This window comes from Lampetra fluviatilis, chromosome 36, assembly GCF_964198595.1.
Source record: "Lampetra fluviatilis chromosome 36, kcLamFluv1.1, whole genome shotgun sequence".
In the NCBI taxonomy this organism is placed as follows: Eukaryota; Metazoa; Chordata; class Hyperoartia; order Petromyzontiformes; family Petromyzontidae; genus Lampetra; species Lampetra fluviatilis.
The window spans coordinates 5,830,428-5,974,259 of NC_136310.1; the positions used below are offsets into that span (position 1 = coordinate 5,830,428).

The 143,832-nt window shown below is 46.2% G+C and overlaps 4 protein-coding genes and 1 pseudogene across 10 annotated transcripts; 4 read left to right on the plus strand and 1 right to left on the minus strand.

Moving 5' to 3' along the window:
- Window positions 1-31,287: 31,287 nt before the first annotated feature.
- Window positions 31,288-40,381, plus strand: MEAF6 (MYST/Esa1 associated factor 6). The gene is made up of 7 exons (XM_078873257.1): window positions 31,288-31,522; window positions 34,007-34,122; window positions 35,303-35,390; window positions 36,494-36,539; window positions 37,418-37,676; window positions 38,068-38,101; window positions 38,446-40,381. The coding sequence occupies exons 1-7, from the start codon at window positions 31,433-31,435 to the stop codon at window positions 38,446-38,448; spliced, it is 636 nt and encodes a 211-aa protein (XP_078729383.1). The 5' UTR covers window positions 31,288-31,432; the 3' UTR covers window positions 38,449-40,381.
- Window positions 40,382-43,663: 3,282 nt separating this feature from the next.
- LOC144945047 (solute carrier organic anion transporter family member 1C1-like) lies at window positions 43,664-71,308 on the plus strand. 6 transcript variants are annotated; one of them, XR_013639621.1, is made up of 18 exons: window positions 43,665-43,880; window positions 47,539-47,623; window positions 48,559-48,700; window positions 50,602-50,734; window positions 53,783-53,904; window positions 55,575-55,721; window positions 56,757-56,843; window positions 58,776-58,902; window positions 59,636-59,703; window positions 60,244-60,330; window positions 61,281-61,445; window positions 63,061-63,247; window positions 63,580-63,757; window positions 65,506-65,675; window positions 66,556-66,620; window positions 68,850-68,967; window positions 69,918-70,336; window positions 70,372-71,308. XR_013639621.1 is itself a non-coding variant. In XM_078873247.1 (17 exons), exons 2-17 carry the CDS (start codon window positions 47,549-47,551, stop codon window positions 70,043-70,045), a joined length of 1,920 nt encoding a protein of 639 aa, XP_078729373.1. In that variant the 5' UTR covers window positions 43,664-43,880; window positions 47,539-47,548; the 3' UTR covers window positions 70,046-71,308. The 6 variants fall into 6 exon arrangements, 4 of the variants coding, with proteins under 4 accessions (XP_078729373.1, XP_078729374.1, XP_078729372.1 ...); XR_013639620.1 differs by having other exon boundaries at window positions 69,918-70,181; window positions 70,219-71,308; XM_078873247.1 differs by having other exon boundaries at window positions 43,664-43,880; window positions 69,997-71,308.
- A 1,581-nt stretch (window positions 71,309-72,889) lies between these two features.
- On the plus strand, window positions 72,890-78,492 carry MANBAL (mannosidase beta like). Its single transcript, XM_078873259.1, has 3 exons — window positions 72,890-73,044; window positions 75,245-75,264; window positions 75,351-78,492. The coding sequence occupies exons 1-3, from the start codon at window positions 72,930-72,932 to the stop codon at window positions 75,642-75,644; spliced, it is 429 nt and encodes a 142-aa protein (XP_078729385.1). The 5' UTR covers window positions 72,890-72,929; the 3' UTR covers window positions 75,645-78,492.
- A 13,177-nt stretch (window positions 78,493-91,669) lies between these two features.
- Window positions 91,670-133,868, plus strand: NADK (NAD kinase). Of its 2 annotated transcripts, XM_078873263.1 has the most exons (12): window positions 91,670-91,828; window positions 92,043-92,179; window positions 100,840-100,923; window positions 121,390-121,519; window positions 124,511-124,619; window positions 126,960-127,045; window positions 127,891-127,993; window positions 128,708-128,883; window positions 129,962-130,061; window positions 132,130-132,287; window positions 133,017-133,099; window positions 133,526-133,868. In XM_078873263.1, exons 2-12 carry the CDS (start codon window positions 92,043-92,045, stop codon window positions 133,770-133,772), a joined length of 1,413 nt encoding a protein of 470 aa, XP_078729389.1. In that variant the 5' UTR covers window positions 91,670-91,828; the 3' UTR covers window positions 133,773-133,868. The 2 variants fall into 2 exon arrangements, with proteins under 2 accessions (XP_078729389.1, XP_078729390.1); XM_078873264.1 differs by lacking the exons at window positions 91,670-91,828; window positions 92,043-92,179; window positions 100,840-100,923 and adding an exon at window positions 111,210-111,603.
- A 6,825-nt stretch (window positions 133,869-140,693) lies between these two features.
- On the minus strand, window positions 140,694-141,494 carry LOC144945144 (ribonuclease T2 pseudogene; annotated as a pseudogene).
- Between the last annotated feature and the right edge of the window lie 2,338 nt (window positions 141,495-143,832).

The following is a 143,832-nucleotide window of genomic DNA, read 5'->3' on the forward strand; positions in this document are numbered from 1 at the left end:
GTCACGTGGGCACTGCGTCACTGGTCCTCGAAGAGTGAGCAGCAGCTCGGACTTATATCGCCGCGCGCATAAATCTATATTTTTTTCCGGCGGTAAATCCGCAAAACAGACAATCCACCCACAGACAATCGAGAGTTCACCGTGTTCATAATTGTAATTTCGGCTCACGATTCTGTTGTGATTGTAATTGACCCCAGGTCTGACGAGGAATGGTGAAGAAGCTATGAGATCGCGACGATTCACATTGTCACAGAGACGCGATGAAAGTAACAACCGTTATTTTTATTTTAGCCCCATCTTTGCGCGTTGTGATGCTATGCATGTAACGACACATCGATTGGAATCGATGATGATGCTTGTAGTACTTGGCATTGAGTTGCGCTTGTGACATTAGATTATTCACTATTAATGGAAATTATAATTTCAAATTACATGCTAATGTGAAGGTAAATGCAGTGGACATGCCTATACAAACGAGGCAGAAGAGAAAGAGATGCTAAAAATGAGAGAGAATCAAATGGCGATCCTGAATTGTGACAATTCATCAAATCAACGGGTCAAGAGTGCGACGTGAATTGTTACATGCCCAAATAACATGGTACAATTTGGTTTTATAAAGCATCAACATACAGTTCTGTTTTAATCATATATTAATAATGAAGCTGCTGTCTGTCCCAATAGTAGTTACTACATGTTAAATAAAAGAATGTGTTTTGAGTGGATAATGGTAAAAAAAAAATGTATATTCCCTCAAGGCGTTTTGTCTGCTCCTGCCGCTCATATACCGAGTTTCCAGAGGACGACGGTCAACCGTTCCACTTTTCCACTGCTTCAGTTGAGCCACATCGGAGCTTTGCTGAGCCAGGCTAGCATAGCGGAGTTGGCGTTAGGTAATTTTTCCACTGCAGGAGCCGAGACATGCTGCTGTCTCAACACTGAAAGAGCGAGTCAATTTCCATGTCGGTGTCTGGGTAATTCCATGTCTTCACAGCAGAGGTCGCAACCGGGTACCCGATACCCGTACCCTACCCGATACCCGGCTACCCGTACCCGGCCGGGTACGGGTACCCGTTTGCGACTCTGGTGCGGCCGGGTACAGGTACGGGTAGACCGTGAGTCACTGGTGAGTAACTGTTTGTCACTCATTTCCCAACGTCTTGTCTCTTCTCACAATTCAAGTTCCTAGAATCAACCCACCCGCACCTGCAACATGGCTTCATCCCAGAGGTCGCAATCAGGTACCCGATACCCGTACCCTACCCGTACCCGGCCGGGTACGGGTAGGGTACGGGTACGGCCGGGTACGGGTACGGGTACCCGTTTGCGACCCTGGTGCGGCCGGGTACGGGTAAGGAATCAAAAGCCGTTTGCGACCTCTGCTTCACAGTATACTGACGACGTCACACGCGACGAATGCGACATTAGCCCTGCCCCTGGTCGTGCTTTGCCCCAAGCCAGATTCGGACGTCTTGTGCGGGCAGCGCATAACGGATTGGTTCTTGCTCAGCACAGCAAATTGCCTGTGGAAAACCACCCGTACCGCGAGTGACCCCGTGCTGAGCTCAGCTCAGATGTGCCAGTGGAGAATGCGTGCTGGAGTTGGCCCGAGTTGGCCTAATATCTGTCAGAATTGAAGTTGAAAGAAGGCTCGAGTTGACTAAAGAAAATGAGTGTTTCCATGAGTTATCAAGTAATCGCCGAGTTGGACAGCTATTTCCGGAAACACTTCGGAGTAAGACTCGGCTACAGTCAAATGCCAAGGCTGGTGCTGACAACTTAAATTCAATGTAAAATTTCAATCTAAAATGAAATGTTCCAGCCACCTCCAATCAAATATGTTTTATCGTAACATATTTGGTAATGTATTTCATCCCAGTAGAGGGTACATTTAGCACAAGCTTTCACAACCAATTTTATTATTCTTAATTTATTGTTCACATCACGACTTTATTTATTTGGCTCCATCAAGTGCAGGAGGGTGTACCAGTGACGTGCGGTGAGGTCAATGGCTGGGGAGGCACTGGCTAGTGTCAGAGCCAGATTCACACACTGAGAGGGGGTGTAGTCTTACTGAGGGGGGCGTGGCCTCACAGAGGGCGTGGCCTCACTGAGGGGGGCGCGTTAGACACGTCCCCCTCAGTGAGGCAGATGTGATAGCTGCCTCCCCTGGTGCTTTTTCATTGCAGTTTCATGACGAGACCAGCGAGCCTAAATAAATTTATCCACATACGTGAAATAAGTTACCTGGAGTATGGAAGGCGAGGACATGAAACGAAGGGGTCTACAAACATTACATTGGTGACATACTGAGATAGTAGCAGGCACGCGCTTATTGCCCGCGCTCCATACACTTACTGAGGGGTTGCGCAATCAGAGGGGAGGCTGAGCTCGTCGCTGCCTCACCTCTCGTCTCTTCCAGTATTTGCAGCGGAGCTCCGAAAATTTGGCGATTTTGACTATAAAAATGATTGGAATCGTACAGAAATGACATTTATAACACAGATCAGTGTAAAAATCTTAATATTTATTCGCTTTTTTTCGTAACAGCTATTTTAATTGGAGTATGACGGGTGAGGCTCTGCCTCCCCTGACCGCACGCCCCTGGGGTGTACAACACGCATTGGCAATCTGACCTAAAAATCTATAACGATTTACCTATTTCTACTCTGCCGGAATTCTGACGGAGGGAATTCAGGCTAATTTCAGTGGAGTGAAATTAGCCTCAAAGATTTGAGCTTTGGCCAGAATTCACAACCAACTTAAAGTTAATAATAAAAAAAAACTACGGAAACGTGCTGCCTGGAACGGCAACTTGAGTTCAACTTCGAGTTGTGATGCTCGTGGGACCTGGGCAATAGTTGTCGAAGCAGTGAAGGTTAAGTTTAGTTGAGATGAAAGTGCGACAAGGCACTTAAAAGACAACACTAAACATCCCCGCAGGCTGGCGAGTGTGCTGCAGTTCTTACCAAGTTTCTGGGAATTTTCTCAATTTCCTGCTGGAGCCAAAGCAAATAATCTCGCCGCATAAATGAGATTTGGATCGGCGACCACCTTCGGTTGCACCTTCGATTAGCACGATTGGCTACGTACGGTGTGAAAGAAGTTATACACAGGTGGACATACATCGTATAGGGGCGTGGTGATGCATTGCAGTTATCGATTGCTTCTCGAGCTCAATGCACGTGTCAAATCGCGTGTGACAATTGACGTTTTTCGCTGCCTATATTTTGTCGCCTGCAATGGGATCTTAACAGGTTCTATGTGTGACTCCCCCCCCCCCTGCCCACTGCAGTCACTCAAAACGCAACCGTTCATCGCAATAAAATACATTGATTCTTGTATCCGGATCGCGAGATTGAATCGTGACAATTTGTCGGATCACACACGTGGGAGTGCGGTCGAAATTCCATATGCCTTATACAATTGTTGTTGATATCTCCCATGTCCTTCCCCTCGCACCTCCGATTAGCACGGTTGGCTACGTACGGTGCGAAAGAAGTTAAACATACGTACAAAGCGGTAATTGCTTTATCTTCCTCGGAGCGATGATGGGTTTCGTTGACCACCTGATCTAAACTTGCAAACTTCTAATTCTGAGTTTCCGCTAACCACAGCTCTGCTCGAACCCTGGGAAATATGCTCGTCCATAAATGACGTCACGCACCTGGGGGGGGGGTCAGACATTTGTGACGATGTGTGACGAGGGGGGGGGGGTGAGAAATGTGACGTCACATCAAAATGCGCAACTTTAAATAAATATAGACAACACGTTCTACTTAATTAAATATACTTTTTAATAAATGTTTTCTCCTATAACATCAGAGTGCAACGCCACATTAAATACGCACTACAATGACAATAGTTTAAAGTGATTTGAAGCATGTTTTTTTTGGGGGGGGGCAGAGCTTTGTGACGTCATGTTTGAGGGGGGGGTCTGACTTTTTGTGACGCCGTGTGACCACTGACTAGGGCGGGGGGAGGTCAAAAATCGCCCAAAATCGCGTGACGTCATTTATGGACGGCCCCTAAGGTGTCATCGTTATCACGTGTCCTGGCAGATCAAGTATAGCAACAACAACAATAACAGGTTACAAATACGTGCAGAAAAGATACCTCTGCACGTGATTACATTCGTATTAAAGTGGGTCAACAGTTAACCAAGTGATTACAGCGATAAATTAAATGAGACATTATTTGGTGCTGCTGCATTGGCAGTGGTGCACAAGCAACAAGAAACTCAACACATTAGTCAAGAACAATGGAATGGCTACAATATATCATCTCTCTCTCTGGCCTTTCCTATGTGCTATGAAGAAGGTCCATTGCCCAAAACGTCAGCATGCTTTAGTCATCACCAGCAAGAAGAGACCTGCAATATATTCGAAGCTCTTTCTCCAGTTGAAGATTACATTCAATAGCCACAAAATGCGTTTCTGTCATGGTGGTTGAGTGGCCAAACTGCATGGCGGGCATAGTGGGGAGTGGTGGTGCAGCGGTTAGCACGCTGCGACACGAATCCGGCAACCCGAGTTCGACTCCCGCTCACAGCCAACACCGTTGGCGATTATTTGATCCGCTCCTGGGCCTCCCCTCGATCGACTCAGCCTCAAATGAGTACCTGGTGCGGTGTGTAAACATCGCCACTGGGGAGGCAAAGGCACCTGGGTATGGTGCTGGCCACCCACCCCCTCGCGTGCCGTACCGGTCTTCATCGGTGCTCGCTAACAGCACTTTGCCCAACAGTCTGTTAAAGCTATACGGGGGGTCTTTGTCTTTGTGGTCACATACAGGTCAGTACAGGTCGGTGAAGATCTTTAGAAACATTTTTGTGGTTATCGAAGATTTTGCCTGTTACTCAATGCAGCAGCTACTTTTAGATAACTAACTACTTACTATTTAAAAACTGTTGATCATAAAACATTAAAAAATAATCAGGCCCTATGGTGTAACGGGCAGTCTCGAACTGTTATTGTTTACTCTCTCTGACCTCACTTACTATGTGCTATGAAGATGAGCCGTTGTCTGAAATGTCGAATATTTCTATTTTTAAATCCTTGCGCGCTTGCTTGCTTGCTTACGACCGTGCAAATTTTTCGGTCGTTTTTTAACCCACTTCCCGTGATCCAATCGAGCTGACATTTTGCACACAGACTCGTTGTGCGTGACAATTAATGTTCGTGAAAAATTTTTCCAAAATTTTACACTTTTTAGGACAAAAATATTATATTTAATTACCAATTGCATAATGGTGCCATGCAATCATCTGACCCATAGGTGACAGCCATCTCAAGCCAGAGGACGAGAGGACTCTAACCGCCACGCATATAAAGGATTTATAGTGAAAAGCTTTGTTTTTACGGGTTATACTTGTTTTCCTTTTAAGACCACAGTGTAGCAACAAATGTGTTGAGTTGGGAACGGCCATTGACGAACTCGGGTTGCCAAGTTCATCGGCTCGTGCCCCACTCCATCCCGCGGTGAATGTCTGTGTTGCTGTCACAGTGAGTGGCTCTGCTGTGGCAGAGTGGTTGGAATTCTCGACTCTGCACATTCTTTTCGTGCCAGAGAGCGATCGATGTCCGTGATTCTCGAGATCTATATGGAGTGAAAATCTTAAAATTGGCACACAAAACTCTTTTTATATTTTTTTATTTGACCAGGTAAGACCCACTGAGCTCTCTAGCTCTTTTTCAGAAACGACCTGGCCATAAATGATAGCCCAATGAAGTGGCTTATCAGGTGGGAAATTCATAGCAGCCAAATGCTCAAAAAAATTGTCGAGCCCGCTTGGAACTAAATATTTGAGTGAACATCACAAACACATTCCTGCGGAGGGAGCTGGTAGGAACGTTGGGTTGCTCGGTCAATGGCCAGGGTCAACGGCGGCGTGGTGTATTCCGCCAATATGCCCGACTGTGAGGGCGGGCACAAGCCGGCGTGAGTAGGTTAAACGTTGAGTTTTATAAGGGCACCACGGGGTGACCAGCCCCTCCCCACCCAGCCCCACCCTCCCACCCCCCACCCAGCCCCACCCTCCCCACCCAGCCCCTCCCCACCCTCCCCACCCTCCCAACCCAGCCCCTCCCCACCCTCCCCTTCCCACCCAGCCCACACAGCCCCTCTCCACCCTCCCCTCCCCACCCAGCCCCTCCCTCCCCACCCAGCCCCTCCCTGCACGACGGACGGACACAATAATCCCCTGTGGGCTGGTGTAACCAGGAGGTTCCTACCAGTAAAATTAGGAAGTGTAATGCAATGCAACAGAGTCGGTTAGCACACAGTTAACGCATAGCCTGCTTGATTACGTTCTTCCAAAGATTGCTAAATTAGAAGTTAAGTGTGGAACAAACAAGCACGGCAAACCCTCCAATTTATCTTAACATGTTTTATTGCCAGAGAGGGTACATTTATTCCTATTTTTTCATTACTTTGCAACACATTGTTTCGATGCTTTTAAAAGCAGCCCCATCCCACCAATATCCAGCCCCCCCCCCTCCACACACAACCTGCTCAGCTTCTGAGATCTGACCAGATGGGGCACATTCCTTGGTGATTTTGGCCAATCGATCTGCAAAGACAAAGATCCCCCGTGTAGCCTAAACAGACTGTTGGGGCAAAGTGCTCTTAGCGAGGTACATGGGGGGAGTGTGGCTGGCTAACACCTCGCCCGGCCGCCTTTGTCTCCCCAGTGGCGATGTTTACACATCGCACCAGGTACTCATTTGAGGCTGGCATACCTATCAACCCCTTATCAGGGCTGCCTACTTATTACAGACCAATTCAGACCTTCTTGGTCACCACGTGCTCTTATAAATCTCAACGTTCAATCCGACAAAGTCACAATCACAAGGCAAAAACACAAAAAACATTGCTGTTGCCCCCAATTGAAATGGCTGTACGCCGTACATGGACCTGAAAATTCAAGTTTCACACGGTGTCATCAGAGGGCTTTTAGGAGATCCAGTTGATATTCACACACACAGAGGAGGGCGGCGAGAGATGGAAGCAAAGCTTTAACTTGGTGATGATTGGCTGAGGGCCTCTTAACAGCAATGTAAATTTGTTTGTGTCGTGGGAGTGGCTCGTCAGCACCCAGAGGAGGGTTGCCTTCAAGCTACAATTTTCGGGCAGTGTACGTATCGGGTTTTTTAACAACAGGAAATTGCTCAATTAATTCGATAATTTGGTTAAAGTGTACTCGTGACTTGCAACGTATTAATTTATATGGGGGGGGGGGGGGCATTTAAAAAAAGTTTTTTGGTGGATTATATTCGTTTAAAGCAAAGGTTATTGTTGTTGTATGTGCGTGCTATTGTTTGTGTTATTAAATGTCGGATCCGTGCCACGTGGTCCCACGTGCGCCATGGTGGAGAGCCGAGGAGTTGGATAACCGATTTGTAATCAAATTAACTTTACGTTATTGAACCTCTGTCGCCAACACTTCTCGTCGAGGACTTTGTTGAGCACAATTAGCAATCATCAAAGGTGTTGTTATTGTTGTTGGTAGGGGCCCTCTCCCCATAATGGCCTTCTAACTACTGCGTGTGGTTAATCTCGCCGTCGTTTTGATTTTAATCGTTTAAACCAGAGATTGTGAATGTTCCTCATTTGAAGCCTTAATTTATAAGCATTCACTGTCTTGTCCTAGATTGCTAATTAATTTCCGTCGCAATTATTTTTACATTTTGTTTAACGCAGGCTTCGGTTTCAACAGTTGGGCCGTAGGCCCAGACCCCTAAGATTGTCAAAGTTTACGGAGTTTAAGAAAAAATCTGTATCTTTAAATGGCCAATATTGTCGCTTATGCAATAACCTCGTTTAATAATTACGTTGCCACATCAGCTACTTGTATTAACCACTTGCATAAATGCATCGCTAAATATCTTATATGGAGGAAGTCTACAATGAGTTCCAGTATCTGCAGTTATTTACCTCGGTGTTAATCTTCTTTATAATATGGCACAATCCATTACTTGTCAAATACTAAGACATCTGCAGTTATTTACCTCGGTGTTAATCTACTTTCTAATATGCCAGAAACCCTCTGGCTCCTGCTCTTAAGCTGATATCATTGCTCCATCTTCACGATGGTCCTCTCGATTTCCATTCCCTCCTTTGTCGTTCCTTAATAATTTTACTGAAGATGTTCACATGCAGCAAATGGCGTTTGGACCACAACATGCCAATGTTGCCTGCGTTGTTTTGTCTTTGACGTTCCAAGTTATTGAATGCATTCTGTAATGTTCAGCTTTGATATGATTCTCTAAAACATTGGAAAGTGGAATCTGTGAGAAGCAAATTAGCATTGTGCCACGCGTAGAGCTTTCATGAAGTATCAGAACATTTTCTTGGTTCTTTCGGTAAAGTCACGTAGAAGGGAAATAATAAAATAATAAAAATAAAACATAAAATTATTCTTACGACGTTTCGGCCACAACGCAAGCAGCCGTCCTCAAGTGAAGAACAGGTCTGTCGAGAAGACAGAGTCTGAATGACACACTCCAGGCTTGGAGCGACTATTTAAGCTGGGATGGAGGGGGGAAGGGCGCCTTGACAAAACAATCTGCATATCAAGAGGAATTTAGCATATTTATGGGAAATGCAGATATGCGATTAGTACTACTTGTGAAATGCGTAGGAGGTTTGGCGGGGGGTTTAAAGTCATTATGCCCGTGCATTATGCAGGATTAGCATCAAAGGGAGGGGATTAATAAAGGGAAGGAATGTTATTAGTATGTAGCTGTAGTAACTAAAACACCACGTAAACAACTAAAGTATAAACTACATAGTATCATCAGTATACTAAATATACTCTCCAATAAGCTGAGCTACTAACAGTAAGTAATACATTACAATTCTATGTCGTAAAAAATATAATATGCTTCCAGCTAAACTTTCTTCTATTTTATTATGTTTTATTTTTATTATTATATTATTTCAATTCTACGTGACTTTACCGAAAGAACCAAGAAAATGAATCCCTGCGGTCACGAAAGCTTTAAATCGAAATTTATTAGAACATTGCAGAGATCCCACTAAAAACTCAACACATTCGCCAATAATATTGGCATGTGCAAAAAATAATATATATACGACGTTTCAGACAATATCCCTTAATTGCACAGAAAAAATATTCACGAAATAATGTATTTAATACAGTATATGCATCATGTTAGTATGACACCTGTGACCAAATCACCTGCAATGCGCCCGATCTGATCAGATCTAGTAAACAAGGCTGGGTTTGAGCCTTTAATCCACACAACCACCCATGCACCAAAAAGGTGTTGTCGACTGCTGGCGACTATGTTACCAGCAGCACAAGGGCAATGCAGTAGCATCCACTGTTGTACCGTATAACTGTGCCTCCCCTCACCTACACCAATAGGGCACACATGGTCAAGTGTGGTCAAATAAGCACTGCGACCCACGTGGAATGGGGAAGCCCATCTGCCAGCACTTGATTGGCAAAGGCCTGCACCTGTACAATGTTATATGCTTCTGACTTGTGTGCATTTTTCCATTATTTTTCCTTAGCTCGTGTACCGTGTGTTCATGTTGAACTTTTCCCAATGACCTTCGTGGAATCGAATGCGTTGTTTGCAAAGGCGCCTACCTAAACAAATATTTTCCCAGTTTCACCAAATCAATAGTAGTACAGTTGTAGAAGCTGTCATATTTCAAATTGATGTTGAAGCTATTGGAACCTCATTTGCCAGTAGAAAAATATGATAATTGTTTTTTTACCCTTTTATCTGGCAACAAAACTGACACCTTTTTTTTACAAGGAGTCATGTTTGCATAGACTACAATACCTACAGTCGGAATGCAAGAATAAAGGGTAAAAAAACTATCATATTTTTCTACTGGCAAATGAGGTTCCAATGGTGTAAATGCTTACCCCGAGCTCTCATAATCTGATGGTGCATTGTCTTTGAGTTGTGCGCCTTTTGGCGTCATCTGGTCAGAACCGGCCCTAGACCTTTGGGGGCCCTAAGCAAAATTTGGTTGGAGGCCCCTTTGATGTATGATTTTTTTCACCCACTCGCTAGCAGTGACTCTAGGGGGCCCTCTGCTGGCCACGGGGCCCTTTGCAATTGCAAGGGTCGCTTAGTGGCTGGGCCGGCTCTGCATCTGGTCCAACACCATGTGAGACTAGGCTCTAAGGAAAGCTGTCTCGGGTGTGGACCAATCAACTTCAAGGACAGTGCATACATTATCAGAGTTATGTTTTTTGTTTGCATTCCGACTGCAGGTATTGTGGTGTATGCAAACATGACTCCTTGTAAAAAAAAAGGTGTCAGTTTTGTTGCCAGATAAAAGGGTAAAAAAACAATTATCATGATGTTGAAGCTGTTGACTAATTCTTCTGTTTTCTTTCCTAACAGTCTTTGCAAACAGAGAATAAAAAAAAAATGTTGTAAATTTCAAGCGATGGATCTCCCAGAGAATAACAGAAGCGGTCAAAAGCGTGTCATCCCTGATCGAAGGAGAGACAAGAGATGCTGTAGCGATTTGGATACGTGTCTCCAGATACCCGAGCATCCCATTTATGTGGAAGAAATTTGCATGAAGAAGGAAGAGGAGGGGGAGGAGGATATCCATTGTGATGATTTGGACAAGGAGGAGCATCTCCAGTGTGATGATTTGGAGGGTGTGGACACTCACAGTGCTGGGCCATGTGGAACTCTGCAGGCCACCCAAGGCACTGCTGACGACTTGGATCAGACAGACGATGGTGGTGAATGCTCTACTATAGAGTCGATTGGAGATAAGACTTTATTGTGTTCCGAAGATGACCTTGAGGAAGAAGCCCTTCAGAAGGATGAGACTGCCTCTGCTGAGAGATTATCGTCACCTTTTGGGGGACGTCCTGCGAAGGCTGTCAACAATGAGAACGCAACCGAAGAAGGTGCTTTGATGGAGTCGGGTAAAATTATTTTCTCGTTTTCAGAAAACGTCCTGCACAGTGAGGCCGATCCTGAGGGGTGTGAGAATATGAACATAGTGCTCTTGAATGATCCCATGTCTCCTCGCGATTCTGAAGGATCGGACGTATATCAGCACTTGGAGCACGACGTGTTTCCCAGCAACGAGACGCAGCACAGGCAGAACCCCGCGGACATGATAATTCAAGTGGTGATCAGAGATTCTCTTGATCAACACGCGGGCAAATCTAACGTCGTCGATAAAAACGATGGAGCAGTCGATGACCGTGGCCATGACCCTGTTGCTTTGGACAACTTGGTCGATGCTTCCCAAAAAACATCTCTCTTCAAGAACAACAACACCGACAAAATGTATTGGAGCGTCACCAAAGAAGTTAGCGGTGGAATTTTTGATTCCTCATCCGTCTCGGCACCGTGCGGCGGGATGCGAGTGGGTGAACTCCGGTGGAATTTGGAGACGGAACGGGACGCGATTGACAGTCGAGTCTCCATCACATCCACAGAGTCTGAGCAAACAAGTCAGCACGGTTCTCCACTTTACGGCAGCGCCTGCTCGGAGCCGGTACAGCCTTGCTGCAGCAGTAGCAGCAGTGCCGCCTGTCAAGCCGTGCTCACTCGGGAGGTGCTCAAGATCAAATTGCACCACGAGTCGCAGTCCGTGCATCAAAAGGTGAACGCTATTAGGGCGCAAGCCTTCTCAGATGCCTCCGCGGTGTACAACTTTCAGGACAAGCGGAACACAGGCCACACCCTTCCTCCAGTCAGCCTGGCAGAGTGCAAACACTCGGGACTCAACATAGAGTCCTCGTACTGCACGCACGACATGAGTCAGCAGCACCAGCGGCTTCAGGAGGAGTTCTGGAAACAGCCGGTGCAGTGCCACCCCCCAACTCTTCCACCCGGTCTCCCCGCACCCTCGAGCCAGCCGATGTTTCCATGCCCGCTTGTGCCCGCTGAAGAATGCTCGGGTCATTCCCGCAGAGGTTTGGAGGTTTGGACCGAGCCTGCAGTTTCTGAGCCTCCGAAGAAAAAAATCAGGACCCTCTACACTCAGTGTACGTGGAACAGAATGAATTGGCGAGGGCAAGGGTGGGGAACCTCTAGGGCATTTTGAAATTACAGAAGTGACTAAAGTGTCTGTAAATGTGTGATATGCCAAAGGTATTCTTTTGGTCTTTCGATAAAGTTATATCTTTGTTGATAGCCACTGGCTATCAACAAAAATTCGTTCATGAAGCCATCCATATATATAGCCATCCATATATACAGACATAGACACAATTTCAACCGAGAAGATGGGTACAAACTCAGCAATCACTGGAAGGACATTATCAACCAGTTTAAGTCATAACTGGCTATGATGTTTCCATTTTAGACCTGGCAATCCTTTAATTAATGGAAGCCCACCACCGGGACCATCACTGCCCACTTCTACCATCATCACTAGCAGTAGCCCTTTATTGGTGGAAGCCAACTACCAGTGCCGTGGTTGTCCTCTACGAGTACCATCACTTACATTAACATTAGCGGCCCCACCCATGCTGATGACACTTGGGCTACGCCCATTTCAAACCTTTATAAACAGTTTGCCTTTAGAGGCTAACCCCCTTTTTCTGAGGACGACCGCTTGTGTTGTTTTCTTTGAACCTATGTACGTGACTTTACCGAAAGACCCAAAGAATATGAGTTCCTGCAGTCACGAAAGCTTTAAGTCAAGATTGATGCCAAAGGTATGGATTTGAGAGTCCTATTCTGCCCTTATAAAGAAATAGGTTCTCAATCCCTGATTTTGGAGCTGTAGGCAAAACTATCTGTCTAAAAAATTAACCCGTAAAAACAAAGTTTTTCACTATAAATACTTTATATGCGTGGCATCGGTTTTATTTTATTATTCATTTCTGTTTTTCTTGAGTAAGAGTTTCATTTTTATCACATTGGTATTTTAAATTAAATATGAAAAAAAAAATTCCCTAAAAAGTGGAAAATTTTCACGAAAATAAATTGTCACGCACAACGAGTCTGTGTGCAAAATGTCAGCTCGATTGGATCACGGGAAGTGGGTTAAAAAACGACCGAAAGATTTGCACGGTCGTAAGCGCACAAGCAAGCAAGTGAACTTAATATAAAGGATTTAAAAAGTAAGAATACATTTCACTCCCAATGGTCTTGTCATGTTTCACACTGCCCAGTGCGGGTGGGTCTTCCCTAGGTCAACCCAGCTTGAAATAAGTATGTGGTGCGGTGTGTGTAATTATCATCGCTGGGGAGACAAAGGTGGACGTGCATAGTATGGCCACTCACCTCGTGTGCCGTACCGGCCTTCATCGGTGCTCGTTAACAGCACTTTGCCCAACAGTCTGTTAAAGGCTATACAGGGGATATTTGTCTTTTCCGAGTGTAGGTCAGCTGGATAAGTTGGAGAAGGTGTTCCAGGAAGACTGCTACCCTGACCATGAGCGACGCCTCTTCATCGCCTCTGCTATCGAAGTCTCACCACAGCGAGTCGTGGTAAACGCCGACCTATCCGTTATCATGATCATTGTGTCTAGCGTGTCCTCGATTGGGATATTTCAGGAGTGGGGTTCCCCGTATATGTGGATTCTAAACAAAGCTCTGTTCATCTTCTTGGTTCTTTCGGCAAAGTCGCGTAGAAGGGAAATAATAAAATAAACTTAAAACATAAAATAAAATTTTCACGACGTTTCGGCCACAACACAAGCAGCCGTCCTCAGGTGAAGACAAAGCTGTCTGAAAGACGGCGCTCCAATGAACACCGCTAAGCTTGGCAGCGTATTTTAAGCTGGGTGGGAGGAGAAGAGCTCCTTGGCATGTACATGCTAATTTATGACTTTAACATCCTGCTAATTCTCTCACATTAACACAGCTTATTCAATGCTAAATTCTTCTGTTGATATGTAAACTCCTTTGTCAAGGCGCTCTTCTCCTCCCACCCAGCTTAAAATACGCTGCCAAGCTTAGCAGTGTTCATTGGAGCGCTGTCTTTCAGACAGCTCTGTCTTCACCTGAGGACGGCTGCTTGTGTTGTGACCGAAACGTCGTGAGAATTTTATTTTATGATTTTTATGTTTATTATTTTATTATTTCCCTTCTACGTGACTTTACTGAAAGAATCAAGACGATAAATCCCTGCAGTCACGAAAGCTTTAAATCGAAAAAAAAGCTCTGTTCCTTTAAGAAAACGTTCCCATTTGCATATAACATTGGTTTTTAATATTCTAAATATAAAAAGCATTGTAAAAGGATGAAACAAACACCATTGAAACCCCCGAACATCATAAAACAACTGCTGGAACTCACAATTTCTAGAGCAGGGTCTCACAATTTCTATAGCAGTTACTATTCAGTAAAGTATAAGGTGGTTAAAATCGATTCAGGACCGCATACCTGTCAACCTATATGGTTTACCCGTATTCTTGTAAAGGGAAATTGAGTTTTCAGGTCCATACGGCGTACAGCCGTTTCAATTTGGGCAAATTTTTTTCGTCAATTTGTTTGTGTTTCTCTCTTGTGATGGGACTGTAGGTTGAATGTTGAGATTTATAAGGTCATAGGGTGACCAGTAAGGTCTGAATTGGTTTGTAATAAGGTAGGCACTGATAACGGACCGGTAACCGAATGAAAAAAAACGGTTACCGATTTTTCCTCGCATATAAACATGTCTAGCAATATACAAAACATGTTTTTCTTTTTCATTGGGATTTGAAGGCAGCTGCCACAGTGGTGTAGCGGTTATGACACTGTAGGTGTAATCAAGAGGTTGCAGTTCGACCTGTCAGCAGGGTATTGACGTGTACACGGCTCCATACTCCATCTGTCTGCTAATATACCATTGATAAGACATACACTGCCGATTCATTTGTTGGACCCTGCAATTTTTTTTACACAAATTATGGTGCGGCGCTTCGTGAAGGTGTGGTTCCAGAACCGACGAGCCAAGTTACGGAAGCTGCAGCGGCAGAAAGCGCAGGCCGTGGACGTCAAGAAACCCCCACGTACCATCGGAGCCACGGCAACCACCACCACCATAGCCAAAACTACCATCACGGCCACCACCACAATTAGCCGGTACGTCATTGGTGTTTTTGCATTCACATTACAGTTTAATTATACGTAACGATGTGGATTTATATAGCCTTTAAACACGACCTCATCTTGGTGTCGGTCACTATGCGAGTCTGTGGGGTTTCTTGCGCGAGTCTATGGGTTTCTGTACGAGTTTAGAATACAATCAAAACATCGTGGATCCACAGAGCATCTACATGAGACCGCATCTCAAGATTCGTACAGAAGCAGAGAAGTGGGGATTTTTTTTATTTATAGAAAGCAGCAGTGGGTCGTATGCAGAGGAAAGAAAGAACACAAATCTTGAGCTTGGATTTGAGCAGGGGCAGGGAGTTGACAGCACAAACGGCTGGGGGGGAAGGGAGTTCCAGACTAGGGAGGTGCCCCTCGCCTCACTAGTCTGGAACTCCCCCTAGCCGAGGGTGGGGGGGGTGGGTCAGGGGTGGCACACTAAGAAGCAATGATGCCATATGACACTGCTTCAGATTTAACCAAAACAATGGCAACGTGTCCCTCGTATATACTCGGGTTGCTTAACGAGAGACGGTAAGCCGGCAAGCGTTCGTATCGCCGGTTCCAAGAGGCAGGAGCCGGCAAGCGTTTCCTGTGGAACACTCCGAATAAACGCACTAGTGGTACTCGCAGACATACACTCCGCACGGCGCGTGCGACTCTGATTGGCCAGCAAGCAGCCTTCTCAAATTACCTCTGCCTATGACAGGGCTGTAGTTGATTGCTTGCTTGCTGGCTTAAGGGCCTCTTGAGAAGTTATTTGTATTCTACTCCCCCACGCTGACGAGACATGTTGAGAGGACCTGAGCATACCAACAAACTTTACACCACCGCAGGAGACCTGCCAATTGACGATCTGTGGAGTGCCCATTGTTCTGCATGGTGGACAGAGGCGAGCATATTTCAGAAACTTCCCCCATTGTTGCAATTGCTGAGCCGGGAGACTGGATCTAACCACTCTGTGTAGGAAGTCAATTGTGCTTGCCATTACACCGCATATAAGGTGACAAACAGACACAAACACACAGGGTTGCACATTAATGTTTTTTGTTATACATTGCTGTATGTACAGCACAACCAGAAACCATGTTTACATAGTTCACAATGTGGTTGCCAGTAATGAAAGAAAAGCGGGTTTAACAACTCTAGCGTGTATCTTGTCTGTTTTCTCTACGGCAGCCTTCCACAGGAAGAACCGGGCTCAGCGTCTCAATGTCCCGCGACCTTCGTATTCCAGCAGCCGCCTCGCCCTATGACCCAGCCGCCGCGGTCCATGCCGGCTGACGTTGGCTGTGCCCCCCCGGGTTTCCGCGGGCTGCGTTTGCAAACCCCCGATGGGGGAGTCGCTTGTGCCGCGTCACCAGCGCCGGTGGGTAGCAGTGGCCCCCAGCTGCCCACGTCGAGCCTGCCTTGCGCAACCGCTGCCCTCTCGGTACCGCCGCCGCCGCCTCTGTCCGGAACGTACTGCAGCTTCGTCTGCACGCCGGGTGGGTGTGCACACCAAAGCGGCGATCGCACAAGTCAGACAAGGTCCCGGTTTTTACGTGCAATATCATAACGGTACAATGGGTGCACCTCAATTAATTGATTGGCAGGTCCACGTAGTGGGGTAAAGTCTGAGTACTCTCACCTCTGCCAAGATGTCTGGCCAGCGTAGAGGAGTGGGTCAAATAGTCTCTGCATGCGCTGTCTAGAACTCTCTCTCATGGAGGGCCATCTGCCAGCGGTGGCGTGAGGAAGTACTTGCTCGGCTGGACCTTTAACGTTTTACCTTTTACTTGTGAACCGCAATATGCTAGAGGTCCAGTTGCATTGGAAAGCACCTTTATATGCCACGTGGTGACAGGGTGCTGCATGTTTCAAATTTGAAAAAAATATCATAATGGGCACAATGTGATCCTGTCAAGGAGCATAAACCATCACGTGAACTCTGGTCATTCTCGTAGCAGCAGCGGCTTTGGGCTGCTCATTGAACAATGGCGGTAACTGCATCGTGCGTTTTCAGATGTGCTTCTGGGACCGTCTGGAACGCTCTTCCGATATTAGGAAGCCACTGGAGCGATGCACTTTTAAATCTAGGTTGAAAACTAATTTTTTTAGAACTGCTTTTTGTGTTTAGTTTGTCCTACCCCCACATTTCCGATTAGCACAGTTGGTTACGTACGGTACGAAAGAAGTTCAACATACTGTAGTCCCTTGGGAAACAGTGACATCGGTTTTTCGGGGAACGTTTCGGCTCCCATAGGACCCCATGGTTTCGGCTAATGTTAATATTTTGAGTATTTAGACCTCCACTGGATTTGTTTACATTGTTTTCTGTTTTGATAGTGGAAACAGCTCTCTTGCAGACTCAGTGATTTTTCATAATCAACGTTTTTGGGTTTAGATCGCGTTATTTATAAATGTGTCGTAACCCTCCACCACCCGACACGGCCAATCAGTAAAAAAGTGTCACGTTGACAAAAGACAAATAGTTCACTGCTTTAGCCCACCGGTGTGTTGAAGTGTGAAACCACAACATTTACAATTTGAGTATGACGTTTCGCTTGTAATTGCATCCAGCATCATCGGGCAATTCATAAGTGAATTCGATTAACAGTTATTTCGGTTAACAGTTTTCGTGGAACAGATTAAAAACGTGAAGTGAGGGACTACTGTGCATACGTCCAAATGTGCATGACGCAAAAGGCAAAAATCCTAGTCCTACAACCACAATTGTATTTTGTCCAGACAAGGAACGAGAATCATACGACGCTGTGCCGTGGTTTGTTCTCCGCCCGCTAGGATTGGAGCTTGGGACAGAGATGAAAAGGACGTCTCCACCACCACCACCACCACGACCACAGTGCAGTGATGGTAGTGACGGCGGCACGGCAGGCACAACGCTCCCCAAAGAGCCGCGCAGCGTGGCCAATTGGTGTTCCGGCCTCGCCAACGCCACATCGATGGCCACAGCCGCCCCGCCGCTGCAGTTGATGAGCCCACCGCTGATCAAGCGCAGCGCCAACTTGCCGCTACACATGCCTGCAACCCACGCCGTGCCGCTGGAGCAGAACGGACCGGAGCACGCGCCTGCGATCCCCTGCAACGTTGGCAGTGTCCAAAGGTGAGTTGGGGCACAGGAAAGAAAACTCGTGAGTCGGCATCATCACCAGCCATGGTCTGCTGACTTTTGGATAAAGGCCGCGCCCACGACATGCCCATCCCTCGTTGTTCCTGTGATACTGAAATCCACATTGTTCCTCTGCAGTGATTATTTTTGGGTGGGTTCCCTCCTTTGGCTACTGCTCGGTCATTAGTCTAGACCAGGGGTCGGCAACCAAAATAACAAGAAGAGCCATTTCTTTCCAATTCGGTACAAAATTCAGTATTTCAAGAGCCGCAATGCATCTGAGTACATACTGTACATACGTACATATCGTCAAGAAGCAGCCCGTAAAGAGCCGCATGCGGCTCCGGAGCCGTAGGTTGCCGACCCATGGTCTAGACCATCGGTTATTGTCATCCCCTTCTTTGCGACGTATCATGCCCAAAACCCACTTTTATCAACAATCAAGACAATGTGATATCTCTTAACTCGCGTATGATTTCTAATCCACGTGTGATTCTATACACGTGTCCTGAGTTTTACAAATCTTTAACTTCAACTGCGAAGGATGTATCGTGGCGATGTGGCCAATGTTTACTCACATGATCATAGACAATCTTGTTGCAGTTGGACAAGGAGGTTGACAATCTAACTGATGTTGCAAACCATACCCATTGTTATAGATTTCCTTTGTGCGTGACTGTCCCCGGTAATTATAATCTGTTAATACTTTGGTACATTTAGTATTAGCAGCAATCTTCGAATGCAAGGCTGTCGTGAAGGTGCTACATTTTACAGACCTAATCTTCAGTAGTTTTCACTGTCGGGGGCAAGGTGGTTGTGTAAAATCTTAATCGAGTAATTTGCAGGTAATTTTTTTAAGTTGGACCATGATGCTGGCACTTAATGTGTGAATAACTTCATGGGATCTTGAACGTCCACTGTGAAGCAAACAGCACATGTATTACGTTTAATACAAGCACAGTATTAACCAGGGTGGCCTGCCGGATTTGAACCACAAAACTCTGAAACAAGCGGCGAATGACATTCCCGACGGGCCATATCATCGCTCCGTGTCACGATAATGTCATTGCCACATTGGCCTTGTAATTGTATTGCGTTCTTAGAGTAACAGTTGAATGACTGTTGCATCTATCTTACTTTTTACCTTGTGCAGGAATGCCTTCTGGGAGGACAAACAGGAGGAGGTGGAAGCAAGGCCCAGTGGAGTTAGCTTCGTCCACCCGCACACATTGCTGGCCAAATCGCGAGGCAGCGTCATCACAAACAGCGTGGACTACGCAGGGGAGCACGTGCCACCAGCTAGCGCAGAGGTATCCAGCACGCTGCACATCCTGAGCAGGCCGTTAGGACCAACACGGTTAATCTTCTTGGTTCTTTCGGTAAAGTCACGTAGAAGGGAAATAATAATAAAATAATTCTCACGACGTTTCGGCCACAACGCAGCCGTCCTCAGGTGAAGAACAGGTCTGTCGGAAAGACAGCGTCTGAATGAAACACCACCAGGCTTGGAGCGTATATTTAAGCTGGGTTGGAGGGAGAAGAGCGCCTTGACAAAAGAATTTGCACATCAAGAGGAATTTAGCATATGGGAAATGCAGATATGGGATTAGTCATTACTTGTGGAATGTGTAGGAGGTTTTTCACCTGAGGACGGCTGCTTGCGTTGTGGCCGAAACGTCGTGAGAATTATTTTATTATGTTTTATTTTTATTATTTTATTATTTCCCTTCTACGTGACTTTACCGAAAGAACCAAGAAGATGAATCCCTGCAGTCACGAAAGCTTTAAATCGAAATTTAACACGGTTAATGTTTGTCCCATATTAAAGTATAAACTTGTCAAACTTCGGGGTAGAACGGGGGGCAGTGGGTTGGGAGGACAAGTTCAGATATCACTCGCTGGGAATCAAACTCACATCACTGGGCTTAGAGTGCAGTTTGCTAAACACTACCCTACTGCTCCCCCAATTAAATGTCAGCATGAGGGAGGACCTACACGACCGATTAAACAGAATATTCCTGATCGTCTAACCTTGAAAGTTAAGCAGGTTTTCAAGCTGGTTTGTACTTGGATGGGAACACACTGGGTGATGCCAAATATGGTTGGCTTGGGGCTGCGAAGTGGCCAGGGCTTGGCAGTATATGAATGCTTCCTCTCCTTTCCTTTCTTGGTCTGTCCCGTTCCCTCCCATTCTCCGTTATGTAATTCTGTGCTCTGAGATAACGTGTTATGTTATGGGCGCATTGCAAGTGAAAGTTGTTGGATTTAATCTCTGTGAGTTGAGAGTCACCGTGTGTTCCCTACCAGCACGGGGTACCACCGCCGCTGCCCTACATGAAAGGACAGGGACTGCCCATGCACTACTGCTGCACCGCTTGCTTCCCTTCCTGCCCGCCGAGCCTCGGCATGCCGCCCTTCCCAGCCAACAGCCAGGTCTACCTCCACAGCCACAGCCAGCCACCGGACAGCGTAATGTCTTTGTCGGCCAGCGGCGCCAGGAGTCACTGCCAGCTGGCGTCCACGCAGGACTCGCGAAACCAGCAACAGTTGCGTCAATCGCCCTTGCAGCAGCAGCAGCAGCAATACTACTCAAGTAAGTAACCATGCCCCACCACCCTGTGGCGGTACAATCGACAAGCAAGCAGTGGCGTGACCCAGAGGTCGCAAACGGGTTTTGATTCCTTACCCGTACCCGGCCGCACCAGGGTCGCAATTGGGTACCCGTACCCTACCCGATACCCGGCTACCCGTACCCGGCCGGGTATCGGGTAGGGTACGGGTACCCGATTGCGACCTCTGGGATGAAGCCATGTTGCAGGCGCGGGTGGGTTGATTCTAGTAACTTGAATTGTGAGAAGAGACAAGACGTTGGGAAATGAGTGACAAACGGTTACTCACCAGTGACTCACGGCCTACCCGTACCCGGCCGCACCAGGGTCGCAAACGGGTACCCGTACCCGTATCCGGCCGGGTACAGGTAGCCGGGTATCGGGTAGGGTACGGGTATCGGGTACCCGGTTGCGACCTCTGGCGTGACTTGAGGTGGTATTGCTACCTGCCGTGGCACGCTGCATGGTTATGCACAGTTATCTGCGGTTAGCCACGATTATCCGTGGTTACATGTGAGTGATGGGATGAGTTTTTCCTCCAGGTCAATGACCTCTCATCTGTGCAAAGGTGTGGATAATAGGATGAATCATCAATGCAATCCATCAGCATCATCATGATAATCATCAATATTGATGTAAGCTTGAGGGATGTTTAGCGTGGTTTGGATTGGGAGTGCACAGCCTGTGCCTACAGTGTGACCAACAACACTTTGCATTCTCGCTCAATTCAGCTTTGCAGCAAGACTCCATGTACAAGACTGGGTCCACTTCTGAGCTGCTGTTTCAACACAAAGTGAACAGTGACAATGCTGGATTTAGCGATGGGCTGCGCACACAGGTATGTGGGCTAGCCCTGCTCTGCTAGGCATCATCGCTACTTAAAAAAATGTTCGTCAATCAAAATAACCTGCAACCGATGAATCTCTCCTTTATATTACACGTCAATCCACTGCTGGGAGATCGAACGGACGAGCTCTCGATTACAAGTCCAGTATGTTAACCATTAAATCACGAGCATCCTGGATATAATTTGTGCAATCCCCTGGTTGCTCCTCCCCTCCACGTGTATGTGTGTGCGTGCGTGCGTGCATGGGGAGTGATGGTGAAGCGGTTAGCGCACTGCGCTACGAATCCGGCGATCTGAGTTCGATTCCCGTTCACGACCATTAACAGTAGTGAATATTTGAACCATTCCTGGGCTTCCCCTGGGTTTAGGTACCTGGTGCGGTGCGTAAACATCGGAGCTTGGTAAACAAAGGTGACCAGTCGTGGGGCTGGAAACCCACCCCCTCGTGAGCCTGCACAGGTGCTCACTAATAGCACTTGCCCCATTGTCTGTTAAGCCTACATGGGGGATCTCTGTCTTTGTCTTCGTGCATTCACGCAGACGCACCTCAAGTCTTACGGAATACCGGCCGGGAGGGACCTGCTTACGCAGTCCTACCTGCCTGGCTACACGCTGACTGCCCTACAGCAGCTCCACAGCGGCTATGGGACAGCCGTCCACAGTCAAATCGACGACTGTGATGGGCCACAGGTGGTGCATAGCGGAGTCCCAAATGGGTTCTATCTCACCATGGACAGTGGCCAAGGTGGCATGGAGGCTGCACAGGCTGCTGCCCTCGAAGCTGGCACTTACCCGCTCGGAAATGCTGCATACAGCTCGTACGGTGACAACAGCAGCCACTTTGGTCAGCCGCTCACCTTCTCGGCAAATCACGTGGCCCTCCCGATTCTCCCAGCCAACGTGGGCCACTCCGCTGACTCTGGGCACTCGTTTTACGCCGGCCACAGGGCGGACATCGGTCACGCGCCCCTGGTTAGCCAAGCAGGCCAGCTGAGCTACTTAACCCACTTCAACCGCTCGTGCCTTGCTAATCACGCTCTCAAACATGAAAACACAGATTGTCTGAATTATTCCGTCGGCTGCAGGCATCCGCACACCTATAATTATAAGCCCGTCTCGAACCAGCCTGTCCTGTATAACAATGTCCCGAAATTTGGCCACTCGGTCCACGGCAATAACGCTGCTCAACCGAACCACTCGGCCCACCTCAGTCACCCCGTTCACTGTCACCACCCCACCCTCCCTCGGCCTTCTTTCAACTACAACCACTCTGCTTTCCTTCAACACTCGGCCGTACCCAACAACGCGACCCCATTTAGCCACACTTTACAAGTGAACCACTCGGGCAGCCGCAGCCCTCTGCCCGTGTCCGTGCAGTCGGCTCACCCCACGCACGCGTTCCGACACGGCCAGCGGCTGTTGTCGAGCCCGACCCCTCTCATCTATGGCACGTATTTCTTGAGCACCGCTGACGAGCAGGGTCCCGGCACATTGCAGTACGAGGCTACGCAGTTCAATCCCAGGTGCGACACCGCCGTGAAATCCCCTGGGCTGGCGGTGTCCACTTCCTGTGCTGTGGGACTAGCGGAGCCCACACAATGCACCTTGAGTGGTGGAGATGGCGGCGGTGGTGGTAGTGCCTTCACGTGGCAGGAGCTCCCGGCAAGCTCCACCGCCACCTCCGCTTCTCAGTTCTACTACCAACCAGCAGACTGCAGTGGCTCTGGTAGCTGCCTCCCTCCTCGCCAGATGTCCAAGGATCACGTGACCGGCGGTAACCCCGTGTCGGACTACGTAGGGCACTCTGGGAACTTGACGGGCAGCCAGTACGTGAGCGCCAGCGGCGCAGCCCCCGCCGGTTCTAGCGAGCGCCACTTTGCACCGGACGACGGCATGGATGGCCGCCCTGCCTGGCCTTGCTCGCCTCTCGGCTCGAGCACCGATCGCCCGTGCCCATCCGACGGAGAGCACGGCGTTGATGACGGCGAACCGAAGTGCGCGGGGGAAATGCTGGTGGAGAGAATCGCGTTCACGGCGATTGACGCGATGGATTTTCAGGACGACGGCACCAAATTGACGGGACAGTGCGGGAGGTCGCTCGGGTCCTGCAGCGACAGTTCAGGTGAGGATGCCGGTGCCGGTGTGCGATGTGAAATACATTGTGGCTGTAGCAGCTGCAGAGGTCGCAAACGGGTTTTGATTCCTTACCCGTACCCGGCCGCACCAGGGTCGCAAATGGATACCCGTACCCGGCCAGGTACGGGTACCCGTTCCCTACCCGTACCTGTACCCTACCCAAAATGAGTGACAAACGGTTACTCACCAGTGACTCACGGCGTACCCGTACCCGGTCGCACCAGGGTCGCAAACGGGTACCCGTACCCTGCCGTACCCTACCCGTACCCGGCCGGGTACGGGTAGGGTACGGGTATCGGGTACCTGATTGTGACCTCTGGGATGAAGCCACGTTGCAGGCGCGGGTGGGTTGATTCTAGGAACTTGATTTGTGAGAGAGACAAGACGTTGGGAAATGAGTGACAAACGGTTATTCACCAGTGACTCACGGCCTACCCGTACCCGGCCACACCAGGGTCGCAAATGGCTACCCGTACCCGTACCCGGTCGGGTACGGGTAGCCGGGTATCGGGTAGGGTACGGGTATCGGGTACCCGTTTGCGACCTCTGCTGGACGTCCACGCAGGGGAGAGTATTTCGTGTGCTGGACTGGCAGGGGTGGCTCCCCGTGCTGCCGCCTGCCACAGGCGGCCACCCTGGTGCTGGCCTAGAACCAGCAGGGCCTTGCGCTGCTGGCGCTCATCACCTTCAATTAAATTGCCAGTGCACGGCTAACATCAGTGGTGCGTGGCATATTACCAAACCCGCATTGACCAGCGTAATAGGGAGGTCATCCTCCACCCAGTTGATTAACAGGGGCTGTAAATGATTGTCCTTGTCGTTATAGGTGTTGACACGTGAGATAGATGGGTTTGCAGAAACTTTGACGGTTTGTCTACAGGTACCCAAGACTCCACGGGGAGGGAGGAAGATCTCGATCAAGCGGCCCTCGTGCACGAGGAGAACAGAGAATCATGCAGTTCCACTTCACCAAAGCCCCAATTTTAATTTGTTATGTTTTATTTCCTTTTTCCCTTTAGACCAATTACACGGTACTCACCTTGCGACTCATGAGGTCGTGCCATGTTTCTCAACGCCAGTCCTCGCGACCCCCTCACGGTACAGCTTTCGTGATTACCATCAGATTCGTGCAGTGTGAAACGGTGGTAACGGGTGGCAGCCCCATCAATAACTTCCTCTTCCACACTCGCCACAAGTCCACCCAATTGGGTGGATAGAGGCGAGGAGGTGGGGGGCGGAGGGAGCAATTTAATAAACCTACCCATCTTCTTGGTTTTTTCGGTAAAGTCACGTAGAATGGAAATAATAAAATAATAAAAAATAAAACAATAAAATTATTCTCACGACGTTTCGGCCACAGCGCAAGCAGCCGTCCTCAGGTGAAGAACAGGTCTGTCGAGAAGACAGACTCTGTCGTGATAATTATTTTATTATGTTTTTATTTTTATTATTTTATTACTTCCATTCTACGTGACTTTACCGAAAGAACCAAGAAGATGAGTCCCTGCAGTCACGAAAGCTTTAAATCGAAATTTAAACCTACCCATTTCAGCTTCCGCACGGAGTGGGGCGGGAGATCAAACCGTCACACGTTACACCGCAGCAAGATCACATGCAGTGCACAGTGGCTGTACTTGGTCTACGAATGAAAAAAATCACGAAAAACCGGAGTGTGGAGGTGGGTGGGGGGGCAGTTGCGAGGACTGGAGTTGAGAAGCACTGATCGGTGCCCCTGAAGTGCACAGCTGGGAGTCTTGGTGGCACTCGTGCATTTCTGTTGCAGTAGTTTAGTCCCATGACGTGTGGCTCATATTGGAGTTTGTTTGATTCTGGGGTACAGTGAAAACCCCTGATGTGAAGATTGGTTGTTTTCAGGGGTCCAGCCAAATTGAATGTTACATGTGGGAAAGTGTAATATTGGGGAGCATTGATTGTAGATTGTAGATCAATGTGGATTCTTTTTTGAGGGTGGTGATTTGGGAAAGGGATCTTGGATACTGGATACTGGACAACGTTTTCCATGTCACAAAACGTTATCGCGGCGTTATGAAACCTCGTAACGTCGCGCTTTGTGTGTTTTCCCAAATATTAAATATTACAAAGATGGCATAACACAACATTTATTTGATCCACAGATGGATTGAAAAGTTTTGAGTTTATCCGTGGATAAAAATGATCTTTGTTGAGTTTTGAGTGTCACCCCCTCGAATGCGCCGTGGATTTTTTTTCTGAGTTCTTCAGTTTCCGCCCTTACGAAGCCAAACTCAAGCGGAATGAAATTGGGTCACACCTTCTCCCAGTGCATGAACACAGGTCTTGAGACTCAGCAAGGCTTTACAAGGGTAATTAAAGAACATCATTATTATAATTTTCATCATACAATGCTGATTCACATTTAAACGTATTGTGGACAAAAATCATTCCGCGCAGCCAGCGTTAACAAGAGTACACCAGATGTATAGAAGCAAAATGGAATGAATATTTTGCTGTTTATTTTACATCTATTCATGTAATTAAGGTAGATGAGGAAAACATTTTTTTCACGATCTCTGTGTTTGTGCATAAACCTGCTGTCATGTTGGGATTCATTCCAAATAATACGTGTGTAATATGATGCAAGTTTTGGATTTTTATGCTCTAGTGGTGAGGTGATGCAGTTAGAGAAATATCACACAAATAAGGTGTATCTGTTCTGGAGCATGTTCATTCATGTTCACCCCCTTGTATGCATGATTTTTCTTCTCCGGGCACGACAGTTTTGTCCCGCATGAACCTAAGCACTTATTAATGGAACTGGCAAAACGTCCCGATTAATCCGCAACCCTCGTGAAAAAACTCCTGGGTCTCGGTGTGAACTCTCTGGGTAAATAATGACAGTACAATTTTTTTACATTTTTGATCATCAACGTCAACACAAATTTTACACTTGAAAATAACGGTCACTAATTCTAGATTAGAAGCTTTCGTGACTGCAAGGAATCATACTCTTAGTTCTTTCGGTTAAAGTCACGTAGGTAAAAAATGAAATTAAAATTAATAAAAATAAAATAATAAAATCACGACGTTTCGGAGGCAACACAAGTCTCCGTCAGCAGGTGGGACCGTCACAGCCAGATCTGCTGCATCAAGTGAAGCAGCAAATCTGGCTGTGACGAAACGTCGTGATTTTATTGTTTTATTTTTATTAATTTTAATTTCATTTTTTACCTACGGGACTTTACCAAAAGAACTAAGAATATAACGGTCACTAACTTGACATGAAACACTACGTATGCAATGACTCACAGGTCAGTGGTTAAGTGCCACAGACACACGTATGATTGCGATTATAATGCAAGTGTAGGTTCTGTTAACTTCGGTTGAAAGTGGCCTCTAGCGGGGTTACTGAGATTTATCAAACCAACGAACTGCTTTGTCGTTCGCAGGGGATGTGGACTGCACACATCGCCATTAGATTGGAGGTGATTGAGAGGGGATTTAAAAACCTGCGTAAACGCATGAGGAAAACGTAGCGTTGCAAGGTTGTAGGCATTTCCTTTTGCAGCCCCTCACCCCCGTGTGTTGTAAGAGTCATTTCCATTGAGGCGATTGCCTTTCGACTAACCAGGGGATGTAAAGCCTGCACTGAAAATTCGCTGCAGAGTATAGGACCTATAGCTTTGGTGGGGAATATACGAGTCCGTTGACTACATTGTATTTCACAGGGTCTGTGGGCACGAGACCAACCACTCCGAAACGGGCCTGAAAACTCGCTTTATCCGTGACCGCGAGAATCTTGGTCGTGCTAATTACTTGGTGACGATGCTTTGACACTGGTGCACAAGCACAAATAACTCAACGCATTCGTGAATAATAACTGCCTTATGAAAAGGAAAACTACATGAAGTGCATTTTTTTTTTAAATGTTATATTTAGATATTTTATTTTAATGTAGTTATATTGACGAGTGAGTTTGTTTTGTTAATTGGATACTTACTAGACCTAGCAACACATGTGTGTCTCATTTGATCTCACTCGGTTAATTCTGTCTTGCCAAGTGCCTGTTTATATGAGATGCGGGTTATGTTTTGCATTGTTTTCTGATAACACGTGTGTTCATAATATGTGACACGCCAGTCCTATTCAGGCCTGAGTAATTAAAGCTTCCCCCATGCCTGTTGTAAGGGGAATCGACATTCAGTTAGCAGCAGTAGCAGCAAAGAGGTGCTCTGATCCACGGAGGAGGGCAGTAATTGGTAAAATTATTAAAGTAAATGGTCCAAAACAAGAAGACTCTACCAAATTATATATTTTTTAAATAGCATATTTTACGTAACAAAACTATTTACAATAATTTTGAATCTTTCATGTGAAATTCTCATATCGGAGAAAAAATATATGTAAATTGAAACCTATAATCCCCGATAAGGGCTTCTGAGTTCACCTTATTGAGGAATTCCGCATAGCATCTGTCTGCACTGTGCATTTGTTTGTTGTTGATGTGTTTTTTGTATGGTTCTTGCGTTGCTAAGTTTCACAGTGTTTACCACTCACGGTGTTTCGCACAATTTGATTAAACTTGCACACATGACGCAGGCATGTGCCCTGCAATTATGCCTCTGACAATCAATTCGGATTGCGTCCGATCTCGACAAAAGCTAAGCTGGGTTTTTAGCCTGCATCAGTCCTCGGATGTGTAACCGATGAACGTGACAAGGCTGCTGCAGTGACAGCTTGTGGGGCAGCAAGAGGGCAGAGCACGCAAATCTTCGTTGTACTTTTCGATTTAAAGCTTTCGTGACTGCAGAGATTCATCTTCTTGGTTTTTTCGGTAAAGTCACGTAGAATGGAAATAATAAAATAATAAAAATAAAACAATAATTCTCACGACGTTTCGGCCACAACGCAAGCAGCCGTCCTCAGGTGAAGAACAGGTCTGTCGAGAAGACAGAGTGTCGAGAAGACAACGCAAGCAGCCGTCAGGTGAAGAACAGGTCTGTCGAGAAGACAGACCTGTTGTTCACCTGAGGATGGCTGCTTGCGTTGTGGCCGAAACGTCGTGAGAATTATTATGTTTTATTTTATGTTTAATTTTATTATTTCCATTCTACGTGACTTTACCGAAAGAACCAAGAAGACTTAGTTGTACTTCTTTGGTCCCACGTCTGCTGCCTGCAGTCCGCGATGACCGGCGTGGTGAAGTATAGTAGTACATCCCATGACCCGCACCTGCGATTATCACGGTTGACTACGTACGGTGCGAAAGAAGTTCAACATACAAGGCTGGTGCACGTACACGGGCCGTTTGCGTTGCCTCCCGTGAGATCCTCATGGATGTTCGCTCTTGTGACACCGCTCGCCACTGCTGTCGGAGTGGCTTACACCAGAGAGATTTTTCTTACTCGTCCACGATGGCAGAGACGTCTTGGAATAATTCAGTGAACTCACTTTTTTTCCCACCACACGCTACCTGCATCCAAATGTTATTCTTTGGATAAAAATAACGCTTCAGAAAATAAGACGAACCCCCCCCCCCCCAAAAAAAAAACTTGTGATAGGTATTTAAAAAGATGTACAATCACGGTCAAAAAGGCAAAGGTCCCCGGTATAGCCTTAAACTTTTGGGGCAAGTGCCATTAGGGTGGCCAACGCCACGCCTGGGTCCGCCTTTGTCTCTTCAGTGGCAATGTTTACACATTTGAGGTTGGGTCGCCCAAGGGGAGGCCCAGGACCCATACAGATCATGGTTGTTGATGTTGCCCATAAGTGGGAAGCCAGGTTCATAGGGCAACTAGCTACCCGTTACGCTATCGCTCACCACTCGTTCTGGTCGTACCCCTACCTGCCTACCCGGTTATCAGACGAACCTCCATTTGAATACAGAGGGGATCGAAGTGCGTCTAGTAATTATGAGAATACTTTGGGTCATGTAGAAGAGCCCTGGTTCCAATAGACGCGCAATGGTGTGTATTTGGTAATGCGTGTTATAGGATATTGCATGATTTTACAAAAGCAAAGTTTGTGGGGAATAATATCAATTTCTGTACTTTTGAGGCATAAGCAATTGGAAAATAACACTACCCAGGAACAAAAAATGTTTTAGTTCCACAGTGAATTATGATTTATACACGCGAAGTGAGAGCCAGCACATACAACATGCCACTTCCGTGCCCAGTTACATGCTAATTCTTCACATTAACATCATGCTAATCTCACATAGCTACTTCCGTGCCCAGTTACATGCTAATTCCTCACATTAACATCATGCTAATCTCTCACATTATCATAGCAACTTCCGTGCCCAGTTACATGCTAATTCTTCACATTAACATCATGCTAATCTCTCACATTATCATAGCTACTTCCGTGCCCAGTTACATGCTAATTCCTCACACTAACATCATGCCAATCTCACATTATCATAGCAACTTCCGTACCCAGTTACATGCTAATTCCTCACATTAACATCATGCTAATCTCTCACATTATCATAGCAACTTCCGTACCCAGTTACATGCTAATTCTTCACATTAACATCATGCTAATCTCTTACATTATCATAGCAACTTCCGTACCCAGTTACATGCTAATTTCTCACGTTAACATCACTAGACCCAGCCACTTCTTTATGACCCTTGGGCTACACCTATTTGAAACCTTTTAAAACAGTCTGCATCAACATGCTTATTACGTAAGATAATTGCATTATTAACTTTGAACGGTAATGTTAAGTCTGTTGGTCACATACACCTCAAGTGTATCCATCTCGGGTGGCACCAAATGAAATACTGTGGTCCGTGCCCACGTGCGTGGCAACTCCAGAGGACCTTGTGGGCATTCTTAGCCGTGAAAAGTTAACGATTTATAACTCGCTCCAGCCACGAGGGGGCACTATCTCGCTTCTCCCTCGGTGTTTTCGTTTCATTTTCATTTATTTGGTATAGCCCTGTGAGCCATTCGGCTCTTGAATCGGGTGCAACCGCAACAAACAAAAAAAATCCAGGAGAAAACAGCGTACACCAACGCTGTGCAAAAAAATCCCCAGTGGGATGCAAGTCAAACAACAACTACAAGACAACTTAGATTAAAGCCATCAGTTTAACTCTGTACTACAACAAACAAACATGGCCAAACCAAAACACTTTTCGAAATCACCAAAATAAAGCCATAAAAGAAATATGTCTTCCACGCACACAGGAGGAGGTGAGTGAAGGTGATTGGTAATTTGAAGCTGTTGGTCACACAAACATCTCAAGTTTATTCAACTCGGGTGGTCACCAACTGAAATGTGACCGTGGTCCGTGCCCACGTGGCCACGTGCCAACTACCGATGGGTGCCTTGTTTGGGGGCATCTTTAACCGTGAAAAGTTAACGATTTCTTAGCGCGCTCCAGCCACTAGGGTTCGCTTACCAATTGAAATGTGACCGTGGTAATTTAAAACTGCTGGTCACATAAACATCTCAAGTTTATCCAACTCGGGTGGCCACCAACTGAAATGTGACCGTGGTCCATGTCCACGTGGCCACGTGCCAACTACCGATGGGACCTTGTTTGGGGGCATCTTTAACCGTGAAAAGTTAACGATTTCCTAGCGCGCTCCAGCCACTAGGGTTCGCTATCCCCACCACTTCCCCCCGGACGCCCTCCACGCGTGATGCACACGGGAGGAGGTTGGTGATCGAGGAGGAGGAGGGAAAGGCGACATGGCCGCCTTCAAGAACTCTGCCTCGCCCCAGCTGCCCGACACGAGGCACGAGCTGAGCGAGCTGGTCAAGAGGCAGCAGGAGATCGCGGTCAGCCCACGTAGTTGCATCCGACACCACCAAACAACCACCACAGACAACAACCACCACAGACAACAACAACCACATCACCGGGCCGTAGTTGATTACGAGAACAACAATAACGCTGCGAGTAGTGACGATGACGATTTTTTTTTGTAGCATTCGTTGTGTGGGGGAGGTAGGAGGAGGGGAGCGGTGGCGCAGCGGTGAGCGCGGTCTGCGTCTCACCCTCGAGTTCGACTCCTACACCGGGGCCTCCCCCCTTTAGGTCGACTCAGCCTTAAACAACAAAAACCACAGCAACGACGACGAAGCGGCGGCCTTGGCGCTTCTGGTGGTGTAAGCGGTCAGCGCTACGCTGCGCTACGAACCCGCTCACGGCCAACAACACCCGGTGACGATTTATCTGAACCGGTCCCGGGCCTCCCCTAGGTCGACTCGGCCTCAAACGAGTACGTTGGTTGCGGTGTGTAAGTTAAACATCGCCGCTGGGGGCTGGCCACCCACCCCCTCGTGTGCCCTCATCGGCGCTACTCGCTAACAGCACTTGCCCCCAACAGTCTGTGCAGGCTACACGGGGGACCTTTGTCTTTGCTTTAGTGCACTGCGCCACTGTACGGTGTTGTAGAGTACTGTGGAGATCATCGATCACTTGCTATCGATCACGTTATCGACTATTGATCACTTGCTATCGACTATCACTCACTTGCTATCGACTATCGATCACATGTTAGCGATTATTGATCACTTGCTATCGACTATCGATCACTTGCTATCGACTATCGATCACTTGCTATCGACTATCGATCACTTGCTATCGACTATCGATCACTTGCTATCGACTATTGATAGCTAGAGATAGCAAGTGAGAGTGCGACCGGCTGAGTTACTACTACATCATAACACACTAATGAGTTGTAATAATGATTCGTTCTCGTATAATGGGTTACAAAAATTATGTTTCGTTATCCATGTGTAGGCACTACTTTGGTAATAACGTCATGGAGATTGTCTGCAAAGATAATGGAAAATTAAGAGGTTTTACCCTTTATGGCAAAAAAACAAGAGTTGTGTTAAGATGTTAAAACACCAAAATATAAACCTTTTGCAAGGAATCAAATTTACTGCATTAAGCCAATTCCCAAAAACCTTGTTGGTCTCTACATTAACCACAACATGTAGATATTTGGTGTTTGAACATCTTAACACATCTACTGTTTTATCGCTAGAAAGGATAAAACGCCTATTATTACTATTTTAACTTCTTTGATACTGGCAAATTAAAAAAAGAGTTCCCGTCACATCTGCAAATATATTTGGTGCGTTGTTGGTATAATAATACCACGTTACACGTGTGGGTGTAAGGCCAGGCCGTAATTATCATAAAAATTGGGGGGGTCACATCCCCCCCAATATTCAATATTCACATCCCCCCCAATATTCAAATATGCTCAAAATGCCCCCCCCCCCCTACAATATATTGCTATAAAAAATATAATTGCTATGCTATGTAAATAAAAACAACAATTTTGCTAAACCTTGGCCACAATATCTGGACTTGTCTTCATATACATCAATGCATAGATTTCTGTTGATGTGATTGTGGTTATGGTTGTACTTTATTAATCCCTAATCTCTGCCATTACATACAATGAAACAAGAAATGGTAAAAAAAAGTTAAAACAGAGCAATGTAATACAATCCACTATTCGACATTATTGTAAAATATACATAAAAAGTCCATCCCATGTGGTAGTGAATTTTTTAATATTTTAAGCAGGAAATACATTTTCAAATTTAGATATTTTTCTGGGGGGGGGACCCATACCCCCTGGAAGATTTGGTCCCCCCCAATGTTGACTCCATGGCTACGGCCTTTGTGTAAGGCATCGTCCACTGCTGGATGAAGACTTCCTCAAATGGCAGCCATCTCATAATGCGCCTCTAATTAGTCACCCAGAGCACCTGCTCAGGAACTGACCTCATCACTCCACCTTCTTGGTGGACGTCGCATCTGTCACGTTCCATCCCTCGGCTGCCACCCTGGTTTCACATTCAACCGAGAAGTGCAGTCGTGCCCATCCCCTGTTTCTAGGCCCCAAGCCAGTGGTGGAAATGTCACATTCCTATGACCGAGACAGGTACATCCACAGGACAAGCATTGTTGGCTGTTCCTCCCAAAGCGGTGCTCGGTTTAAGCCAGTGGTTCTCAACCGGGGTTACGTGGACCCCCTTGGGGGTACGTGGCAATGTCCCAGAGGGTAAGATGAGGTCATTTATAAATGCATGAAATTATATCATCATACCCGTCAACCCCTTATCAGTGCCTACCTTATTACAGACCAATTCAGACCTTGTTGGTCGCCCACTTGACATCGACCCTTCGAGCGAACTTCTCCTGGACACGAGGCTCGTTGACTTTTATAAGCAAATGTGTCCGATTACATTAGTTTGCATCCATTCTATTTTTAAAATTGATTTGTTTTTTTACAGGAGACTCTGAAAAATCTTGAGCGACAAATCTACGCGTTTGAGGGGAGCTACCTGGAGGACACGCAGGTGTATGGCAACATCGTGAGAGGATGGGACCGCTACCTCTCCAACCAGAGGCAAGCTAAACTAAATTATTTAGCTAAACTACTTTTTATGTTACCAGTTAAGGCCCACTGAGCTATGTAACTTGTTTTCAGAAGCGACCTGGCCACAAATGATAGCTCAACGAAGTGGCTGATCACGTGGAAATTTGTAGCGGCCAAATAACTCTAAACACGTTGATTCTAAATGTGGAGGGAAAAGCTGGAGGACCCGGAGGAAAATCCACGTGGCCACGGGGAGAGAGACATGCAAACTCTAAATATACAGGCTTCCGGGTCGGAATCGAGCCCACAATGTCCTGCATACCAGGTGAGATGGTTAACATCACGTCACTCAACAGGTGATGGCAGATGTAGCAGAGCCTGCAAACAGATGAATTCCACCCGTCCTAGTTTCGGTGTGCTCTCGTAATAATCGTAATAAAGGTTTAGTTTGAGTTAGCGTGTCGTCGTAGTCCATGCAGATTGTAATTGACATTGTCTGAGGAGGCAACCGTTGCCTTGCCCTATGAACACACAACTCAAACCAATCACGAGTGTCGTCATGGAGAATATAAATAAGAAAGAAGATAAGCAGACCGTGTCCCTTCACGTAAAAAACAAGTATTTATTATATAACGCAAAAGCAACATGGCCTTCTTGGAGTGCATATTTCTCTGTTTATTTATTTTGTTTATATTCTCAATGACGTGGATGATTATGTTGAGTTGTCTATTATACAATTTTGCGTTGAACTGTATGTGTGTGCGTATATATATTTTTAATATTTGCGAAGAAAATGGGTGTGGATGTTAGTCAAACAAACGCATGACGTATGTATGCATGTTGAACTTCTTTCGCAGCGTACATAGACAAGCATGATCATCGGAGGTGTGGGGGGAAGGACAACAAACTAGACACAAAAAGCAGTTATCAAGAAATTACTTTTCAATCTAGATTTAAAAGTGGAAAGCTCCATTGGCTTCCTAACATCGGAAGAAAGAGTGTTCCAGACGGCCGCAGAAGTGCATCTGAAAGCGCGCGACGCAGTGTGACTGTCTTTGTTCGATGGCTAGCTAAAAGCCGTCGCTGCGAGGATGGATGACCGGAGTTTGCGTGATGGTTTATGCTCCTTGTGCCGTGTGTTTAAAGAGATTGGTGTGTGCGCGTGCTTTGTTGTTTTTGTTGTGCCCCTGCCCCCTGGCTCGCCGCACAGGGGTGGCTCTGGACCCGTCGAGAGGAAGAGCCGGAGGTTTAAAGAGGCAGAGAGATTGTTCAGCAAATCCTCTGTCACATCCTCAGCCGTGAGTTGATGTTCACTGTGTCTCAAAAAACATTTTAAAGTTACAGATATTCAAGATGGAGGTGGCCAGAGGATGGCTCGTGGAATTGTACACTGCACCACCACTGTTGATTTAATGAGTTTGAGTCTGGGTTTCAACCATCCATGATTCAACCGGGTTCTTATGTTTTGGAGCACTCACTCGAATTAGCACATATTAAAAGAAAAAATATACATTTGTTGTTTGTATTCAATTAATTTGTCTAAATTCCAGGTCTGAGGAATTATTGGGTTGACTTTTGTGCATTTCTCTCAAGTGGGAAAGTGGCGCCTCCTACCAGGTCACTTATCGGGATCTCAGCAGTATTTCCGTAATGTTCGCTTCTGTGGGCTCTTCCCTAACACTCGGGGACATGCACTGTTCTGTGAGATTTCTGATTGGATTCATTTGCCCCATTAACTATCTGACCACCTCTAAACATGCCCATTCAAATGTCAAGACTTGAGAGACCAGGATAAGTTTTATTTGCAGGAGTGGCATGCGTCACCAAAATGACAAAATAGAAAATAATAAAGTCAAAACAATGAAAACTGCATCACGATGACGAATTACAAATATTGCAAACATTTTCTTTGTTTTTTTCGGTGAAGTCACGTAGGTAAAACAATAAAATAAAATAAAATTAATGAAAACAACTAAATTAAATCGCGACGTTTCAGAGGCAACACAAGCTTCCTTCATCAGGTGTAAAAAAGGGCATAGCACAATAACTGTAGCGAGATTTATTTTATACACCTGATGAAGAAAGCTTGTGTTGCCTCCGAAACGTCGTGATTTTATTTAGTTTTATTTTATTGATTGTTTTACCTACGTGACTTTACCGAAAAAACCACAGAGTATGAATCGTTGCAGTCACGAAAGCTTCAAATCTAGAATTGCAAACATAATTCCTTGCAGTGCACAATGTAGTGGGCAGATTACCTCCAGAATAAACAAAGCACAAATTACAAAGCCAAGCTTCAAACATTAACATTAAACGTAAATATGCTGACTAATAGCACTCGTATATGTCAACAAAGTCAATCAAGTTTTAAAACGTGTATCGCGTCTACTTTTTTCTACAGGCTGTGGGTGTAGTTGTGAACCAAGATGGAGCAGAGGAAGATAAGAGTGAGTGTTCGTTGTTCCTTGATCAGATCTGAAGGGTTTATTTTAAACCAAAGTCCCACTGTGGGACAGAGGTCGCAACCGGGTACCCGATACCCGATACCCGGCTACCCGTACCCGGCCAGGTACGGGTACCTGTTTGCGACCCTGGTGCGGCCGGGTACGGGTACGGGTACGGGTAGGCCGTGAGTCACTGGTGAGTAACCGTTTGTCACTCATTTCGGGTAGGGTACGGGTAGGGAACGGGTACCCGTACCCGGCCGGATACGGGTACCCATTTGCGACCCTGGTGCGGCCGGGTACGGGTAAGGAATCAAAACCTGTTTGCGACCTCTGCTGTGGGACGACACGGTGGGCAGCAGAGGGCAGCACAGCCATTGCTGTAGAGCAGGAGTGGGGAACATTTTTTCTGCCAAGGGCCATTTGGATATTTATAACATCATTCGCGGGCCAAACAAAATTATCAACTTAATAAAAGAAGTAATATTAAAAAATACTTTTTTTTTAAAACACGCTTTAATGAAATGTACCGTACTCGTAATGGCAGAACTCCACGACTCCAGGAAGTGGCCACAAAGCTTGCCATAACGTAAGGGGCCGTGGTGATTTACAGCCAACGTCAGATGGCTGGAACTGCTTCTCTTCGGTGAGGCGAGTGATGTTAGCTGGTATTGATGATGTTGCTACTCGCAACTGCTTTTCCAGGTTTCCTCCTAGATTTATTGAATTTCGAGTCCCGCCTGCGGTTAGCTTGGCGGCGTAGCGCGCCTTGAATTGCTGAGCAATGGAAGCAAGCGCGCCACTTTAGATGCAAATCCTGACCCTCATTCTCTTTGCCGCGCGCTTCAGCACCGACACGATCGCTTTGGTCTCTGCCGCAGAAGAGAAGCTCGAGAAGGAAGAGCGCCGGGAGGAGAAGGTGAAGCCAGCGCCGGTGGAGGAGGAAGCGGTGGCGGCGCGGGAGTGCGAGCCGGAGCCCGGCGAAGCCGAGGCCGCCAGCGACTCGCCCGCCAAGCCGACGGACGGCGGAGGTGGCGATGGCGGCCAGCCAGAGCAGCTCGCTCCAGCAGCGGCGGCAGCAGCAGCAGCCACTGCCCCGCACGGCAGCCACAAGAAGAGGAAGCACAAAGCACGGCACCGGTACGCCACTGGTGTGTCCGGTCTGACGCCACCGCTGTGTGCGACTGCTGTGCTGGCGCGGTAGAGCTCCCCGTGATAGTAGTCGCACGGACGGCGCGGTGGTCACGCAGGTTGGCAAAACAGTCACGTGTAGGGCAACCCTCGCTTGTGTCTGTGTGTGTGTGGAGGGGAACCTGATGGATGAGCAAGAGCCATCCACAAACACTAATCGAATTTTCCCCCTTCGATTAGCACGGTTGGCTACGTATGGTGCGAAAGAAGTTCAACATACATATAGCTACGGGGTGATTCGAGTCGCATAAGAACGACTGTTAGGTTTTTCTTGCATGGAGAAACGAACACGTGAGGACATTGAAGGGCTCTAACTTGTTGCTTACGCATTGTGTTGCAGATTTGAGTGGAAAATCAACAAGAAACCCCGAAGTGTAAGTACTGCGTTGTAAATAGTGTTTATGAAATGCATACATTATGGTGTTGGACCATCTCATCTGGTCCAACACCAATGGGGACTAGGCTCTAAAGAAAGCCGTCTCGGGTGTGGACCAATCAACTTCAAGGACAGTGCATATTATTATCATTATCAGAGTTGCTTATTTTTGTTTGCTTTTTTGACTACTTGTGTTGTGGTTATTGCAAACATGATGCCTTGAATAAAGGTGTCAGTTTTGTACCAGTTTAAAAGGGTAAAAACCTACTACTATATTTTGCCACTGGTAAAAGAGATCTCATAGTGATGATGATGATGATGTTTCTTATGCTGTCTTCACAGTAAAATGAAGGATTTCCAGCGAGCTGGGTGAAGCCGTTGAAGTGATCTCCGCCTCTACCCTTCGTGAAAAAGAGTTTCAACATTTCCCCTGTAGCTTCTGTTAATGATCACTTTAAACGGGGGAAAACAAGGAGCTCTCCCATGTGTTTTCTGGTTGTGCGTTTCGGGAGCGTCAGGAACTGAATTCAGTTAGGGCTCATCGTGCCGATCAATGTTTGCGGTACGACCAGAAATAACACGGGAGAACCAGAAATTCAAGTGAGTTTGAATGCTTGGTGAACATAAAGTTATTCCGCTACGTAGGTTTTTGGGATTGTGCTGCCGTAGAGCTCTTCAATGCGTTGTCGCGGTGCACCGCATCTTTTTTTGGTCCGATGTCCGACGTTTCGCTCCACGCGCTAGGACGTCATTGTGCAGAACAACGCGCGGCACAACCCCCAAACACATTGCATGGCGCAACCACGAGAAACTCACACAGTGATTACAACAACAAAAAACCCTTGGTAAAGTGATAATCGTGAATAAGATGCAGTGAATGAACCTCTCTTGCAGTACATGCGCAAAGTTGCAGTCATAGCAAGGACATCGATTCCGTGCTGTGACGTGCAGCTTGAAAGCACAAAGAAAAGGGGCCTTAGTGTCTTCCCAGCAATATCTTGTCTGCAAATGTTTCTCACCTGAGTAAGAGTCGCTGCAACGGTACTGAAATGCTCTCTGATTTGTGATTAGGATTGTACGCGTGGCACGATCTGAAAACACATAAGCGAACCATGCGGCGCAACCACGAAGTCCTACGCAACGGTCGTAGCAGTATACCGAATGCTATCAAGCAAAAAGAACAGTAGTAATTTGCAAAAAAAAATTGATTCAACAGTAGTGACTGATTGTGTCTCAATGTTTATATTATAGTCGATACTCAGAGGCCTTCATCCAGTAGTGGGATTGATCATGACCAGGGGTGGGAAACTACGATAACAAGTTGAGACCTTTTTTTGTCGAATTTGCTAAATGCATGTGTCCTTAATAAATAACGTCTCAAATTTCGATTTAAAGCTTTCGTGACTGCAGGGATTCATCTTGGTTCTTTCGGTAAAGTCACGTAGACGGGAAATAATAAAAATAAAACATAATAAAATAATTCTCACGACGTTTCGGCCACAAACGTGAGAATTATTTTATTATTTCCCTTCTACGTGACTTTACCGAAAGAACCAAGAAGAAAAATAACGTCTCGTGAAGTGGCCCTTAAAGAGCCGCATCCGACTCCTGATCGTGACCGATTATGATGGCGGTGATGCCCTTAGGGTGGAGTGGTGATGCAGCGGATAGCGAGTTGCTCCGACTTTGATTCCGTCTAACGTCGGTTGGCGAGTGATACATGAGCTGGTCCTGAGAAACCCTACCCCCACTCCTCCACCAACCCTGTTTTGACTGGCGTGGTGAAGTATGGCCAGACAAACTGCCACGACCAATCCACGTGTGGGGAGGCGTTTATCCAACAGTCGAATGACAAGGGCTGTAAGTCATCAAAAATATGTTCCTCAATCTTAGCTATAATTCCAAACTTTACCCTTGAATACCACATAAAGAAATAAACTTTAGTTCACATAATCGTCTTGCTTTACCAGTTATAAATGTAGCAGTATTATTTACTTTTTTGCCGTTTGTTTTTCATCGCAGTGTCCGGCAACAGTTTGTAGAAAAAAATGTAATGACAAGTGTGTTTAGTGTCGAGATTTGTGTGCTTTCAACCAACGTTACGATCACGTGTCCTGTCAGCGCTTGTGACATCTCCGTTACAGACATGGCCATGCATTAACAGCGTGTTGTGGAGTCTCGTCGACATGACACCGGTTGGAGAAAAATGTTTTTAAAGCTACCGCATTAATTACACGCAATAGATCTTTAACAAAATAAACTATTTGGTCATAAAAAACATGTCGCGATTGTCCTTCATTGACATCTCAATAGGCGCCGTGCAAAACTTACACACTTTTCAATCTCGACTCGTGTTTTCCCCCTGAAATGCGTGGTTGGCTTCCTCAGTTTTCCTCCACCATCCGAAGCCAAAAAATCTATATAATTTTTTTTATGTATATATACATAAAGGCTTTTACGAACAATATGATTAATACTTTATTTTGATTCAGGTCTGTTGGTACAATGTTAGTTTTTAACTAACATGCATTTGGCGTATTTGCCCACGTGACAACTTGATTTGATTGGCGCTGTCGGGTAGTGGAGGGTTATCGTTAGAAATCGACATGACTTCGACACGATGTGACCCGAAAGAAACCGATAACGATTCTTTAATGGGAATAGCCAATGCAGGACCCTCCTGAAACAAAGTATAGAGGCTCGGGGAGGTTTTAATGGGGAAACTGACTAATAATTTTACCATATTAAGCAATACCCATATGTATATTATACCATACTGTAAAAACATTCCTTTATACTGCACGACAAGGTGTAGATGCTGCCACAGTGCAATGGTTAAGTAGACGACTTGCAATCCAGAGATCGCAGGTTCGATCTCCCAACGGTAGTTAAAATCACGGGGCAAGTTTCCAAGACTCCCTCTACCTCTATTCACCCAGCAGTATGAACAGCACAATTCTGTCGATCAGGATTGTGTGTGGTGGGTTAAAGTCGAGGTCCTGCATGTATGTTGAACTTCTTACGCACCCGTATGCGGCCAACCGTGCTAATCGGAGCTGCAACCTCATCCAACACGTGTGGCCTGCGTGTAAGATTTGGCCACCGTGGAGGCCCTTCGAGCAGCAGTGACGTTAACAAGTGCTGCATTGGCCGGGACGCACCCTTTACCTTTTACAGCTTTACAGGAAATTGTGCTTCGTACTTAAAAATGCAGATTTGAAGTCTTTAATCCAACAAAGTTTAGTGGCCAAGTTTGGCATTTCACCAGCACGGTCGAATGTTATTATTTCACTTACATAACTACACTTTGGCAAAGTCACAATGCCGTGATTTGCTCCGTGGGCAAGTCACCGCGTTCCCACATTGGCTAATTCTCTGTGCTGCGTAAGCGGCTTAGTAAGCAGCTTTGGCATCTTGGTGACGGTGGCGAAGAGAAGGTCGTAATCCCGTGGAGGAATTCGCTTGCACATCACTTCCAAGTACAATTGTGAAATTCGAGATTTTAAAAAAATTATACTTTTATAAAAAATTCACAATTTGCCAATTTCTGTGTGAACACTTGAATACGACGTTTATGACATCCTTTAAAACATATCCACGCATTTAATTGGTATTCAGATTTCGATTTAAAGTTGTGTATTGTCAGTGGCCGCCGGTCTCCCACGGGCCTTGCAATGAAGAACACTGATCTGGAGGATGTCGCATGCCATTGTTATGGACAGGAGCTCATGTTTCCGTATTTGCATCTGGTTCAGGGTCCCGTTACAGACATCGCTTAGTCATTTCACACCGCTGTGTCAATCCTCTGCTGGACGAGGACCATACCTCGCCACACTGCTCAGTAGAGCGGGTTCTAGATTTGAAGCTTTCTTGACTGCAAGGATTCATACTCTTAGTTCTTTCGGTAAAGTCACGTAGGTAAAAAATGAAATTAAAATTAATAAAAATAAAACAATAAAAATAACGACGTTTCGGAGGCAACACAAGTCTCCGTCATCAGGTGGGACCGTCACAGCCAGATTTGCTGCATCACCTGATGACGGAGACTTGTGTTGCCTCCGAAACGTCGTGATTTTTATTGTTTTATTTTTATGAATTTTAATTTCATTTTTTACCTACGTGACTTTACCGGAACTAAGAGTATAGTAGAGCGGGTGCCAAGCACATGTCCGGATATCGCTTGCCACTAATTGTTAACCGTAGCCAGAAATCAGAGTTAGTTCACTGAGTTCACAGCACTGTGCGCTAACCACTGCGCCATCGCCCCCCCCCCCCAATTCACACAGTCGAAAGGAAAACGTCATCCAAACCCAAAATGTAACAACAGAAACAAGCAAGTCCATCGCACTTCGCAAAGTTCTCGATATTACGCGGCCGTTTTGACTCCGTTTTCTCGATGTTCTTCTCTACGCTTTGCCATAAAGGGGCCAACATTCAGCCCTTGTGGGCAGTGTGACATTCAGGGGCTGGACCAGTGGAGGAGGTCAACCAAAATAACAAAAGGAGCATTTTTTTACGAATTCGGTAAACAAACAAACAAATAAACCCTCTCCCCCCCCGTGAACATTTCAAGAGCCGCAATGCACGTGGTGAATACGAGACGGCGGTGAACACGAGACGGCGGTTCTTATTAAATCCTTTATATTAAGTTCGCTTGCTTGCGCACTCACGACCGTGCAAATCTTTCGGTCGTTTTTTAACCCACTTCCCGTGATCCAATCGAGCTGACATTTTGCACACAGACTCGTTGTGCGTGACAATTTATTTTCGTGACAAAAATTTTTCCAAAATTTTACACTTTTTAGGAAAAAATAAATTATATTTAATTACCAATTGCTTAATGGTGGCAGGCAATCATCTGACCCATAGGTGGCAGCCATCTCAAGCCAGAGGACGAGAGGACTCTAGCCGCCACGCATATAAAGGATTTATAGTGAAAAACTTTGTTTTTACGGGTTAATTTTTTTTTTAAACCGGTCACGAAGCGGTTCATTAAAGAGAGCCGCATGAGCCTCCGGAGCCGCAGGTTTTCAGACCTCTTGCCCGGGGCTGTGGGGGTCGGGGGGGGGGGGGAGACGTTATCGGTGGGTGCTGCCCAAGGCCGTAGCCATGGAGTCAACATTGGGGGGGACCAAATCTTACAGGGGCTCTGGGCCCCCCCCCCAGAAAAAAAAATCAAAATTTGAAAACGAATTTCCTGCCTAAAATATAAAAAAATAATCACTAATGGGATGGACTTTTAATTTATTTTTTACAATAATGTCTAATAGTGTATTGTATTACATTGCTTTGTTTTTTTCTTTTTTACCTTTACTTGTTTCATTGCATGTAATGGCAGAGATTAGGGATTAATAAAGTATAACCACAATCATATAAACAGAAATCTATGTTATTGCAATAATTTGGGGGGGGGGACATTTTGAGCATATTTGAATCTTGGGGGTGATGTGTCCCCCCCAATATAATAATTACGGCCTTGGTGCTGCCTAACGGTGGGAGTGATTATAATCGGCTCCGAGTGGCATTCCTGACACACGTGCGGAGCGCAGCGTAAAACGTTGCGTTCCCTGCGCCGGCCAGGCTGAGCTGCTGTGAAAGAGCCACTTTGTAACATAATTCTGGGTTTGTGGGATGGGCTGGGGGGGGGGCAAAAACCACAGCAACACGTCCTGCTGCTGCTGCTGCTGAGGCTGCTGTTGCCTCGTGGTGCTGCTGGCGTTGTTGTTAATTTTGTGTAAACTTCGGCAAGTGGCACGTCTGGAAGTGAACCACAGTCGGTGAGTGAGAATCTTTTCGGCTTTTGCGAGATGCTGTCAAGCGAGCTGCGCTGACCCCTAGCCCCGAGTTCGATTCCCGCTCACGGTTCAACATCGGTGACGAATATCCCCAGCGGTTCTGGGCCTCCCCCTAGGTCGACTCAACCTCAAATTAGTATCTGGTGCGGTGTGTGGTAAACATCGCCACCGGAGAGACAAAGGCGGCCGGGCGTGGTGTTGGCCACCCACACCCTTCGTGTGGGCGCGTTGGCCTTCATAGGTGTTCGCTAACAGCACTTGCCCCAACAGTTCGTTAAGCCTATATGGGGGATCTCTGTCTTTGTGTCTAGGTGTGCCTGTGTGTGTGTACGGATGGATGTGTGCCTATCTGTCTTGCCTTCATCGGTGCTACTCGCTAACAGCACTTGCCCCGACGGTCTCTTAAGCCTATACGGGGGATCTTTGTCTTTGGTGATGTTGGGTTTTATAATTAATTAGTGTATCACTGGCAGAAGATGTCGAGGATAGGACCAACTCGTGCTTAACAAAGGTAAGCGAGATAATATTTTCAGCATACATGAATCGCGTGGTGACGGTGGATGTGGCAGTGAGTGAATGAGCTTGCGTGTTGTATCTTTCGCTCTGTCACTTCACGATACATCTCAGAGCTCAGAGCCCCCTGTTGGCAGCTGCCCCTGTGCGGCCCGAGGTGACTCGGCACCTTGCCCGGTGCCACTAGGAGGCGATGATTGCTACGTGAACAATGTGTGGGTAATTTTATTCTTATTTTGTTGTTGCAAATTTAAACCGAGATTGGCATAGTGGTGGTGGTGATGGGGAGTGGGATTGTAGCGGTTAGCACAGAACTACAACCTGAAGTCCCTTCAATTGACCTCGTACCATGTGTATCTTTTCCAAAGCTGGTTGGTTTGGAACATCAACCATAACTTAATACTTTACCGATAACAGACATAGCGTACGGGTTTGTGAAGTTTTTTTTTCTTTTTGAACACACTTGCTGAGCACAGGCCCAAGGTCACGAAACGTCGAGCAGTCATCTACAAACGGCACGATACAAAGTTGTGATAGTGTAAGAGTTAACATGTTTATTGATTTGAGCAAAAGTTATACGAACGTGACCTGCAGTGTGGTGGGTGAGTGTCGTTGTGACCTCGGGGAGCGGTCGTGTAGCGGTCAGCGCGCTGCGCTACGAACCCGGCCATCGCTAACGGTCAACACCGGTCACGATTATCTGAAACGTTCCTGGGCCGCCCCTAGATCGACTCAGCCTCAAGCGAGTACCTTATGCGGTATGTAAACATCGCCACTGGGGACACAAAGGCGGTCGGGCGTGTTGCTGCCCACCCACCCCCTCGTGTGCCGTGCTGGCTTTTGTAGGTGCTCGCTAACAGCACTTGCCCCTATACTATGTTATGGCTATACGGGTTATCTTTGTCTTTGGTGGTGGTGGTGGTGATGATAGTGCTGGTGGTGAACACTTGACAGCCGACCTCTCAAATGCACCAACTACGTCAGCGATGAATTTAACACTGATAAGCCGAAGACATTTCGTCATACATTTATTACACGTTGCTTAATTTGATGGTGATAACGTATAGCGCTTTGCAATGTGCTCTGGTGCCCGCGGAGAGAGCTCGAGGCAGTCGTTGGAGCAGAAGAACCAGTGAAGACTGAAGACCAGCTAGCTCACCACTCACTCACTCAGTCACTCACCACTCACTCACTCAGTCACTCACCACTCACTCACTCAGTCACTCACCACTCACTCACTCAGTCACTCACCACTCACTCACCATACAGGTTACTCACCACTCACTCACTCAGTCACTCACCACTCACTCACTCAGTCACTCACCACTCACTCACCATCCAGGTTACTCACCACTCACTCACTCAGTCACTCACCAACTCAGTCACTCACTCAGTCACTCACTCACTCAGTCACTCACCCACTCAGTCACTCACCACTCACTCACTCAGTAACTCACCACTCACTCACTCACTCAGTCACTCACCACTCACTCACCATACAGGTTACTCACCACTCACTCAGTCACTCACCACTCACTCATTCACTCATTCACTCAGTCACTCACTCACTCAGTCACTCACCACTCACTCACTCACTCAGTCACTCACTCACCACTCACTCACTCAGTCACTCACCACTCACTCACTCAGTCACTCACCACTCACTCACCCACTCACTCACCTACTCACCCACTCACTCACCTACTCACTCACCCACTCACTCACCTACTAAGAGTACCAGCTCGCTAGCCCTTGGACTACTACCCTGACTCGCTGCTCTTGTAAGAGCCGAGCAGGGCAAGCCAGGGGCGACCTCAGAGCAGCGAGGTCTGTGTCCTTGTGAGGGCCAGGCTCGAGTGGCTGAGGGTCGGACCTGAGCCGAAGCTGGGCCAGGTGAGTTAGCCTCCACTAGGATGGTCTGGGTTAGAGGGGTGTAGTAGGAACTAACGGGGAACGTCAGCCGAGTGACACGGCCTCGGATAGACCGGGTGAAGGGGCCGTTACCCCTTCCAGTGTTAGGGTGCGCTACGTGCTGTATAGTACCCATTTGTTAATAAATACGTGTTGCCTCCGTCAAACGTCTCCTGCGCTACTTACGCCGTTACAACTGGACGCTCTGTAAATCTTCATTGTCATTTATTGACGTGGTATGGGCTGTTGATAAGCAAAGGAGAGGTTGCATGTGTCAGTTAAGTGAGTGACAGACCACAGGTGTTGTGCTACACGTGTGTGAGTGTGTAAGTTGGTGAGGAAATGCGTGTTCATATGTATGCGTCTATCCGTTGCCTTTTGCTACAAATCAATTATAATTCTGCCATTGGTGTCGTGTCCCGCGACAAGAAGTTGCGTCCGTTCGGGACTTTCAGAGTGAGCAGTGCATCACGCCGCGTGGTAAAAAACAAACACATTCCTGCGGAGGGAGCTGGTAGGAACGTTGGGTTGCTCGGTCAATGGCCAGGGTCAACGGCGGTGTGGTGTATTCCGCAAATATGGCCGACTGTGAGGGCGGGCACAAGTCGGCGTGAGTAGGTTAAACGTTGAGTTTTATAAGGGCACCACGGGGTGACCCGCCCCTCCCTACTCAGCCCCACCCCTCCCACCCCCCACCCAGCCCCTCCCCACCCTTCCCACCCAGCCCCACCCTCCCCACCCAGCCCCACCCTCCCCACCCAGCCAGTCCCTGCACGACGGACGGACGGACACAATAATACCCTGTGGGCTGGTGTAACCAGGATGTTCCTAACAGTAAAAACGGTCATCAGAATGTGATATCATAGAACCGTTTCTGAGATCCATTTCAAGTGACCTCTTACCCACAATCTTGCCCTCCATACAGAGACACGTTTGTCGCATTCCGATCGAACCGACGTTTTGAATTCTCAAAGCTGCGATTTAGCCACATTTAATTGTGATCGGAGTTTATTTGCACGCGGTCATTGGTGACCGGGCTGAGACCATCGAACTCACTTACGCTTGAAAACCCGGTCTCATTACGGGCGGCTAAACCCCGAATTCGAAGCTAAGATCTCAGCGGTGCCGGCTTAGTCCCGTGACCTTTGAGGCGAGGCACCCAGCCACCTGAGTAATGTTTTTTTTGTTAATTAACATTCAGGTCTTTATTTTGCAGGACGCAGATTATGGGGAAGGGACGCTGGCTTGGAGAAAGCCCAGGCTCAGAGGATGCTAAACTGCCCCGGTATGCCAGCATTAAGGTGAGGTTCCCGTCTCGTGAACGGGAGCGAGATGGACCGCTGCCGCATCGCCGGGGCCGTGAGAGATGACGACGGCTTTCCCAGGCCCTCGTCAAGCTAGGGATATAGATCATGGCCGGTCTCGCTGCGTGAATGTGCAGTTTGTGGACGAGAAGTGGCATTAGCGGTGAGCACGCTGTGCCGCCGATCTTGGTGACCTAAGTTGTCATCGCATCTACCCCGCCTTTTAAGGAACGAAACGGGAGGATTTCTCCACAAATCTGGCTGTCCCCTGATGAAGCTAGTTGTAATTACTGGCTAAACGTCGTACTAAGATTGTAAATGTTGTGGCTTTGCTCTCCAACACACCGGTGGTGCTGTACTAGTGACGAATTGGCACGTTCTGCTTACGTGACAAACCTTACTAGTTGGCTGTGTCTGATGGTGGTGGGTTTAACGACACGTTTATATATTTACGCGATCTAATCCATCAAAAACCTGCATTATGGATGATATTGGTCGCGAAAGCATGCTACGTGTTAAACCAGGTAAAGCTCACTGAGCTATACAGCTCTTTTCTTTCAGAAGCGACCTGGCCACAATTGATAGCTCAACCAAGTGGCTTATCGCGTAGAAATTTAGAGCAGCCAAATTATCTTAGCATATCTGAACCAGACCTGGGCATATCCGACCGAGGTCAACTCAGCATTCAATGAGTACTTGGCGCAGTGTAAAAACGTCCGCACCTCCGATTAGCATGGTTGATGGCTACGTACGGTGCAAAAGAAGTTCAACATGCATATATCGCCACTGGGGAGACAAAGGCGACCGGGCGCAGTGCTTGCCACACAGCCTCCTCGTGCACCGTGCCGGCCTCCACGGACGCTCGCTAACAGCACTTGCCCCAACAGCCTGTGCAGGCTACACAGGGGTGGGGGGATCTTTGTCTTTGGCAGGCGTTCCTGGCCAGCCTGTCACTGCTGTACTTCTGCAAGGCGCTCACGGCTGCCTACATGAAGGGCGCCATCACCAGTATCGAGCGGCGCTTCTCCCTGCCCAGTTCTCTCGCAGGCACCATCGATGGCGGCTTCGAGATGGGTGGGCTCCACACCACAGCAATAACAACCGCAATGGCTCACCGTCGCTTTTCCTCCTCCTCTTCTTCTTGGTTCTTTCGGTAAAGTCACGTAGAATGGAAATAATAAAATAATAACAATTAAACATAATAAAATAATTCTCACGACGTTTCGGCCACAACGCAAGTAGCCGTCCTCAGGTGAAGAACAGGTCTGTCGAGGAGACCCCTCGCCCTCGCCAAACCTCCTACGCATTTCACAAGTAGTACTAATCGCATATCTGCATTTCCCATAAATATGCTAAATTCCTCTTGATATGCAAATTATTTTGTCAAGACGCTCTTCGCCCCTCCATCCCAGCTTAAATAGTCGCTCCAAGCCTGGTGGTGTTCATTCAGACTCTGTCTTCTCCACAGACCTGTTCTCCACCTGAGGACGGCTACTTGCGTTGTGACCGAAACGTCGTGAAAATTATTGAATGATGTTTTATTTTTATTATTTTATTATTTCCATTCTACGTGACTTACCGAAAGAACCAAGAAGATGAATCCCTGCAGTCACGAAAGCTTTAAATCGAAATTTAACCTCCTCCTCTTGTGAAGGAACGCAGACTTCCAGCAGTGTATTGTATGGGTCCATAGTTTGAGTTGCGTGGCCACAATCTCAATGCTGCGGCTTGCCTTTAATGTATATCTATGTACATGTAGCTATCTCCAGAGGTGTGGACTCGAGTCATGTGACTTGGACTCGAGTCAGACTCGAGTCATGAATTTGATGACTTGCGACTCGACTTGGACTTGCATAACAATGACTTTGTCCCACCTCTGGCTATCTCTACGAGTCTCTCTGTGTATCTCTGTGAGTCTCAATGGGTTTACTACTTGATCCATAGTTGGGTTGTATGGCCACAATTGTATTCCGTTCATTACACATTGATTACACCCCCCCCACGCCTCCAATCAAAACATACATCTAGCTTCTCCCAGAGAATATTTCCACCAATCTAAAACTAATCCACTTTATGTCACTTAGGTAAGGCTCACTGAACTATATATCTATTTTTAAGAAGTGACCTTGCCACAAATGATAGCTAAATAATGTGGCTTATCATCACGTGGAAATGTATAGCAGCCAAAATACTCTTATCACATGTTGATTCTAAATTCTAGATTTGAAGCTTTCGTGACTGCAAGGATTCATAATCTTAGTTCTTTCGTTAAAGTCACGTAGATAAAAAATGAAATTAAAATTAAGAAAAATAATATAAAATTAAATTAAATTACATTTTTACCTACGTGACTTTACCGAAAGAACTAAGAGTTTGATTCTAAATGTGGAGGTAAAAATTGGAGGACCCAGAGAAAAATCCACGCGACCACAGGGAGAAAGAGGGAGACACGCACACTCCAAATATACAGCAGCAGGCGTCAGGGTCGGCATCGAACCCACGAGCTCCTGCATACCAGGTGAAGTAGTTAGCATCTCTAGTAGTAGGGTTTTACCCTTGAAACTGGTACAAAACTGACACCTTTATACAAGGCATCATGTTTGCAATAACCGCAACACAAGCAGTCAAAATGCAAACAAAAAGAAACAACTGATAATGGTAATGATATGCACTGTCCTTGAAGTTGATTGGTCCACACCTGCTTGTGCTGCGGTTATTGCAAACATGATGCCTTGTATAAAGGTGTCAGTTTTGTACCAGTTTAAAGGGTAAAAACCTACTACTATATTTTGCCACTGGTAAAGGAGATGTCTCATAAAGTAGTTAACGTCTCGCCAACCGTGGCGTCTCTGACAATCATCACCTCTGACATGCAGGCCACCTGCTTACTGCTGATGGATCTGGCGACCGGTTTCCTGGGTCTCCTCCCAGCCAATCGGGCTGAACGTGACCGTTGTGCCCCCCCACGTGTGCAGGCAATCTCCTCGTGGTTCTCGTGGTGAGCTACTTGGGCTCCCGGCTTCACCGTCCGCGGCTCATCGCAGTTGGAGCCACCGTGATGGCAGTGGGCACGTTCGTCATGGCCCTGCCGCACTTCTTCATGGAGCCGTGAGTGTGGGAAAATGCGATGATAACGGAAGAAGAAGATGAAGAATCATAAATGATGAAAAAATTAACCCGTAAAAACAAAGTTTTTCACTATAAATCCTTCATATGCGTGGCGGCTAGAGTCATCTCGTCCTCTGGCTTGAGATGGCTGCCACCTATGGGTCAGATGATTGCCTGCCACCATTAAGCAATTGGTAATTAAATATAATTTTTAAAAAAAAATCCTAAAAAGTGTAAAGTTATGGAAAAAAATTTTCACGAAAATAAATTGTCACGCACAACGAGTCTGTGTGCAAAATGTCAGCTCGATTGGATCACGGGAAGTGGGTTAAAAAAACGACGGAAAGATTTGCACGGTCGTAAGCGCGCAAGCAAGCAAGTGAACTTAATATAAAGGATTTAAAAATAATAATGAATGACGATAGTGTCCGGCTAGAAAAGCGTGAGTTTCAAACGAGATGGAAAAATGTCATCAAGAGCAATAAAAAAAACCCCATCAGCAAGTTGCTGAAGAACTGCAACGTGGCCCCCTTTCCCCTGGGTCACCGTCCAAAGTAAACTCGAGCAAATGTGACCGACTGGCAGCAGCAGCAGCAGTGATGCTGTGTGATAGGCAACTCAACACACTCGTCAACAACACCGCCTTAAAATAATAAACAAAAACACATATATACAGGTACTTACGATGGAGATGCGTTACGACGACCCCATCGTAAGTCGAAAATATCGTAAGTCGAAGATGGCCTAGCCTACCCTCCAGGAGTCTTAAAGAATGGTGATAATTTAGCAAAACAAAGCAATTTACAGTACTGTACTGTATAAACTATATACTGTGTGTATTTATTCATTACAATACTGTATTGCACAGTAAAATGTAAAGTAAAAAAAACAAGGTAAAATCTTAGCCTACCTATATGAACTGCAATTTATTAGAAAGTTTTTTCAGGAAACAATCCTATCTGCTATGAAAAAAAAACGTTTTACATGCATTGAACGTATCGTATCGTGGTAACCCTAAAATGAAATCGCTAAAGCTACGTATCATAGCGTAGTGTATAGTGTAATGTACTTTACCGAAAAAACCTAAGAAGATGATTCCTTGCAGTCACGAAAGCTTCAAATCTAGAATTAGTGTAATGTAGTGTATAGTAATCATGTAGTGTATAGTGTAGTGTGTAGTGTATAGTAGTGTATAGTGTAGTGTATAGTAATCATGTAGTGTATAGTGTAGTGTAGTGCATAGTAATCATGTAGTATATAGTGTAGTGTGGTGTATAGTAGTGTATAGTGTAGTGTATAGTGTAGTGTATATGTAGTGGTGGTGTTGACGCGCGCCGACAGTGATAGATCACGGGCGGCGCGGGGTGCGTGGTTGTGCGCGCTGACACAAGGTGGGAAATAGGATCGTGGGCAGCGCGCAGTGATTGGTCAACTGGGGTGGGTGCTCTCAGCGACGTCCGCATGAAGGACTATAAAGGGGGACGCGCGGGAGCACTCGGGGAGTTGATAACCAGTTGAAGATCGAAGACGGAGTTGAAGAGGTAGGGCCCTGAGACCCCTAGTCCCGCTGTCCTTGTAAGGGCCGGGACCCTGTGTGGCTCGGAGGCGAGACTGTGGGACCCGTGGTCTGACGTCCATGTGGGACGAGGCTGTGGGACCCAGAGTCGAGACGGACACCCCAGCCGGGTGGGTTCCGAGAAGCTACGGGGCGTAAGAGCCCGTGTGGGTGTAGCCAGGGGAACCCCGTGGGTTAAGGCTGCAGTTAGCCACCCGTGTAATATAAGTTGGTGTTAATAAAGAGTGTGCTACCCGTAAGGTCGTCTCCCGCCAAGTTACTACATTACATATACATGCATTGAACGTATCGTAACGTATCATATTGTACTGTAACCAAGATTCTGTCCGTCGTCTGCACACTTGAACGATGTTAGGTTGTTGATGGCGACATTAACTTCGTTATCGGAAGAGGAGGATGGCGATGATCAAGTTTCAGTATCGTACCTCGTACGCTGCTGCGTTTTCCTGCCGCGCGAAATGTAAAATATTTTTCAATTTTGTCATATCGATACCATCGTAAGATCGAAATATCGTAAGTCGGACCATCATAAGTCGGGGACTACCTGTAATTGGCGATGTTTCGGTAGTCATGAGTCACGGCCTCATCGAGGACCATTAACCATCAATCACCACGTGAACCCTTCGGTCATCATCGCAGCAGCGGGTGTTGGGCTAACCATCCGGTCACACCGCATCATGTGCCTTTGGAGGCCGTCTGGAACGCTCTTTCTTCAAGATATTAGGAAGCCACAGGAGCTATGCACTTTTAAATCATCTAGATTGCTTGTTGTTGTGTTTAGTTTGATGTCCTCCCCCGCAACTTCGATTAGCGTGGTTGGCTTCGTGCGGTGCAACAGAAGTTCAACATCAGAATCAGAACATTTATACTGGAGGAGGAATCCGAAGAGCTATAAAGCTATTTTCCACAGATGTCCAGTCGGGGCGGGTAACGACGTTACAACAACAATAATACAAAAACATGACAGTCGTGCAAAGTACATCAACATACATACGGTTACGCTGGGTTTTTTTTTTATTAGACCCCCGCGGGGCAATTTTGTCACTGCGTTTCCTCGCTATCGTCGGCCAACCACCATACACTCAGTCCCGGATGATCCTAGCAGCATAAGTAGCTACATAAGTAGCTACGGGCCCCGCACTTCCAAGGGCCCCGCGCAAAATGCTTTCAAGCTATCAATTCCGGTTCAGTGATTCTGCACTTGCTCTATTACTATAGTACTATACCGCCTTCGACTTTTACGAATGACTGGGTGTTTAATGTTAGCGATTTGTCGTATTATCTGGCTGTATAGCAAATGAAAAAAATACAATTACTTTACTGTGCAAGTTAAAAATGTGTTTTTTAATATTTACGTGTTTTTTATTTATTTAGGGCCCCTTTATAACATATGCTACAGGCCCCGCACTGCAGTCACCACCACCACACGACCACCACCACCACCACCACTGTCGTTGGCTCTGCTCTCCCAGGTACAATGAGCACGAGGCTCACGGCCACGTGCAGGCGAACGGGACGACCGGAGATCTGCCCGCTCATTGCCTGTCCCGGTCAGCGGCGGCGACGACACCCGAGACTGGAGCGCCTCCAGCGGGTACGGTGAGCGCGGTTTGGGCTACGTACGTACGGCGCGAAAGAAGTTCAACGTGCAAGTACATCAAACACATTCCTGCGGAGGGAGCTGGTAGCAAGGTTGGGTTGCTCGGTCAATGGACAGGGTCAACGGCGGCGTGGTGTATTCCACAAATATGCCCGATTGTGAGGGCGGGCACAAGCCGGCGTGAGTAGGTTAAACGTTGAGTTTTATAAGGGCACCACGGGGTGACCAGCCCCTCCCCACCCAGCCCCACCCCCCACCCAGCCCCACCCTCCCCACCCAGCCCCTCCCTACCGTCCCCTCCCCACCCAGCCCCTCCCTCCCCACCCAGCCCCTCCCTGCACGACGGACACAATAATCCCCTGTGGGCTGGTGTAACCAGGATGTTCCTACCAGTATAAACGTGTGCCAGACCAGGGACCGCAGCGACCTATTTCAACAGGGGGTATGCGAGATACGACTGTGACACCCCCCCCCGCCTCCTTTCTTACTGAAATAGCTATGGATGTTTTTAGCCCCACTTCGCGCAAGAAGAACACACAAGTGTGGTCACCACATCTACGCCTCTATTTAAGGAACGAAACAGGTGGACTTCTCCACAAATCTGTCTGTCGCCTGATGAAGCTAGTTGTAATTACTGGCGAAACGTCGTACTCACATTGTAAATGTTGTGGCTTGGCTCTCCAACACACCGGTGTGCTCTACTAGTATACAACACTATACACTACACACTACACTACTATACACTACTATACACTACACTGTACACGACACTATACACTACACTACAAACTACACTACACTATACACTACACTACTATACACTACACTGTACACTACACTATACACTACACTACAAACTACACTATACACTACACTATACACTACACTACTATACACACTGTACACTACACTATACACTACACTACTATACACTACACTACTATACACTACACTATACACTACACACTACACTAAACACTACACTATACACTACACTATACACTACACACTAGTGCTGTAAGAGTGACGAATTGGCCACGTTCTGTTGACGTGACAATCCTTACTAGTTGGCTGTGTCGGGTGGTGGCGGGTTTAACGACACATTTATATATTTATGCCATCTAACCCCAAAAAAACCTCTACTATGAACTAGCGATGGCGGTGACTGGGGGGGGGGGGGGCACGGCTGGCACGCCCCCCCCACCAGTTCGGGGAATGAAACAGAACCCAGCGGTGACCCCCACGCCGGGGGTCTTCGTGACCCCCTTTCTGCGACGGCCAGAGCTCGCAAACGGGTTTTGATTCCTTACCCGAACCCGGCGCACCAGGGTCGCAAACGGGTACCCGTACCCTACCCGATACCCGGCTACTCGTACCCGGCCGGTTATCGGGTAGGGTACGGGTACCCGATTGCGACCTCTGGGATGAAGCCACGTTGCAGGCGCGGGTGGGTTGATTCTAAGAACTTGAATTGTGAGAAGAGACAAGACGTTGGGAAATGAGTGACAAACGGTGACTCACCAGTGACTCACGGCCTACCCGTACCCGGCCGCACCAGGGTCGCACCGGGTACGGGTAGCCGGGTATCGGGTAGGGTACGGGTATCGGGTACCCGGTTGCGACCTCTGCCGACGGCTCTCCGAGGCCGCCGTGCTCGCCCGCAGGCTGCGAGCGAGGCTCGGGCAGCCGGCTCTGGGTGCTGCTTCTTGCGGGAAACATCCTCCGCGGGGTGGGAGAGACGCCCGTCACCCCGCTCGGAGTCTCCTACCTGGACGACTTCACCCGCCGCGAGGATTCCGCCTTCTACCTGGGTGAGACGCGCACGGGGCACGCGCGTTGCACGAGTCCGGCTCTCCGTGGGGGGGGGGAGGCTTGGGGGGCAGGTGGAGGGCGTCACGGTGGCTGGGAGATGTTAACTACCTTGACTGAACGGGCGGTGGGGTGGTTGTGTGGTGGGTGGCTGTGCGGTGGGTGGTTGTGTGGTGGTTGTGCGGTGGGTGGTTGTGCGGTGGGTGGTTGTGCGGTGGGTGGTTGTGCGGTGGGTGGTTGTGTGGGGGGGTGGGTGGTTGTGTGGTGAGTGGTTGTGTGGGGGGGGGGGGTGTGGGTGGTTGTGTGGTGGGGTGGTTGTGTGGTGGGTTGGTTGTGTGGTGGTTGTGTGGTTGGTGGTTGTGTGGTGGGTGTGTGGTGGGTGGGTGTGTGGTGGGTGGTTGTGTGGTGGGTGGTTGTGTGGTGGGTGGTTGTGCAGTGGGGTGGTTGTGTGGTGGGTGGTTGTGTGGTGGGTGTGTGGTGGGTGGATGTGTGGTGGGTGGTTGTGTGGTGGTTGTGTGGTGGTTGTGTGGTGGGTGGTTGTGTGGTGGGTGGTTGTGTGGTGGGTGGTTGTGCAGTGGGGTGGTTGTGTGGTGGGTGGTTGTGTGGTGGGTGTGTGGTGGGTGGTTGTGTGGTGGGTGGTTGTGTGGTGGTTGTGTGGTGGGTGGTTGTGTGGTGGGTGGTTGTGCAGTGGGGCATGGTTGTGCGAGGGGGAGCGGTAGTGTAGTGGTTATCTCGCTGCGTTACGAACCTGGTGACCCGAGTTCGATTCCAGCTCATGGCCAACACCAGTGGCGATTATCTCAACCAGTCCGGGGCCTCCCTTAGGTAGACTCAGCCTCAAATAAGCGCCTGGTGCGGTATTTAAAAACATCGCCACTGGGGAGACAAAGGCGGCCACCCACCCCCTCGTGCGCCATGCCGGCCTTCATAGGTGCTGCTCGCTAACAGCACTTGCCCCAGCAGTCTGTTAAGGCTACACGGGGGGGGGGTGAGACCTTTGTCTTTGTGTGGTGGGTGGTTGGTGGCTGCACCTGCAGGCTGTGTGCACACGATGGGGCTCGTGGGGCCGGTGCTGGGATTCCTGCTGGGATCGCTGTGCTCCAGACTCTTCGTCAACTTCCCAGGTCTGAGCACGCCCCCACCCTAGCCCCCCCTCCCGCATCGGCAGGCCCCCATAAATGACGTCACGCACCTACGGGGGGGGGGGGGGGTCAGACATTTGTGACGATGTGTGACGAGGGGGAGGGGGGGTTGAGAAATTTGATGTCGCATCAAAATGCGCAACTTTAAATAAATATAGACAACGCGTTCTACTTAATTAACCTGATGAAGGACGCTTGTGTTGCGCCCGATTCGTCGTGATTTGTTTTATTTTATACCTACGTGACTTTATCGAAAGAACCAAATAGTATTAATTAAATTGACTTTTTATTAAATGTTTTCTCCTACAACATCAGAGTGCAGCGCCACATTAAATACGCACTACAATGATAATAGTTTAAAGCGATTTTAAGCATGGTTTATTTGGGGGGGGGGGCAGAGCTTTGTGACGTCATATTTGAGGGGGGGTCTGACTTTTTGTGACGCCGTTTGACGAAGGGGGGGGGTCAAAAATCGTCCAAAATCGCGTGACGTCATTTATGGATGGCCCCTAAGCGCACCAACGTTAATCCAACGACAACCAACCTTGGCCCAACGTTGCATGTTTGGTGGGTCTTTATTTGATAATCGATTTATATATATATGTGTTTTACTTTAACGGATCGCGCTTTTTTCATTCCTTAAATATTTCATCCGGCGATAAAATAATAAAACAAATTACGCGAGGGAGCGATACCCATGAAATTTTGTAAATGAAGATCATTTGATTATCACGGATCATATATTGCACAGTATATTATCAAGGTACCGCCATGTCACAGCACTTTTATATTCAAGCTAATTGAAACTGAGCATCGCTAATTATGACGTAAGGCCACGGCACCGATCACAGCAGCAGCGTATGCGGCGGCGCTGGCGGCGGGAGATGATGATGATGATTTAAACCTGGAACGCACTGCCACGGAGTATTCGCTCGCTCGCGTTGAGCGAGAGAGCGAACGTCTCAGAGGTGTGAGCAGGACCTCCTGATGACGACCGCTTGTGTTGCGATGAAAACGTCGTGATATTTTTTTATTCACTTTATTTTATTGTTATTATTTTGTCTATCTACGTGACTTTACCGAAATAACACTAGAATACGAATTCCTGCAGTCACGAAAGTTTGAAGTAAAATTTTCACAAAGGGATAGGAAAGGTAGCCAGCACAAAATCCCCCCCCCCCACCTCCAAGCTCTGCGATCCTCTATACAGGAAGGCGTTGACGGCCAATTAACGAGGGTTCGTACACGTGGGAGGAAGCCGGAACACCCAGAGAAAACCCATGCGTGCGAGGGCCAACGCTCTATCCCATACAGCAGAGGTCGCAACCGGGTACCCGATACCCGTACCCTACCCGATACCCGGCTACCCGTACCCGGTCGGGTACGGGTACCCGTTTGCGACCCTGGTGCGGCCGGGTACGGGTAGGCCGTGAGTCACTGGTGAGTCACAGTTTGTCACTCATTTCCCAACGTCTTGTCTCTTCTCACAATTCAAGTTCCTAGAATCAACCCACCCGCGCCTGCAACATGGCTTCATCCCAGAGGTCGCAATCAGGTACCCGATACCCGTACCCTACCCGTGCCCGGATGGGTACGGGTAGGGTACGGGTTCGGCCGGGTACGGGTACCCGTTTGCGACCCTGGTGCGGCCGGGTACGGGTAAGGAATCAAAACCCGTTTGCGACCTCTGCCATACATATAGAAAAGGCGGAGTCCCCAATTATTGCCGTACAGTGACCTAGGCTACAGCACCACCTCCTCGCGATCCGCCATCCCTCGCTGCTGCCTCCACAGCGCTGGTTTAAAGGCAGCCCACGTGCGCAGTGGCGGTAGCCGCCGCGCCGTCTCAGCTGGACGTGAAGCTCACGCCGGCGGACGCCGTGTTGTGCCCGTCGCACGCCTTGGTGCTGTCAGACTGGGTGTCCATGCACATGCAGGACAAGCGCTGGGTGGGTGCCTGGTGGCTCGGTTTCCTCGTCGCCGGCGCTCTCAGCCTGCTCGCATCGCTGCCCTTCTGGGCTTTTCCGCGCAACCTCCCTCGGTGAGGACAGATACTCTTGAATCAAGATCGAAAACTCGGTCTCTATGGAACTGCTCTTTGTGCGTGTGTGTGCGTGCATCAAGTATTCGCATCGACTGCCCCCGGTGTGTGCGGATGCGGTTTAGGGTGAGCCATGAGCTCTCCAAATGAATAAAATGTTTATACAGATGTAAAGGAGAGCCGACACAAGATTGCAGGGGTTTCGTCCTTTAATCCTTTTCTCCCATCCACACCTGTCCCCAGCCGTCCCAATATCGTTCCCGCCAAAGGCCCCCCTTTCCTGCCCGTTATCCCCTTATATCTACTCGATCACCCCTCCCACTAACCCTCCTATTGGTGGAAATCCTTCCCCTGACACCCCTACACATATACAGTATGTTGTATTTAACACGTAGGCCTTCGCGACAGATATCCATAATGCAGGCTTTTTTGGGTTAGATCGCATAAATATATAAATGTGTCGTTAAACCCGCCACCACCCAACACAGCCAATAACAGCCAATTAGTAAGGTTTGTCAAGTAAACAGAACGTGCCAATTCGTTACTAGTACAGCCCACCGGTGTGTTGGAGAGCCAAGCCACAACATTGTAAAGGTGTATTATGGATATTTTGTATCGTCTCAATGGAATTGAATGTAGACACGTGACTATGCTGCATTGTACGCGTTGACGTAACGACGTCGTGCGGTGCTATCCGTGTGTCAACCGCTCTGTCCGCCGTTGTCCCGCGCAGTGAAAAGGAGCCGAGACGATCGTCGGAGATGTACTCGATGCCTGTCAAGGACATTCTGCTCACGTCAGGTGACCTCACCTGGGAGACACGTTCACCGCTCACTTGGGATTGTGCCACTGTGAACACAACTTGTGCGGGGCGGGGCGGGGTGGAACGTTGGTGCAGTGTTTGACTGGCAGACTGAATGAAAAGTAAAAAAAAAACTTTATTTTTTATTTTTAAAAAAACTTTATTTTTTATTTTACCAAGTAAGGCTCCAACTGAGCTGTGTAGCTCTATTCCGAAATGGCTCGGCCAACGAAGTGCCTTATCGCGTGGACATTTCTAGCAGGAAAGTACCATAAACGCATGTTGATTCTAAATGTGGAGGGATAAAACCGGAGGACCTGGAGAAAAATCCACGCGACCACAAGGAAAGAGAAATGCAAACTCCAAATATACAGCAGCAGGCGTCAGGGTCCGTATCAAACCCACGATCTCCTGTACACCAGGCGAGGTAGTTAACATCTCGCCACCCCAGCACCAATGCTTGCAGGGCTGTCTGTACAGAACGAGTGGGTGTAACCCCTCCCGCGATCGTCATCATCATCATTGTCTCGGTGGTACAGGAGACAAGGACGAATGTGCCACGGACTTCCCCAGGAGAGGGTCGCACAGCTCGACGCTATCGACGTCTCCCACGTCGCTCATCAGAGGTGCGTATGGTGGACTTCTTTCGCACCGTACGTAGACAACCGTGCTAATCAGAGGTGCGGGGGAAAGGACAAGAAATTAAACAGAAAAAGCAGTTCTAAAGAAATGAGTTTTCAATCGAGATGATGATTTAAAAGTGCACAGCTGCAGTAGTCCAGTGGCTTCCTAATATGGGAAGGAAGAGCATTCCAGACGGTCGCAGAAGCGCATCTTAAAGCGCGCGATGCAGTGTGAGTGGTCTTTGTTCAACGGTTGGCCCAAAAGCCGCTGCTGCGAGGATGACCGGATAGTTCACGTGGTGATAGTTTACGCTTCTTGACGAGACTGTGACTCGTTACTACTCACAAACTCTAACCAGCAGCAACACCGGCAAGGAGGTTAACGGTGATAAGCAGTTCTAAAGAAATTATTTTTAAATCTTGGTGATGATTTAACAATGCACAGCTCCGGTGGTTTCCTAACATCACAAAGAAGAGCGTTCCAGACGGCTGCACATCTGAAAGCCTGCGATGCAGTGACCGTCTTTGTTCGATGGTTATCCAAAAGCTGCTGCGAGGATGACCGGAGTTTGTGTGATGGTTTTCGTCGTGTCCCGCATTTATAACGATATGCAGTGGGACTCACTTAAAGGTAAATTTTCTTTAAAAAATATCACCTCCGAAGCTCAACAAGCACAAATGGCGAGCAAAGCAACGCGGACTCGTCGGTTGCTGTGTCTCTACGCTGCACGAGCAATCCCACAATGCGCCACACTCCATGGCATTGCGCGTTACTGAATTGGCCTGCGATTTTCGTGCTGTCCGTGGTGTGTTTACCTTTATTTTACATTGCTGTATAAAAAATTGTAAAATATATATTACACAAATATACAAGTAAATATGTTTTGCATGAGTTTGTCTCTGCACAGGGTGCTGTGTCCGCCACTGGCTAACGCGGTGGTGTCTGTGTGCAGGGATTGCCGTGTCTCTGCACGGGGTGCTGTGCCAACCGCTCGTTGTGGCTCTACTCGTTTCCCAAGTGCTCCAGGTCATGTCGCTGGTCGGGTTCGTGACGTTCAAGCCCAAGTTCATGGAGGAGCAGTTTGGCAAAACGGCGGCCGAGGCGAACATGTTCATGGGTACCTCTGATTCCCGCACCTCCGATTAACACGGTTGGCTACGTACGGCGCGAAAGAAGTTTAATGTGCATACGTACATGGATGGGCATGCCGGCCTGCTGGGTGACGACACGCACATGCACGCGGCCGCTGGTGACACGTGGAGTACGCCAGCGGTCACACGGATAATGTAAAAATGATAAATAATAAACTGGGTTTTGCTCTATAGCCCTATTCGCACGGGCCTCAAAGCGCTTCACATAAAGCTGGAGAAAGCCTGTGGTAAAGACAGTTTTAAGACTCGATTTAAAAATTGTAACAGACACCGATGCCCTCGTGGACCGAGATAAGGAGATTCAACAATCGTGGGGCTTGGCTGTAAACAAAATAATAGAACAAAGTCTCGTCTCTGGACAAGCACTCGCAACGATGGAAACGGGCAGCAGGGCTAGAGCCTTGTGAATGATGGCTGAGAGCCTGAGGTCACAACCGGGTACCCGATACCCGTACCCTACCCGATACCCGGCTACCCGTACCCGGCCGGGTACGGGTATGGGTACCCGTTTGTGACCCTGGTGCGGCCGGGTACGGGTACGGGTAGGCCGTGAGTCACTGGTGAGTAACTGTTTGTCACTCATTTCGGGTAGGGTACTGGTACGGGTAGGGAACGAGTACCCGTACCCGGCCGGGTACGGGTACCAATTTGCGACCCTGGTGCGGCCGGGTACGGGTATGGATAAGGAATCAAAACCCGTTTGCGACCTCTGCTTGGAGCCTTGTCTGGCAGAGGGACACAACCGGCAGGTTCACCAGAGTTTGGTGTTGAAGGGCAACCCCGGGTCGAAATGATGGAATGAAGAGGCGGATGAGAGCAGGTCAGAGAGTTCTTTGGGAGAAGCATCATGCCGAGAGAATGATGACGCTCTGTAATCGGTGTGTATTGCCAACCACGAAATGTACGTTGAAAAAAAAATCACCGTTTGCAAACAAGATACCATATTTGGAAGGACGTACAGATGTTATCCATCCTATTGATTTTTCCGAACTTTCACTCAGACAAGCGACCGCCTTTCCCAAATACCTGCGCAGGTTTTTGCGGCAGTGCCGTCGACGGCTTTCGGCCTGTGCCGCGCACCGCTCGGCACTGCGTTCGATGTTTTTGACTTCGCTCGACAATTGGGAGCTTCTGCGGGAAGTGAAAGTGAATTTTCCCATAATAGAGGTTTTCTTTGGGTTAGATCGCGTAAATAATATAAATGTGTCGTTAAACCCGCCACCACCCGACACAGCCAATTAGTAAGTTTTGTCATGTAAACAGAGCGTGCCAATTCGTTACTAGTACAGCACACCGGTGTATTGGAAAGCCAATACAAAACATTTACCATCTGAGTACGACGTTTCGCCAGTAACTACAACTAGCTTCATCAGGCGACAGCCAGATTTGTGGAGAAGTCCTCCTGTTTCGTTCCTTAAATAGAGGCGTAGATGTGGTGACCACACTTGTGTGTTTTTCTTGCTGAAAGTGGGGGGGTGCGGGGAATTAACGAATCAACGTACATGATGCGTGCACATTATGCAAACTCATTGATCTTGTACTTCCCTTTCCCTGTGCCCCCCCCCCCCTCCCACTGCACAGGGGCGGTGAACGTACCCTCGGTGGCGCTGGGCATGTTCGGGGGTGGGCTGCTGATGCGCTGCTTGGCCCTGGGACCCCTGGGGGCCGCTCGCCTCTCCTTGGCGTCCGGCTCGGTGGCCTGGGCCCTCACGCTCGCCTTCTACGCGCTGCGCTGCGACGGCCCCAGCGTCGTCGGCCTGACCCACGCGTAGGCCCCCCCCGCACGGACGGACGGCTTCGCGACACGCGCACCCCTCGCGTGACGCGGCTGCGTGGGTATTAAGGAACGCGCGCGTGGATGTCAGGGAACGCGATGTAGATTTTTGGGAACGTCGTGTGGATATTGGGGAACGCCGTGTGGAGGTTACAGATCGCCGTGTGAAGATTCGGGAATGACGTGTGGATATTAAGGAACGCCGTGTAAATATTACGGAACCGCCGTGTGGAGGTTACAGATCGCCGTGTGAAGATTCGGGAATGCCGTGTAGATATTATGGAACACCGTGTGGAGGGGCACCTATGTATCTCTGACTCCCGCAGACCGCTGTTGGCTAGCCACGCGGGAGCGCGGGTCACCGGCTGCCCCGGCGCGTGCGAGTGCCGTGGGGACGCGTGGGAGCCCGTGTGCGGCTGGGACGGCCTCACCTACCTCTCGCCATGCCTGGCCGGGTGTAACGCCACCGTCGGCGGCATCTCCACCCAGGGCGGAACGGCGCCGGTGAGCGCGTGCGTACGTGCAGTACGTAACGGTGGACACGCACGTACGCACGCACGTATTGCACGTGTGCGTATGTACAGTCTGTTCTCCTATAAGGCGGTAGTAGTCGTGTTCCTGAAGAACATATTCTTAGGTTTTTTCGGTAAAGTCACGTAGGTAAAAAAATTCAAATTAATAAAAGTAAAATAAAAATAAGAAATCACGACATTTGTGTTGCCTCCGAAACGTCGTGATTTTTTATTTTACTTTTATTAATTTTAATTTTTTACCTACGTGACTTTACCGAAAAAACCTAAGAATATAACTTTATATTCTTAGTTCTTTCGGTACCAGGTAAGGCCCGCTGAGCTATATAGCTCTTTTTCAGAAGCAACTTGGCCACAAATGATAGTCCAATAAAGTGGCTTAGCATGTGGAAATGTATAGCAGCCGAATATTCTAATTCCACGTTTCTAAATGTGGAGGAAAAGACCGGAGGACCAGGAGATAAATCCTCACGACCACGGAGAGAACATGCAAAGTCAAAATATACAGCAGCAGGCGTCAGGGTCGGGATCGGATTCGGAATCGGACCCACGACCTCCTGCATACCAGGCGATGTAGTTAACATCTCGCCATGGCTCCCCAACTTGACGTTGGCAGACACGCTCGGCCTGCCAATGTCACGCCAAGAAAAATAAATATTGTTTATTATATTATTTTATTATATTACTTTATTTTATTTTTATTTTATTTTACTTTTATTAATTTTAATTTTTTTACCTACGTGACTTTACCGAAAAAACCTAAGAAATATGAATCCTTGCAGTCACGAAAGCTTCAGATCTAGAATTCCTGAAGAATGTTGTGTTATGGAAAAATCGCGTTATAATAAATGATGTTATAATATAGGGTAAAGCACAGTTCGTGATAACAGCTGAGATGCGTACGCAGGCTGAACAAAGACTGAGGCGTGTGGGTAGCATCTGGAAGCATCCAGCAGCATCCCGCCTTGTGCGCTGCCGTGCCGAGGCAGCCGCACAACCGCTTATTCCTACTCGCGCGATGTAGTTCTGTTCATTCGATCGCGTTGTATCATGCCTGTCAACCCATACAGTTTACCCGTTTTATTGGACAGGGAAAGTGAGTTTTCAGGTCCATGCGGCATTTCAATACGGGCAAAAAAATAATAATTTGTGTCTATTTGTTTGTGTTTCTCGATTCTGATGGGACTTTGTAGGATGAACGTTGAGATGTATAAAGGGCACGGGATGACCAATAAGGTCTGAATTGGTCTGTAACAAGGTAGGGCACTGATAAGGGGTTGACAGGTGTGGTTATATTCTTGGTTCTTTCGGTAAAGTCACGTAGAAGGGAAATAATAGAATAAAAAATATATTTGTATTATTTCCCTCACGTAGAAGGGAAATAAAAAAATAAAATAAAATTTTCTTTCCCTTCTACGTGACTTTACCGAAAGAACCAAGAATATGAATCCCTGCAGTCACGAAAGCTTTAAATCAGGTATGGTTATATCCCGGTTGGATCCGCGTTATTAACAAATGTGTGTTTTCCCTAAATACATTCATCGCGTTGTATACAAGTCGTTTTAGTTTTTCTCAGAAGCAAACGTAAAATGTGTGCGGTCCATTCCAAATTTGCGTAATTATTATTTTTTTACCCCATTTCCACGAGAGTTGTGGCGAAACCTGTGGATCTAGAGGAAGAGAGCACTTTGTACATCCGAGTTGCGTGTACCCCGCTGGCAGGTATTCACAGACTGCGCGTGTGTTGGTGGTATCGGCGGACGGGCCACGCTGGGGCTGTGCGCTCGCACCGCCTCTTGCGACCGCAGCTTCCACCTGTTCCTGGGCGTCACGGTGGCGTCGTCGTTCATCTACGCTCTGGGCTCCACGCCGGCTTACTTCGTATTTCTCCGGTGCGGGATCCGTGCGGCCTTTCGAGTGTAGCCGCGGGTTGTAGCCGGGCGGCGGCGGCGGTGGCGCACGCCTGTAATCCAGCACAGTGGAGGCGAGGGGTTGGTGGGACCGCCGCACAAACGTTGTGCGACTGCCTTCCCTGTGGGTGTCAAGGAGGAGGCGTACCATGGCCTGCCAGGAGAAGGCACTACAGCAGAAATGTGGACCCCCCCCCCCCCACGTGTTTCCATCTGTGTGGGATCGAGCGTTGCTCCCTCGCACGTGTGGGTTTTCTCCGGGTGCTCCAGATTCCACCCACATGTAAGCACTCATCAATTGGCCGATTAAACGTCAATATCAGGATCTTTATTTAGATTGAAGGAATCCAGTGAGCTATGAAGCTCTTTTTCACGGATGTCCAGTAATATATAGAGGACCGCAGAGCTTGGGCGGTGCCAGCTGATCGCCTGGCTTACTTCCTGCGGTCCCTCATGGCTCCAAGTACTCTCTCGCTTCTTGAGTGAGCGAATACTGTGCGGCACATTATACGTTGAAATTATCATTTATTATTATTATTAAAGGGGGGAGCATACGGGGAGGGGGGGGGGGGAATAGGAATAGCAGGATTTCCATGATGAATTTCAGATTTGATATCCAGTCGAGTCAAGATCTTTTGGGGGATGCGAACTGAATTTCAGAGGTGTTTTCTGTGGAATGAGTTCGGTAGATGGTCGTTCACTCGATGACCCGTTGTTTTAAGTTTGAATTCGCAGTGGATTATGATGATGAAGATTTTTTTTAATCTCGATTGATCGGAACGCGGCTTTGCGACTTTTATCGTAGACCACCTCTGAACGCCGCTGCATAAAAGCCACGTTGTGCCGTCTATCGTTTTCTCAGGAGCGTGAGTAGCGAGCTGAAGTCGTTTGCACTGGGGCTGCAGACCATGGTTACACGCACCTTGGGTGAGTGGCACCTTCACCATCGTTCTGCAACCACATCACACTGAAGTGACCCTCATCGGCATAGAAGCTGCATTATATCCCACGTGATAAGCCACTTCGTTGGGGTATTATTCGTGGCCAGGTCACTTCTGCGAAAGAAGCCGACGGCTCAGAGGGCTTTACCTGGTAAGATTTTAAAAAACTAGTTTTATTTGTTATTTTGTTGTGATTTGTTTACCTTTCTCATACCTTGCACGCCTATAGTGTTTGGGCATCTGTCAAAAAGAGTTTTGAAGCTTATTGGATTCCTCTAGTATAAATAAATATCCACAATACAGGTTTTTTTGGGGTTAGATCAGGTAAATATATAAACGTGTCGTTAAACCCGCCACCACCCGACACAGCCAATTAGTAAGGGTTGTCACGTAAACAGAACATTCATAATATAGGGTTTTGGGTCAGATCGCGTTATTTATAAATGTGTCGTAACCCTCCACCACCCGACACGGCCAAACAGTAAAAAATGTGTCACGTTTTCAAAGGACAAAATAATTCACTTCTTTAGCTCACCGGTGTGCTGAAGAGAGAATCAACAGCATTTTAAATTTGAGTAGTATGACGTTTCGCTGATAATTACAATCAGCTTCATCGGGCAAGAATGGTGAAGCTCTCCTGTTGCTTCCGTTCTTAAATAGAGCAGCCTCAGGGTGATGTCATCATTTAATTCAATTCAATCTGGTGCAGTGATTCGAGGCAAGGAGGGGGGGGGGGTATTGTAATTCGTCACTAGTACAGCACACCGGTGTGTTGGTGAGCAAATGCACAACATTTACAATCTTGAGTACGACGTTTCGCCAGTAATTGCAACTAGCTTCATCAGGCGACAGCCAGATTTGTGGAGTCCTCGTTCCATAAATAGAGGCGTAGATGTGATGACAACACTTGTGTGTTCTTCTTGCGCGAAGTGGGGAGGGGGGGATAACGTTGTACTCGGATTATAAATGTTGTGGCTTGGCTCTCCAACACACCGGTGTGCTGTACTAGTGACGAATTGGCCACGTTCTGTTTACGTGACAAACCTTACTAGTTGGCTGTGTCGGGTGGTGGCGGGTTTAACGACACATATTTACGCGACCTAACCCAAAAAAAACACCTGTATTACGGATGATATTGGTTGCAAAAGTCTACGAGTTAAATAAATGAACAAGCTATATTATGATTACCATCGTCCTGCAGCCACATCACCCTGAATGCCCCCTAATCTACATCGAAGCTCAGGAGCTTAAGAGGCTTTCAGGCTGGTCAGCACTTCGATTGGAGGCCATCTGATGGTAGACCACCAGTGGTTGCCACGCGTTGGAGGCATGAGCCCGCGAGGTTGTGGCCAGGAGATGATCTCTGCTGAGCAGAGGTCGCAACCGGGTGCCCGATACCCGTACCCTACCCGATACCCGGCTACCCGTACCCGGCTGGGTAGCCGTTTGCGACCCTGGTGCGACCGGGTACGGGTACGGGTAGGCCGTGAGTCACTGGTGAGTAACTGTTTGTCACTCATTTTCCAACGTCTTGTCTCTTCTCACAATTCAAGTGCCTAGAATCAACCCACCCGCGCCTGCAACATGGCTTCATCCCAGAGGTCGCAATCAGGTACCCGATACCCGTACCCGGCCGGGTACGGGTGTAGGGTACGGGTACGGCCGGGTACGGGTACCCGTTTGCGACCCTGGTGCGGCCGGGTACGGGTACGGGTAAGGAATCAAACCCCGTTTGCGACCTCTGCTGCTGAGTCGTCACCCCCTCGTATGCGTGGTGGGTTTTCGAAAGGTTCTCAGCTTTCCTCCCACAACGAAGCCAAATTCTCGTTAACGGTATTCACGGTCAAACATCCCAATATAGCAGGACCTTTCTGAAAATGTTGAGACTCAGTGAGGCTTTCCTGGCTAAATCTCATTATTTGTAACAGAGAGTTTGACACACGCGATTTGTCGACTCACCTGGGATCGGGAGAATGGTGATGAATCATTGTATCGCTATTGACAAAACATTGATTTCCTACCCACACTATGTATGTACGTTGAACTTCTTTCGCACCGTACGTAGCCAACCGTACTAATCGGAGGCACTTTACAATGCATGCGACGTTAAGAATCCTTATAGTTGACAAATCACTGGGCATGTTTATGCCGCTAACCGCTGCGTGCGTGCGTGCGTGCGACCTTTGGCGTTTGGCTTCTCTCCGATGCTGCTCAGCCGGAATCCCCGCGCCGATCCTCTACGGGGTCGCCATCGACTCCTCGTGCACCAAGTGGGGGCTCGGCACGTGTGGCTCCAGCGGCGTGTGCCAGTTCTACGACACGGACGCCTTCCGGTGAGGAAGCCCCTTGTGCTGCCAGCAACTCGGGAGAAAGCGGTGGCGGTGGCGGTAGCGGTGGTTAGCGTGCCATGTTATGAACCTCTCAATCTGGGTTCAGTTCCCCGGCTAAGGTCTTGAGTATCATCTTGATTGCTTAGATTTGGATGAATTTGCTGCTGTACATTTCAACGTGATAAGCCACTTCGTTGAGCTATCATTTGTGTTCATATTCTTAGGTTTTTTCGGTAAAGTTGCCTCCGAAACGTCGTGATTTTATTTTAATTTTACTTTTATGAATTTTAATTTTTTACCTACGTGACTTTACCGAAAAAAACTAAGAATATGAATCCTTGCAGTCACGAAAGCTTCAAATCTAGAACTATCATTTGCGGCCAGGTCGCTTCTAAAAGAGAAGCTAATAGCTCAATGGGCTTTATCTGGTAAGATTTAAAAATCGTTTAGTTAAATCTGCATCTTTTTAAAGTCATTTGTTTATACTTTGCACACCTATCTGTTTTTTGTATTGTTTGTTGTTTTAACGTTATGACCGCCCCTACTGGACATCTGCAAAAAAGGGATTTATAGCTCATCGGATTCCTCCAATATAAATAATCTGATTCCGATTATCTCTTGATTGAGACAAATGAGTCTATCTCGATCTCCTGGTTGAACAAAATTGAAATATTAATAAAACTAAACTTAAATAAACATTAAACTCCAGTATTATAAACTAGTTTATTTTGATGCTATACTTATGTTACTAAAATAATGATATATTACTATTCTATGCTATTTTTTTCAATGTTAACATTTGTACAAATAAAGCGTTTATTTTCTTTTTTTTTTACTCCGGCACGGGAAATTATGTTCGATGTGCTGGTGGTGGTGATGTTGTGATTGCGACGGATGATGATGGTGATGATGCCGGCGATTTTGATAACGACGATGGCGTTTTTGTGCCTTAGGTGGATTTACCTGACTCTCACGTGCGTACTGCGTGCCGTGTCCCTTGCTCTGTTCGCTGTTGGATGCGGCCTCCTACAGCAGCAGCCCAACCGATGGAGCCTGCCCTAAGGAGCACCCAGATCTATAACACAAAGCCAGACTCGCTCACCACATGGTTACTATTCCCCCGTGAACTTCACACGTTGAATCCGTAACCCATGGTTGAGGACTCGGTCTACTGACTGTTTTGTCCCATGCGATTGTGTTCAAACATCACGCTGCAGGTCACAACAGCACACGCAACCACTCACCACACAGCAGGTCACAACAACACACGCAACCACTCACCACACTGCAGGTCACAGCAACACTCACCACACACAACCACTCACCACACCACAGGACTCAACAGCACACGCACTCACTCACCACACTGCTGGTCACAACAACACACACCCACTCACCACACTGCAGGTCACAAAAACACACACAACCACTCAACACACCACAGGACTCAACTGCACACTCACTCACCACACAGCAGGTCACAACAACACCCCCACTCACTCATCACACTGCAGGTCACAACAACAAAGTAAAAACAAAGATCCCCGTATAGCCTTAATAGACTGTTGGGGCAAGTGTTGTGAGCGAGCGCCTATGAAGGCTGGCATTGTGGCACACGAGGGGGTCGGTGGCCAGCACCACGCCCGGCCGCCTTTGTCTCCCCAGTGGCGATGCTTACCGCACCGGGCACTAATTTGAAGCTGAGTCGACCTAGGGGATAATCGTCACCGGTGTCGACCGTTAGCGAGAATCGAACCCGGGTGGCCGGGTTCGTAGCGCAGCGCGCTGACCGCTACACTACCGCTCCCCAAGGTCACAACGACCACTCACCCACCACACTGCAGGTCACGTTCGTATAACTTTTGCTCAAATCAATAGACATGTTAACTCTTACACGATTACAACTTTGTATCGTGCCGTTTGTTGATGACTGCTCGACGTTTCGTGACCTTGGGCCTGTGCTCAGTAAGTGTGTTCAAAAATAAAACAAATAAACCACAGACCCGTACGCTATGTATGTTATTGGTAAAGTATTAAGTTATGGTTGATGTTCCAAACCACTCAGCTCTGGAGGAGAGACACATGGTACGAGGTCAATTGAAGGGACCTCAGGTTGTAGTTCTGTGATATCCACTTCCGCGGGCCGTTGATTCAAATACTCTATTGTTATAAATCACGCGAAATTGAATATTGAGTGTATGGGAACGTATTACTGGACATTGCTAGGAGCATACACATCATTTGAAAGGTATTGCCAAATCAGTGGAGTATTATTATTACTACGACTGCAGGACAGTAATTATAATGTGGCAAACGGGGCAATTGTCAAACAAATGAGACTGAAAGGCAGATGAAAGGTATAATTTAGTAAAAAAAATCGTGTTTAGTGGAGTCTGGGTCAGTGGAACTGCGAGAAAAGTGACCATGGCAACCGCCATGCACGCATGTCAATCAAATAATCGATACAATTCCATAGCTGTTAACCCATACGGTTTACCCCGTATTACTGTACAGGAAAATTGAGTTTTCAGGTCCATACCAAGAAGGTCTAAATTGGTCTGTAATAAGGTAGGCAGCAATGATAAGGGGTTGACAGGTATGATTAATTATAGACAGAGACCCATCGAGATCCATAGAGATGGATAGAGACCTATAGATACATAGATACCCACAGAGACCCACGTAGATACAGAGACCCATAGAGCGTCTCTATGGGAGTCTCTATGGGTCTCTCTCTCTATTAGAGACCCATAGAGACCCATAGATAGAGCAAAGCTGTCAACCCATACGATTTACCCCGTATTCTTGTACAGGAAATTAGTTAATTCACGTCCATACTGCGTACAGCCGTTTTATTACGGGTAACAACAACAACATTGTCTATTTGTGTTTCTCCCTTGTGATGGGACTTTGTAGTTTGGTTTAGCCATGTTTGTTTGTTGTAGTACAGAGTTAGACTGATGGCCTTAATCTAAGTTGTCTTGTGGTTGTTGTTGTTGTTTGACTTGCATCCCAGTGGGATTTTTGCACACAGCGTTGGGTTACGGTGTTTTTTTCTGCAATATTTTGCTGTCTTTTCTTGGATTTTATGTTTGCACTTAGTCACATATTCACTTTAAGATGTTTTTTGTTCATGTTTTTGTTTTTTGTTTGTTGCGGTTGCACCCGATTCAAGAGCCGAATGGCTCACAGGGCTATACCTAATAAATGAACTTGAACTTGAAGGATGAACGTTGAGATTTATAAGGGCACGGGGTGATAATAGGCAGCACTGATAAGGGGGTTGACAGGTATGCGATCGGTATCACCTATCGATTAAAATCGATGTTTCCACGCACTCACGATTGTCGCTAACAAATCGTGTGTGCGCCAGTCTTTTATTCACAACTGATGCAAGTTCTAAACACGCGTGTTTAAATATGAGCATTTTTAATTCAAGGGGAGAAAAATTTAATTGATTCGGAGCATATAGGGGAATACAACATAGACACGTACCGAATCGAATTATTGGATCTGTAAATACCGAACTAGATTTGAATCGGCAGGACAGAACCGATTAATGTTTAAGGTAATTATTTATTGCGAGACGTAGTAACGTGCCCAGTAACCACCAGGGTAGTTAACGATCCCTTAAACAATCGTGAAGTTCTAAAGTAATACTGTAATCACTTAACAACGACTCTGACGCTGACGATTCACTTGCATCGATCGTAGTAATCGATTACTTGCAGGCGATACAGTCGACAACTCTACATGCAAATTCCATGCTAACGTCACACACGGGCAAATGGAATGAAACCCCAAAACAAATCTAGAATAGCACGAACTAGACAGGAATAGTTTAAAATAAAAAATTATCGATTCATATATTTCAAAAATTATGGTGAATCGCATCGCGTGACCGAATCGATACACGATTAAGCAGGAATCGGAATCGGTCATCAGCTGGTCTTGGTACAGTGCCGATGGTGCTGCTTTTCATCTCCTCTCCCGCCTCTCTCTCCTTTCCTCTCCTCTTCGCCATCACAGAGAAGAGTCTTCCCACCATCACCACCACCTCCTCCTACTACTACGCAGACGGTGATCCACGTGGCTGTTATCAATCAAGGGCGTTCGGCAATTTGCGGGAGATTCTGCGCGGCCTTCCCGGGGCACGGAGGCCCGGGAGCAAATCTGGGGGGTTGTGGCACGAAGCAAGAGGCAAAGATCCCCCGGGTAGCCTTCGAGGAACTGTTGGGGCAAGTGCTGTTAGAGGGTAGGTGTCTGTGAAGGTCGGCACGACACACGAGAGGGTCGGTAACAACAATCACGCCCGGCCCCAACTTTGTCTCGCTCGTGGGGATGTTTACGCGTCGCGCCAGATACTCAATTGAGGCCGAGTCTACCTAGGGGGGGAGGAGCGGTTTATAGGATCGTCAGCGGTGTTGGCCGTGAGCGGGAATCGAACTCGGGGTCCGTCAGGTTCGTAGCGTAGCGAGCGCGCTAACCGTTGCGCCACCGCTCCCAATAGAGAGGACCTCGTGATTATTGATTTGAAGTTTTCGTGACTGTAAAGTCACGTAGAAGGGAAATAATAAAAATAAAACATAAAATACAATTCTTATTTTTTATTATTTCCCTTCTACGTGACTTTACTGAAAGAACCAAGAAGATGAATTCCTGCAGTCACGAAATATTTAAATCGAGATTTATTTGTATTTTATTTCTTTACCTACGTGACTTTACCGAAAAAACCAAAGATTAAGGATCCCGTGAGTCCAGACAGACGTCTGACCTGCGTTTGCATCATTTTAGTGGCTCCAATTTAGTTGTGGGCAATAATAGTGAATGACGTGATGTTTTATTTTATACCAACGTGACTTTACCGAAAGAACCAAAGAGTACGTGATAACCGTTTGAAATGTGTGTGTGTGTTATCAAGTAATTTACCCTTTTGATTTAAAGCTTTCGTGACTGCAGGGACTCATATAGAAGGGAAATAATAAAACATATAAAACAATAACATTCTCACGACCTTTAGACTGCAACACAAGCAATCATCATGAGGTGTGAAATCCACAGCAAGAAAATTTGAAGGAAAAAAACGCCACTTTTTAACAAAATTCTTGCTGTGGATTTCACACCTGATGATGATTGATTGTGTTGCAGTCGAAAGGTCGTGACAATTTTATTGTTTTTTATGTTTTATTATTTCCCTTCTACGTGACTTTACCGAAAGAACCAAGAATATAATATAATTTGCCCTTATTAGCTATATTAATAAGTACGTATAACTGCAATTTTCGACGTTACGTTGTGTCAATGTCTGCTCTGGCCAATGGACTAAGGCGGAGATAGACAGACGTAGAGACATGGGCACACAAGCAGAAACAAAGACGTGGAAACATCAAAGACACCGAGACAATATTAGAAAGACACATCCGCATGGAAAGATGTCGACATATAGACAGATACAGATACAATTCAGATACATTCATGAAGCCTTTCACAGCAACACGGAGAGTATACATACACAGTGACACAAAGAGAGATTGCCTTGAGAGAGACGTGGAGAAATAAAATATTTCCCCAAACTACGGTACGCCACGGTGTTTCTTTAACCTATAATTGAAATTGGGCCATCGATACCAAGACGAATGAAAAGCTTGTGAATTTTTAAAAAATGTTTACTTTAAAATGTTTGGCACTTAATCACTTCTGTCGAACCAACGTTGCATTTTGTGGGACTATTTGCAGTTGTCTCTTTCGTGCTTGTTACTTTCTAAATCTTCTTGGTTCTTTCGGTGAAGTCACGTAGAAGGGAAATAATAAAATGATAAAAATGAAATATAATAAAATACAAATTCTCACGACGTTTCGGCCACAACACAAGCAGCCGTCCTCAGGTGAAGAAACAGAGCTGTCAGAAAGACAGCGTCCCAATGAACATCGCCAAACTTGGCAGCGTATATTTAAGCTGGGTCGGGGGAGGAGAGCGCCTTGACAAAGGAGTTTACATATCAACACCGAAATTAAGCATATTGATGGAAAATGCAGATATGGGATTAGTCACTCCTTGTGGAATGTGTAGGTGGTGGGGGGGGGGTCTCAAAGTCATATTATGCTCGTGTATTATGTAGGATGAGCAGTGATAAAGGGAGGAACATTTTAATTGTAAGGAGCTGCAGCAGCCAAACCACCGCGTATCAAGCTCGTGCATTGTGTGGGCAACAAAAAAGGAGAAGTTTGTCTTAAAACGTGCAATTTTTTGGTTAAATGTTGCCTCTCCTTTTTATGACAGGCGAATACAGACAAACCCAGGTGACCTTGCAGAACATCACAAGGGCTACAGATCGATTCCTTCCACCCAACCGGCGCAGCATCTTGAACAATCCTCTCTTCCTCAGCTCCCATTCACCGCCGTGACAATGGCCACCATCGGTGAGCTGTTGGCCCCAGACGTCCCGGAGCTGAGCCTCTTTGAGCGACTGCTGAACCACGGCCTCTTCCTGGGCGCCGTGTTCCAGCTGCTGTGCATTCTGGCCGTCGTGATGCTGCCTGACAAGGCGGCAGCGACGGCAGCGGCGGAGCAGGGACATGCCTCGCCGGGCTCCTCAACTCCTGCCGAGGCTGAGCCACCTCGCGCGAGCCGCCACCTCCAGGGCAAGAAGCTGAAGAAGGAGAGCAAAAAAAAGAAGTAGTCAAGTCGGACTGTGCCGAAGATGCCGTCGTCACATAGTTCTGACGCAATTACATTTTTGGTAACTCGCACAAGTGTCCTAGTGCAGGGGTCGGCAAACAATAACGGGAAGATATTTTTTGTTTTGTTTCGAATTCGGTAGTAAAAACTCAATGTGTCAAACTCTTAGGTTATTTCGGTATAGTCGCGTGACTTTACCGAAAAAACCTAAGAGTATGAATCCTTGCAGTCACGAAAGCTTCAAATCTAGAATCAATATGTCAAGTCCCGCAATGCACGTGACTACGAGACGCGGTCCTTAATAAATAACGTCACAAAGCGGTCCTTAAAGAGAGCCGCATGCGGCTGCAGAGCCGCGGGTTGCCGGTCCCTGTCCTAGTAAAAGGTTGTCATGAAAGCACCCGTAACATTAGGACGTACATTTCGTATTTGCACCTGTCCTACAGTTCAAGGTTGGCACGAAGGTGCTATGTTTCTTAAAATAGGAGTCTGCAGAGTGGGAAAGGTGTGATTGTGCGATGTTGCATTACCCACATAGATAATTTCCGAGTTATTTTCGAATTTGACAAATTTGGACCGTGACGCCAGTGCACATAGCCTCCTGTTTCCGAAAATGTCACGGAATCCTTGAATTCCACTGTAAAGCGTGCAGTGCGTATATTTGTTTTAACGCTCCCGCAGTATGAACCGGGGTTGTCGCTGGGCTCTTACCGTGAACCCCTGCAACAGGTGGGAAAGGTGCTATCAATTCTAGATTTGAAGTTTTCGTGACTGCAAGGGTAAGGTAGGTAAAAAATAAAATTTAAATAAATAAAATCACGAGATACAGTAATGTTGCTGTGACGGTGCCACCTGAAGACAGAAGCTTGTGTTGCCTCCGAAACGTCGTGATTTTATTTATTATATTTTTTACCTACGTGACTTTACCGAAAAAAACAAAGAGTATGTGCTATCAATTATTCAAGCAATCGATTAATCTGCAGATTATCGGTGGGAGTACTCGACTAATTGGACAACGCAAAAATAGTTGTCTGGGAAAACAAGTCTCATTTCTGCTGCCATGTGCTGCTGCATGGGAGGTAATGAACGGGGCTTGGCATCGGCATTGTCCAGTGTGGTGGTGGCTTGTGGTGGGGGGGGGTTCCCTCCTTCGGGAGGCAGAGACTCCTAAAACCCCTCTGCGCTGAGATGGGTAGCCAGGAAATGGCATTACAGCAAGTGGGTTCATGAACCTTTCTGTGTGGACATTTGAGTGTTATCCCCTTCTACGTGTGCATTTTTCATTACATATACTGTATCACATTTAAAGATTATCATTAATTAGTTTCTTATTTGTATGTCTTAGTTTATGTATTTGCCGACGGTTTTATGTTTTTGCAAATGTTAATTTCTAAACAATTTTTGTTTAATTTCAATAGTTTTGTATTGCTCTCTTTTGTATTGCTGTGCTTGTCTGCATGACGACGGTCTCCCTTGATAAGGATACTGTTAGTCTCACTGGGCTCTGGCCTGGTTATAATTATTTTCCTACTACAGTTAATTACTACACCACATAGCTCTCTGATGTGTCATTGGTTTGTATGGCGTGTTGTTAAGCATGACGTTTGACGTTTAATTCCATGTGCTGGGATCTTCAGGAATTATCGAGTTCCTGAGGAGCAAATTAGAAAGCTATACGGCACAATGACAAAAACCTACTGCACCCTTGTGAAAAGGGTTGTTTTGTGATCACCCAAACTCCACAAGCGATCCGTATAAAAAAGCCTCCTTTGAATTCATCGGTGCAGTTTGGTTTGTGGCGATTGATTCATCATCATGCTTAGCCATGATCTAACCACTGCTGGATGGATGAAGGCTTCCTCGTGGTCTTGCGGTGCGATAGTCCCCAGCTAGCTCCTACACACGAGCTAATTTCATCTCCAGTGCGGAGGACGTTTTCTTGGATGTGTTCACTCTATTGGCTGCCACTGTGTTGTTAGCCACCAGTGTTGTTAGCCTTGACCAACAGCAATCAACGTGTCCTGTCCAAGCAGGTTATTTAGTAACAATTTTTTTTATAAGTACTGTGGTATTCATTTGAAAATAAACGGTACTGCTTATTGCATGATCTTTAACCAGGATGCTTCCATAACAGACTTGTTTAGGAGGGTTTTCTAATATTAATCTTTGGAGTAGAATAAAATATACAATTACAGATCTGTTTGGGCTGGCCCTTGTCATGCAATAGATACACGTATCAGTAGGTATACAACACTGCATTGGTTAATATCCATTCTTCCACTCATGATACAAGCATAAGACATGTGTGTTAAAGAACTGATGTTTTAACCCAAGTATATGTAAGTATACTTTACATTTTGCCTAATGAAGCCAGCTAAATTTTACTAACAAAACAGAAAATGAAAGTGAGATTAAAACCTGAACACGAATATCATTGATGGCTGAAATTATTCTCAACTTGAATCATGGCAAGTCCATCAGATCACTGGAGATGATTTGTTTTATTTCCTAATTGGTCGAGGATATCCATTTCAAGATGGTGCAAATACAGTGTGCACTTATGGGACTCTTAAGATTTTTTTAAATAAATTTCAAATTGTCACAAGACGCAAGCTCTTTCGTTTCAAATGCCCACGTAGTCTTCTCCGTGTTGCAAGGCTCGTTGGAAGCTGACATTCTGTCCTCATCCACCGCCCAAAAAAAACAATTGTCATGGTGTCTCGTTGAACGGCTTCTCGCATTGGCAAGAATGTAACTTACGGAGTAGGATTTTCAGGGTCATGAATACACCAGTTGTGACTGTCAGCCAGCGCTACGCTTGGAAACGTGCCAGATACTGAGCCCTTTGTGTAGGGCAGGGGTCTGCAACCTTTAAGACATAAAGAGCCACTTGGACCCGTTTCCGAAGGAAAAAATAAACTGGGAGCCGCAAAACCATTGCAACATTTAAAACAAATATAACACTGCATATATTGTTTCTTACCTTATTGCTATATACAGGATCGTGCAGTCAGCTGTCAATCTGAATAAAAAAATGACTTTTTCACTTAACAATGTAAAATATATTTTTGCAAATTAATAGCTAAATTACCTGGTTAATGGGATTTTTGCTCCTGAACCTCAGTGCACAGTGTCTGCACATCAGGGCTGTAAGACGTCACCTTCATTTTCACACAGGCTTGCAAGCTGTCATCTGTGAGGCGTGATCGATGTTTGTTTTTAATATAGTTCATGTTGGAGAAGACCTGCTCACATACATATGTGGAGCCGAAGATCGACAGGACTCCAAATGCATACTTTTTCATGTTTATATAAGTGTTGGGGATGGCATTCCATGTTTCGAATACAAGTTTGTCCTGTTTGGGAAGGTTTTCAATATCACTCCATTTATGATTCTGAGCCAGAATGGCCTTCTGACGGGCAACATCCTCAAGAGTAGCGGTCAAGCATTTGAACTTGGATACCCATATATCTTTGTCGGCTATATCGGCCAGTTCCATCTCAAGATCAGGTTGACTTACACCTGCAAATGCAGTCATATTCAATAGGGATGGATCGATCGCCAGGGGAGTGACAGGGAAGGATAATGTCGTTTTTTCCTTTCTGAACTCACAGAATCGTTTCCCAAACGAACTTTGCATTGTGGTGATTGCAGACTTGAAATATTCCAAATTTATCGTATCATGACTTTGTTTGAACTCTCTCAAAGAGGGAAAGTGAGACAGTGTACCTCTCTGTAAATCTTTGACAAACACTGTCAACTTGCGCTCGAATGCCAAAACCTCCTCCAGCATGTGCAGGGCTGTGCCTCCTTTCCCCTGAAGGGTTGTATTTAGCGTGTTTAGATGTGCTGTCATGTCTACCATAAAATGTAATTTTTCCAGCCACTCTGGCTGTTCCAGCTCAGCAAAGGTGAGCTCTTTGCTGCCCAGGAAGGTTTTTACTTCTTCCAAACATGTGACAAAGCAACGGCAACGTTATTGCCTGTCACCGGGCGGGCAGTGTGGAGCGGAGCGGCGACCTGTCAGCAGCGGCAACGCCAGAGCAGGTGTCACAGTGCGCCTCCTCCCCTCGCTAGCATCCGCCCCGGAGCCGCGGTCAAGGTTCAAAAGAGCCGCATGCGGCTCCGGAGCCGCAGGTTGCCGACCCCTGGTGTAGGGGAAAGCTGCTGATGTGTGTAAAGCAAACGACGAGAGAGAAGACCTCTCAATGAGTTGGATAGTTCATAAAATTGACAACGGGGTGTCTGAAAAAACTCTTCCGTGATTAAATAATAAAAGTTTCCAGCGGTTTGAACTGCATGGTTGAAATATTGGCAACATATTGCTTTTAGTTATAACAATATAACTGGAACAGAACAGTCCATGGAAACATGCTTACGTGAAAATGCCGTGTGCAATGTACTGTACGTTGAATATTTGATTTTACTGTACACTTAACTTTTGTGTTTCTACCACTAGGTGTCAGACGAGTACCCTGCCAACAAAAATTGGGTCCTAAAGAGAGATAGCAAAATGTGTAATGTTTGGATGTGGACTTTGAAAGTATTAAATTATCCGTGTAAAATGAGAATTACAGAGATTGGTGAAACCGCTCCCAGGGTCATAGGTCAATTTTTCGCAGATATCGTAGTTTTGAGAACACTGGATGCATCGATATGGCGTGACATTGGCAGGCCGAGCGTGTCTGCCAACGTCAAGTTGGGGAGCCATGGCGAGATGTTAACTACCTCGCCTGGTATACAGGAGGTCGTGGGTCCGATCCCGACCCTGACGCCTGCTGCTGTATATTTTGACTTTGCATGTTCTCTCCGTGGTCGTGAGGATTTATCTCCTGGTCCTCCGGTCTTTTCCTCCACATTTAGAAACATGGATTTAGAATTTTCGGCTGCTATACATTTCCACATGCAAAGCCACTTCATTGGACTATCATTTGTGGCCAAGTTGCTTCTGAAAAAGAGCTATATAGCTCAGCGGGCCTTACCTGGTACCGAAAGAACTAAGAATATAAAGTTAAAGTAGTTTCTAAAAAGTTTATAGTCTGGAAAAATTAACAACTTGTCGAGGCACCTTTGTAGTTCAGCCCACTGATCTATATGGCCTAATGAGCTATATGGCCTAATGAGCTATATGGCCCACTGAGCTATATGGCGCACTGATCTATATGGCCCAATGAGCTATATGGCCCACTGAACTATATGGCTATTTTCGTCATGCGCATCTCAATGCGTACGTATCGTGTGCGACGAGCGTAGCCGCTTAGAGAAGTGGATATCGAGTGCCACTGAGGTTATGCGTAGAGACCCGTTGCACGCAAGACACAACGTGTGTAAAAACTACACAGCCTTTTAAATTTTGATTTAAAGCTTTCATCTTCTTGGTTCTTTCGGTAAAGTCACGTAGAAGGGAAGTAATAAAATAATACAAATAAAACATAATAAAATACAGTTCTCACGACGTTTCGGCCACAACGCAAGCAGCCGTCCTCAGGTGAAGACCAGGTCTGTCGGGGAGACAGCGTCTGAATGAAACACCACAGCATTTCCTGCAAAAGTGCGCTGTGCTCCTGTTGTCTGAGGTCACCAACAAAATAAATGTGAGCACATGTGACCCACTGAGCAAATGCTGATGAGTCATAATTATAACAACACCCGCTCCAACGTGTATTACTGCATAACTGCTCCTGTCACTTTGTGACATTTGTTCAAATGATGGTGAACTAAGACAAGATGACCACTATATATATATTTTTATAATTAGAACTGCTGATGCTTGTATATATAATGCGCAAGGGCTGCGTGCTTATTACACATTTTTGCGTCTCATTTGAAACTCGTGGTTTTCCAGCGGGCACAATTATTCTATTACTACGGGGTTTTTTTATCATTTACAAATTTGTTATGGACGTTGAGATACACAACAGCAGAAGACGATGCTTTTCCATAGCGACTCGTATTTACAAACGAAGAAACATGTTACGTGGGTCAGCTAGTAAGTTACAAACTGCATTGTGAAGGCTATTGAAACTCCTCGTGTGAGCATTGATCATAAGTGTAGCAGTCTTCAGAAGTTTATTGACCGAGCAGAGCCCATTGAGATATACAGCTCTTTTTTTCAAGGGCGTCTGAAAGTCCACGTGTGAGTCAGAGGGTAATGCACAGCAAAGTGTACGCACCTTCAGTGGTGCTACTATCCCATTGGGAACCATCAGCAAAATATATTTTTTGGAGACCCCCCCCAATTTAGATCTATAAATCCCCGTGTGAGATAATGGAAGAGATGTAGGCAAGAGATGTAGTGAAATGATAGATATATAGACAATGTCGAGGTGTAGTGAGTGGAGAGAGTAGATAACGCATGGGACATTCTTGATTTGAAGCTTGCGTGACTGCAAGGAATCCATACTCTTTGGTTCTTTCGGTAAAGTCACGTAGGTAGAAAATAAAATAAATCACGACGTTTCGGGGGCAACACAAGCATCCGTCATCAGGTGGGAAAGCTTTTTTTTTTATATACCTACGTGACTTCACATGGGACATGTCATGAAATAAGAACTGTAGAAAAGAGGCAAATAGTTTAGAGGTACGATGCAAACAAGATAGGAATTTTCCTTTCGTGACTTTACCGAAAGAACCAAAGAGTATGGATCCTTGCAGTCACGAAAACTTCAAATCTAGAAGATAGAAATTAATCGTAATTTTTTAAAATAATTTTTTCCCCACTGTTTATTTGGATCTTAACTCTACCTGATATTTAATGCACTCACATTTTTTTCACGAATCCAGGGCCGACCCCTGCATTAGACTCATCTGGCAGCGAGACGGCGATCCACCGAACTGATCATTTGCCCAGTATTAACATGCAACGCTCCTCGGCCAACGTTGGCATGTGGTTGGAACCGTTGGACCAACATTGGCCCAACTTTGACCCAACGTTCCATGCTTACTGGGTGGCTGTTAGTGTATCAGGTGTCTCACAATGGGACCTTCCATGACAATTATGTTTCCAAGGTGGAATATAGTCACCATGCACAGAATTCACCTGAGCTGACACTGATTGACTACTTTGTATTCTTGGTTCTTTCGGTAAAGTCACGTAGGAGGGAAATAATAAAAATAAAACAATACAATTCTCACGCCGTTTCGATTGCAACACAAGCAATCGTCATCAGGTGTGAAAACCACAGCAAGAAAAACTTCGTGAGAATTTTATTTTTATTTTTTTATTATTTTATTATTTCCCTTCTACGTTACTTTACCGAAAGTACCACGAATATGAATCCCTGCAGTCACGAAAGCTTTAAAACGAAATTTGACTACTTTGTGTCGATGCGGAAGCTCGTAAACACTTTACAATTAACGCTGAAACCTTTTGTACATTAGCGGTGACCCTAACAGGTGGAGGGTGAGATGGGGACATAACAACTCTTGTAAAGATGACCTAGTCTAGTCAAAATAATAAAAAGTTGCGTCACTTTTAGGGATTTTCCCTCGTGAAAACCAGCAATATTAACTAATAACTGGAGGCAAAACGGACAACTGTATTTGCAAAAATGCAAATTCAGTTTGCACTGACACCTACCCTACGCACAGACACATTTATGCGAAAAAGCGTCGGGTAATCCAGGCGAATGAATTATTTTTCGAAACATGTTTTTTGTAAGAAATCCCTGCAGAAATAACTGTTATCTGGTAGCTCTCCCCATGAACATCCCTTAACGCCGCTACTGGCAGAACAAGAGTCATGACCCTGTAGTAATAGGTTTTTACCCTTTCAACTGGTACAAAAACTGACACCTTTATACAAGGCATCATGTTTGCAATAACCACAACACAAGCAGTCAAAATGCAAACAAAAATAAACAACTCTGATGATGATAATGATATGCACTGTCCTTGAAGTTGATTGGTCCACACCCGAGACAGCTTTTCTTAGAGCCTAGTCTCCATTGGTGTTGGACCAGATGACGCCAAAAGGCGTACAACTCAAAGACAGCGCACTATCAGAGTATTGAGAGCTCGGGGTAAGCATTTACACTATGAGACCTCCTTTACCAGTGGCAAAATATAGTAATAGGTTTTTACCCTTTCAACTGGTACAAAAACTGAAACCTTGTATAAGGTGACACCTTGTATAAGGTGTCAGTGTTTGTACCAGTTGAAAGGGTAAAAACCTATTACTATATTTTGCCACTGGTAAAGGAGGTCTCATAGTGTATAAGTCATGACCCTATTTTGTACGAACGCATTCCAACCTAACCTAAAAATGCTGCCGGTAATGCGCACCGCTAACATATCTTGCTGTACTAAACACAACGTGTCCCTTCGATTGCAACACGAGGGACACACACACACACACGTGTTGTGTTCAGAGGTGAGGCTATTGTGGCTCGCGCGAGGGCGACAGCGCAATTACGTGCCAACCTTGGTCCAATATTGGCACTTTTCCTGGCATGGCGAACTGGGGTCGCGGCAGCACTGGCCTGCACAGAGGTCTCCTGCTCTTCTTCTTCACGTAGAAGGGAAATAATAAAATAAAAAAACATAATAAAGTAACATTCTCACGACGTTTCGGCCACAATACAAGCGCTCCATTGGAGCGCTGTCTTTCCGACAGACCTGTTTCTTCACCTGAGGACGGCTGCTTGCATTGTGGACGAAACGTCGTGAGAATTGTATTTTATTATGTTTAATTTTTATTATTTTATTATTTCCCTTCTACGTGACTTCACCGAAAGAACCGAGAAGATGAATCTCTGCAGTCACGAAAGCTTTAAATCGAAATTTACAGGCATGCTGTTGGAGGCAGTGTTATTTTAGCTCCACAATACAGCTGGGATGTACAATCATTTAAGTAATTGTTTAGTCTACAAATTATCGGTTTGATCACCGGTATTCGACTTATCGACCACAGGGAAATAGTTGAAGGGGGGAAAGTCCCACTTCTGTCCACACGTGTGCCGCTGGACGGGAGGCTGAAGGCGACGATTGATGATGCCATCTGCATTGTCAGACACGTCACAAGGTAAACTCTACCCCTTCTTTTGCAACTCTTTTTGTCAACTACGGTGACCTTACAATCATACATACATTGTTTGTGATCTCGAAATAAATTGCTCCACGAAAATCATTGTTAGCATCTGACACCCCCACACATCCACCACCTGGACTAAGCTAAGGGCCGTCCATAAATGACGTCACGCACCGGGGGGGGGGGGGGGGTCAGACATTTGTGACGATGTGTGACGAGGGGGGGGGGTTGAGAAATGTGACGTCACATCAAAATGCGCAAATTTAAATAACACGTTCTACTTAATTAAATCGACTTTTTAATAAATGTTTTCTCCTACAACATCAGAGTGCAGCGCCACATTAAATACGCAACTCAATGACAATAGTTTAAATCGATTTGAAGCATGTTTTATTTTCAAAATGGAAATATGGTTTTGGGGGGGGGGCAGAGCTTTGTGACGTCATATTTGAGGGAGGGGTCTGACTTTTTGTGACGCTGTGTGACGAGGGGGGGGGGAGGTCAAAAATCGTCCCAAATTGCGTGACGTCATTTATGGACGGCTCCTAAGGCAAACAATACACGCGTCTCCCGATGCAGCTTGAGTCTACACACACTGACACTGTCTCACAAACACCACCTCATTGTGAAAGACCCCAACGCCCAAGATCCTCCTGGGTTTGACCTTTTACGAAGCTCACGGTTCACCCTAAACCGCATCCACTGCACAAAACCATGGCAGTAGATGCACAAATGGAAATTTTAAAAACAAAAACTCTCTGGTAGTATACTCTTAGGTTTTTCGGTAAAGTCACGTAGGTAAAAAATAAATAAATATTATTTATAGAAATAGTAATATACATATTAAAATACATAAATAATAAACATAATAGAAATAATCAAATAAATATTCTTTCTATCAATTTTATTCTTTATTTTTTACCCACGTGACTTTACCGAAAAACCTACGAGTATGAATCCTTGCAGTTACGAAAGCTTCAAATCTACAATTTCCGGTAGCAGTGGTGGTGGTGGTAGCGGTGCGACCGTGGCCATCCAGAGCAGAGACCGTGACAACGTCAGAGCGAGGCGATGCCCCATCCACAAAGACGAAGGGAGACATCGCACCGACGATGTCACTCCGCTTGCTCCACACGCGGTTGACCACCTCAATGTGAAATTGTCAGCCGTTGTTGCTCTTTCATACACATCGGCCGTTCGAAAGAAGAAGAAGAAGACCGAACTCATCACACTCCGCGCAAATTGGGTCCCGGAAACCTGATTGACAGGATCTGGTGGAGCGAGTTAAAATTCCAGGGGCAGAGTTTAAAAACCGCAAAATACAACAACCGCTGTGGTTGTGCAAGACTTGGGGGTCAACATTCCACGTTCGTTTTGGTACATTATAGCGTACAGTTCAGTCGTTTTGTCAAACTACTGCTCCTCCCCAATAGAATATATATTTGATTATATGTCACACATTACTCACTGGCGCTGTTGTGCAGAATATTAAATGACAAAATAGATAAGGGGCCGTCCATAAATGACGTCACGCACCTAGGGGGGGGTCAGACATTTGTGACGATGTGTGATGAGGGGGGTGGTTTGAGAAATGTGACGTCACATCAAAATGCGCAACTTTAAATAAATATAAACAACACGTTCTACGTTATTAAATTGACTTTTTAATAAAAAAAATTTCTCCTACAACATCAGAGTGCAGCGCCACATTAAATACGCACTACAATGACAATCGTTTAAAGCGATTTGAAGCATGTTTTTTTTGGGGGGGGAAGAGCTTTGTGACGTCATATTTGAGGGGGGGTCTGACTTTTCGTGACGCCGTGTGACAAAGGGGGGGGGGTAAAACATCTTCCAAAATCGCATGACGTCATTTATGGACGGCCCCTAAGCGGACATGAAGTCTCTTTCATATATCTGCCCCTCCACGTAAAAAAATCTAATTCAAGTATTTAGTTGGCAACCAATCGTCACACACAAACTTCTGGGAGTACTGAAATCCAGGGGCATTGATTCAGTACAAGCAAAACCCTGGACCAGTTTCAACATGCAGGTTCTCGTCAGCAGAGTTCGGCTTTTGCTTGAATCGACGTTATAGGCAAGAACCCTTCATCGAGATATCCGTCTGCCCAGTAAACGTAGCCAACGTTGGTCCAACGTTTCCAGCCACGTCTTCTTGGTTCTTTCGGTAAAGTCACGTAGAAGGGAAATAATAAAATAATAAAAATAAAACATAATTAAATAATTCTCACGACGTTTCGGCCACAACGCAAGCAGCCGTGGTCAGGTGAAGAGGACGGCTGCTTGCGTTGTGGCCGAAACGTCGTGAGAATTATTTTATTGTTTTATTTTATTATTTCCCTTCTACGTGACTTTACCGAAAGAACCAAGAAGATGAATCCCTGCTATCACGAAAGCTTTAAATAGAAATTCCAGCCACGTGTCAACGTTTGGCCGAACATTGGGCATATTCACCGGGGTACTTAACCGTTCAAAGTTGGTCGCATATAGTCTTTTACTGGTAGGAACCTCCTGGTTACACAAGCCCACAGGGGATTATTGTGTCCGTCCGTCCGTCGTGCATACAAAAATGGGAGGGGTGGAGCTGGGTGGGGAGGGGCTGGGTGGGGGTGGGAGGGGTGGGGCTGGGTGGGGAGGGGCTGGTCACCCCGTGGTGCCCTTATAAGACTCAACGTTTAACCTACTCACGCCGGCTTGTGCCCACTCTCACAATCGCGCATATTTGCGGAATACACCACGCCGCCGTTGACCCTGGCCAATAACCGAGCAACCCAACGTTCCTACCAGCTCCCTCCGCAGGAATGTGTTAAGGTGTCTACACTGCCCGTGTATGTTGTTGCGGTAGCAAAGCGCATTGTGATCATTTGAAAACTTGGCCACGTAAAGTTGGGCCCCGTTGTGTAGGAGGGGGTCTCTTTGTGCGCTGAGCAAAGGCATTTTTTTTGCAACAACTAGCGAATTGCATCACGCGCGTTTATGGGTAACGTGTGGAAATTGGCCTTTGGGCACAGTCCAACGCTGAGCTTTCACATTTAACACTGCGGTGAAGCTTCCTTTGTGCCTCCCAAACGAGCCGAAGCGGTCAGCCCGATCAACTTCTCCTTATAGCCACCCGCTAAGGACGTGACCACGGTAAGCTGATCGTCGCACGTTTTCTATAACCGATTAGCACGGGGTTGGCTACGTACGGTGCGAAAGAAGTTCAACGCATTGCACATACAATCGCATACCTGTCAACCCGTATTCTTGTACGGGGAAATTTAGTTTTCAGGTCCAAATATATTTGTGTCTGTTTGTGTTTCTCCCTTGTGATGGGACTTCTGGTTAGGATGAACGTTGAGTTTAATAAGGGACACGGGATGACCAATAAGATCTGAATTAGTCTGTAATAAGGTAGGGCACTGATAAGGGGTTGACAGGCATGTAGTGGTGAGTGTACTAATGAGTGTACTAGTGAGTCTACTAGTGGTGGGTGTAGTGATGGTGAGTGTAGTGGTGAGTGTAGTAGTGGTGAGTGTACTAGTGGTGAGTGTACTAGTGGTGAGTGTAGTGGTGAGTGTACTAGTGGTGAGTGTACTAGTGGTGAGTGTACTAGTGGTGAGTGTATTAGTGATGAGTGTACTAGTGGTGAGTGTAGTGGTGAGTGTACTAGTGGCGAGTGTACTAGTGGTGAGTGTACTAGTAGTGAGTGTACTAGTGGTGAGTGTACTAGTAGTGAGTGTACTAGTGGTGAGTGTACTAGTGGTGAGTGTACTCGTGGGGAGTGTCTATTTGTGTGTTTCTCCCTTGTGATGGGACTTTGTAGGATGAACGTTGAGATGTATAAGGGGCACGGGGTGACCAATGTGGTCTGAATTGGTCTGTAATAAGAGAGGCAGCACTGACAAGGGGTTGACAGGTATGACATCGGCCCTTCATTTCAGCCCGAGCAATCTGCAGTAACATTGCTCGGCAACGCCACATCCATCTCCTCACCTTATTTTGTCCAGCATGATGCAGTCCTTACGCTGTTCTCATTCATGCAAAGAGATATACAGTATCCTGAATGCAATATAATATTATGGATAGGTGTACCATGTAATCTAGTGGTAGTGCCTTACGCCGGTAATCCCAATGGGTTCCGGAAAATATCGAGTGAGAAATTATACTGGTAGGAACGAAGTGAACCAGCCTACAATAGATTATATCGTCCGTCCGTGTAGCAACATCGCCCCCTACTGCAAACACTTGGCAGGACCCTACAAAAACATTTACACTCAGTGAGGCTTTCCTGGCTAAACAAGTGTAATAATACATTATGTTTATATTCTTTGGTTATTCGTTCTTACCAGCCCACCCCGCAGGGACCTGTTAATATTCATCATTACCGTTATCAACAATACATTATCTTGTGATATATCCAGCACTAGGCAATGAAGTCGTGTTTGTAATCACCATAATGATGGCCAGCTAACGTGGCATCATCACAACAAGCACCACCAATACGTGATCTTTATCATCATGTATTCCTATACCCACCATAAACATCATCCTCAATCATCCTCATTATGAGCCTTGTATCATTACCTCATCTATAACCAATACATCTTTAACACAATCGCCGTCACGATTGCTGTACTTTCATCGTCATCATCATAGTAATCGAATCTTGACTTAAAGCTTTCGTGACTGCAGGAATTCATATTCTTTGGGTCTTTCGGTAAAGTCACGTAGATAGGTTCAAATTAATTATTTTGTATCGTATCTTAATCAAGGCCGTAGCCATGGAGTCAACATTGGGGGGACCAAATCTTCCAGGGTGTCTGGGGGTCCCAACCCAGAAAAATATCTACATTTGAAAACTCATTTCCTGCCTAAAACATTAAAAAATTCACTACCACATGGGATGGACTTTTTCTTTATTTTTTTACAATAATGTCTAATAGTGTATTGTATTACATTGCTCTGTTTTTACTTTTTAACCTTTTCTTGTTTCATTCTATGTAATGGCAGTGATTAGGGTTTCATAAAGTACAACCATAACCACAATCATATAACCAGAAATCTATGCATTGATTTATATGAAGACAAGTCCAGATATTGTGGCCAAGGTTCAGCAAAGTGTTGTGTTTATTTACAAAGCAATTATTTTTATAGCAATATATTGGGAGAGGACATTTTGAGCATGTGTCCCCCCCCCCCAATATATATTATAATTACGGCCTTCATCTAATTAATAATTTGAACCTATCTACGTGACTTTACCAAAAGACCCAAAGAATATCATAGTAATCGATTCGATGCCACTCGTTACAGTAATGCAAATTGGCCAAACATCTCAATGCAGGACTCCTGAAATGTGTTCTTTATTTGGTGTTGCGTGTCTTCCCTTGTTTGTCCGGATCTTTATTCTCTGTATATATGTTTAAGTTCAACATATATTCGACCCAGGGTGGGGGGAGGCCCTCATCCAGCAGTGAATTGAGCAGGGGCTCCACCTGGTACACAAGTTGTTCTGCTCTGCTCTTGTAAGGCGCTTCCAAATCCAATTCATGTTTAAACGCCGTATAAATGTTGAACTTCTTTCACGCCGTACGTAACCAACCAGCAAGTGCAGTCTTGTTCAAATACCGATGGTGATGCTACTCTTGCTTGCACGAAGTTACGTCAAATTACTCCCCACTACAATATAAATGATCAGAAACTCATTGGACGTTTATTCTCCCCCCCCCCCCCCATTTACTCTTAAAGTAGATCCTAAATATTCTTAGGTTTTTTCGGTAAAGTCACGTAGGTGACTTTACCGAAAAAACCTAAGAATATACTGGTTATATACAAGGACTGTTTTCTTGGAATTTCTCTCACTTGATACAGCTATCGTGCTGTGACGGTTCCACCTGAAGACGGAAGCTTGTGTTGCCTCCGAAACGTCGTGATTTTTATTTTACTTTTATTTTATTTTACTTTTATTAATTTTAATTCTTTACCTACGTGACTTTACCGAAAAAACCTAAGAATATGAATCCTTGCAGTCACGAAAGCTTCAAATCTAGATCCTAAATGCCCAATTGTTTAAATGTATCCCGTCCTAGGGCTACTGTCCGAACCGTCACACTTCCCCGCAGTGGCCGTGGGTACGCGGTCGGGCACATGGCCTCAAAGTGCACCTAGCCTGGCACAGGCACTGTGATACCGTCACTGCCTCCTCTTAGTGTTTGTGAACAAGTGCAGTCTTGTTCAATTGACGAGGGTGATGCCACTCTCGCTTGCATGAAGCGCGTAATAAATCATTTCCACACACAGTACAGTATATACATTATCTGAAACTCAGATTACACTTTCATCCTTTCCCCTAAATTATTCTTGAAAATCCCAATTGTTTTTTACACGCTTTTATTGGTGCTGACGTTGTCGTATCCTCAAATCTTGTAACTCAATTTTAACCCACTTCTCAATGTGTTATCGACTGCAAACTTGGAATACTTATGTCATACTGATGACAATACTATATTCTATCATAAAAAAATATATTTTTAAACAATCTTCTTACACGCTTTCTATGAACTCACTCTGTCTGTTGTTGTTGTCATATCCTCAAATCTTGCAACTCAATTTTAACCCACTTCCCAATGTGTTATCGACTGCAAACTTGGTATACTTATGTCATGCTGATGACAATACCATATTCTATCATAATTTTTTTAAAATATATCTTTAAACGATCTTTTTACACGCTTTCTATTAACTCACTCTGTCTGTTGTTGTCGTATCCTCAAATCTTGCAACTCAATTTTAACCCACTTCCCAATGCGTTATCGACTGCAAACCTGGTATACTTATGTCATACTGATGACAATACCATATTCTATCATAAAAAATTAAAATAAATATTTTTAAACCATCATTTTTACATGTCATGTTTCGGCTTGGCTCTAATTGTCCACGCTCAACTGACGTTGGCCGTAGTTCACCGCGGCCCCTTACTTCGCGACGACCTGCGGGGCCACTTCCTGGAGTCGTGGAGTTCCGCCATTACTCACTCGCTACATTTCATTGAAGCGTGGTTTACATTTGTTTTTTTAAATATTATTTATAAACACATGAGGCTGCTTGCTGTGGCCATCTGGACCGGCTCTCTTCCCCGCAGTGGCCGTGGGTACGCGGCAGGGGTCACAGTCCCCGTACTATAGCAGCAGCAGCGGCAGCAGCAGCAGCATTGGTGCCATTCGCGCGCGAACTGCGCCCTGCGTCGTCACTCCGCCTCACGACGACAACAAAACTCGCAGCGTCTCCTCTTGTCACACACACACAAGTCGCGCTGACACCGGTTTTCCCTCAGAAACATCATCGCCACCCCCCCCCCCCAACAGATGGCAGAGAGAGACGGCGGCGAGGGCTCGGCGAGGCGAGCGGGCGAGGCGCGGCGCGGCCTGAGGGAACGCGCCGAGTCGCAGTGCGAGGCCGGGACGCCCAGTCCAGCCGCGTACAGACACGTACCCGCAGCGTGGTGAGCACACACAACACACACACACGTGTCTCTGTGTGTCTCAGTGTGTGTCTGTCTGTCTCAGTGTGTGTGTCTATCTCAGTGTGTCTGCGTGGCGTCCAGGCACATCCCCGCGGCGTGGTGAGCACACGCACACACGTGTGTCTCAGTGTGTGTCTGTCTCAGTGTGTGTGTGTGTCTGTCTCAGTGTGTGTGTGTGTCTCAGTGTGTATGAGTGTCTCAGTGTGTGTGTGTGTCTCCGTGTGTGTGTGTGTCTCAGTGTGTATGAGTGTGTGTGTGTCTCATTGTGTATGAGTGTCTCCGTGTGTGTGTATGAGTGTCTGCGTGGCGTCCAGGCACATCTCTGCAGCGTGGTGAGTGCGCGTGTCTGTGTGTGTCTGTGTGTGTCTCCGTGTGTGTCTGTCTCTGAGTGTCTCAGTGTGTCTGAGTGTCTGTCTGTGTCTATCTCTGAGTGTCTGCGTGGCATCAGACACATCTCCGCGGCGTGGTGAGCACACGCACGTGTCTGTGTGTCTGAGTGTGTCTGTGTGTCTGTCTCAGTGTGTCTGTCCCTCTGAGTGTCTCTGAGTGTGTCTGTGTGTGTCTGTCTCTGAGTGTCTGTGTGTCTGTCTCTCTGGGCGTCTTGTCTGCTAGGCACCATACACATCCCTGCGGCGTTGTTAATACTGTACACACGTGTCTGTGTGTCCGTATCTGTATGTCTACGTATTTGTGTCTCTTTGTGTCTGTGTGGCACCAGCCACTTTCCGGAGGCGTGGCGAATATACGCCTGTGTGTGTGTATATATCTGTATGTTTATGTCTGTGTGTGAGTGTGTTCTTGTGTCTGCCAGTCATCTCAGTCAACCCATAACACCTGGGCCCTGTCCCTTGACCTGACAGCAGCAGCGAGCCTTTGACACGCCACATCGCCTCAAAGTGCACCTAGCCTGGCACGGCACTGCAATGTGATGACGGCTTCTTAGTTGTTGTGTTTGTGAGTGTTTGTTTACGTGAGTCCTTGTGCCTGGGTGCTTGTCTATCTGCATCTTTGTGTCTGTCTTTGTATTCCCTGTGTTTGTGTGACTGTGTTTAGTGCGCTGCGCTACGATCCCGACGAACAGAGTTCAATTCCAGCTCACGCTGACGATTATTTTAACCGATCCTTGGCCTTCCCTAGGTCGACTCAGTCTCAAATGAGTACCAGGTGCGGTTTGTAGTAAACATCGCCACTGGGGAGACAAAGGCGGCCGGGCGTGGTGTTGGCCACCCACCCCCTCGTGTGCCACGCCGGCCTTCATAGGTGCTCGCTAACAGCACTTGCCCCAAGTCTCTAAAGACTTTATAGGGGATCTGTGTTTGTGTGTCTGTATATGTGCATCACTGTATCTGTGTGTCTGCTGAGCGGTCAGACAGAGCCGCGTGTTGAATCTACACACGCGTCTACCTATTTATTGGTATCTGTGGATATTTATTTTCCGGGTTGCGTGAATGCCCGTGTCATATTAGAACATTACCTATACATTACCTATACCTGTCAACCCCTTATCAGTGCTGCCTACCTTATTACAGACCAATTCAGACCTTATTGGTCACCCCGTGCCCCTTATCAATCTCAACGTTCATCTTACAAAGTCCCATCACAAGGGAGAAGCACAAACAAATAAACAAAGTAAATGTCCGTATTGAAACGGCTATAAGCCATATGGACCTAAAAACTACATTTATTTGTACAAGAATACGGTGCAAACCGTATTAGGTTGACATATGTGTGTGTGTATCTGTATGTATATCTGCATATTTGTGTTGCTTGTGTGTGTGTACAGTGTTTGTCGTTGCTTTGAGGCCTTGCCACAACAGTCTGTGTGACTAATCTGTGGATCTATGTTTGTTCTTGTGATTGTTATTTTGCAGTCTTAGGTACTCTGTGACACAGATAACTTATTTGTAATCGTCCTGTTTACTTTCCAACCATGTGGTTGGTTGATACCCCTCCCCCCAACTCACATTGTTGCAAGAATGTGTAGAATTTGACGTAGAAGTGCAGCTAATTCAAGATTAGATCGTTTAAGCCAGCATAAAGTATGGTGGGTCCTTGGGTTTTTTGGCTTACTGCGCCATGAACCCAGTGACCTGAGTTCGATTCCTGGTCACGGCTAACATTGGGGGTGAGTGATAGCCAAACTGAACCTGGGTGACCATCTTCACTGACCCGCGCTGACCAACGTGGTGAAGTATGGTCAAACATCCCCGGGTGGTGGTGCACCCCTATCATCCAGCACTGTGGAGGTAGATCAGGCAAATGTTGGGAAACGTCCTTCCCGTAGGTGTCGAGGTGTTATACCCTTGTTTGCTAGGAGATGACAGTACAGCAAGTGTGGACTAATCTCCATCTGTATTGTCTTTCACATGCATTGGTTTTCTCCAAGTGCTCCATTTTCTTCCCACCTGTATAAAAACTCATTCATTGGGTGAAAGTGTAGTAGGTTCATCTGGGTCGTAGATGTACTCTTGGAGGCAACACATTTATTTAACACCAACACATGGGGTAACTGCCCCTTAACAAAATAACAACCTGTGGTGGTGACCACCAGGCTAACTACACTAATTACAACGTCACTAGCTACAACGGACCAGACCACAGCTCGGGTCCAGGTCCACGTGTTGGAGACTCGGTAAAACGTAGGACGTAGACGAAGGTTTCTTCAAGATGAACAACAGCGCCGATCCCTCTGGGGGACCCGGCTTATATCGTCTGCGGTGTGGCTGGCTCCGCCCTTAGCCACGACCACCTTCCAGAATCCTCGAGCAGGATCTGGCCCCCGACCACGTGACCACCCCTAGCCCCTTTGTAGACTTAACCGGTCACGTGTCCTCTCGGGTCAAGCGGAGTGCCATGGCCTTTAGTAACCCCGTTTCTATGGCCGATACTCCCACACCCTATCCTGTAGGGGCCTGCACTGCACGCAGAGCGTGGTGCCATCCAGCGCTGTCAATCAGTGCCCACCGAGCCCCTCTAGGGCCAGTATTACACAGTGACATCCCGCGATGTCACTACAAAAGCATCTGAATATATAGAGGACCACTGAGTGTGGGAAATCGTTTGTACCGGCCTTTGAGTAATTATCTTCCAGAGTGAGTGATAACTCGCGTTCTAAGTAGGTAATGTTATATACCATTCTACAGTATATGATAGCCATCATGTTGTGGGCAGTCCTTTTTGTCTGATCCCCGGAGCTATATAGCTGGGTTTTTCCAAAGAGGAAGGATAAAAAATCTTATTCAAATTGCTTTCTTTTTATTTATAAATATTGAGCAATGCACCATTTAAAAAAAAAGTTCCCCCTCTTCAACAGCCACTTCCTGTGTTGTGTTTTGTGACGTATGCGTTTGGATTGTATGGAGTCTTGTCACGTTTAGCTTATTTCACGGTAACATGCCGATTATAACTTGTTACCGGAAGGAATTTGTCACCTGTAGCTTATTTAATCATGAAACGTATTCGCCGTGTATGAAATGCATTTAATCAACAAAATATGAAAGGATGTAGAAGTTTGTTTTTTACGGTTCATGAGTAGAATCATTTATTTTAAGAACAAATATTTTTTTTAATTTGTCCTATCAATATCCAAACTTCATTTTTTCAAAATAAACGGCACTTATTCGGATTAAAAAACGAGCGGACTGGATACCCAGTATACTGTTTAGAGGCGTAATTGCGAGCAGGTTACATTTTTTAGGAGAGTGGAGCGCGACTCGGAGGCACCGTCTCCCCTGGTTGCACGGGGATTGGGAGCTCATGTTGGATGGCTTAGGTGATATAATCCACTTACCCACGCAGGATGCGCACATCTTGTTCCGTAGGGAGTCAGATGGATTCACATTTGGGAATCGGGGTGTGTCCTGAAAAAGAAAAATTCTGGCTAACCCACACACACATTTTTTAAGATAACATGCTAGATTCGTTGAAACACGTTACACTCCACCTTTTTTTATTGTTTCCTCTTCACACAGATGGCCGCACAATAACTTGTCCACTTAATTTGCCTACTGAACAAAACCCTGCTGTGTCAGCAATGAGCTTTGAACTATTGTGGGATTTACCATTTCTCAGGATACCTCTCAATTGAGCCAGTAATTTGTAACCTGTTCAAACTGACTTCGCAAATATGGCCGTGAGAACAATACTTGTAGTTTACAGCTCTTTGTAAATCTACTGGCTGGTGAAGGCCTCCCTGAGCCAAACCAGTTGTGGGCGTCGTTTGATGATTATTTGTCATGCTCCGGTCAATGCAGGTTTTTTAAGTGGCAGGGAGCTTCCCATGACCACTTTAGATGACACTCATGACCCATGTCGGTGATAGTTGGGAATTGTGCTATGTGCCCAGGTCGCTGGGGACATAGGACAGTGCGCTAACCTCTTTGCCACTACTTAACCTGAGTGCTATGCATATTTTTATTCGTGAGGGAGGAGTGTAGGATTATCGTTATTAGACTTTTGTTCAACTTTATGGCCTCTGTATCGTCCCCATCTCCCCACGGTGGCGAGTTGTTAACTACCTCGCCTGGTATACAGGATGTCGTGGGTTCAATCCCAACCCTGACGCCTGTATATTTGGAGTTTGCGTGTCTCTCTCTCCCCGTGGGCACGTAGATTTTTCTCCAGGTACTTTGCTTTTTCCTTCCGCATTTAGAGTATTTGGCTGTAATACATTTCCACGTGATAAGCCACTTCATTGAGCTCATCATTTGTGGCCAGGTCGCCTCTGGAAAGAGCTTTGTAGCTCAGTGGGCCTTACCTGGTAAAATAAGTTTTAAAAATAATTTTAGCCGACGAGTTTTAGCTGGCTGCTACGATCAGAGCTTCTGGGTGCGTCAGCTAATTCCCATTGTTGTGTCAGGGCAAGAATGAAGCTGATTGTAATTATCAGCGAAACGTCGTACTACTCAAATTTTAAAATGCTGTTGATTCTGTCTTCAGCACACCGGTGGGCTAAAGAAGTCAATTAATTTGTCCTTTGAAAACGTGACCCATTTTTACTGTTTGGCCGTGTCGCGTGGTGGAGGGTTACGACACATTTATAAATAACGCGATCTGACCCAAAAACCTATATTATGAATAATATTGGTCGCGAAAGCCTACGTGTTAAATTGAACAACAGTCATTTTGAGATCTTTGTCAGTCCACTGCTTGGTGAAGGCCTGGCCACGTGGCAGTGTTGTTTGTGAGAGTTGTGTGACCATACTCTACTTCACAACGCTTTGTCGGTGCGGCTTGCTGAAGAAGCTGAGGCCCAGGACTGCTTCAAGTCTCCCTTGCCGCTGATGTTAGCCGTGACCAGGAATCTAACTCGGGTTTTCCTCGTTCAAAGTTCAGCGTGCTCATCATTGCATGACCGCTCCCACCATTTATTCCCTTATTAAAGGTTTTTTTTATTGTAGCATAGCTGTGCTTGATTGTGCAATTGGGTGTTCGTTTCAGGTGTATAAAAATGGGTGATTTGAATGCATTTGTGTGCTTACTATTTGTAATATATTTTTATTTTTTTCCCTTTGCTCCTACCCCATCTATTGGATGTGTTTGTGGCAGTGTGTCCAGGTAAGCCACCCTCCCCATTCACAAATTGGTGAAGCGACGCCTCGTCTTTAGTGACACCTCGCATTGTCCAAAGAGAATCGTTTTGCCGAACAAGACTCCTAGGCCATTGAACGTAAAATGTCATTATGTCAGAAGCAGACTTCGAGTCTGTTAATTATAAAATTCTAAACAGACTTCCAGTAAAGTGTGTATTCAAAGCGACCCTCCTATTCGTCCATTGTGCATTTCATACGTACTCCCATTGTGTTTATTATTGTATATTTGTTTCTCTCCATTATACTTGCTTCTTCTCTTCGCTAGATGGTAGGGGCATGCATAAAATAGATTTCCATGCTTCCCTGATAAATACCTTAGAATATTCCGTCACGTTATTCTTAATCTCACGATAAGTGCATGGAAAATAACGTGCAAAATAATGTTTTGTACATGTCTGTAATTGATTCAACGTCACCCCTGCAGCCGCTAGAGATGCTACCGTTCACAATAACAAAAGGGAGGATTGAATCATGCGACAAGAGTGCACAAAGCAAACTTGCTGCTCTGCTGACAGGCTGGCAAATACTGTATTTAAATATCAGATGAAGTGGTATTCGCTGTGCCGCCCCATGCGCTGTTGTTTTCCCGTGTGCTTTGCTGGATGGCATGACAACAGCAGTCTATTCTCGATGTGGTTGTGACAAAAATGGTCCCGGTAATTGTCCTGCACATTCAGTAGCGCATAGTTATCACATCTGTCGTGGCAACGATTGGCACTGTCTATTAAAAAGTTTTGCTTTTATTTGATGAATATTTTTAGGATTTGCAAGTAGGTGCACGTTAACACCGTGGTGTTTGACCTGTTAGCTTTCCCGCAGTAATGCAATTTTCGTATGAGTGTGATTCTACAGCAAAACATATTGGTCTGATTATCCTATCCAAGCGCAGTAGCACGAATATCAGGAGAGGATTAACTTCCATGGGTAACTAAGGATAATAACGGTACGTAACACAATTTATGTTCCTGGGTAGTAAGTGTTATTTCGTAATTGCTTATGCCTAAAAGGTATAGAAAATGTCTATTATTCATCACAAACTTTGCTTTTGGAACCAGGACAGTGATATTTAGAAATTTACCTATTTTTAATGAGAAAACGGGCAAATTTGTGTATTTTCGTTCAGATAAAGTCAGAAAGAAACAATATATGAATCAAAATCAACATGTATTTATACTAAAGTAATACAAAAATTACTACAAAAGATTTAGAAGTGAGTAGTTTTTCGAGATTTACAATTATAATGTAAATCACTTTCATGAATCAGCCCCCAAATGTAGTCTCCCATCATGTTCTCGTTATACTGTCCTTGGTAGCGGCGTTCAAAGTCCAGTATATTCTGGTGGAAGCGCTCGCCTTGCTCCTCCGAGTACGCTCCCATGTTCTTGAATTTATCAAGTTGAGCATCAAGGATACGGACTTTGAGGAACATCCTACAGCCCATTATGCCATAGTTTTTCACCAGAGTCTCAACCAGCTCCACATAGTTTCCGACCATGTGATTGCCCAGAAAGCCACGAACCACTGCGACAAAGCTGTTGCAAGCCTCTTTCTCTTTACTAGTGAGCTACTTGGGGAATTCATTGCACTCCAGGATCTTCTTTATCTGTGGTCCGACGAAGACACCGGCTTTGACCTTTGCCTCAGACAGCTTAGGGAAGAAGTCTTGAAGGTACTTGAAGGCTGCCGACTCCTTATCAACAGCTCTGACAAATTGTTTCATAAGGCCCAATTTGAGGTGCAGTGGTGGCATCAGCATCTTCCGGGGGTCCACCAGTGGCTCCCACTTGACGTTGTTCCTCCCCACAGAGAACTCAGTCCGCTGTGGCCAGTCCCACCTGTGGTAGTGCGCCTTGGTGTCTAAATCTTTTGTAGTCATTTTTGTATTACTTTAGTATAAATACATGTTAATATTGATTCATATGTTTTTTTCTGACTTTACGTGAACGAAAACACACATTCGCCCGTTTTCTCATTGAAAATAGGTACATTTCAAAATATCACTGTCCTTGTCACAAAAGCAAAGTTTGTGGGGAATAATTGCCATTTTCTGTACTTTTGAGGCATACGCAATTAGGAAATAACACTTAGTACCCAGGAGCAAAAAAAAAAAAAATTATTTTCTTCTTTCGGTAATGGCACGTAGAAAAATAATAATTTAAAAAGTGAATAAAAAATAAATTAAAATAATAATAAAAACACTAATGTAGACTGTAGCTTGGTTCTTAATCGGAGTGAGTGTACTGGCAGTCGAAAATGTAGACTGTAGCCTGGTTATTAAATTTGGTGAGTGTACTGGCAGTTTAAAATGTAGACTATAGCAATGGTTAAGCTGGGTGAGTGTACTGGCAGTCTATAATGTTAGACTGTAGCAATGGTTAACCTCGGTGAGTGTACTGGCAATCTATAATGTAGACTGTAGCCTGGTTCTTTCGGTAATAAAAATATAAAAATACAGTCTACATTAGTGTTTTTTAGTTTATGATTATTTTTATTCACTTTATTTTTTATGATAATTTTTCTATCTTCGTGACTTTACCGAAAGAACCAAAGAATATGAATTCCTGCAGTCACGAAAGTTTTAAGTAAATAAATAAACATTTGTTTCACAGTGTAAGATGCAGCAAGTCCCCCTCACCCCTGCCTATAATGCCATAGGCAACAGGAATTCCACTGAGTTGCACAATAAATGGTAAGCGTTCTTTACATAGCTCACGCGAAAGTAATCATCGTTGCTTTACGGCAAAGGTGGGGAACCTTCCTGAGAAGCAAATAGTAAAAGTAATATAATTATTTAAAGCTGACATTTACAGGGGACTGAATGTCCTGACAGAAAAACAATGTTGTTTCCAGGACAAAAATATGCCTCTCTGGTACCCGATTAGTGCAGCTAAGATGCTTGCAGTGACCGATAATTGTCATTTTGCGTGCTGTTTTGAAACGTTAGGCTTCACGCGAAGTGAAGTCTCGGGCCGTGTAGAGTGGAGTCGCGGGCCTTGTAAAATTAAGTCTGCTTGAATTTGAAAGAGCTTGTGTTTGTTCTTCCTTCAGGCGCTCTCGTTCGCTGCACGGACCCTGCCCTGCCACACGCTTTGGCCCCAAGGCGTGCATGATGAAAAACCCCACTGCCATTATGTGAGTGTCCTGGACAGCTCCAAACACACACACACATATAAGACAAACAAGACAAAGATCTCCCATATCGCCTTAACAGAACATTAGGGCAAATGCTGTTAGCGAGCACCTATGAGGGCTGGCACGGCACACAAGGGGGTGGGTGACCGGCACCACTCCCAGGCGCCTTAATTTTCCTAGTGGTGATGTTTACACACCACACCAGGTACTCATTTGAGGCTGAGTCGACCTAGGGGAGTCCTCGGACCGGTTCAAAAATTCACCACTGTTTTTGGTAGTGAGCGGGAATCGAACTCGGGTACTGGGTTTGTAGTGCAGCGCGCTAACCGCTACACTCTCGCTCCCCACAAACATACAAAGACACACACACGCCATTCTCCTATGCCACAACTAGAGCACACTGCATGAGATGGGTTTGTTACAAATGGATATAGGTCAGTCTGTTATGCATTATGACAGAAACCCACGATGTTCTTGTTTGTTTTTGTTTTTGCCTGATTTTCAGCCATAAGTCACGATAACTCTCATAAAGATGTTCCGATACGAATTCACTTGTTGTGTAAAGCTGTTTTGCCATTAGGGACCTACCTGACAGAAAACCAGCCAAATGTATCAAAAGGTTTTCCCAAAAGTAGCAGACACATCCAAGAGAAAAAAAAGACTGTTTGCAAATATACAATCGCATTTTGCCCTGAGAGCTACCGGTTGGCTTCCAGAATGCCAGTTAAATACTTTTTTGTACAAACCCATGTTGGGAAGCTTTATATAAAGCATGCATGTGCGTGATTTTTCTGAACTTACTTTAATTTTGTGGTAATTAAATGGGAACCGTACACGGCGTTTTATGCTTCTAACGGGTCTTCGCTGTAGTATTGCCTGATATATTATTGATAGAGCAGGGAACATTTAAATTAGTAAATTATAACTGGAAAACTCCTGACGTTGTCTCACTTTTATAAGGTCGGCCTTCCTCCTCATTCTCCACTCATTCCTGTCCTGGGTCATCTTCACATCCACTCAGCAGTCCTTAATATCCTGGTTCACTACTTTGAATCGCCTCTCCCTCTGGGCCTGTCTTGTCGGTCTCCACCCTGGTACTTCGATGTCCGTGACCTTCCTTCTGTTGTTGTGGTTTCCATCTCTTCTCATCAAGTGTCCTAGCCATCCGAGTCAACTTTTCTTGCGACTGAAACACAGCGTCAGGTGAAGCCAATGGGCACCACGAGTGCTGCTCGGTGGCAATAAATCCCCGCTGTTGTGTTACTACGCGAGTTGCCTCCTGGTGGAATCGTACCTGATTGGGATCATTTGCATATGACTTTGTGGTTGTGGACATTATTGGGCTGTGAGAAAAGCCTCTTATTGCGATATGAAATGCTCCATTTCACTCTGTAGTGCGGGCTAATATCCCGTGACCGTATGTTGAAGTGCGCCGTGAGTGGGCAGGGCTGCGATACGACACAATACAATGTTGATTTATGTAACGTCTAAATGCGACTGCATCTCGAGATGCTGCACAGAAATGGTGTCCATATTTTTTTCATAGTGAGCGAGAGAGAGAGAGAGGCAGTCATATGCAGAGGTCAACGGGAAGTCCTTGAGCCTGGGTTTGAACTACGGTAGGGAGTTGACAGCACAGGAGGCTGGGGGAACAGGAGTTACAAACCATGGTGGGTGGGGGGGGGGCAATGGAGGAGAATGCGCGACCTTTGAATGTTTTGTCGTGCAAGTGTTCTGCTTTGACACAACTTGGCTTTTGACAGTTTTGTCAATAAGCAACAGAACAATTTTTTAAAATGTATTTTCAAAGAATGAACAGTTCTTTGTCAATCTGCTGCTCGATTTGAAGGCCTCCCCCATGCAGCGTTGGTCATGGTGGCTTTGTGACTCAACTTCACCACACCGGTCAGTTTGGGCCGGTGAAGATGCGGTGGGGTCAGGAATGGTTCAGATGTCACTTGCCGCTGATGTTAGCCATGGCCGGGAATTTAACTTGGTCTGCTGAGTAGTCGACTGTGATAAAAAAAAATCAATTCATTTATTCGGCACTGATTCTGACACACTTAATTAGATGCTTCCTTCATGACCTCAGAATCAATAGTGGTAATAGACGTGATGCCTCCTTATCTCCCATAGTATTCAAAGGGCTCAAAGACCAAGCATCGAGGATTCCTGCAGTTGAATGTTAACTCCAGAGGCTTATAGAACAAGAATAAGGTTTCTATAGGATTATAAAGGATTTATGGTGTTAATGTGCATGGCCTTATTTCCTTAGCTTCCCTACTCATCTTCTTGGTTCTTTCGGTAAAGCCTTCTCGACAGATCTGTTCTCCACCTGAAGACGGCTGCTGGGCGTTGTAGCCGAAACGTCGTGAGAATTATTTTATTATGTTTAATTTTTATTATTTTATTATTTTCCTTCTACGTGACTTTACCGAAAGAACCAAGAAGATGAATCCCTGCAGTCACGAAAGCTTTAAATCGAAATTTCCCTACTCATATTGACTCTGTTTTATCTCTGATGAAAGTAAGGTCGGTGTGAGCCAATTTGAATCTTTCAAGTAAATCCGCAGAATGCTCTTCCACACACAAACATTAGGCAATGCTTATCTTTCGTTGTCTCGGCTTCGACGGCTGTGCAAAAAAAGACAAAGATCCCCCGTGTAGCCTTAACAGACTGTTGGGGCAAGTGCTATTCACGAGCACCTATGAAGGCCGGCACAGCATGCGAGGGGGTGGGTGGCCAACACCACGCCCGGCCGCCTTTGTCTCCTCAGTGACGACGTTTACACACCGCACCAGGTACTCTTTTGAGTCTGAGTCGACTTAGGAGAGGCCCAGGACCGGTTCGGATAATCGTCACTGGTGTTGGCCGTGAGCAGGAATCGAACCCGGGTTGCCAGGTTCGTAGCGCAGCGCGCTAATTGCACACACATACACACCACCATTCTAGGGAATGGTTGTGTGTGTGTCTGTAACTCCCTCTTTCTCCATTCGTCGGTGCTGTCGACTCCATGCCCAGTGTTCAAGTCCAGGCTCAAGATCTTCTACTTTTCCTCTGCCTATGATTGACTGCCTCTTTCTCTGTACAAAATAAAAAATGTCCACTATTTCCACACGGTGTCTTGACACGTGTTGTCGCATGTGGAGGCTATATAATACTCTTTATTTTTTTTGGGTAAAGTCACGTAGGTCAAAAAATTAAATAAATGAAAACAACTAAATTAAATCACGACGTTTCGTGCGCAACACAAGCGTCCTTCTTCAGGTGGGGACAACGTAGCGAAAGCACAACCGCTTAAGTGTGTCTGTATATAAATCTATATTGTATAGGGAACTTAGATATGTACTCGAGTGTGGTGCTAGCCTTATGCTGGCAGTGCTAATCAGATAAAGTGTGAGCTGGTGATTACAAGGCCACCTTAAGTAAGGTGGCGTTTGCGTCCATGTAACTTCACAAATAAATGTTTGCTTAAGCCCATGGAGGCCACGGTTTGCATGATGTAAGAGTTGCTTTAGGTTAACCTGTCATAGATAATTGTAAGAGTGTGACAGAACACTGTAGTCGTGGTAGCACCTCCTGTGTAAAGTGACATCACAGCTATGCAAAGCACTAGGTTATTTTGATGATGCCAGAGAGCAGTGGGACACCAGCGCTGTGTAATGATGCAGCGTGTGGTGTCGAATTGACTGACATTGACAGGAGGGTCTGCTGGGTGCAATGTGTTGCGCAGAAGTTGGTGTGAGTGGCTTGTGATGTTTACAAATAGATCGGAGTTTGTAAACATTCATAAGGATGTTGAAGGGCAGACTTCCTGAATCGGCTGCATACCTGCCACACCACCGATAGAACAGACGCGTACGCGTAGCAGGGTCAGTTTCTCTCCCGTCACTTTACTTTCAAATGTTATACAAAAACAACCTTAAACCAACCTTGACAGCTCGCACAGTTTGTACAGTGGACAGTTCACGATTTAAATGAACAAATTTGCTTTTGTGTGCAGCCCTCGAAAGTATTATATTACATTATAACGTCTAAACTTGTAAATCCTAAATACCGCAAATGACTCCTTTCAATGATCAATTAAGCGAAAGCTCAATTCGGGACCCTGCGAGATTTAATTCTGGTAAACATGCCACACTGTTGCAAGGGAGACATGGTGAGGTGTCGCCACTCTAAGAGCTCTGCGTTCAATTTGAAACAGCAACAATGTGGGGTGGTACCATCTGTTTCTGCGCTCACCCCACAAACTCCCAAACATGTTTGTGCCGAATTCTAACGATTTTGTTGCCAAACACCGCTTTACCCAGTGGTATCGCTTCAGCACTGGGAGATGCCTGTTATCCATTAGGGATCTGATGATTCATGTGATTCTGTGAATGGTCTCGATTCCGCGATTTGATTCGAGGATCTGTTATTTTCTGTTGTGTGAATTTGACCCTCTCGTTTGCGTGCGTCTCATTTGTGTTGTCCGTCTTATTGGTACTTGGTGTATTGTTTGCATGTACGTATGTATGTTGAACTTCTTTTGTACGGTACTTAGCCAACCGTGCTAATTGGAGGTGCAGGGGAAGGACAAACTAACATACAAAAAGCAGTTTTAAAGAAATAAGTTATCTCTTTAAATAAATTCGTTCTCTCTTTTGGACATTTCTTTTTGCCCCATCAGTAGTTCGATGCATGCATCATAATAAGCCTCAAAAATCAATACAAGCAAAAAAGAACGGGAGAGAATAAAAAAAACCAGTCCAAATGGAACAAAAGACAATATAAATGATTGAATACAATCGCAACCCTGAATCGTTACGTCATCAAATAGTAGGCTGCAAGGCGGTGGAGGAAGGGAGGGACTACAGATTATCACTTTTAACAAACCTAACTGTCATACAGTTGATGTATTGAGACATACTTTGCATGCGTGCAGGATAGCAACTTATTTACTCTTAAGGAAGTGGCCTTAGTGTCAACTCATCAACAATAAAAACGGTTGAAAGATTCACAACCTATGACCTAATCGCCCACCCTGAATGCGCCCACTCTCATCGGTTCTCAGATGCTTGAGCGGCGTTGAGCCTCCTTTTCATTACTCTGATCGGAGACTGTTTTTGGGATGCCATGTGTTGTAGGTTTTGGTTGTGAAATGGTCAGGAGATGCCAGTGTAGCTATTGAGTCCTAAATTAATCTGTGCAGAACTTTTGAGTGCTACGTCCTTGTATGCCTGGTAGGGTTTCTCCGGGAGATTTTGAGGGCCACTGTGTGGCTAAAAATAGATAGTAATGCCAATTGTTTACCTAGGAAAGTCTCGCTGAGTCTCAAATGTAGATTAAAAACTAATTTCTTCAGAACTGTTGTCCTTCCCCCGCATCTCCGATTAGCATGGTTAGCTACGTATGGTGTGAAATAAGTTCAACATAAATACATTCTTCATCAGTTGGGTACTGCAATTTGGTGTTTGGCTTAGTATGCAAGGGAACCGGTGAACCCAGAGAAAACTCACAACCAGTGGGGCTTTGAAATAATCGACCTGGCCACCCATGCTACATTTTGCAGCTTACTTTGAGGAAGCCAGAGAGAAACGTGGAGAAAACGCTCAACACATATCCAGGAGATAACACTCAAAACTCTGCGTAGCTGGATTAAAATATCTATTGCTTCTGTTTTTACATCTCCTGGCCCACGCTTACAACATCCATCAATCCCAGGCAGTCCCCATCTAAGTACTAACCAGGCTCAAACCTGCTTTAGCTCCCGAGATTGACATGAGGTCAGGCACGCGTTCAGGGTGACTTGTTGGAGAGAAGATGTGGCTTGTTTGTAGGTAAGATGTGGCCAGGCAGTTGTGTTTGAATAGGACCGGTTGAGTGTAATGAGTCAAGCTCCCAGAGGTGGTCATAATTTAAGTTCTGTATGTAGGGCTATCCCTCCTGACCCATAGAGTGACCATGGAAATGATGGACCGATATTCGAGGGAGGGGAAGTAAACTGCTGTGATTGATTCCTTACTGACCAAGAGTTGGCCTGGCTGTAGTTCACTGTGAGTTCCTAGTGTTTTAAACAGGTGAAAACCCATGCGTAGAACCATGTGCGTGTGCGATAATCATGCATATTCGTATGCAAAAGATAAACTGTCGCGTTTAGTGTCGCGGAGCAAATAAAACTGTGAAACCAAGCCCGAGCAAACCGAGAATGTCTGGAAACCGAGTTGTGATGCTGAGTCTTGAGGGTTGACAATTGATATTGGGGGGAATCGTGATGGTGAATCATTTTGTGCACCCGTTCCGTTTGTTCCAGCGTCAGCTGTAACAGTGGAGAGACGCTGTACGTGGGGGGATGTGGGTTAAAAAAAATAGATCTGAGTCATCTGAGCCGGGGTTTTGAACGTGTGAGTTTTACATGTTACTCATCTGCCTCGCGTCCTTTCCCCTCGGCTACAGCTCCGCCGCGCAGTCAAACTAGGTCACCGATTAGCACGGTTGGCTACATACGGTGCGAAAGAAGTTTAACATACATACATACATAGAAACCTCATATCCTATACCCTCGGATACAGCTCCTCCACACAGTGAAACTAAGCCTCTTCGTGTCCTATCCACTCGGCCTAAATATTTGATGTTTTGGAAGAATTTGAAATCCTCACCTTATTTTAATCTAATGTGTGAGTCACCAGTCCACATGTCCTGTGACAGCATTAGCTCACTGTTTTTATGATGTCATAGCGCACTGCGCTATGGAACTGGTGACCTGCGTTCAATACCCATCCATAGCTAAACGGTGGCAAGTGATAGCTTCACAGGACCTGGGCTCACCACTTAACCATCCCGCACTGATCCGCGTGGTGAAGTATGGTCAAATGACCACCACGACTGACATGGCATGGGGAAGCCTTCATCCAGTTGCGAGTTTTTAAAGGGCCGTAAATTAACGACTAAATGATCAATTATTGCAAATGACCACCACGACTGACATCGCATGGGGAAGCCTTCATCCAGTTGCGAGTTTTTAAAGGGCCGTAAATTAACGACTAAATGATCAATTATTGCATGTGGCTTTGTGTGTAGCAACTCATAAGTCCATGTCCAGGTCTGAAAGCCAGACCACAGCCTCAGGGGAGGCTGAATGGATGATGTCTCCAACACCACCACGACTGACATGGCATGGGGAATGGATGATGTCTCCAATGCCGCCGCCGAATTTAGCCGAGGTTCACAACTGATTCACAATGTGGTTCGCAGTCTGGCCGTGATTTACAGCCGCATACCACTGGGCTTCCTCTGATTTCTCCACTTGAATAGGAAATTTGGCCGGCCACATCTGGCAGTAATCACCAGCACCATCAGCCATGTTCGGTCCGCAGCTGGTCAAAGGCCTCTGCCATCTCTCACAAATCCTGTGGTATGGTAAACCACCTCGCGCCTGCACCTAAACTGATTTCATCACTCCTTCTCCTGAGGGGGACATCCTCACTTTTCTTGAATGCCCCTCCGCTATTATCCTTGACCCGAGTTCGGCGACCTGCGGCTCCACACCGCATGCGGCGGCTCTTTGGCTTCCCCCTTGCGGCTCTTTTACTGCCCCGCTTTGCGGACAGACGTTTTTTTCTTTAACAAACGTACATCTTCAACATAATTTAGCGTGACGATAATTGATTAAATATGGCAATGAATGGGCCACTGTGGAATGTCCTGGTGACCACAGAACGTGCAAAAATTTAATAAATGCAGTTTTATCATCACCAATTTCGTTTACGTCAGAATTTGCCATTTGCTGTATACCTACTGCTGTGTTTGTGTACAAGTCGCTCTGTGTGTGATGCGGCTCTAGAACTATTTTGGTCAAAGACAACAACAAATGGCTTTTGGTTTGAAAGATTGCCGACCCCTGTCTTTGGCCATGTGACATGATTGTAATGATCATATTCAAAGAGGTAAATTCGCGAGATATATGTTGATCTGACGGCACCATTGTAACGGATGCGTATTTAAGAGCTTACACAGTTTTTCGTGGTTTTTTTGCTTGGGAATTTTGCACGATTTGCTCACGTGGGTTTTCCCCTCTTTGTGCCCTGTGTTAGCCAATGTATTTGCTCAGTAGCTTTAGCAGAAGGTGTGGTGTTGACTTTTTGGGGGGTGTTTGGACATTTGACACTGTTTATTGTAGGCTTGAAGTAGTCGGAATAATTTGCATAAATAAAGTTCTTTTGAGTTAAATTCACGATGTAACACGATTTTTGTTCCTGGGTAGTAAGTGTTGTTTCCTAATTGCTTATGCCTCAAACGTACAGAAAATGTATATTATTCCCCACACACTTTGCTTTTGTGACCAGGACTTTATGTGAAGGAAGGTCAAAAATGCACACCACGTTTTCTCATTGAAAATAGGTACATTTAAAAATATCACTGTCATTGAAAATAGGTCACAGGAGCAAAGTTTGTGGGGAATAATAGCCATTTTCTGTACTTTTGAGGCATAAGCAATTAGGAAACAACACTTACTACCCAGAAATGTTTTTGTTACACAGTGATATATTAAGAGTAGTTTAAAGCCCTTTGTCAATGCACTGCTGGATGAAGGCCCTCCCACATGCTCACTGTAGGTCATGTGATTTGTTTGTCATTATGTTACCACACACTGGTTAGAGCGTGCTGATGAAGGAGGTTGCCTGAAAAGCTTCATGCTTTGACTGCTGAGCCACCGAGCCTCCTCTAAATACGTGGTCTCAAAACACTACCTGCCTTAATTACAGGTCTGTGTCTCCTGACCTCACACAAATGTGGGTCATTTCTTGGTTAGTCGCCCTAAGGTGGTGCTAGAAACTCCACATTCCTGTTTGGCGCCATGGTGGCGATGTGTTAACTATCTCTTTTACCTCCGATTAGCACGGGCGGCTATGTACGGTCTGAAAGATATGCAGCAATCATACACAAGTATACGGGAGGTCGTGGGTTTGATCTCGGCTCTTGACACCTGTATATTTGAGTTTGCATGTTCTCCCCGTGGGTTGCGTGGATTTTCTCTGGGTTCTCCCGTTTTTCCCTTCACGTTTGGCGAGTTATATGTGAACTGGTCTTGGGGAAAAGAACGCGTCCTGACCAGCTTGGTGAAGTGTGGTCAAATAACGTCCACGACCAACATGGGATGGGGAGATCTTCAGCCGGAGTTGGATTGACTCCGAACAGTTTGGCCATTTTCACGACACTGGTCATGAGTATGGGCAGTCCTCAGGACCAGTTTATGTATCACTTACTACTGATCTTAGCCGTGGCTGGCAACTAAACTGGTTCTTGGAGCAGTATTACTAACCGCTACGCTGCTGCTCAACCGCTATGACGTTATAAAAGATCTGAGACGACAAAAAGCTGTATACAGCACAGTGCGTGCATTCACTATTCTGGATAACACCCCTCTCCGCCCTCTGCTGCTATCAGTGATGGGAGGGCACGCTGACATGTGTGTGTAGTAGCAGTAGGTGGTGCGCTGGTTACTGCATTGTGCACTAAACCCAGCAACCCGAGTTCAATTCCCGGCCATAGCTACCGTCAGCGAAAAGTGATATATGGGCCCTATCTTGGACTCTCCATGGATAGAAGGTGCAGAGTGTAAACCTTGTCACTGAGAGGCCAAGGTAGCATGGCGTGAAGCTGGCCACACCATCCCTCGTGTGCCACACCAGCCTTAATCGGTGCTTTTTAACACCACTTTCCCCAAGAGTCTTTTAAAGGCTATAAACAAAGAGGTAGGGGAGGACGGTTGTCTTTGCATTTGAGTGTGTATTGTTAAACCGTGCCATTATGTTTATTTTAATTAGATTACCGAAAGACAGTACAATTCCAGATCAGCTGATCTGCTCTCAGCCACTCACATTGGGACTTTCCACCCAGTCATGCAAATGAAAAGTGGGTTGTTACCAAAGGTGGCCAGCCAGTTGCGACCTGGTGTCCGATTGGCTGCCTGTGTGCTATAAGCAATGTTGTTTCGCAAGCAGAGTCAATAGAGTTGGACTGGCATGAGACTGGCTGCAGGGCTGATATGAGTTTTGTAGGGCTGGCGTGAGAGTGATTAGAGATGCAGACTTGGTGTGAGTGCAGTCTTTGCTCAGTCAGTTATGTAATATTTTGGTGCGGTTAATATGTTTTACTGTATGATGCTGTCAGTTTGAAGATTTTTTGTTTGTTAAATAGTTCAACCTAAAACATCACCCATGTTGTGCTTGGGCTACGACCGGCAAATGTAGCCCTCGGCATGAATATCTTAAGATAATTTTGAATTTGGAGGCAATGCACAAGGCAGCACAATAGTTTCTGTAAATTGACGGCTGTGTAGTTGTCGCGGTGAAGTTCAATTGACGGAACCTTGTGGTGGCCTTTGGTTCACTGTGCCAGACAAAGTAGAAGGTATGTTGATGAGGAAGCGGAGCAGCGTGGGTGTCCGTGTGGGTGGGACGTGAGCCGGCGTTACGATCACCTGGAGCCGGCAATCTTCATGAGTGCCTTCACCTCGACGTCGTGAGATGCCGCCCACATCACTTCGCTGAGGAAGCACCGACTCGCACCTGGAAGCTCTTTGAAACTCTCTCGCCTTGGTTCTTCGGACGCTGCAGTAGTTTTTCTAGAGCCACCGTCATGAAGGTGACCGTCTCCTGCCGGGCAGCCATGGACAGCATGATCGCGCAGTGGAGAAGGTATCCAGCCCCTGACACACACACACCTCATTGTATGTATGTGTGTGTGGGGAGCGGTAGTGCAATGGTGAGCGCGCTGTGCTACACTGCGCTACGAATCCGGCGAGCTGAATTCGATTCCTGCTTATGCCCAATATTGGTGAAAAATATCTGAACTGATCCTGGGCCTCCCCGAGGTTGACTCAGCCTGAAATGAGTACCTGATGCGGTGTGTAAAAACATCGCCATTGAGGAGACAAAGGTGATCAGGTGTGGTGCTGGCCACCCACCCCTTCGTCTATTGTGCCAGTCTTCATAGGTGTTTTCTAACAGCACATGCCCCAACAGTCTGTTAAGGGTATACTGGGGGATCTTTGTTTTTGAATATGCTGTAGGAAGTGTAGTGGTAGGCGCACTGGGCAGCGAACCTGGTAACCCCAATTCGATTCCTGCTCATGGCCAATATTGGTGACGAATATCCGAACTGGTCCTGGGCCTCCCCTCGGTTGTCTCGGCCTTAAATGATTCCCTCCAGCAGTGTGTAACGATAGCACTAATGAGACGAAGGTGGCCGGGCGTGGTGCTGGCCGCTCATCCCCTCGTGGCGCCGTCTTGGCCTTAATTGGTGTCTCGCTCACAGCACTTGCCCCAACAGTCTGTTAAGGCTATATGGGGGGATCTTTGTCTTTGTGAGTATCGGTTATGGGCAGCGGTGGTAGGGTTGTGATAAGTGTATTGCACTGTGAACCGAGGCGAGGTGATCTTGATTCCGAACCATGGCTAACAACAGTGGTGTATATTAAAACTGGTCCTTGGCCTCCCGTAGGTTGACTCAGCCTTAAATGAGTACCTGGTGCAATGTGTGAATCATCGTCACTGAAAAATCAATGCGGCCGGGCATGGTGCCAGCTCCACCACCCCCCTAGTGCTCCGGGATATATTTAATAGTTTCTCGCTTTCGAAACATAACAAAAGAACAATAAAAGTTATTTGGATTACATCACGTAAATATAATTGTGTCGTTAACCCACCACCACCCAACACAGACAAATTAGTAAGGTTTGTCACGTAAACAAAACGTGCCAATCAGTGAGTACTTCAGCACACCAGTGTGGTGGCGAGTAAACCCGTAACATTTACAATTTGAGTACGACGTTCAGGTGGTAATTTTCAACCAGCTTCTTCGGGTGATTGTGCAGGAATTGTGAGAAAAATCCTCCAGTTTCCGATCTTAATTAGAGCGAGCATTTGACACAATGGGAGCCAAGGTGGTGGTGAAGGGTTGGCGCTCCCAAACCTTCGAGCGATGTGCTTTTGCAACGGTACAGTGGACCCGCGGAGGATTGGAGGAAGATTTGTATGATACATTCTACCAACGAGCAAATGTGTGCGTGTGTGATTTTATGGACCTATTCCAATTTGTGGTCTCATCATAATTATTGAATAGTGGAGGATGCTTTGTATGGGCAATCTGTATAATAGGCTGACGTTTCAGGAATTTTGCCTTCAGATTAGAGAGGAGCAAGAAGGACCAAATTTCCCAAAACTTCATCCGTTTCTATATTTATTTTCTGTTATTAGAGAAACGTGAATGATAGGGTGGCGGCTGATGTGGCTTGGGGTTGTGCCTGTGTACCTCTGGCAAACGGCAGTGCCTTAATTGTTCATCATACGAAACCCACGACGACTCCCCCCCCTCCCCCCTGTGTTCGTTCATATCTCCCGTCATAAATAGATAATGAATACTCGTGAATAGATAATGGTCACTGTCAGGTGGACTTCGAGGAAAAGACGCCGCATTAACGTATTCACAGCATTACCGAGTCACATTTCTTTTGTGCGCATCACGCTTGCTTACCCAGGGAGGCCTCGCGGAGTCTCAAGGCTCTCTTTTTTTTTTGGTCGCGAGCGATGTTGCCACTGGAACGTGCAATCCCAACGGAGTAATTTGTAGGTATTTTTTTTCAGCATTCCGATGTTTTGGCCAATATCAGTTGCATTGTATATTTCTTGTAGCTGTGGGAGGAAACCAAGGAGCCTGGAGGCAACCCATGCAGAACAGGGGGAGAACTTGCAAACTCCACACAGAAAAGGTTCCCGAGTTGGGAATCAAACCTAAGTCCTTCTTGCTGTCAGGCACAGGTGTTACCCAAGAAGTGCCACCCTGACACGTAATATATAGCCATTGTGCGTGAGTGATGTACGTGATTATGATGTTCTAGAATGATTAGAAAGTTAAACTTTGGTACAAATATAGGCGAGTATATTTTATAGTCAGAAATTTGGGCTTGCAAAAATTATGGCCCAGATATTTATTGATTGGTCTAATCCATAGTGTCCTATTTTGAATCTTGACACAACATATTTAAATTAATTTTACGAGGCGTTGAGTTTTTTTGTCTGTTCTGTTAACTGGCATTCATCTACAGGTGAAACAGACAAAAATGTGGAAAATGAACACAGGTTTTCGTCTTTTTTGAAAGCAGGTTAAAGCCCAATTTGTTTTAGAAAGGGACACAGATTAATGATGTTACTTATGGCCGGATTATTGTTTTTTCTAGTTGTTGTACTTACTGAGTAGTTTATGGATATTTTTAATGTGAGTTGAAATAGCGCACGTGGGCACGAGCGAGTTAGCGCACAGTTACCATCTGCCCACGTGGGAATGTGTGGCGTGCATTTAAACCTTTTGGCCATGCCCTTTAAAACCTCTGCTGATCAACAACAAAAACAAATGACAAGTGGTGACGCAACATTTCACAAGGAAGACCCAGTTTAGGGCATATTAAGTACAAATATCCCTTGATTTACGAAAGGGATGCGTTCTTCAAAAAAACACTAAAAACAAACATTTGATAAATAGGAATGACTATTCATTTAATACAACAAAATTTGGAATGTGTTACAGTTATTCGAACAATATTCCTAACCTAAAAATTTCCACATATTACTTTTCACGAAAAAAAAAACCCAATTGAATAATAATTTATTTTAAACAAAAATAATTGACCTTTTCAGGGAGGTCACTGAAAGATCTGCACATTGGAATGAGTTGAAAGGTGATGTGGAGGCGTTCCTGCTGCACTGTAGGGATACCTTGACCCTGTCACGGATGGATGATGACGCAGCCTCCCAAGGGCTTCTTGTTTGATCTCGTGGCGCGTGGCCGTAGTGAAATTTACATAATTTGTCAATTGCATGGACACAAATTTAGTGAACTGAATGTTCGTAAATCGAGGAATACCTGTATGTAATGATTCCAATTGATTCTTACGCTGCCGATACACGCATCAAATTGTGCTTGTGATCACGGATGATTTCCGATTCTTGCAAACGATACGGAAATGATACGTTGTATTGAGGCTTCCAGGACCTCCGATTAGCATGTTTGGCTGCGTACGGTGCGAGATAAGTTCCAACACACATACATACAAAGGCCAATTTTCCTCATCTTCACCATAACAAGTGGCGTTTACCGCTAAGTGATGGTGATGTCACCATGGCTTTAGCGCCACTTACAGGCCACGCCTGTCGCTCGCATGTAGGCAAGCCGCGCGCTTGTTCACAAACACCCACGTGACTTTACCGAAAGAACTAAGAGTATGAATCCTTGCAGTCACGAAAGCTTCAAATCTAACATGCGCCTCCTCTCTAACATCGCACGGTGCACACAGACCCGTAACAACAATTGAATCAAACAATCTACACAGTGCCACATTAGAGCTTGTAAAAAGACACGGTACCGAATGTCCCAATGAGATCGCTTCCAGCGATGTTGCTATGTAACTGCTTCATCTTGAAAAAAAAAGTGCCAAGAAAAGTTTTGGCTTCTTGTATAGAGCCAAGTTGTTATCCGTGGCGGAGCGGAAGTGTTGGTGGTTAGCTTACTGCGCTATGAACCCGCTGACCTGAGTTTGATCCCCAGCCACAACTAACATCAGTGGCGAGTGATATCTGAACCGGTCCTGCCCCCCCCCCCACCCCTCGTACAAAAACCCACGCTCACCAGGATGGTGAAATAAGGTCAAACAAAGGTTTTGACACATCCTGGGGGAGGTATTCATCCAGCAGTAGCTTGACAAAGGGCTGAAATTGTACTCTTGTGGGTTGGTGAAGGGGGTGAAACCCACGAACGGTTCAGATAACACTCGCCACTGATGATAGCCGAGAACAGGGATTGAACGCTGCTCATTTCAGAGTGCAGTTGCTTGAACCGCTGCGACACCGCTTCACCCCGTGTCATGTGGTGTCGTTACGGCCGCGCTGTGTGAACGTCAGAGCGTTCGAGCGGACATTGAGAACGCTGCCTCCCCTCGACTTTCTTGCACGCACGCTGTGGTCGTGGCACCATACAGATTCTCGCTGTGGTGGCACCATACAGTGATGCGGTACCGCGTCAACCCCGCGTCAACCCCGTGTCAACCCCGTGTCATGCTAGCACGCGGCGTTGTTACGGCCTGCGTTGTGTAAACGTTGGAGCGTACGAGCAAACACTGAGAACGCTGCCCTCCCCTCGACTCTCTTGCACGCACGCTGTGGTCGTGGCACCACACAGATGCACGGGTGAGGCATCCGTACAGCCTCAACACTGAATCAGAATGCACCCCAGCACGTGGAGGGGAATGTGGAAGCTTCTAACTGCCTTGCAACTGGGAGCTGAGAGGTTAATCAGCAGTTTGTTAACGCTTTCTATCAATGGCTGAAAGCGTTTGCTCTCTGTATTCATCTGTCCGTAACGGGGTGTTTCAATAACTCTCTTTTGTTTATTAAATGTAGGCAGAGGCAAAGGCTAAAACCTGCATTACGAATTAAACTTTAGTATAAAGTTGTGTTATTATGTACTTACCCAATGGAAACACTGGTCAAAAAAGGAGTGCCCAAAGCTTGGCAAGACGGTTGCCCAAATATTTGGCAAGAAAAATCGCTAAAATAATTTATCTTGCCCGCCAAGGCGATGATTTTACACGTTTTAGCTTTTGCCTCCCGTGTGACGTCATCCCATGTGCTATCACGTGCTTCGTGATGTCATCTTGTGAGGGTTTTTGACCTTTCGTTATTACCCCTAATTACATACCACCGAGGACGATTGGATATTGGAAAACAGAATGCATATTGACTCTTATATTTCTCCTTTTTTTAATAATTGACAAGAATATTTAAAATGCTACCTTGCCATGCATTTTTTTTTATTTTGACCATTAAAAAGCGGCACCCATTGTTTTTTCGAAAGACTGCAGCTGCCTTTAAGAATGCATTATCCCCGAATGGTGACATTTCAACATCTCGCTGAGTGGTGGGATAGGCGGGAGGGAGGGAGGAAATAATTTTAAGCCTACTTGCGATGCGATATGAATATTGAGAGCCTTTGATTGTCTTTTGCCTATCGAATTAAAATGATGAGCTCTTTGCAGGAGATCACCAGTTGTCAGGAATTTACACCATTGGCTTAAGGCCATCTGTGCTTATAGTATGGGCCCATGTTTGTTTGAACAGAGAGGCATTTTCACGTTTGGCTTTGAACCCAAATTTGTGCACCAACATATCACTGCCAATGTTGTTTCACTGCATGCCAGAAATAGCAGGAATTCAGACGGAGGCCACGCGATGTGTCACAATGAGCAGGGTTCACACAGCAAGCAATTGCTCTCGACGTATGACATTACAATTACTAAGTTTTTTTTTATATATAGCATCTAAATGCGACCGCGTCTCAAGGTGTCGTGCGGAAGCAGTGGTCATGTTCATCTTCTAGAGATGAACCAGTCATAGGCAGAGGGTTAGAGGTGCTTCACTTTGCTCTGCACACTTAAGAGTGATGTGTTTGTGTCGTCGCAAGTTTGGAAATGGTTTTAATTAAACGTGGCACCAAATAAAGAGAGGGTCCTTGCCAATGAAATCTGGCAGTTTACCAGCATTGATTCCATCAAGCCTGACTACTGATGATGAGACACTGTGTGCCAAAACCAGTCCAGAGGTTTCCACTGAACCATTGCTGCTGAAATTATGCACTCCCAGAAGGCTGATGTTTTGTTATTTAAAAAGTAGACAGAGACACGGGCTTAAACAAACCTGCGTCGCAGTCACCCGAGTGTGCAGTTCCTGATTAAGCATGCATGTGGGGCTTTAGGACGAGCTTCTTGGGTGGACGATGCTACAAAACAACGTTGTTATTGCATTACAGTAAACCGGAGGTTATTTTAACACATTTATAATTACAGAGTAGGCACGTAATTATCTTCCCCTTGGCAATTTGATGAATTAGTCACGATTTGGGGTAGCGATTCGGTTTAAGAATATATTTTTTTTCATTCTTGTTTTAGCGTCTCGTTTATGTCTCTTGTATATTGTGCCTGCCTTTACTCTGACCACACCTTAAATTAATTGTAACATTACCATATCAATTTAAAGCTTTCGTGACTGCAGGGATTCATATTCTTGGTTCTTTCGGTAAAGTCACGTAGAAGGGAAATTTTTATTATTTTATTATTTCCCTTCTACGTGACTTTACCGAAAGAACCAAGAATATATCTTACCATATCACTTACATACACATTTTATATATGTTAAATAAATCAATCCTCACGTGTGATTTTACGCATGTATCACAAGCATATGATTCAGTTCTAGATTGTAATCGAATCAATACTTCGCTGCTCGCCAAATACAGTGAAACAAAACGTTGCTATCATTTCGTGTTATGGCCAATGGAAGTGGATGTTACAGAGCTAGCCCTGAGATCTCTTCAAGTGACCTGTGGTTCACACAGCAGAGCACAACACTTTCCCTCTCTGATATATATATAGTTCATCACATGACAGTAAAATAAATATTTTTTTATAATCTCAGCACTGGAATTCAGCCAAATTAAGTGCAGAACCAAATTGAATTTGTTTTTTTTTGTTATGCAATTATTGGGTACAGGGCTGACACCTTCAACTCACTACACTTGGAAGACCCGGTTTAATCACATGCGGCTGTCTGGATTCAAACCCAGGACCTTAGGGGTGGGGGGGGGGTGCCGGCTCAGCAGAGGTCGCAAACGCGTTTTGATTCCTTACCCGTACCTGTACCCGGCCGCACCAGGGTCGCAAATGGGTACCTGTACCCGGCCGGGTACGGGTACCCATTTGCCGGGTACGGGTACCCGTTCCCTACCCATACCCTACCCGAAATGAGTGACAAACGGTTACTCACCAGTGACTCACGGCCTACCCGTACCCGTACCTGGCCGCACCAGGGTCGCAAATGGGTACCCGTTCCCTACCCGTACCCGTACGCTACCCGAAATGAGTGACAAACGGTTACTTACCAGTGACTCACGGCCTACCCGTACCTGTACCCGGCCGCAACAGGGTCGCAAACGGGTAGCTGATACGGGTATCGGGTACCCGGTTGCGACCTCTGCAGCTCAGGCGCTCTCACCTCTGGGCCACCTCCCACGTAATTTTGTAATTAAAAACAAATCCCGATCAGCTGACCGGTGTCACATTTTTATTGCCGAGCAATGGATTCTTCAATCTATCTGTGCGGAACTTTTGAGTGCTATCCCCCCCCTCCCCTCGCATGGTGACATATTTCATTTTCGCGAATGGAAATACGTGTCCGAACATATCACGTCATGGGCTCGCACAATTTAATATTTGATTAAAGAATTAATCATTGCGTTGCTCAAAGTATTCACAATTTATGTACACTTTTCTCCTGTAGGGCTACTGTGGGTTGGAATGGAGATTTAAAATATATATATAACAGGAATAATTTATTAACCTTTTGAAAATTTAATTTTAGTTGGAATGATAGCTTAGCTGCCATGGTGCATTAACAGTGTTTTGAAAAAGTAACACTTTGGGAATTTCGAAGCCAATATTATGATGTATAATTGTTTTTTGGGTAGGCCCATGTAAACTCAATAAAAAAAAATTTCCATAAAAGGTTACATCAAAAGAAAATTACAGTGACAAGTTTACTCGGTGTCCCCACAGATAAAATAAATAACTACAGTTCAATAATTAGCCAAGTTTTTAACCTACGAAGAACTGAACAACAACAGAAAAATTCCTTTTATATTGTTAACGAAATATTCGTATCATGTATCACAACATAAAGTAAATATATTTTTTATGTTTTGCTACATAAAGCACGTGACCTGTTTGTAGATGTGGTTTCCTGCTGTAATATTAATGTGAATACTCAGTAGCACACTCGTGTGTGTGTGTGTACCAGTGCAATGGGGAGTGATGGCGCAGTGGTTAGCGCACTGCGCTAATAACCCGGTGACCCAAGTTCGATTCCCGTTCATGGCCATTATCAGTGATGCATATTTTAACTGGTCATGGGCCTCCCCTAGGTCGAATCAGCCTTAAATTAGTACATAGCACTGGGGAGACAAAGGTGGCCAGGCATGGCATTGACGCTTCTGTGCCATGCCAGCCTTCATAAGTGCCCGCTAACAACACTTACCCCAACAGTCCGTTAAAGTCTGTATGGAGAATCAGTACGATGGCAGTTAATGCTCCTGTTACATTGTGATCCCAGTAACCTGGCCGTGAGGATTTGCTTCCTTTCTGTGCATGCCACTTCTTTATTTCTATTTTTAAAAAATGTTCCGCCGGAGGTGACCAGGTGGCTCAGAGGTCGGAGCGCTGAGCTGTCACCGCTGCTGAGATCCTGGGTACAAATTCAGACAGTCGCCTGTGATTCAAGTGTCGTAGTCAGCTGATGCGCCACGGTGATGAGATGTTATCTCTCTCGCCTGGTACACAGGAGGTCGTGGGTTCGATCTCGATCCTGACGCCTATATTTGGAGTTTATCTGTTTCTCTCCCCATGGTCGCGTGGATTTTTCTTCGTGTCCTCCGGTTTTTCCCTCCGCATTTAGAAACGTGCTTTTGGAGTATTTGGCTGGTGATATAAATTTCCACGGGATAAGCCACTTCGTTGAGCTATCGTTTGTGGCCAGGTCACTTCTGAAAAATAAGCTAATAGCTTAGTGGGCCTTACCTGGTTAATAACTTCATCGTTTCGTTTTAGTTTATGGCTTCTCTAACTTGGGTGATGCACAATTATACGAGAGATCCGAAGAGCTTCTTTCACCTCCTGACATGACACCGATAGCACAATTGGGAAAAACGATATCATTTTCGATTAAATAAACCTTCAACCACTATATTTTTATTGTGCCCGTCGGCAACTGGCGGGCAGCTGCCGGGGTAGTTTTAAAATGTAATGTTTCTCTGGTTTATGTCTCCAACTTTTGAGCAAGCCTTTGATCAATTTAGCCAGTTTTGAGCAGTGTAGGTCCCTAATATCAGCACAACTTCACACTAAAGTTCAATGGATAATCTTCTTGGTTCTTTCGGTAAAGTCACGTAGAAGGGAAATAATAATAAAAATAAAACATAATAAAATAATTATCACGACGTTTCGGCCACAACGCAAGCAGCCGTCCTCAGGTGAAGACCAGGCCTGTCGCTGTCTCCCCGACAGACCTGGTCTTCACCTGAGGACGGCTGCTTGCGTTGTGGCCGAAACGTCGTGAGAATTATTTTATTATGTTTTTTTTAATTTATTTTATTATTTCCCTTCTACGTGACTTTACCGAAAGAACCAAGAAGATGAATCCCTGCAGTCACGAAAGCTTTAAATCGAAATTCAATGGATAATTTTTACGAGTGTTATTGTGACCCCCCCTCCCTCCTCGTTACAGATGGACAGGGCTAATACGTGAATGCATTTAACCTTAGTTGTAAAGCAAGCATTTAATGTCCTGACGGACGTTGCTATGCATTCACGCCGCCCCGGTGTGCAGGCACATCCAGGACCCAGCGAGCCAGCGTCTGACGTGGAGCAAGCCGCCACTCAGCGTGCTGGTGATCAAGAAGATTGGCGACGCCAAGCTGTTGGACTTCTTCCGTGAGCTCTGTGCCTTCCTCATGGAGGTACCTACCTCGAAGATTCATCATCATCGTCGTTGTCATGTTCATATCAGTTTAACACGGAGGCTTTCGCGATCAATACTAGATCGTGTAAATATAAATTTGCCGTTAAACCTGCCACCACCCAACACAGCCAATTAATAAGGGTTTTCACGTAAACAAAACATGCCAATTCGTTACTAGTTCAGCACGCCGGTGTGTTGGAGATAAAAAAATAACCTCAATCCTGTTCATATCGTTGGCATCACTCCTCAATCATCGTGGACCGCTCGCAAACAGTAAAGCTGATTTCCTATTTGAAGTGAGAAGCCACAAAGGGAGGATTTTATTACCGTTATTTACCTCTGCTTTTTACTTCTTCTGTCCGAGCGAGCGATAAAGTGCGTACGATAGCATGCATTTTAAAACACGGCTGGGTCGCTTCCTCTTATCTGCGCTATGGCTCGGATGTATGTATGTACTGTATGTTGAATTTCTTTCGCACCGTACTTAGCCAACCATGCTATTCGGAGGTGCGGAGGAAAGACAACAAACTAACCACAAAAAGCATTTCTAACTAAATTAGTTTTCAATTTAAAAGGCTGTTTCAGTTAAAAAATAGGATGAATTTTCTAACACTTCCCGGCCACGAGACCTTATCCACTCCATTGCTGATATAAAGGGTGACTACCCTGCACCATTAGGTGGTTATAGGGCTGCGGAGCTATGTGATGGACAGCATAGGGCAGTGCAAAAAAAATCCATTCTTGTGTTGTCCTATGTTCCAATATCTATGCTTCAACCCACAATGACCAGTGTGAAATATGGAAAAATAACCTCCATGGCCCACACGGTGCGAGGAGGCCCTCATTCAGCAGTAGATTACGCAAAAAGACTGTTGGTGCGCATGCATGTTGATGGGATTGGCCAAACGTCGCGATGCAGGACCTTTCCAAAAAATTGTCCTGAAACTCATTGAGGCTTTAATTTTTACTTAAATCTTTCGTGACTGCAGGAATTCATATTCTTTGGTTCTTTCGGTAAAGTCACGTAGGAAGAAAAAAGAAAGTGAATTAAAAAAACACTCGTGTAGACTGGAGCGTGGTTCTTAATCGGAGTGAGTGTACTGGCAGTGGGTCATGACTTAAATTTGTGTTTTCTTGTCAACCTCCACCGTCAGCAGTGTGGATATGTGGAGTGAGGTGCAAATGATTGCCTGACGGCCCTTTGATTGGTGTAGACCCACTGAGTTGGCATTGCTTTTTCCTACATCAACATTAGCTGCCCAGCCCATGCTGCTGACACACTTGGACTATGCCCGTCTCTAAACCTTTGGCAACAGTTTGCCTTTAGAGGCTAACCCCCCTTTTCCTGGTGACGACCACTTGTGTTGCGATGGAAACGTCATAGTTTTTGTTTTCATTAATTAATTATTATATTTAAATTACTGAAAAACCAAGAATAAGTCTACATTATAGACTTCCAGTACGCTCACTCAGTTTAATGACCATTGCTATAGTCTACATCATAGACTGCCAATATGCTCACCAGCTTAAAAACCAGGCTACAGTCTACATTATAGACGGCCAGTACACTCACCCAGCTTAACCATTGCTACAGTCTACATTATAGACTGCCAGTACACTCACCAAACTTAACAACCAGGCTACAGGCTACATTATAGACTGCCAGTACACACCGATTAAGAACCAGGCTACAGTCTACATTAGTGGTTATTTGTTGTTTATTATTTTTATTCACTTTAAAAAATTATCATTTTTCTATCTACGTGACTTTACCGAAAGAACCAAATAATCATTAAGGTTTTCTTGGCAAAATAATTGGCATTATCATTATTGCTACGCTTTGCCGTCCACGCGTTCCGCGGTTGTCTGCGTCGACAGCTGTCCACATTATTTCACCCGGGAGATGCTCGGGGACCGCCTAGGTCAAGTACACGTGCAATCTCTCATGTGATTAATTACAGAGACTTAACCTCTTAGGGGCAGCTTTGTCTTAGGAAAATATTTAAATGGCTTGCAGGGAGGTGCTTTTGAAATTATTTTTGCACCGGCAGGTTCTCTCGTAGCTAAGGGCAACGATAATAACGTCGTCCTCCGAGGAGAAGGAGTGATGAGGATGACTTTGTGTGCAAGGAGCTGGATTGGATTATTGCATCGCAGCATCATGAGATATGGTGTGCAAAGTATAGGAAAGGTAAACAAATGACTTAAAAAGATATCCGAACAAAACTTAGCTATTTTTTTTATCTTACCAGGTAAAGCCCACTGAGCTATTAACTTATTTATCAGAAGTGATCTGGCCACATATTATAGCTCAACGAAGTAGCTTATTGCGTGAACATTTATAGCAGCAAAATAATCTAAATGAGAGCGAGAGCTTGGAGTGTTACCGTACAAGGGGGTGACAATCGTAGTTCCACGCACAGGGGAAGTTTAAGATGGCTCATACGATGGTCACCGACACGCTCCAACTAGGATGTGCCTGGCACAGGATGGTGTTCGATGGTAACCAGTCAGAGTGCCGTGACCACCCATGTTGATTGCTGCCCAGCAACCTTGCAGCCCAGGCCTGCAACACCTGGTGTATTTTTTGGCCGTCGCCTATCCAAGTACTAACCAGGCTCAACTCTGCTTATTTTACAAGATCCTGTGAGATCGGGCACATTCAGAGTGATTTTTGTCATCGGCAAAACATCAAGCGTGGCTAACCTCAACGTACATGTGTCTCGCCATGAAACTTTATGATTTTTGACAGTTTCCCCGTATGTATCCCATTCGTGCTATCAACATTTAATGAGACAAAAAATCCTAGAATCTCTCTAAGAAGGGTGAACGCCTTTGTGCTAGACAATGGCCCACGGAAGCGGACACTACAAAGCTACCGCTGAGATCCCTTCAGAAGACCCCTCTGGACCCATTGTGTTTGATGGACAGGTAAAGTTGCAGATCCTCTGAAGTCGCTGTCCACTGACTGCGTGTTCCCTTCACGCAGGAGAAACACATGATTGTTTACATTGAGAAGAAAGTGCTGGAGGACCCTCTGTTGGAGGGGTTGGAGAGCTTCGTCCCAATTCGGAGGAAGCTGTGCACATTCCGAGAAGGTGACACCTGCCGCACAGGCGTACACCATTACACACACTCGCACAACAGCCTCATTCAGTTTAACACGAAATAGTAGGGATTTTGCAACCAATATTATCCATAATCGAGGGGTTTTTTTTTGGGGGGTTAGATTGTGTAAATAGAAATGTGTCGTTAAACCAGCCACCACCCGGCAATCATAAGGTTTGTTACATAAACAAAATGTGCCAATTAGTTACTCGTTCACAACATTTACAATTCGAGTACAACATTTTGCCATGGTGCCATTCGTCGCTAAGGGACGGTGATGTCACCACAGCGACTGTGCTCGGCTGAATCGTGAGGTCGAAGCCTCTAAAACTCTTCCAAACTGTCTTACACAGTAACCAGACGAGAAGTTACGAATGCCTACTGTGTGGCTAGGGCAACCGAATCTTGCGAAATCTGGCAGTGGGGCGTCTTCAAGTCTCCGCTTGCTTCAGTCGAACAACCGTAGGGTCCAAATCGTCACGCTGTGTGTTGAGCAAGCAGCATTTGTTCATTATTGATTAGCACCTCAGGGCAGGAAAATATGCACGAGGTGTTGAAACAAGTTTGTTGAGCAGTTATGTAATAAGCAGGGTATGGATAATGTTTCATGAGCCGGCGTGAGACAACACTTTTCACCCTTGCATCTCATAGCTGGATGCTTCAAACACATTCATTTAATCTCCCAAGCCTGAGGCTTGTGTTATTGTCTTTTGAAGCTGTGGCGCATCAGTTCGTGCACTGTGTTACAAAATCCATTCACCCGAGTTTGATTCCTGGCCACGACTTATCATCAGTGGCGAGTGATACCTTTGCCAGTTCTGACCAACACACACACTGAGCGGCATAGGGAAGTATGGACAATGGCCGACTTAGGCACGGGGAGGCCTTCACCCATCAGTGAATTGATTCACGACTTTAATTTATGATTCTTTGCTCTGGTTTTTACACGTGCCACCGTTTGCTAAGACTATACTTTATTTGCTACCCCCCACAGTCTTACCCAGCTGTGTCCCCTACATCACAGGTTTCACTCACTAATCCACTTCCTATTCTTTGGGTTTTTCGGTAAAGTCATGTAGATAGAACAATGAAATAATGAAAATGAAAAGAAGTGAATTCAAAAAATATCACGACGTTTCGATCGCAACACAAGCAATCGTCATCAGGATAAAAAAGAGGGGGAAGCTGCTGCGGAAGGCTGTTCTAAATGTTTGAAATGGGTGTAGCCCAAGGGTCATAGTGATGTTAAAGTGAGAGAGATTAGCATTTAAATGTAAGAGATTAGCATGTCAATGTAAACGGCGGCTGTGTTAGTGTAAACCTGTTAATGTAAAATCAGAGAGTCAAAAATAACTGCTAACATCGGAAGGTAGGATGGAAACATCACAGCCAGTTATGACTTAAACTGGTTAATAACGTCCTTCCAATGATTGCTCAGTTTGTACCCATCTTCTCGGTTGAAATTGTGTCTGAGTCTATATACCTGGATGGCTTCATGAACGAATCTTTGCTGATAGCCAGTGTGTTTTGCAGAGTACCTTCGTCTTGGAGAAATCAATTTCACGTGTGCCCACCGCGTTAAAATAATGATCAGCCACGGCCGAGGTATTGGTCCTACCATGTTTCAGATCTGCCTTATGTTCACGAACACGGTCTGAGACATGTCGCTTAGTGTCCCCAATGTAACTACTGCCGCAGGCACAGCTTAGTTTGGAGACGCTAGGGTATTGCATGTCAGGGATCAGATCCTTCACAGATGGGACCAGATCACGAATTTTATGTACTGTGTTTGCTCATGAATTTGTAAATCTTTTTGGTGACCCCTGCTATGTATGGCAAGGGTGATGGTTTTGATTGGGTCCTCAGATGGTTCTTTCCCAACGGTTGGGGTGATAGCTTTACGGATTGTGTAGTCTGAATATCCATTCATCATTAGGGCTTGGTGTACGTGCTCCAGTTCACTGGCTAGGTGGGGGATAGTTTTGTACGTTTCCTGTCAACCATGCTTGCTTGAGACACCGACTCGTAGTCAAATAATCCACGTGGCCGACGAGGTATGGAGCAATAATGATGGACTGCAAATGATTATTATTACTACTACACTCAAATGAACTATTCCAGTTAGAATATATGTTGGCACTCAAGAATACGAGCATTGCAAGTTACTTGGTTCGCTTCAAGCCACAACAAACACTGCAACATTTCTAACGCTCGTAAATCATTTATTGTTCTTGATTTAGAATGATAATTTTACTCCCGTACTTCGCTAGCGCTCAACGGTATGTGCGTGTGTGTGTGCCTTACCCACAATCCCACCCACCACTGCGTAGGCTACGACGACATCTCAGACCGCATCGACTTGATCATCTGTCTGGGCGGGGATGGTACCCTCCTCTACGCCTCGTCCCTCTTTCAGGTGAAGCACGCAGCACATCTGCTCACTCACTGCAGCCGACTTGCCTTCACCAACCTGCACTGACCAGCGTGGTGAAGTATAGTCACGTAACGTCCACGACTCACATGGTGGCGTGGGGAGGCTCTTATCTGGCAGTGGATTGTATGTACTGTATATATATTCTTGGTTCTTTCGGTAAAGTCACGTAGAATGGAAATAATAAAATAATAAAAATTAAACTTAATACAATAACTTTATTATTTCCATTCTACGTGACTTTAAAGAAAGAACCAAGAAGATGAATCCCTGCAGTCACGAAAGCTTTAAATCGAAATTTACTGTATGTATGTTGAACTATTTTCACATGATACGTAGCCAACTGTGATAACTGGAGGTGCGGGGGAAGGACAACAAACGAAACACAAAAAGCAGTTCTTAAGAAACGAGTTTTCGATCTAGATTTAAAAGTGCACAGCTCCAGTGGCTTCCTAATATCGGAAGGAAGAGCATTCCAGACGGCCGTAGAAGCGCATCTGAAAGCGCACAATGCAGTGACCATCGTTGTTCGATGGCCAGCAGCCAAAAGCCGCTGCGAGGATAACCAGAGTTCGCGTGATGGTTTAAGCTCGTTGACGAAATCAGAAAGATATTGTGGTTTATTTGTTGCAAGCACTTTGTGTTTTATGAGTGTGACCTAATTTTTGTCATTTGGCAACCGAAAGCCAATGCAGTTGTATCATGTACATGTACTCCCTGCGACTCCCAAGTGTATCCCGCCTCACTTTCATATCCTGCCTCACCCCGCACCGGCTGTGAGTGAGTGTGGGCGAGCGTCGAGTCAACGGATCCTTTGCTTCTGCCCACAGGAGAGCGTTCCACCCGTCATGGCCTTCCACCTCGGCTCGCTGGGCTTCCTGACGCCCTTCAAGTTCGAGACGTTCAGACCCAGCGTCAGCCAGGTCATCGAAGGTACGGCCGACACACGCGCACATATGCGGGCCCCCCTGGCAGGAATCTCACGCGCGTGCGCTTCTAAACTAAACTACATTTTTTAACAGCTAAGGCCGACTGAGCTGTGTGGCTCTTTTTCAGAAGTGACGTGGCCACAAATGATAGCTCAACAAAGTGGCTTACCACGTGGAAATTTATATGAGCAACCAAATACTCTAAAGCATGTTTCTAAATGTGGAGAGAAAAACGGGAGAACCCGGAAAGAAAATCCACACGACCACGGGGAGAGAGACGTGAAAACTCCAAATATGCAGCAGGCGTAAGGGTTGGGATTGAATGCACGACCTCCTGCATGTTCCAGGCGAAGTAGTTAATATCTCTTTCTAGATTTGAAGCTTTCGTGACTGCATTGATTCGTATTCTTAGGTTTTTTCGGTAAAGTCACGTAGGTAACAAATACAAATTAATAAAAGTAAAATAAACATAAAATAAAATTACGACGTTTCGGAGGCAACACAAGCTTCCGTCTTCAGGTGGAACAGTCACAGCACGATAGCTGTATCAAGTGAGATTTTTATTTTACTTTTATTAATTATAATTTTTTACCTACGTGACTTTACCGAAAAAACCTAAGAATATAGTTAACATCTCGCCACCGTTGCAAAAAGCGCGTACCACGAGCTGATCAATAGCAGGGCTCACGTGACCGCTGCCTGTCGTGCTGGCGTGCAGGGAACGCCGCCCTGGTCCTTCGCTCGCGCCTGCGCGTGCGTGTGATGAAGGATCGGCCAGCGAGCGCCAGGGACGCCCGTGACGGAGGGGTCACGGCGGTGCCGCGCGAGGGCAACGGGCCTCTCGCCGGGAAGCATCTGGACACCGACTCGGGCAAGACCCTCGTTCAGCTCCAGGTGAGGCCAACTGCTAACAGCCGCATGTTGAGTTTATTTCGTGCCGTACGTAGCCAACCGTGCCAATCGGAGCTGTGGGGCAGGGACAACAAACTAAACACAAAAAGCAGTTCTAAAGAATCGAGTTTTCGATATTGATTTAAAAGTGCACAGCTCCAGTGGCTTCCTAATATCTGAAGGAAGAGCATTCCCGACGGCTGCAAATGTGCATCTTAAAGCGTGCAAAGCAATCAACGTCTTTGTTTGATGGCTAGCCAAAAGCTGCTGCTGTTGAATTTAAAATAATTACATCGGTGATTCGGCTCTCGAGCTCTTCTATAACATTAGAATTTACATCAATCGCGTAGCTGCTTTATTAACAGTTACATCAGTTAATCAGCTGTCTCGCCATCATAGAACAAGGATAATTAGAATTACATGATATTCTCGAAGGATGGGTGGTGCAGGGATTAGAGCGGTGAGCTGGTTGTATGTAGGTATGTTGAACTTCCTTCGCACCGTATGTAGCCAACCTGAAGCTGATCAGAGTTGCGAAAGTGTCACAGTAGATTGACAATATTTCATTTGAGTGATTTAATGGTTTCTCAGGATGCGTTCAAATAAAAACTATAATTGGTGTGTTTCGAGGTGGCTTGGTGGCTCAGGGTCATAGCGCTAAGTCGGCACTGTTGACGTTCTGGATATGAATTCAGTTTTCAGCCACTTGTTGAAATCAGGTTCTCATGTGTAGCGAGTTAAAAGTCTCAGCCCGGTCACCGACGACTGCACACAAAACAAAAACTTCACCGCTTTGTGTTTTGCATAGGGTGGTATAATTAGAGCTCTATTTAAAGCTTTCGTGACTGCAGGGATTCATCTTCTTGGTTCTTTCGGTAAGAACCAAGAGGTTGTTTATTCTTGTTATTTTGGTTGCCGACCCCCTTGTGTAGAATGATGCAACAACAAGAACTGTGCAGTGTCCCGTTAATCAAGCACAACACGGCCGTGGAAACGCGCAGCGCTCGGTTCTTTCCCTTTCGGAAGAACGCCTTGTACATCCTCGGTCTCTCTGTACGTGCGTGTATGCTCACCCTCGCAGGTGCTCAACGAGGTGGTGATTGACCGAGGGCCCTCATCGTACCTATCCAACGTGGACCTCTACCTGGATAACCGGCTCATCACTACCGTGCAAGGCGACGGTAAAACCTGACACACACACCACGCGTGCACATAGCACGTGTACAGTCTGTCCTCTTATAAAGTAGTGCAGTAAAACCTTGGATTGCGAGTAACTTGGTCTGCGAGTGTTTTGCAAGATGAGCTAATTTTTTAAATAAATATTAATTTGATAAACGAGCGAGGTCTTGCAATACGAGTAGTAGGTATACGCTTTGGCTGCCGAGCGTCACGTGATCACAACTGATATACGAGTGCTTTGGATTACAAACACGTTTCCGGAACGAATTTTGCTCGCAATCCAAGGTTTTACTGTAGTTGCGTTCCTGAAGAACACCGCGTTATGAAAAAATCGGGTTATAATAAATAATCTATAATGCAGGAGGGTAAAGCACTGCCGACAATAACACGTGAGCGTGAGATGCGTATGCGGGCTGAACAAAGACTGAGGCACGTGGGTAGCATCTAGAAGCATCCAGCAGCATCCCGCCTTGTGTGGCACTACGCAGAGGCAGCCGTATGACCGCTTATTCCTAGTCGCGCGATATAGTTCTGTTCACTCAATCGCGTTATATCCAATTCGCATTATGGAAACATGCAGCGTTATAGAAAAACGGACTGTACTCACTCCGCCAAGGATGTATTTCACAATATGTTATTCTGCAAGACCAGGACGTGGCAGTGTTGAGTGTTACTACATGTGCATGGATTTTCTCTTTGTATGCTGGCTTCTCAACACATGAAGCCACACAGTCAACAATGGAATTGGCCAAGCATCCCAATGCAAGGCCATCCTGAAAAAGAGTCTTGAAATGTGGTCATTCTATCCGGGTTAAATAATTGATAGAATCTCGATTGTGAAGGGAGTACTCATCCTGTGTTCTTGGAATCTGCGCAATCGGGGTGATTTCATGAGCTGCAGAATCTGTTCGTAAATCTCGCAGAGCAATGCATCACTCTGTGTTTGAGAATGGCCTGTGGAAGGTGACATACTAGAACTACTTTTGAGATTCCTTGAAGTTACCTCTTATCCACACTCGGCGCTTTGCACTTTCCGACATACTTTGCTATGGCATACGTTCGTTGCACGGCAGTGTGACTGGTTTGATTTATTGTCAGAGCCGGATTGTTTTCCAAATTAACTATAAAACACATTTTATATTATTTTATATGATAAGATATATTTGTTGTGCAGTCATTGGTGACCTGGTTGACACCATCAACTCGCCACACTAAATAACCCGATTTAATCACGGGTGGATGAAATCTGGACTCAAACCCAGATTCACAGTTGTGCAGTGCTATAACTCCTTATCTTCCTAGCCACCTCCACAATTTGTTTACTTACCACCAAGGTGAAAGAACTATCTAAGGCAAACACTTCAGGTCCCTTTATCTGACATTTCAGAATCCCTACTCTGCGATGAACCAAAATGAATGTCACAAACTGTGGGACAATGCCCTTTCTGCAGGGAGAGTGGTGGTTCCATAAATGCCCGGAGTTTGTTCGACCTCCATTCGCTTGTTGTTGACACAGCAATCCCGCAGGAACTGCTGACTCGGCAGACAGGGTGCAGTTCACTGATAACAGTGATAAATGACCACGTGTATGGATTATTGAGAAATTCATATATTTAAAACTGCCACATGGCAATAAATGCCGTAAATATTACGTGAAGAATTACAAATCTTCTATGGGAAACATGTTCATTGTCGTATAGTGAATCTCACATATATGCATGTAGCCTGGGGGCAGAGGGGATGGGAGTGGTGGTGAAGTAGTTAGCTCACGGAGCTTATGAACCTGGTGATCGATTCCTGGGCATGGCTAACATCAGTGGCAAGTCACATCAGAGCCACCCCTCCTTTCATCAACTCGCACTGATCAACGTGGTAAAGTACGGCCAAACATTCCCTACGATCAACATGGCACGGCGAGGCCGCGTCTATTGTGGACTCGCAAAGTTCTATCGTCTGAACGGTGGCGTGGATCTGTGTAGGTCGGAGCGCACGTGTTGAGGTCAGATTATTTTTCAGTCCTTTAACGTTTTCATTGCTGTGGGGTGGGCGCGGCTTGGTTGTCGGTTCCAGGCCTGATCGTGTCGACGCCTACCGGTAGCACGGCCTACTCTGCGGCAGCGGGGGCCTCCATGATCCACCCCAACGTCCCGGCCATCCTCATCACCCCCATCTGCCCCCACTCGCTCTCCTTTCGCCCCATCGTTGTGCCGGCCGGCGTGGAGCTCACGGTGAGTGCTCCCCCCCCCGCCGCTCCCCCCGCAATGCTCCTCCGGCCCCACCGCGTTTTCGCTGAGCACAGCTCTTCAGTCTGGCCCCCTCCTCCGCAGCGATGAGCTACGCTGCAGCGTCCACGACATACCGGGCTAATTCGAGGGCGGAGTGCCCCCCGGTGCATCTGAGTTTGTAACGGAATCCCATTGTTCAGGTGACAGTCACCGACATGCTCTGATTGCAACACATGTCACCCCCGCGCCTGGGGAGGGGGAGAGGGGGGTGCCCCCACCCCGACCATGTGACCCATGTGCCATCTTAGCTCGGTGATTTACATCTGTATTCTCAATGATACCCAATGATTTCCATGAAGACCAAATTTGTATTCTCTTCATATAAACGTACCCCATAGAGGGGCTTTTTTATTGAGCCCTCTCTAGAGGAGGCCCTGCTGCCAGCAGTGGCATGAGCAAGGTTCAAAAACAAACGTCACTGACATCACTGAAACTCTCAAGCCAATTCCGGAACGTGCACTATAATGTACGCACGTACATTGAACCTCTTTCGCACCGTACGTAGCCAACCGTGCTAACAATGCTTCCGTAGTTGCTGTGCAATGCAGCACTGAACTGGGGCTGCACTGCCACTTGAAATTTCTGCAAAGCGTGGACACTTGAGCCACTGGGGCCACCTCCGTGTGGTTCACGGTTTTAATGCCGCGCGTGACGTACGCCGTGCGCGAACAGATCATGCTGTCACCGGACGCGCGCAACACGGCGTGGGTGTCGTTCGACGGGCGCCGCCGCCAGGAGATCCAGCACGGAGACAGGTTTGTGGGGGGGTGGGGGGCTTGGTGTGGTTTCTCACGTCGGGGGGGGGGGGGTGGGGGTGTGAGGTGAGAAAAACTTTACCCCCTCACGCAAAACTTGGCAGATTGGGAGGGAACAACAACAGCCTTTAAGCTCTATGTAGAACTCATTTGACTCAATTACGTATCACCGTTAACGCGTACTTTTCCGAGTGCGTAGGTTTTCGTGGTTTGTTCTGTACAGCTCTCCAATGCGTTTTCGGGTCGGACCAAATCGTGGCGCTCACTGATTGCAGCGTTGCCCGCTCGATTCGATTCCCGGTGAACGCGTCGGTGGGCAATCGCAGCTCCCCGTTTCGGTTCTAGTTAACGGTGGCAACGGTAATGACACCGGCCCTCATTTTTTGTTCTCTTTTTTTTTTTTTCCCTGCCCGTCCGGCGCCGCAGCATCAAGATCACGACGTCGTGCTTCCCGGTGCCGTCGGTGTGCTGCGAGGACCCCGTGCAGGACTGGTTCGAGAGCCTCGCCGAGTGCCTGCACTGGAACGTGCGCAAGCGGCAGTGCCACCTGGCCGATGGCTTCGGTGACGATGAATACCACAATGGGGACGGCAGCGTTGGGGCCAGCGGCGGTGGTGGTGGTGGCAGCGCTGGCAGCGGTGGCGACGAGGACGATGACAATAAGCAGGGCTGACGCCCAGGCTGGTTTTCTCTCCCATCCGGATTTGTCTGTCACTTCGTCCTTCTCTCCCAGCTCTCCCAACTCTTCTTCTTGGTTCTTTCGGAAAAGCAGCCGTCCTCAGGTGAAGAACAGGTCTGTCGAGAAGACAGATTTCAGACTCTGTCTTCTCGACAGACCTGTTCTTCACCTGAGGACGGCTGCTTGCGTTGTGGCCGAAACGTCGTGAGAATTATTTTATTATGTTTTATTTTTATTATTTTATTATTTCCATTCTACGTGACTTTACCGAAAGAGCCAAGAAGATGAATCTCTGCAGTCACGAAAGCTTTAAATCTCCCAACTCTCCCATAGGCTGGAATGTCCTTCCCTCAGCTCTTTGTGCTGTCAGCTCCCCGCTTCTGTTGAGGTCCAGGCTTCAATGTAACTGCCTTGACCCGTAGCCTGAAACGGACTTCCCCCAGCCAATCATGCTGTCAACCTCCTACCCCTGTTCAAGGTCCTGCCTTCAATGTCTGTCTCAACACCCCCACAGTCTGGAACCATCTTGCCCCCCAGGCATTCGTGCTATCGGCTCCCTGCCCCTGTTCAAATCCTGGCTCAGGCCCTTCTTATGTGCTCTGTCTAGGACCACCGGATTCTTTCTCTCTCTCTCTATATAAAGTAAATAAATCCAGATGTCACATTCAGACATTACATAAATCCACATTGTATGTTTATTGTATGCAGAAGCTTTGGTCAAATGACATTAATTTGGAAAAAAAGTAAGTGCTGTCTTAATGATGGTCACTGGGAAACGTGTTATGATTACATTTTCCAGGGATAAATATATAAAATCTCGAATTCTCAGCCTAAGGTTCTTAGTTCACGTCTCCTCCATTCTCACGGATCTTGCACCCTCCTTTTAATTTTGGCAGCATACAGACCTCCGCTTTATACCACGTTCTTTATTTGAAAAGCAGATGAGAGCTCGGTGAGAATAGGTGGCCCTTTTTCTCAAGGGCTTAAGTTGGCTACAAAAGCAATGAAGTGCACGTGTGAAAAGTGTAAAGGTGCAGTCCCAGCAATTTCTTGATCACGCCACTGCTGCGGATGGAAGGCCCTCCTCCCCTCGACGGAGCAGTCGGCCTCCTCTTCTCCCGCTGACCCACACTCTACCCCACCACACGCGACCTGCAACACACGTTAACAAAGGTCAAAACACGGCTTCATTATACAGGGTCTGAATGTCAAGCAAATTAAATGAAAAAGTACGTATAAAGCATTAAGTAGCAGTTTACAATTTAAAGTATAGAGGTTTCAAAACGTATTTTTTTCAGATGTCGATTAGATGCGTTTAAAATGACGTCAAAGGCACTTCGACGCATATCGACCAAGCGGTTTTGAAATGTAAGCGTAGGCACAGTGTTGTTCCTCGATCCAGCAGCCTTGTTACAGAAATAGCGGTTCCCAAAAATTTCACTGTTTACTCTTGGCACGTAGCAACGCAGCAACGTGTCTTAAATTGCAAGCATTTAAATGTGGGATGAACAAAAAAACCCACTTAGACTTTGCGGTAATGTCTTGGTCAGAACGCCTTAAAGACAAACGTGCGCTCGTTGTTGTGCATTTCACCATATTGGCAGCGGAAGGCAGACGCATGCACGCACGGGCGCATGCGTGCGCACTCACGCGTGGTCCCGTTACGAAGATCACCACGGTGTCGGCCTGATGCTCGCGCAGAGTCAATCACTGCCACCAGCCTCGTCCGCATTTGCTCGCCTCGTGTTCGTAACGGTTTAGTTTGTTGACGGCTGCATCTGCGCTTGTGTTCTGGCCGACTGATGAAAACCCTTAAACGTAATGTTCATATCTGGGGATTCAATTACAACTAAAATCGTATCATTCGTACTGAATCGCAATGTCAATGTATTTGCAAGTTCAGCTAACAATGCTGTTTTAAGTGTCATTATGACTCATCTCGGGTTATGTCGGTGCTTCTTATGCTTCCCCCATCTTCTGGTTCCTCTGGTCTGTCTTTTTATTTGTCGCAGTCCCTTTCCGACCCGTGTAATGGATTTTATTCCACACACTCTCACCTCCTGTCTCCTTAATCTTTCCTCCTCTCTGTTCATTTACTGATTTTCTACCATCCTTCATTAACCTTCATACGTCCGTCTTCTTACCATCGCAATCGTTATTTATTCCTCTCTCGTTTCTCTGAGTTGTTAGGCTGGTGGTAACGATTCGTTACCACCAGCCCACGGTGGCAACTCGATACGAGAATCAGAGCTTTGTTGTCTCGTTTTTTTATAACCGTCTTCAGTTGTATTATTTAACTTTGATCTCTTTCGGTTGTTCAGTTTTCTTCTCTCGATTAAGCTAAATCTATCACTATGGAATATAATTTGCATAAATCACGCACGATTCGATGCGTGTATCGTAAGCGTACATGGATCGGTAAAAATCCACGTGGTTTTTTTACATCGCTTGGACCCGACTGTGTCATCCTGCCAGCCGTGTCTCAGGGCGTACGAATCTGCCTCTCCATTGCTGGCCTCCACCACACACACACTCTCCCCCATATCCATCACTTCCATCACTACCATCGCTTTCCCACTCTCCTCGCTCTCACACTCTCCCTCTCTGTCTCTCTCACACTCTCCCAATGTGGTTCTCTCCACTCTCCCCCATTCTCCCTCGGGCATGGGACCAAACCTCGTTTACCCGTTACCTAAAAATATATTTACGAGATTTCTTTTGGGTGAAGGGAAATGTGTTTTTTTAAGACAACAAGCTATTCCGGAAGGAATAGCCTAACCCCCCCCCCCCCCCACTTCCCACAATTCGATGAATTGTCACAGTTTGAAGTTATGATTCAATTCAAGAATCCTTTTTTTTTTGGGTCTCAATTTTTTTAATCGTTTTTATTTTTTTCTGCCTGTATAATCGTATTCGCCACGTTATGTTAAATGTAATATGAAGCTTATACATTTGCATATTATTTGTCAGTCTTAAATAATCGATTATCACGTGGGCGCTGTTTGTTCGACTCGCGCATGGAATTCGATTTTAATCGGTGAACGGCTGCATCGTTCCATGCCTTTCAATCGCCCTCAACCTTTTGTGCAATTCTCTGCCCGACAAATATGTGGTTGTCACCTTACTCAGTCACCTTACACAAGGGGTTAGGGAGAGCGAGGCTCGATGAGGTAGTGCTGTAACTGACGGTTAGGGAAAGCAAGGGGAGAGGAGTAAACTATTGATGATTTTTTTTGTAATCAATTACTCGGCAGCCGTTTCGAAATTGCAAACGCCGCCGAGTGGCGCCTCGAAAAACGCAGCACTCTCTTCCCACAGTGCATGCCCAGCGTGTTGATTGTTAATGTACGCAAATGATATGCGACTCTGTATGCTGTTTTTTTGTTAACGGTATGATTAATCGATTAATCAAAGCAATAATACATGGATTAATCGATTACGTCACGAGTACGATAGTTGGGAGTCGCAGCGTTCGGCCACGCTGCGTGGTGGGTGTTTGCGGAGCGGTTTCTGGGTGGGCGTTTTGGAGCGCTTCGCATGGACTCCTTTGTCCCCCCCCCCCCCTTCTCTGCCTGGACGTGGAAATTCACGCGGAGACACCCGGCCATCACAAATGAAGTTGGCTTATCACGTGTAAATGCATAGCAGCCAAATACGCTTGAACGCGTGTTGATTCGAAATGTGGAAGGGAAAAACCGGACGGACCGGAGAAAAATCCACGCAAACCACGGGGAGAGAGAGAGCGAGAGAGGCATGCGAACTCCCAAATATATAGCAGCAGGCGTCCGGGTGTCGGGCTCGAACCCATGCCCTCCTGAACTTGCGTTGGCCGACACACAACGTGAAAAACCTGCGGCGGGGGTGGGGGAGTTTAATCGTCCTCATTGGCTCACGGAAGGTTTCCACATAGTTGCTACACTCCGCTGTCGGAGAATAGAAATCTGTTCCCTCTCGTGTCAACCAATATTTGGGTATATTTCTTCCCCATGCAATTATTTATAAATGTGTTTTTTAAAAATAAAGTAATCTATCTTTGTATACGAGTCTAAAGCCATGCACTTTCAAATTAAATATTTAACAAAAAAATTGGTCTTCTGAACTATTTTGTGAACCAGTTGCTCAGTTTGCTTTTAGAATAGTACACCCGATATTTTGCTAATCAATGATTGTAGTTTGAACTAACCCAACCTCCCGGAATCGAAACTAGAAGTGTCCCAATGGACTAGAAATACGAACCAAATATTTGTTCCTGGGGGAATGAAAACACGTATGGGTGGAAGTGGGATATCCATTGACAACACCGTCATTGAGGTTGGTTTAAAGTTGTGTGCGTTCACTAGCGGGCGAAGATATTCCTCCCCCCCCCCCCCCCTCTTGCATTTTATTCCCCATCGAGTCGAGTATCATGCGAGGGATTAATTCGTTTCGTGAGCTTTTGTTTTTCGTTGTTGTTTGATCCGCATGCCGTTTTCGATTCAAAATCGCTAAACAAAAATCTACTGCCATTAAAAACTTAATTTCTGGCTTCCCGAGATGTACATATTCGCCCGGAGATCGTTTTCATATTGATGTTTGACGAGAAATAAAGTGTCATTCTACCTTGTTAATTTTGATTTCGCTTGTTGCAGTAATTTTCATTTCTTTCGTATAATAGAGTATCGGTGGTGATGATGATGATGACGATAATAGGCTGCTACTGCTGCCTGTGAAGCAGACAATTTGAGAAATGTACAATTACAGTTTTCACTTACATGAGCATCTGAATGCAAACACATCTTGAGGTAGCAACGTGGAAGAATCCTGATGGGTACAATACGTCCCACGCTCCCTTCTAGAACATTAATCGCTGGCTTCACGGTCCGATTCTCGGCGTCACTCGACAGCTCCACAAACCACCACCACCGCCGTCGGAATCTTGCTACGACCACCTCGGGATGCGCTGTCGTTGACATTTGGTCAAACAAGCCCCATGACTCAATTGGCGTGGGGAAGACTCTTCATTCATATTCTGGCAAATCACCCGATGATTCTGGATGTAATTACCAGCGAAACGTCGTACTCACATTGTAAAAGTCGTGGATTTAACTCTTCAACACACCGGTGGGCTGAAGTAACTATGTGGCGTTTTGTTTACGTGTCCAATCCCTTACTAATTGGTTGTGTTGGGTGGTGGCGGGTTTAACGACGCAGTTATATTTGCGCGATCTAAGCACGAAAAAAACCCTCTTATGGGTTAATATTGGTTGCGAAAGCCTACCACGTGTTAGACCATTCGGGTATGTTGTGTGGGTTCGGGCAGGGCACGTCACAGCTGGAAGGGACGACGGGCAATGGAGGTCGAGACACGGGGATGGTGTAACGGCAACGATTTGCACGCGGTGCTTCCGCCACAGCGATGGAGCGGTGAGATTCAAGAGCCGAATGGCTCACAGGGCTATACCTAATAAATGAACTTGAACTTGAGATCGGTCCCGCGAAGAAGGCACGGACGGTCCGTCCAGGGGCGGGCGACGTGCTGGGTGGATTGTGCCGTCGCGGGCACCGCCGGGAGAGGTGGTGACGGCTTGGGGAGAGGTGGTGACGGCTTGGGAAGAGGTGGTGACGGATTGGGGAGAGGCCTTCGTCCGGGTCGTGGGTTGGTCGTGGCCGCTGATGATGATGATGACACGTCATCCATCCAACTTTTGGCTTGGCCATCAGACAAAGACGGGGCGTCACCGCGTCGCGCGCTTTCAGATGCGCTTCTGCGGCCGTCTGGAACGCTCTTCCTTCCGAGATAAGGAGCTATGCGCTTTTACTTAATCGCTATTAAAAACTAATTTCTTCAGAACTGCTTTTTGTGTTTAGTTTGTTGTCCATCCCCCACACCTCCGATTAGCGCGGTTGGCTGCGTACGGCGCAAAAGAAGTTCAACATACATGACGTACAGACTAAAATAAATACATATGAAAACGTCGTGAAACAAAGCCTTTCCTTGTTAGAGTGCCATGAAATCAGATTGGCGTGATGCATTAAATGCCCCTTGAAAATCTGAAGGACGTATCGTTTCTGCGGTTCAGTCACAAGACACTGCATGTGAGTGATTATTTATAACCGTCTCCTGAAGCATTTATTCAACAAGGGGAACAAAACTGCACATGGTACAACCCCGGCGAGAAAGCGATCGTCGTGGGGGGGGGGGGGTTAGGGGGTCATTTTCACTCACGACAGTGCCGGACTAAGCTAGTGCGGGGCCTGTAGCATAATGTTATAAAGGGGCCCTAAATAAAAAAAAACACAAATAATAAAATACGTGAATTTTTTATTTGCATAGTAAAGTAATTGTATTTTCTCATTTTGCTATACAGTCAGGTAATACGACAAATTGCTAACCTTAAATACCCAGTCGTTCATAAAGTTGAAGGCAGTATAGTACTATAGTAATAGAGCAAGTGCAGAATCACTGAACCGGAATTGATAGCTATGCTAGTATTGCTAGTATTGTATTTATTATTTTATCTTTATACGTGACTTTACCGAAAGAACCAAAGAGTAATTCCTGCAGTCACAAAAGCTCCAAATTAAGTTCGGAATTTATAGCTTGAAAGCATTTAGAGCGGGGCCCATCATTCCGAAACGGTGTCTTAGATACCGATCGTCCGAAGCTCCGTGTATCTCGGCCTAGTTTTCAGATATATTATTTCAGGTTAATAAAAAAAATCTTGAACCCCTCCAGAACTCTGACCCACAATGCCTTCACCGTTGCTCTTCGCTTTTGGGCGCTTCAGTGTTGTGTGCGCTCATTAATTGTTACTTCAAAAAAGGACACACTTTGGACACGAACAATTCAAAGCATTTACGCATTGCCACGAACGGCGCGCCGCGGAAAAGGGAAGAGACAAGCGCACAGCGACACGGTGGTTTTGACTGCGACCCTCACAAGCACGCCGCTGGCATGCTGATGTCCGGGTAGAACAGCCACTTCGTGGGGTTGCAATGCAAAGCGCCGGCCGGGCCACTCTGAGGGTTGCCGCGTTTGTCGGCGGCGGCGGCGGCGGCGTTGAAATCGGGCACCTTCGAGCAATCGACCAGCAAAAAATCTTTCGTCCAGCACACGTGAATCTCCGACAGCATCTGCGCGTCCTGAAAGCGCGGCATGTCGAGGCACATGATCTTGGGCGTGACCCCGAACGCGGCGCTGATGGCCGCGAGCACGTGCTTGAACTTGTAGCCCTTCCCGTGCGAAGGGTAGATGCCCGCGTCGCCCAGCGCCCCGGCCACGTCGATCATCTGGTAGAGCTCGATAGCTTTGGCGAAGTACTTGTGCTGGGAGCCGAGCGCCGACAGCTGAGCCGCGCACGTGCCGTGGCGCGACCACTCACGCGACCAGAAGAATGTGGAGTTGGACGCTTTCAGAGCGGGCCAATACTCGTTCATGTAGGGCACCAGGTCCTGGATGTTGGCGATTTGGAACGGCCACAGGTCGTTGCAGCTCTCCCTGTGGTAGGTCCAGAGGCCATGGATCGTCCAGCTTTTTTTCACCGAGTCGGGGACGTAGCACTTGAGGTGCTCCGACTGCAGCTTCTTGCAGACGCTCTGCGGCCACGACTGCGCGAGGACGAGGTGGCTCCAGCCTTCTCGCGGCTCCTTATCCTCCTTCTCGTGGCGGGAGGTGACCCCGGCGGTGACCCCGGCGACGACGATCAGGAAGGTCAGCAGCTGCACGTGAGCCGGCATGGTGCGCGTGAAATCGGCTGGGTAGGAAGAAAAACAAAATTGAATTTTGAAATCGATTCGTCGAAAGAAGTTTGGGGAGTTATTGTGCACGGTGGGGACTTTGATGCAACCCAATGTTAGGTTTCACCCCCCACCCCCACTCCGATTATATTATATAAAATTATTATATTATATTATTTTATTATGTTTTATTTTTATTATTTTATTACTTCCCTTCTACGTGACTTTACCGAAAGAACCAAGCAGATCTTACAAACTCGGCGAGGATTTCTTGGAAAAGTAAAAAATGGCATTTTTTACTTGCGAGAACGAGTGTGGAAGATGATGTCACAGAAGTACTTCTGAAGTCACCTCAATGGGGCCTCATCGACCACACCAGGGGGGCAAATCTTCTACGTCTCGACTCGAAGAGTCGTCGTCGCATTGTCCACCAAGCGTTAGCGCTAGAATTGTTTTAAAATGCATTTTTTACATGCCGGGGTTTTCGCGACAGCCTTTGCGCTTTAGGAATCGCGTGGATACCAAATGTACTCATTATGATTACTCTCGAATTATTTGTGGTTGCGAACAGCATTTCACCTACGGCTCAGCTTCTGTATTGTTCAGTGCCAACCTTGTGATGAGTCACTCACAGGGGCCTTAACATGTTTACAGTGAAGCAGAGTACACGTGTGTGTGTGTGAGATATCGCACTGCGTCGGCATTGATGCACCAGCATGGATAACAAAGCCCCAACCAACTCATTCGTCCACAGCACACGACCCTTAAAGAGGAAACGCACGTAGCAGGCGACGTCTCGAGCAATTGCCCCATAATTCGTATCGAAGCAGCAGAGTGGTCAGATAAATGTGTCGTTAAACCCGCCACCACCCGACACAGCCAATTAGTAAGGTTTGTCACGAAAACAGAATATGCCAATTCGTTACTGGTACAGCACACCGGTGTATTGAAAAGAAAACTGGGCCTGTAGCATATGCTATAAAAGGGCCCTAAATTACCAAAAAAACACAAATATTAAAACACAATTTTTTTACTTGCATAATAAATATTTTTTTTATTTGCTATACAGACAGAGAATACGACAAATCGCTAACCTTAAACACCCAGTCGTTCGTAAAATTTGAAGACGGTATAGCACTATAGTAATAGAGCAAGTGCAGAATCACTGAACCGGAATTGATTCTGATTTATTATTTTATTTTTAGACGTGACTTAACCGAAAAGAACCAAAGAATAATTCCTGCAGTCACGAAAGCTCCCAAATTAAGACGGAATTGATAGCTTGAAATCATTTATCGGCGGGGCCCTTGAAAGTGCGAGGCCCGTAGCTACTTATGCAGCTACTTGTGCTGCTACGATAATTCAGTGTAAAAAAAAAATTGTTCCTGGGTAGTGTTATTTTCCAATTGCTTATGCCTCAAAAGTACAGAAAATGTCTATTATTCCCCACAAACTTTGCTTTTGTGACCAGGACAGTGATATTTAGAAATGTACCTATTTTCAATGAGAAAACGTGTGCAATTTGTGTCATTCCTTCCCGTAAAGTCCTGGTCACAAAAGCAAAGTTTATCGGGAAAAATTAACCCGTAAAAACAAAGTTTTTCACTATAAATCATTTATATGCGTGGCGGCTAGAGTCCTCTCGTCCTCTGGCTTGAGATGGCTGCCACCTATGGGTCAGATGATTGCTTGCCACCATTAACCAATTGGTAATTAAATATAATTTATTTTTTCCTAAAAAGTCTAAAATTTAGGAAAAACATTTTCACGAAAATAAATTGTCACGCTCAACAAGTCTGTGTGCAAAATGTCAGCTCGATTGGATCACGGGAAGTGGGTTAAAAAACGACCGAAAGATTTGCACGGTCGTAAGCGCGCAAGCAAGTGAACTTAATATAAAGGATTTAAAAATAGACATGTTCTATACTTTTGAGTTATAAGCAATTAGAAAATAACACTTACTACCCAGGAACAAAAATCGTGTTATATAGTAAATACATATTTAATCCGGCACTGATTACAGCGCGGGGGGGAGGGGGTGTTTACAGGGCACTCACATTCACACCGACACCCACCGTGATCGGAGTCGTACAAAGCCCTGCGTTTGTCAGGGAGTGGTGCCTCTTTATATCAGCCCGAGCCAGCGTCTGTCACCGTCTCCGCCTGCCACCTCCTCCTTCGATGAGCCACTCTCCGCCTCCCCCCACCACCTCTCCCACCCCTCAATACAAAACAATTCCCCCGGCCCATCGCTCCCCACGAGTTTCCATCTTCGATGCCTCCACATCCGTGTCGAGGGGCTTGGTTTCTCATGCTGACCGCGATTTCAAATAATTGC

Coding starts and splice junctions, on each gene's coding strand:
- MANBAL (XM_078873259.1), top strand. CDS start 72,930: ATGGTGCTGCTTTTCATCTCCTCTCCCGCCTCTCTCTCCTTTCCTCTC. Junction 73,045..75,244: donor CTCCTACTACTACGCAGACG/GTGATCCACGTG, acceptor TTTTTATGACAG/GCGAATACAGACAAACCCAG. Junction 75,265..75,350: donor GCGAATACAGACAAACCCAG/GTGACCTTGCAG, acceptor TCTCTTCCTCAG/CTCCCATTCACCGCCGTGAC.
- NADK (XM_078873263.1), top strand. CDS start 92,043: ATGGCAGAGAGAGACGGCGGCGAGGGCTCGGCGAGGCGAGCGGGCGAG. Junction 121,520..124,510: donor TCTGTGCCTTCCTCATGGAG/GTACCTACCTCG, acceptor CCCTTCACGCAG/GAGAAACACATGATTGTTTA. Junction 128,884..129,961: donor AGACCCTCGTTCAGCTCCAG/GTGAGGCCAACT, acceptor TCACCCTCGCAG/GTGCTCAACGAGGTGGTGAT.
- MEAF6 (XM_078873257.1), top strand. CDS start 31,433: ATGGCCGCCTTCAAGAACTCTGCCTCGCCCCAGCTGCCCGACACGAGG. Junction 35,391..36,493: donor CCTCTGTCACATCCTCAGCC/GTGAGTTGATGT, acceptor TTTTTTCTACAG/GCTGTGGGTGTAGTTGTGAA. Junction 36,540..37,417: donor TGGAGCAGAGGAAGATAAGA/GTGAGTGTTCGT, acceptor TCTCTGCCGCAG/AAGAGAAGCTCGAGAAGGAA.
- LOC144945047 (XM_078873246.1), top strand. CDS start 47,549: ATGGGGAAGGGACGCTGGCTTGGAGAAAGCCCAGGCTCAGAGGATGCT. Junction 53,905..55,574: donor GACTGGAGCGCCTCCAGCGG/GTACGGTGAGCG, acceptor GCTCGCCCGCAG/GCTGCGAGCGAGGCTCGGGC. Junction 66,621..68,849: donor CATGGTTACACGCACCTTGG/GTGAGTGGCACC, acceptor GATGCTGCTCAG/CCGGAATCCCCGCGCCGATC.